Genomic DNA, 121,896 nt, shown 5'->3' with positions numbered 1-121,896 from the left:
CCCAGACATTCATGCCTCGTATCTGGTTCTTACTTGCGATATTTGCACAGCAAAGTACTCGCATGCATGGATGGAATTTAACAAGGGGGAAAAAAAAAATAACGGTGCACTTACAGATCTGCCTGAGTGTGACCTGCGACGCCCGACCTGTGTAGACGAGGTCAAACAAACTCAAGACAACGGAGACACACACTTGGCTGTATTCGCTATATCAGTAAAAGTGAAACGTAGCTTACTGGAATAAATGTGAAGGACTCAAAACCACAAGTAAAAACTCCATAGCAAAAAAAGAAAAAAAACTGCCGCACAGCCATGACCTGACTCAACCGTCTCTCTTTTCACTCAGTGTAACATCCACAAGTCTCTCAGCTAACATAAAGAGACCTTCTTAATAACAAAAGCCCTTGAATCTGTGTACACTCAGGCGCAATAATAATAAAGAGATACCCTGGAGGGACAAAACCACTTCGGCAGCTGACAGCCGCATTATGCATTTCAGATGTAAGACACTTAAGTGTTTTTGGCCCATGCAGGGATCAGCACTTACACTCTGTCTCTCACACATCTGATGAAGATAGGCCCTTCCTCCCACAATCACTATCTGGGCATTGCGTGGGTTGCTCAGGTATGCTGCCAGCTGCCTCTGTCTTGACCGGTACCAGCACACATAGAAGAATATCTTTATGATGATGAAGATGATCACAACTCTGTAAAAAAAAGGACAACGGACATTAGGAGGTGAAATGAGCAGATTAAACAACTCATCGAGAAAGACAGCGTAATTTTGAAACTTCAGTTATACTCACATGTACCAGTACAGCTCCATTTCTCAGATGTCAGTCAGTGAGAAGAGAGTCTCATAGCTGAGGAAGAACTTCTTGATTCCTGGCCAAAAACACAACTTCACTTAAAAATATGTCCTTAATGGGAACTTGCTTCTGTTTTTAAGGACAGAAAAATGTCTCAAACATTTTGAAACACTCACATATTCGAAAACTAATACTTTAAAACTACCACACTTTTAATGAAAGTGCCATTTTATAACTGTCACTTCCTAAAACTATCAAACAATCTGAGGCGCTCTCACATTTTATAACTGTCACACATTGTAAAACTCCCACACACTGTAATCTCTCACGTATTTAGTGTCATTTACAGCTTTGTTTCCGTTCAGAGGTGAATACTGCGTCAATCCGAATCAATACATAGATTAAAAAAAATACCAATGAAATATAGTGCCCCTTTCAATTTGATGTAAACCTGAGATGCAGGCTCCACAAAAGGCTGGGTATGTCACATTGGAAAAGGGCTTCATCTTCACGTATGAAGGTTTTTCAAGTACTTTTTTTCCCCAAAGGATTGTAATAAAACATGACACAAATTGGTAATACAACGCCTTATCCTATCCTCGATCGACCTACTATTTTTACGACACTTTTTTAGTAGACAGACCCAGAAATATGAAAAACAGAATAAAAATGGAGGCAGATCAAAAATGAATACAGTACAGGAAACATGTGTATAATAGTTTTGCACTGGGCAAACTAATAATCTAATCAGACAGAGTCGCAAAAGCTCAGAACTTATGAACATCAGAGCTGGTGAAGACACGTTCTCTAACTTAAAACAGATGGTGAGTAAAGCACGACTGCCCTTCGTTAAATTAGCCACTAACTTCACACAAACAAAGAACAAAAATGTGAACTTACTCAACAGCGACCGATGTGTCTTAAATCTCGGTGTATTCTTATACAAAGACACTAAAGCTGCTTCTTCTTCTGGATTAACTGTCCAGGTGATCCATTTCTCTGCTGTTTTTAGGCTCCAGGTGTCTGCTGAGGCTAGCTCAGCTAAGCTAACGTGGAGAAGGCCACAACAAGAACTATTTACCCACGCCCCCACCCAAACAACGGCGATAGCGGGTAAGCTTTACCAACATACCTTATTGGTATCGCATATAAGATCAAAACAGTCACTGAACAGGCTACTCTCAGATTATACGTTGAGGAAATAAGTAAAGTAGCCCTGGAGAGTTTTGGCTAACTGAGCTAGCTCATCTCTGTTGAATGCATGCACAGTGGGCGGTGTTCGGCTGTGCTGCTTTCAGGGAAACTCGTAAAAATGGTACACCAGGTGAAACTTGGTGGATCATGTTTGCTGTCTCACACGGATTCTCTTGATTCAAAACTAGATCCGTGGCATGTCAAAGCTGAAATCTATTTTTAAAATAATAATAATAAAAAAATAACTTCACTCCTGCGATCTCTCGCAACGCCAACCAATACAATAAAATAAAATAAGTTCGTTTTTCGGGCTTATTTATTCAAATTACAATGTCCGAGGGGGACATGAAGCAAACACACGATAATTATAACATACTATTTCAAAAATGTACACATGAAGGACTACACAGGGAAACTGATATTTTAAGAAAATATTCATCCCAAATATTTCAGTTTAATGTTGTGAATTGCTTCAAATCTGGCCTCTTAGTTATAGACATCAATCATATTCTATTAAAAAAAATAAAATAAAATAACACACTGAAAACGGTTTCCCATAGAAGCGAGACTTACATTCATGCAAACCCAGAATAAAATGCATAACATATTATCCCTCTCGCAGTGACCTGCTTCCATCTAGTGGACTTTGCAACATAGTGCAAGACATTGATTCAAGAGTCGAAATAGACTTATGTGTGAAAATAGTTTTGAAATCCAAAAAAATGTTGCCAATTCATTCAACAAAACAGAACAAGCAATCAGCTACAGAAAAAGAAGAAAATAAAGAACCCCCCCCCCCCCAGTTTCTTATTCTAATAAAATCTCAGCCATAACAGTTGATGTTCAGCAATGACTGTTTTTACAATAAACTGGGAGAGAAATGACATATTCCTGTTTTGTTCAACACAACAAATGAAATTTCCATAAAGAGGAGTCACAGGACAGAAATGTCTGTCGATATTTTTGATCGGTTGTCTTCCACAACAATGGTCCGTCGAGGATAGGTGTCCATCTCCACAACTATGTAACGAAATTCATATTTGCCAGTTTCAGGGTTCTGTAAAATCAAACCATGAATGATTAGCTGTCATCTCAATTTAGCAGACAATAAAATATCTATTGTGTAATATCTGTGGCAAATTAAATTGCAGACAGATTTCAGAAACACTCCAGACTCTTATCAACACTAGAACACTTTTACATGGACAAAGCTGTTTCAAATTAATTTTTAAATGTTAACTTATTGAAAAATGTATATTTTGAATGGGACACATACTCACCTCCTTTGACTCTGAATGCACAATTCCTTTGAGGCCTGGTTCAGAGCCTTCGATGTAAAACTTAAGTCTCATGTGCTTCAGTCCATCCTTCAGGTATTCCAAATGACTGAGGAATAAATACACAAATGAGATTAATGAATAATAGTCAGGAGAAACAACATGATTTTAAAATAATTATTCAGTTTTTGGTCATTGCCATTGCAGTGGCCCCTAGTTTCAATAAGAATAGTGATCCATTCTCTGAATGTTTCCAAGCATAAAATATATACAGAAGGCCCTGGTAGCAGAATGGAATCGATGTGCACATTTCTACCTTTGTTTTGACTTGTTTATACATTTAAATGAGTTGACTGAGTTCAGTACACAGCATTATTATGAACATTATATGATATAAGTCACAATAATAGTCAGGCATCTGTTTTGTTAACATCTTTTGGCTTGTTGGAGAAAATGCCAATGTGAGTGTAAACTGACCCAAACTGGAGGTCCACTTACTGTCTATTGTATTTGTAATTTGTACCAAGGAATCACACATTGAGTCAAAGAAGATGATCTGAAGGAACCGATACAAGCCTCGGAATCCTGGTATTGCCTGGTGATCTCTGCAAAGAGCTGACCTGACTTGCTGCCTCCGTCCTCGACGTGTCGTCTCGCCATAACACTTCAGTGGCTCTCCAAATGCACCAATCACCTGCATTTCAAATCAAACAAAACGAAAAACTACTCAATACTGCAGGCAGATACAATTCATTACACAACATGTAGCAGGTCCAAGAAAGAAACATTTCATGTAATTCTCACCTCCGGATGTGACTTGACTTTATCAAATGCTTTCCCATAGACTTTATTTGGACTTGTGGAAGAAAACAGCTCCTGGAACACCACGTATAGAAGCGCCCCTAAGAAACACAGCATATGTGTTCATATTTACAACTGGACTTGAGGAAATGATAAATTGGCATGATAGTTATGGCAGCTCATTTCTTGAAATCTTCCAGCTGGGCTCACCTGTCACTCCAAACCCAACCAGCACAACGATTAAATAGGTGAAGTCTCTGCCAGCTTCCTTCACTGCAAGACAGAGATGGCTGTTATTGGACAATCTGTCAACTGTTACAGTCAAGCCTGACAACAAAATAAAAATACAGTTTTGGAGGGGAATGATTTTTTTTGTTTTGTTTTTTTTTTTTTGAGACAGTTCAAGTCTTAAATTGCTCCTCTTCTGGCATTTCATGGCTTATTAATTATTTGTGGAAGTGATTAAGGAATGTTTGAAGCGGATGTTTCAAACATTCAGGTCGAGGATACATGCTTATGGATGCATGTGCACAGTAGCCTCCTTCTCTCTTATGTTACTTTTATTAATCCTTAATCCTTATTAATTAATCCTTTACTATTATGCATTTATTAATGATAGGCTTTTGGGCGATTTGCGACATCTGATGGGCAAATAATGGATCCGCCATTTGCACAAAGATCTGTTAATCACACTCATTTTACCAGTACAAATTGGCATGAAGTTGTGCAATCTCCTCTAAGCCTTGCAAAGATCCATTACTTGAACAGCACACATACTTGTGCTCATTGTTTTATTTTTTTTTCATAGAGATACGCAGATAGACAGATAGATGGACATCTAGAGCCATTTTTATTAGATTTCTATTTCAACTCATTTTTGCCAATGAGGTCATCACGTACGGAGGTGTTTGTTTTGCTCACCTTTTTGCGCCGTTGAAAGCTTGGGGGTCCCAGCCTGATACCTGGACACGGACTTGTCTCCCTCTTCGGGGCTGATCTTCTGATTTCTGGCTGTGCAGTCCAGAGAAAAGCCCCGCAGCCTCAGAGCAGGTGAAGGAAGAGTCTCCCTGAAGACCAGCCGTGTTGTCACCGCCCTGTTCGGGCTCTGCGTGAGTTTACAAGTGTGCACGGAGAGGAGTGAGGCTGTGTGCAGTTTTCGGTGCAGGACTCTCAAAAGCTGCGTGTAAGCCATGACTGAAGCCGTCAAAAACTCAGTATCGGAACTGTGAAAAATCGAGCGGTATAAACATGTAAAAATAATTCAATGACCTACATAAATGCACAACACACGACACTACCCGAGTTTACTACTGGGCAGCGCTCCCGAGGCGCATGGTTATGACGTCACGCGCAGTTAAAGCGCACCCGTGATTTTATTATAAGAGTGTAGATTTTTATACATGTGTAACAAAACATGACAATAGGATTGTATAGTCGTCTTTCAGTTTTTTCTGTTTATGAGGGCTTAAAATTTTACATTTGTCTTTGCTTCAGAATCGTTGTTAAGGTTTGGAAATGAGAGTTGACATTAGGCTCTTGCTTGTAGATGTAGGAAAGTAACAATTCTACTTCGTAAGTGCTTAGCCCGCCTACGGGCTTCGCTAGTGGCACACCTCCAATCTCTGTCCAATCCACTGAGACTATACAAAGCTTGACGCACCAATCCCCCGCACGCGATGGCGCAGCGCCACGCCCCACACCGAGGGTACATAACCTCGGATGGCGCTAAGCAAACCCTTCTTCTTTCTCAGCATCTCCATGAGACTTAGAAGCCTCTATTCTCCGGATCAAGATTCAACTAGGATGGATTCTCCGGCCCGGGACCAGTCGCCATCGGGCGTCGGGCCGTTCTTCTGCCGCTCTTGCGGCATTCCGCTCATCGTGCAGGACTGTCACGAGCTCTGCTTCCTCTGCCTTGGCTGGCAGCATCACCGCCAGCGGACCTCCTGCCCGGCCTGCCTCGCGCTGCCGCTCGAAGAGAGCCAGCGGCGAGCAGCCTTTATGGGCGCAACCTCCCCTGCTCCTGCCGGTGAGGACGACGCCGAGGAGACCGCTGCCCCCGCCGCCGCCGCCTGCGACTGGGCCGAGATCCGCGGCAGCGTCAGCAGCAGCAGCAGCAGCGTGTCTGTGTCACGGAGTTCGACTCGGTTCGACTCCGCCTCCACCGCATCCCGTCTCCCCCGTGAGCCTGTGGAGCACCTCGCGGGGCTCTTCACTTCAGCCGCCGAGCGCACCGGCCTCGCGCTGCCGCCGCAGCCTCCGGAGCCGGTGCAGCGTGATTTTGCACTCGGGCTGGCAACCCGGTCACGGGCTCGGTCCCGGACTGCGGTCCTATGTCCCGCCGTGCCGTCGTTTCAAGCTCACGTACAGCGGGACTGGGGTACGCCACTTGCCGCCAAGGGTACGGTGAAGGGCTACCGAGAGTATTCTTGTGTGGAGGGCTGGCCGCCGGTCTCCGGAGTGCCTGCCATTGAGGACTCCGTTCGGCTGTGCCTCCGCCCCCGATCCTCCGCCTGGCCCGGCGGAAAGCCCGTGCTGCCGTCGGAAAGGGACAGGCGCATGGCGAGCTTCCTGGATCGTGGCTACGCTAGCGGCAACCTGACGTTCGCCCTAGCCAATAACATGACCTTCCTCCTGGGCTCTGTGGACAAGATCTGCCACGAGAAGTCCCAGCTTTCCCCCGAAGACATCGTGGAAGTCCAAAATACGGCCGAAGTCCTGATGCGCATGTGCAGAGCCATCGCCGTCAGTGGAGGCCGCGTCATGGCCAACGCACAGCTCGCCATGAGGCACCTGTGGCTTGGTCTGTCTTCTTTATCTGAGCGGGACCAGCGGGGCGTCCTGGGACTCCCCCTGTCCACCTCTTCTCTTTTTGGGCCCGATATACAGGTGATCATCGAGCGCCTGGAGGCAGCAGCACGAGGCTCGCAGCAGCTCGCCCCGCACCTCCAGCCCCGCCGTGAGCCGCCGCCGCAGCGCCGCCGCTCCGCGGACCAGCGGCGTCCCGCTCCTTGGAGCACCTCGGCACCTGGACAGACCGGACCGTCTTTCCGCCGATCCTCCCGGGGCGCCGATCAGCCCAGACGGTCCCGCGCTCCCGAGACACGGAGCGCCCCGTCCGCTCGACCCGCACCTGCCAGCAAACATGCAAATAAAGGCCGTCAGGCCCGTTACATCTTCCAAAGAGCAGCAGTCCCTCCTCTCCCCCGTGTTAGCACGATCGAAAAGTGCAAAACCCGGCTGGGCCCTTCTCCCTCCCTCCTCCCGCTCCGCGATAAGGCGGCTGAGGATGGTGAGCGGAATGCGCACGGAACCGCCTCTTCACCGGCGCTTTCTTCGCGCTCTGGCCGCAATGCGGCTGCGGACGTGGGGCATAGCAGCGCGCTGGAGCCGCTAGCTTTCCCACTGTGTGCGTCACGCAAGCGGTGCGCTGCTGATGTCTTTTCAGCGCCCCGCAAACGCTCTAGGCTGCACTCTCCACCGGCTTCGGCTCGAGTGAGCATTTCGAAGCGTCAGAGCGACGGCTCCGGCCCGGCCCGGATCCCCGCCGTGGGGTGTCCCGGCCCCGGCCGCACCCATAGCGCTCTCAGCAGCGTATGTCCGCGGACCTCCGCTCGTGTTAGCATGACGAGGCGTCAGAGCGGCGGTGCCGTGACGCCCCGGGCTGCCGACGTGCAGCGCCCCAGCCCCGGCGCCACTCATGCCGCTCCCAGCGGAGTTTCTCCGCCGAGCGGCGGACTCACGCCGGCCCGGGTGTCCGCCGTAAAGCGCCCCGATCCCGGCCTTATTGGTGTTGCTCCCGGCAGCGCTCCCTCGGCTTTCCCGTGTGTTGTCACAGCGGAGCCTCGGAGCAGCGGAGCTCTGCCGTCCCGGGCTCCCGCTATTGAGCGTCCCGGCTCCGGCTTCAGCATCACGGCCAGCGATCCGGAAGGCTCCGACATCAGCACCGAGGACAGCGACCCGGAAAACTCCGGGTCGCGCTGCCTCTGCTCGGGTTGTCCCCAACAAAGCGCCGGTCCGCGGCCGCCTGGAGGCCGCCCGCTCTCATTCAGGGGACGCCTGCTCCACAGCCCTTTCGCCGGGGGCCCCCGTCTCCCGAGGCCGGGAGGACGGGTGGGCCGTCCCCGCTGGCCGTGGTACAGCCACTCACGCTCCGGTTTCACACGTGGCGTGTTATGTTGGCACCGCTTTCTCCCTGGCTGTCCAGGACACTGAGAAACGGTTATGCCCTGCAGTTCGCCTGTCGTCCGCCTCTCTTCAACGGCATCCTTCGTACGCGGCTCGCATGCCCTGCGGGGACGGCCGCTCTCGAAGCAGAAGTAGCCTCACTCCTCCGCCGGGGTGCGGTCACGGAGCTGAGCGCGACAGAGGCGCACTCGGGTTTTTATTCCCCCTACTTCTTGGTCCCCAAGAAAAGCGGGGGTGTAAGACCCATTCTGGACCTGAGGGTCCTCAACACTCACATAGCCACCAGGAGGTTCCGCATGCTGACGGTCAAACACCTCCTGGAGAGCATTCGACCTGGGGACTGGATGACTTCGATTGACCTGACGGACGCCTACTTCCACATCCCCATTCTCAGAAGGCACAGAGCCTTCCTCCGCTTTGCCGTGGGGACCAGGTATTTTCAATACAACCGGCTCCCCTTCGGCTACTCTCTCGCCCCTCGCACCTTTACCAAGTGTGTCGAAGCAGCGTTGGAGCCCCTCCGTCGTCGTGGTCTGAGGATCCTCACTTACATCGACGACTGGCTCATACTGGCGTCCTCTCATCAGGAGGCTGTGCTGCACACGACCCAGGTCCTGCACCACATCGAGCTCCTGGGGTTCATGGTGAACCGACACAAGAGCGCGCTCACCCCAGCTCAGAGCATGGCTTATCTGGGGTTGGAGCTGGACTCGCTCTCTATGACTGCCCGCCTCTCCGAGGAGAGACGGACCTCCCTTCTCTCGACCCTGAGGTCTGCAGTGACCACACCCCTGGTCGGGGTTCGTCTGATCAGGACCGTCCTGGGTTTAATGGCCGCGGCCCACCCAGTGGTCCGGCTGGGCCTTCTACACATGCGCAGGCTGCAACGGTGGTTTGCACGCCTCCGCTGCGTGGGGAAGTGGGACGGATGCAAACGGTTCCCGATCCCGCCCCAAGCACGCCAGGATCTCCTTTATTGGATGGATCCTGCTCTCCTAATGCAAGGAGTTCCCCTGGGCTGCGTGTCGCATCACGTCGAAGTGTTCACCGATGCGTCTCTCGCGGGATGGGGAGGCACCCTAGACCACCACGCGGTGGGCGGTGCTTGGGATTTGACTCCCACTCACATCAATGTGCTGGAAATGACGGCGGTGCAGAGGGTCCTGCTCCATTTCCAAGCCAGGCTGAAGGACAGCCATGTGCTCATCAGGACGGACAACACTACGGTGGTCGCGTACCTGAACAGGCAGGGGGGGACCCGGTCTCCCCCTCTTCATCGCATAGCGGCGGAGATCCTCCGGTGGGCGGACCGGCACTTCGCGTCTCTCAGAGCGCGTCACGTGCCCGGAGTCCTCAACGTCGGTGCAGACAGAATGTCCCGGGGAGGCCCACTCCACGACGAGTGGGGCCTGTCCCCGTGGGTCGCAGCCCGACTCTGGCGCAGGTTCGGATGCCCAGTGGCAGACCTTTTCGCCAGTGCAGAGAACGCACAGTGCCCACTCTGGTTCTCGCTCAGGTCGTCAGACGTCCCCCCTCTAGGGGTAGACGCCTTCGCACACAGGAGCTGGCCGTCGGGCATCCTGTACACGTTCCCTCCAGTCCACCTCTTGACCCCGCTGCTGCGCAGGGTGAGGTTGCACAATCTTCACGTGATCGTGGTGGCTCCGGACACCCCGAGTGCGCGGTGGTTCCCGGACCTGGTTCAGTTGGCAGTCGGGGACCCGTGGCCGATTCCCGACGGGCCCGACGCACTGCAGCAGGCAGGAGGCGCCCTTCGGTCCCGCCCCTTCCTGGGCGGGAGGCTCCTGGCTTGGAGGCTGAGCGGGTGAGGCTGGTGGAACTAGACCTCCCCCCAGCGGTGGTGTCCACCATCCAGAGTGCCACATCCAGAGTGCCAGGGCCCCCTCTACTGTCAAGGCCTACAGGTCTCGGTGGAAGCTCTTCACGTCGTGGTGCTCGGAGAGGGGCTTGGACCCGGTCTCCTGCACCATTGGTGGAGTTTTTGGAGTTCCTCCAGGCCCTGCTGGACAGCGGTCGCGCTGCATCCACCCTGGCGGTGTTTGCATCGGCCATCACAGCGGGCCACGGCGGTTTCGGCCGCTTTTCTGCACGCAGCCACCCGCTTGTGAAGCGGTTTCTGCACGGGGCGTGTCGGTTGCGACCGCCCCCCAGGCATGTGGTCTCTCCATGGGACCTCCATGTGGTGTTGGAGGGCCTTAAGGGACCTCCTTTCGAGCCTTTGGAGCAGGCGGAGGACCGCTTTCTCTCCTTTAAGGCCGCCATCTTGTTGGCGCTAGCATCCCCCAAGAGAGTTGGGGATCTCTGCGCATTGTCAGTTCACCCATCCTGCATGGTGTTCAGCCAGGATGGGGGACTCGTGCACCTCTGGCCTAACCCGGCCTTTCATCCCAAGGTGATCACTTCGGACTTCCGGTCGCGAGTGATCCGGATCAGGACGCTTGACTCCATGCCTGGTTCGTCTGGGGACGACCCACGCCTGCGGTCACTGTGCCCGGTCAGGGCTCTGCGTCTTTATGTCCAGCGCACAGCTGGCTTTCGCACCACGGACCAGCTGTTTGTGAGGTTTGGAGTCCGGGGGCGTGGTTCCCCGCTGACCTCTCAGCGTCTCGCCCACTGGGTGGGGGGCGCTATTGCAGCTGCCTACGAGGCACAGAATCTCTCGCCACCAGCAGTGATTCGTGCTCATTCCACACGACGTGTGGCTGCCTCTGCGGCCCTGTGCAGAAGGGTCACGGTGAGTGACATCTGCCAGGCTGCCTCCTGGGCCTCTGCGTCCACCTTCGTGCGTTCGTATCTGTTGGATATGTGCACTGACTCTGTGGCCATGTCGGTTTTCGGCGAGAACAGGAGTTCGGTCGTCTAACCGTTTCGGTCCTTCTGGCCTGGCTGCCGCGTCCCGGGTGGGCTCGCGGACCAGGGGTTCCCCGCCTGCCGCTCGGCTCTGCCGCGGTCTGCGGATGTTGTTTACGGTGTTGCAGGGGCAGGAGTTCTGCCGCTTGCCGTTTTTGGGTTCACTGCCGCTCCCCGTGCGTGGAACGCGGGCCAGGGGTCCCCCCCTTCACCGCCTGCCGCTGTGGTGTCCCGGCCGGCGTGTGAGTGTGTCGCTGTGGCGATGCTTTGTACGTCGTGGGCCGCACTACGTCGCTAGGTGCCCGCCTCGTCCTTCGGGAGTTCTACGGCCGTTCTGGACGTACGGTTTGTTTACTTCCGTCTTACGCACCAATCCCGTCAGCAGGCCAGCTGGGAGTACATTCATCGACCTACGGCCTTCGCCTTGGTGAGTACCACTAGCGAAGCCCGTAGGCGGGCTAAGCACTTACGAAGTAGAATTAGTAGTTACTGGATGTAACTCCAGTTCTACGAGTAAGTGCGTGCCCGCCTACCTGCTGGCCCAGCTGTCTGCTTCCCTTGTTTTTGCTACGTCAGAAGAAGGGTTTGCTTAGCGCCATCCGAGGTTATGTACCCTCGGTGTGGGGCGTGGCGCTGCGCCATCGCGTGCGGGGGATTGGTGCGTCAAGCTTTGTATAGTCTCAGTGGATTGGACAGAGATTGGAGGTGTGCCACTAGCGAAGCCCGTAGGCGGGCACGCACTTACTCGTAGAACTGGAGTTACATCCAGTAACTACTAATTATTTGTGCAAAACAATATTAAAGTACTTACGTAGATTTGTCAGGTATTTATGCTTTACTGGAGTATCTAACAAAACTGTTTACAACTATTTCCTGCAATTGAACAAAAATATCTCAACATTCAGCTCCTTACATGATTAAAACTATTCTTCATTGATATTGATCAATCTATCCATAAGTGTATTAACAACATTTTTATGTTGTGTATGTACCTCAAAAAGGATAATATATCAGTGAAGATACCATTATTCCTTAGGCACATTCCAGAAGCTGGATGTATTTGCTTTAACTTTATTAAACATATGAAGTCACCTGAAATAATAGGAATGAAACCACTAAAATAAACCATTAAATAGGAATGAAACCACTTTTCCACCTTTGCATATTTGTGAAAGTACTTCCACACACCATATGTTTTGTGCATCCTGTTATTGACTGTTCTTTATTAGGAAAATGATTTAGTTTACTATAATCCATTAAGATGGAGTATAAGTACTAACAATTTTCCAAATCTTTTCATCTGCTTGGTGCATCAAAGTTAGAAATTAATCCTTACTGTTGTACTTTAGAACATTTTAGACGACTTTACTTTAATCAAGAATAATTTGTCCAAGATAGGTTTGAAGTTGTTTGGAAGGTTCTGTTTTCCTGAATCAACAGATATAATTTCTTTTCCAAATTGAGAATATACCTTTTGATCCCGTTCAGGGTAGTGTTAAAGGTGCTGTAGGCAGGATTTTGCTAGTCAATGCTAATTTTTCTGTTTTCTTAGGATTAAATGTTAGAGTATCAATTGATAATCATTTAGGAGTGTAGCATAATTGCACTACCACAAGGGCGCAGCGTTTCCATCTGTCTCTGTTCTGAGCTGAAAAGGAATCTGGACAGCTCCAGGTATCTTTGACCAATCAGAAGAGCCCATGAGGCTCTAACCGTGATTGGTCGAGGGGCATTCGTCACACGTTCTTGTGGGAGGGGCTTAACTTGCATAAGGGCGTGATATCAGAGAAAACAGGACAGGATTGGCTGTGCTGGGTTTCAAATCGCCATCTTAGATTGGTCAAATCGCCATCTTGCTTAGGTAACCCTAAGCAAGATGGCGGAGATGCCAAATCCTGCCTACAGCACCTTTAATAGTATGTTATGATTAAGAAAACAGAGTATGGTTTGTTTTTTTTTGCCGTGAATCCAAACAGCTGTAGAACCATACACAAGAAAGGCAAAACACAAAGAAAACATGAAAATTACAAATAACACTGTCAATGGAACTACACAATGCTCCCCTGTACTACTTCACAACTGTCTCTTTTATCCAGTCATTGAGTTAAGTTTTCAAAAAACTCCCAAACCTAATTCAAACATTCCCAGAAGCAGTACGGACGACAACAAAATAGAACAGGAAATTAGATCACAATAAAATCAGTAAACATTAGTTTATTGAAAACATTCGGTCCAGCATTATCTTAATGAGTTATCAAATGAAAATGCAAATAGTTGTTAAAGGAAAAAAAAAAACACCACAATGCAAAATGAAATGACAAGGAGAGAGACAGAAGAAAACAGGTACATAAAAGCATTATAAAAATGACATTAAACAAAGGTTAGTTGATGAGCCAGTAGAATCATATTTGCACCCAATAATGCAGTTTAACATCGCTTTATTTCATACATCCTGTTTGGTTGTTTTCTCACCTGGTCCTTTTAGTTAGTGCTTTGATACAAAAACAACCTGACACTCTACTGTAAACACATGACAATGAAATAGGAACTATGAGTAATCAACTGCTGAAATATGCAGTTCCGTCACTTGATCGTCACATGAAAATGATTTAAAAAACCTGATTTTCTTTTCTTTTCTCCACAAACATCTTTACATTAAAGGTACTGTATTTCTCAAAAAAGAAAAAAAGAAAAAACCTATAGTCTGTTGAAATTATTGGAACTCCATGGCTCGTCAATCCCAGCCAGGAAAATGCACCTCTGTAGTCCAAAGCAAGGGAGGAAAAAAACTAGACGCATACATCACAAACTGTTTTTTTGTTTTAATAGAAACTTCCCATCACAACACTCTACATCTGTAAAGTTGCTGTTGGCAACAGTTCAAGATCAAGATGCACACGGGAGAGGAACCTTTAGCTCCGAATGCTGTCAGACTCGGCAAGATGCAGCGGAGTGATGCATCTGTCTGATGTATCTGCAGAGAAATGAAAACACTATTACTTCAGGTCCGCTGTGGGGCCCTGCACTTTTATCCTCAGCTGCTTGAGATCGGATTGATTCGGACTTACTTAATTAGTAGGGTGTCCACCTCCATCTACAAATTGGCAGATGAGTTTGTGACTTTGTGTGAGGGTTTGGTTAAAGAGAGAGTGAGGAAGAGAGAGACAGAAAGGCAAAAGAGCAATGAGTATATGTGGCAGCTGTGCTCGGCATTCTTTTAAACATCTCCTCGTACAACAGAGACAACACACAACAAGTCAGAGCAGTGCATGTACAGAAAAGAAAAACATCTTTTTATTGAGAATTTTGCAGGGATATATGTCTGTGTATGACTGTGCATGTGGAAGAAAAAGAGAGTGAAGCAGTAAATAATACACACGATACTGAACACAGAAAAAAAGAACACACAGATGAAAAATATCAAACTGTAGGAGTAAGAAAAAAAACAAACAGTGATAGTGTAAGATAAAGAATATGCAGAAACGTGTGATTCTAATGTGTTGGTGTCATTGTGCTCAGAGGTGCTGATCCCTCACTGGCCACACAATCGATCAGCCATAACATTATGACCACTTTCCCTGTCATTTGATGGGATGCACTAAGCAGCAAGTGAACATTTTATCCAAAAAACCCCAACATATTAAAAGCAGACAAAATGTTAGAAGTTTAAAGTGAACTAAATGGTGATGGCTAGACGACTCAGCTCTTGGTGGGTGTTCCCATTCTGTATCGAGTATCTTATTAAGACATCCAAGGATGAAAAAGCAGTTATCTAGTAACAAGGTCACATGTGGGGAATGGATATCCATGCTGTTGGATAAAACAAGCTGCTGGAGCCTTACGTGTTGCAGACATAAATGCAGACAGGCTAATATCAGAACATATACTGGTCATTTTTGGGAGTGAAAAAAGGAGGCCAACGCTACATTAGGTTGCTGGTCCTAATGTTATGGCTGATCAGTGTATGAAAACAGCCTGCCAACAGTGGATGTTATTAGGATTTAAGCAGTTCCTTCAAATCTGCAATTTATATGCAATGAATGTCATTTGAACTCACTGAAAAAATGTTTAAGATAATTTGAATATTGGAACCATTACAAAAAGAAAAGAAATCAAAGGAATCAAATTGATTCAATTGTCTTGCTTCACGAAACATACTTTTGTTTTGGGCGTTCCTCTGAAATGCATCAGTTGCAACAAATTAAAGCATTAAACAAAAACTTTTATTGTGAGATGTTGATAGTGTGTGTACCGAGTTTGACCAGAAACTAAGTAAAAAGGAGGAAAAAAAAGTGAAGATTACATGTTATTTTATTTTATAAAGCATCAGTAAAATCAGCCCTGAAAGTTAATTTGAGTAATTGTAAAAACTGTCATTGCTTGAGTTTGCTGTATAGTATAAAAGTCTGTTTTAATACAAAGATATTAAGCTCAGACGGTAAAAGAGAGTTAGAAGTCAAACAGACCTGTTTGCTGAGAAAAAGCAAGCACTCTGTTAAAATAAAAACGCCTGTCAAAAAAGTTAGTCATCATATTCAAAAGGGAGTTTAAGTTTAAATTAATGAGTTGGAAATTTATTTGCATAATGCTCTTTAATGGTTAAGCTACGCAACAACATGCAATGCAATTAATTCACTTTGAAGAAGCTTTTAAAAACCACCTCTTATGCTCATGACTAATGCATTAGTAGATGGGAGATTTTTATTACTTTTTAATATTGGTATTAGTGTTTTAATGGAAATAGAAGAAGCATGCACAAGCCATATAACTCGGCCTTGAATTTTTTTTTTTTTTACCTAAATTAAACCACTTCTGTTTACTCTAACAGAAGTAAAGTCAAATTAGTTAGTAATTAGTGGCAATTAATTCCAATTTACTGTGAAATAAATCTCACTAGATTCAGCAAACTGCAGGCATCTATAGTTTGCTACTAAAATCATGAAATGTCCGCTACCAAACTGAGAAACACATGCTAAAAAAAAGAAGAAGAAAAAAATCAATCTGAAGATGTATGGTCACATTAATTTTGTTAGTGGATAATCTATGATAATGACAGATATGTTTCTAGCGTCCACACTCGAAAGTTCGTCAACCATGGAGATCATAAAGTTCCACATCGCACGTAGAGCACAGAGCTGACTCATTTACAAAACCTTCTCACTTCACAGCACTGAAGCTGGAGTATTTTCATATAGTCCATTGTGTTCATGCGTGCGCATGAATACACAATCAGTCTCCTTTCGTCAAAGCGTCCCTTCATCATCATCATCATCATCATCATCAGCATCATGCTGGTGTAAATCTCCGCTCCGCTTTTTCATATGTCAGTGATGCCCGTTCGTACTGATCCAGGATTGCACTATTCTCAAGAAGTCTACATGATGGAGACAATGCAACATAATGTAGAATATAAGCAGACACACACACACAGTTCAGGACAGCACATTTTTTCACACTCAGAGACAAAACAATGGGTAGCACTTTATGTGACTGCTCCATTCCATGCAGGCATGAAGCTGCAGGCATCACCTCGTTTATCTCCGTTTTGCATTTAATTCATTTATTATTTCACTAAAGTCAGCCAATTATAAAGGCAATATATATATAAAAAAAACTACAAAAGTTCTCAAAAATGCTGTTACAAACGTGTGAATCTCATTTGTTAATATGCATTGTGCTTTTTTTGCACCTTCATGAACGCACAGAACTGGAGCATATGCACATGAAATGTTACACACAGGCAAAAAACACTTTAGAATTAACCAAACATGAAATCAAATACTACAACTGACACAGATCATGCAAATCTACAGTGGACTTCTCGATAAGTGTGTGATCAGTAAAGACTAATGTGCTTTCTTGACTGTATTCAAATATAAATGCATAAAAACACATCTGTGACTGTCTGCCGTCACTTCTGTCCTTTTATGCGGACGTCATTCACTTTATTTACATCAGTCGTTTAAATGATTCGCTGCAGTCCTACTAGGAGAAATGTGGAAGTGTTAGACATATCAACTGATAACAGCCTCAATTAAAGATGATTAAAGGAGTCCATGCCAATGAAAATCCACTGAGTGATATAATGTATGTCTTCACAGGAAGAGGACATACAGTCAATCTGAGCATCACAAAAAAGTCCAAACAAGGTCACAAAGAGGGCAAGATGGCCGCAAGCAAGTAAACCATCTTGGTGGAAATGAACAATTAAAGAAAAAAAAAACAAACAAAAAAACAAAATTATAATAAATGAAGTATAAACCTGTGCAAAAATCACAGAAAAGGAAAAAAAAAAGAACTCACATAAAGTATATACTGACTGGGCAAATGATGACTACACAACAACATATAAAGATGTTGATTGTTGGATAAGGGTGCTTACCTTGAGATTGTCTCTTAGACCCTAGTTGTGTTGTACTCTGATTCATGTTTGCTCAATGAGCCAATGAGGCAGAACCTGAAATGTCATGGCTCTTTCATTTAATATCAAACTCCTTTTGCATAGAGAGGTCAGAATGCATAATGTGCTATACGAAAAAGCAATAAACTTCATTAGTGCGTTGATAGCCTTTAACAGCCTTGCATGCAGAGTCTGTAGAAAAATAACACAGTTGGGAACAATCTGCAAAGTGGTACGTAGAAAGTGCATGCAAGTAAACGTTGCATTTTAAAAGTGCTTTCTGCAAAAGTGTACTCTGATATCGCCGCCATGTGTTCTTGTAAACCTGTACAGTTGCTTTTTTAAGTAGTCAAGGTGCAAATGCATAGTAAAATACTTTTTCTTTTCCTCTAGAAAATGTCCATGCCACAATGTTCAGCTGCTGTCTATAGAATGTATGTCAAATACTTTTTCGGTGTCACGGTTACAAATGCATATTCTCTTCCAATGACCTGCATCCATGTCAATAAAATAAGTCATCTGTAAGAGGCACCGATTCAAGCCCTTGTGTTAACAGTCGAAAACTAGACTATCACAGGATTAGCGTCTGCTAAAATGAGGTCTGGATTAGTGTAAAGATCTGTCACAAACCTCAGAGCACAGTAGAGTTTAACGCCGCTAAGCTACAATTCACCATCCGTGGAAAGCTCGCCGGGGGAATCGTATGTTCAAATACTTGCATGCAAGACGGGGTACGTGTTTTCCTGCTGGAATTTAGCCCTTTTGTGGTATTGATTAAATGGTACAAAAATCAGGGAATAATAGCAAGGATCAATGCAAAAATGAAGGTTATTGTAATCTTAAAAAAACAAAGCGAGGAAGAAGGAAGCTAAAATAAGAGGAACATAAAAAGAAATGCAAATATCCCACACACATTTCAAACATCCCCACTGTTAACTCTAGAGCTGCTGTTTCTCCCTCATCAGAAATCTATGGATACTGACCGCTGTACTGCCTTTTCGTGGCGTGAGAGCCGGTGGCTGGTGGTGGGAACCTCTTCCAGGTCGTCATCCAGGTCGCATCCATTGTCCGCGGCCTCTTGTGAGTAGCTGTGCTTCATGACCAGGATGCTCCGGCGGTTTCCCGCGGACGGCAGCAACGGCCGCACCGCCATGGGCGGCTGCGGGAGGTCCGTGAGCAGGGTGGCGGCCGCCGCGTCGCGGCTGCTCAGGTTCCCGCGGCTCTCTCGCCCGCTGAGCGACAGCTGGGATATGTGCGCCGAGCCGGGGTTGGAGGAGGAGCCACAGTGGTGGTCGTGGACGCAGCGCGAGGAGGCACGGCGGAGGGCGTGGTAGTTCTCAAAGTCCTCCGCCAGGTCGACTAAATCCGCCGAGGCCGCCGTGGGCGTGGTGGCGCTCCGTAAAGTACACAGCTCATAGTGCGGGGGCTCAAAGACCTCCTGGAACATGGTGGGGTCAAAGTCCTCACGCCGCAAGATGTACTTTTTGCGCGGCTGCTTGACCTGGACGATGACGGAGACGATGAGGAGGATGAGGACGATGCAGCACGTCACGCCAATGATGGTCCCGTTTGTGTTGTTCAGGTTGTCGAGGATGTTGGCTTTCCTCTTCTCTGTACAGGGGCAGACATGGAGCAGAAAGACTTCAACCGCATGCAGAGAGTTGACAGTGTGAAAGCAGATCCAGACCAAACACTGTCAGATTGCACCGTTACCTTAACTCTCACACCATAACCGATCATTTTGTATCTGCTGCTCAGCATGGTTCAGTTCATACAAACGTGTAATAACCCTAAATCTAAGTCAAAACAGCTTGTGTTCAGTGTCTAAAAGCAATTAGTCAAGAGTAAAAATAGTGTTTAAGGTAAGTATTTAGGATTCAGGGTTTGAAGTAGAAAAGATTTGTGCTTATGTTTTCATAAATGTGCAGAAGCTGATCTACAGGCGAGGACTGAATCTGACAGACTCAAAATATCACTACTGATTTAACGCATTTGCATTTATAAACTTGAAATGTCAGGCATGTGTTCCAGAGTTTATGTTAATAGATTATTGTACAACACACAGTGCGAGTTATAAAATCTGAAAATGTTTGTGTTGTTTAAACTTGTGTCTGTTTTTAAACACGCCTGAAAACGAGGCGTAAAAGTCAGAGCATTGAGCAGAGATGTTGCTGTTAATATGGTGAGATGCATTTCAACGGACTCCCCACAATTCTTATGCAGACTTTATTAGGAGATATTTCCCTAGCCGTACCCCTTCTTAGATCTATAATCATTTCTGAAACTCTGCTGTTGGTTTCTATTTTTTCTTATAGCATTCACTTTGTGACAGGTCAGCTCCCAGATGCCCTTTTCTTGTTTATAATTATAGATTATATTAAGTATAATTATAATCTATTTGCATGAGCATGCAATGCAAACTGTTAAGATATTCTTTATTATCAAAAATATTAATTCAAACCAAAAAACAAAACCATCTTCCATCCACTTGATGCCAAAACCCAGAACATTTAGTGTGAGAGTGTGAGCGTACTAACAGATGAGGAATTTCTCGGGAACAGTCTAAAGGGAGAGAGATCGTGCCTCATGTGTGAAGAAATGCCCTAACAAATGGACCTTATCATGTACAAGATTAAGGCCGTGACTTCCATTAGCCACCAAACAGATGGACAGCCAGGTCACACCGGGTCAAAGCCATATTCTATTTATCACAAAAAGAATCTGCACAGAACCGTACAGACAAACAGAGGTGCATCCAGCCACAATCAGAGAGGAGATCTGTGGCATTTAGACACCGGATGAAGTCGTAGTGCAGCCTCAGTGACAGTGAATGGTTACATTTAGATGTGGAGGGGAGAAAGGAATGAAACTTGACATTTCACCGCTAACGAGGACAAATGTGCGCACGACACATTACTAGAGCGGAGCAAAAGAGGACGACGGAGCAGCACACTGAGAAACATGGCCTGTTCTTGCTGAGTTCTGCACAATTTCAAAATCAAATTGTTCAGTGGAAAGGTATCTTCATCTACGTGAGGGATAGTTGATGCAGGAATTTCTCTAATTGGAGCCATTTGTCAGCACGGCAGTCCTGCTTAAAGCTGGGAAGAGTAATGGTGCACAAACACAATGCACAAAGTGAATTTTCAGTACAATTTGTCTGTCTGAGGGGAAACATTCAATTTTAAAACTAGCAAAACAGAGTCGAACTCATAAAATGACTAATAAAAATCAACTGATGTGATTCTGAGTGTGAGAGGATTGCTAAACTTTGTGTTTTTAAACCAGGATTGGCTTTTTCTTCTCCCCATTTACACCCCTTTAAAATTACCTTTTGACAAAAAAAAAAGTAAAAAGAAAACCAATTCAGTGAAAAGAATGCCCCTGACACCGAGATTCTTCCTGCTACTGTGGCTTTGAAGCTCCCTGACCTCACCATACTTTGAAAACCACTGGTATAAATTACATCCTACCTTCTTCGGAATACAGTTACAGGTGAGAAAGAACACATGTTCACACGGTTCTGAAGTGAAAGTTATGGAGTTGACTGGAGCAAGACACGAGGGATCAATGAATGGATCTCGCTGCTTCAAAAATTCATAGAGGAGTTAAGGGACTGAGCCACAGAGGAAATGCACACATTGTCAGTATACAAAGATCAGGGAGAAGGAGCGACTGTTTCTGCCTTAAGCCATGTAAACAGGGTTAAAAAGACACTTTGAGCAAAGTTTGCTCATCTGGGGCATAAATTTGAACCAATGTCTAGACAATTTGACAGTAAAATTTGAAAGTGTATTTCCATTATCTGTTAGGATCATAATGTGTTCAATTAAAGTCAGTTTTATATCCTAGCGTTAACAGTGTGGAGGCATCCAACTCTAATGTGTATTTGAGTTCAAACTCCAAAAAAATGTACATACCGCACATTGAAAAAAATCAAGAGTAAGTGGAATATACATTTATTTTCTGCTGACAAAGCTTTGAAATAATTATATTTATGTATTCTGAAATGTTCAAAGTGAAAGGAGGAGTAGACTGAGGAGCAGGAATTATTCAATATAGTCAAATTTTCTTTTTTTTTTTTTTGAGAAGAGCAAACTGTATTTTATTACATAAAATGCCTGGAGAGGGTTTTCAGCTTGTACACAGTTACAACATCGCTTATATTAGAAAATTCAATAATTCAACGATTCCTCAGCGTCATAAATAACAACTACGCTCCCAGTTTTTCCTCACTGCCACTGTCCATGGTGCTGAAACTTCCAAAGGCTTTACCCGTCTACGTATGACGATACACATGCTTTCTGAATGAACACAAATGCAGCAAAAGAACCACAGTGGCGATAAAGCAATGCAATTACTGATGTTACATGCCGAAACTCACCTTTGCATTGGTTCTCATCCCAGGGGTAGACACAGTTCTGCATACCGTTGCACACCAGTGTGTTGTTTATGCACATGTTACTGTGACAGAAGAAGGCATCTGCTTCACAAGGAGCTGAAAAATAGAGAGCACAGAGTCACACCGCTGAGCCTATTATCATTGAAAGTGCAGAGACTGAAGACATGTACTGTTAATCAGAGCACTCAGCTTTATTTGCCCACAGAAAGACGTCATTATACATTTTGCAGGATTGCCCATCTCCAACAAGTGAGAGACACACATTCAAACAACTGCAGAGGCAACATGTGGATGTGAATGAACTTCTTGGGGAGTGTGTGTACTGTATAAGTGCACGCATCTGGAGAGACAGGCATAACATTTCACAGTCGTCTGCACACAAACCTGGGAACAAATGTTTTTTATTTATGGCAGATGTTTGTTTACAGCACGCAACTCTTGTCAGTCAAATTTCAGCAAAGACATGATAGGGCGAGATACCTGCCCTCCCGGCGCTGACTGCCTGAGACGCAGCATCGTCAGTGTTTTCACCTTCTTATGGTGATAGCGAGAGGCAGAGCCATCCGTCATCGGGACATGCTCGTAAAATCAGCGTGGGAACGTTACCGCTTCCGCCGTCATATATCTGTATCAGCGGAGCTATAGAATTTAAAACCAAGGTGCCCTTGCTCCCAACAACCAATCATACTAATGCATGAGCTAGCTGAATGGTCAATTCATTGCTCTCCACTGTCAGTCACAGCGAGGAATAGTGGCAGAGCAAGCTAAAACTACTATTTAGCTGAGCCCAGTAATTAGGCTGAATCGTGAGTCAGCGGTTTTGACATTGAGGCAACTGAGTTATCCGAACGCAGTGAAAATGCATTTTCAATTAAGAAAACATCTAATGAAACATTTTCAATATGTGTGATAAAGTAGTTTCTGTCATTACTTCCTCCCTGAAGGCGAACAAAATGTTGTTTAGTACCCTTGATAAATTGCCAGCCAAAGCAGAACTGGTGGTCTCGAATGTTAAGGTGTGTTGGCAAAAGAAGGTGTAGCAGGTGCTCTCTAAGAACACAGGTGATGCATGGGTGACAGACAATGACAATGTTGCTTATTGTGGCTTATATAATCTCACTTTGGGCCACCAAAGTCGAGAGCATATTGCTGCTGACTACAAGTGAAGGCAGGGTACTAATCCACCACATGGCAAAAACACAGAGACATTCACAAACACTCACAATCACACTTATCGACAATTTTAAGCTAAACGGCTCGTATGACTTTCCAGGTGAACCGGGGCTTAAAAACTTCCTGACAGACAGGATCCTGATGGTAAACTCATTAGTGTAGTGTGGCAATTGGCATACACAATATGTTTTACTATTAGTTTTACAGCATGCTGAAGATTTTTTTTACTTTTTCAATGACTCATACAGTGAGAACTATGCCCTGTTCTTGTGAAAGAAATCCATCCATCTTCAATATTATTTTTCATCATGAACTTCATACTGAAAAAAGAACAAGCACAAGAACAGCTACAACAGAGTCTATACTGAATTCTGAGCGCAATTTCAGCTTAAATCTGCTACTACACAAATTAAAGTCATCAATTATACATGCAATTTGCACTGTGCAGACAATTCACAATGAACATGGTTTACCAGGTGGAAGGTAAAAGTTACTCATTTGCTGCTGACATGGCACCATAATGGATGACTCTGTTCAGTTTCTGGCTGTTTGGCTGCAGAGAAGACATCCGTCCACAGTCTCCTGCAGATCCCCTCATTGTTTCTCTTTATCTCTCACTTTCTTCCCACTCTCCCACAACACTGGCGCTAGCACTAAAGCGGCTTGCCAGTGGTATGGCAGAGCTGGGGACGACTTGACAGTGTTACCACTCTGATGTATGGCTGTTTTCATCCCAGCTCTCATCCCAAGTGAATAATAACACACCAAATTAGAGTGACTTATCTCTATCGCTTGTTTACTCTCTCTCTCTCTCTCTCTCTCTCTCTCTCTCTCTCTCTCTCTCTCTCTCTCTCTCTCACTAACCCATCCTGTCTGGACCTTTGCCAGCATTTCCTGAGTCATACTGGCTCTCTTTGTGTTTTCTAACACTCTACTTCCAATTTTCTTTTCCACCTGTTATTTTTTTTTTTGTTATACCTGCCAGAACTGTTATTTTTTTGTAAGTAGCCACCAGAGGGAGCCCACACATTCTTGATTTTGCAGGCGAATCCTCCTGCCTTCCACCGCTCACCACAGGGTGAGAGAAGACCTTTAACAGGGGGCAGTTCGCTCTAATCTCCGGCGAAATTAATTTCAAGACGTTCTGAAATAAAAGTGCCCTTTCGCCCGCTCGGAAATGTTCACAGGCACTACTGGAGGCATAAATGAACTCCTAAATGAGAGGTGGATGGAAACACTCGGGGTGTTCCTGCAGAGCACTACTCCGAGAGCAAGAGCAAAGAGAGCTTCTGCAGTGTGTGTGTGTGTGTGTGTGTGTGTGTTATTGGTTTACACAGGGGTACTTAAGTAATTTTATGAGATGAGGCTAAAAGTTCCAGTTATTCTGCATGTTGTCTTTTCACTAATGATAGTTTTAGAGCTCAGATCCAATCACATTTAAACAGTTATTATTAAGATATACCTAATTCAAAAATGTTTCTATTTTCATTTGAATAGCCACAAAGTTTTCATCTCCTGCCTTTACATTGAGGGTATCAGAGTACAGACAGCTCACCTCAAGTTGTCCAATCTTCCTCATCTTTCACCATTTGCAAATTCCAGCAAAAGATCAATCCTTTATCCTTAGCCAAAATCCAGTTGACCTTAAACCCTGTTCATGATAAATGTGTTATGTTAATGCGGGTATAGATCCTACTGAATGCACACAGTAGGCTCACAATAGTGCTGTTAGCAAATGAACTAAATTACATTTGCTTTTAGGTACAAACTGAATCATATCCTGATTACTGCAAGAGCACACAGTTGATCCATCCATCAGTTCATCCACCCATCCATTGATTTCTTCTCATGTAAGTGGCTGTATGATGCTACAATGTGCTGAAAGTACTCGTCCTAATTGCACACCAACCAATTCATCGAGTGCATACAAATGACACAATCAGATCTACAACCAGGCAAAAGTTTCACGCAACACACATTAGCTGACTGCGTTTTGTCTCAAATGTTTCATGAAGACAATAAAGAAGCTTTGCAAGAAACCAGAAGTGATGTGTGTAGTGAAGCCAGAGCAAATTTCCATTTACAACCCCAGAGACGTGTTTCAGATGAGGCGTAACAATGCTGACAGCTGAGATGTCGCACAAGCACATTTATCACCGAAGACATAATTGCTTCTTTGGTAGAGATAGGTTTCATTTTCTTATATCTTCTATTTGTAATTTTACACTGTAGTTCTGCACAGCAGGGCCCAGTGTGTGTCTGTGTGCGAAGAAGCAAGACCTGCAGAACCAGCAGGTGTGAATGTGACACAAATGAAAAAGGCAGATGTTTGCATTTGGGGGGAAAAAAAAAATGCTACTCCCAATGAAGCGACTCTCTGAGCGGCTGTAAATGGTTCTCTGAGAGATGTTAACTCCACTGGGTCCCAGCAGCTGTGAACAGACATGAGAAGGTTTTGACTGATGGACGGGAAACGCTTATCATTAAAAAACTGCTTTATTAGCTGCAAAGTCTGGCTGTAACAGACTCACATGCACTCTCCTGTCGTAGACAACGTCTTTTTGCTGTGTATAAAGAACCTCTACTTCTAAATCAACTTTACCTCTTTTTTTTGGATTCCCAGTAAACCTGGGGCGAGTCGCTGCTTGCACAGGAAGAACATGTAGACTCCCCAGAGAAAGGCCCAAAACTCCAAAGAGCTTTATTGCCATGAATGAGACTTCTAGCTACTAAACCATAATGCTCTTCAAAGATCAATCACACATTTGCTTCAATTCATTGATCGAGTCTTATTTAAAAAAAGGACATGAAACAAAACACCACAGAAATTAAAAATGGCATGTTGGTGGACTTGATTTGAATTTTTCACTTTATCATCAGCTGAAAGAAAACGACAGACTACAGATCACACTCAGACTGAAGCTGTATTTTCGGATAAGCCGTGTGTTTCAGATTGCGAGGCTGGAAGCCGATCCCCGCACTGCATTACTCGCTCTCAGGGGCTGCGCTGCATCTGTAACCTGCGCCGCTGACAGGCGTGCTGCAGTGCCGCTGAGCTGTGGTGGATGCTGCTGGAAAGGCTGAGGTCTGGCTGGGGATCGCCTGAGTGACTTGGGCAGAGGCGTTGCCCCGGCAACAGCACATCCTGGCTCTGCTTGGCGAAAAGGCCCCGACAATGAGGGACACCGACTCCACAACATAAACAACTCCGCTGCTGCTGCCGCCGCTGCTGCGGTCGCCTATACCGGTGAAGCTTGGTACGAAACGATCTTATCACTCCAATAAACACACTGCAACGAGTGCAGGCAGGAACAGCAAGCACTGCAAAGATCGTCAAACGATTGTGCTTCAGGCTTCTGCAATGCATTCAATTCATATTTAGGTAGTTTTATTTTTTTAGTGATGCATAACCTTAGATAAAATGCTCTGAAGCTTTTTTCTCTGTAAGCATAATTTTTTTTCTTTGGGTTTATATTTCAATAATCTACTGGAGGGTTTAGTTGCTTAAAGGTTTTGTCAAGTCTTCAATTTCTAAAGATCAGTTATTCAAAGGTAAACATTTGTGCATGTTGTGTGGATTCTACATGTCTGTATGTAAGTGATTCAGAGGAGCTGAAGGCATCTGCATAATGTGTACACACACAAGGTTGAGACCCCCTTTATTCAGGTATTCGGGCAACTAACACAAAGAATGCCCTCTGCAGCCTCCGTCAAACTACAAGCTCCATAAATTACAAGCTTGTGAATGGAGAAGAGGAAGGCTGCGTGTGTGTGTGTGAATTTTAATCTCTCCCAGGTGTTTGGCTCAAAGAAAGCCGTTAGATGCAAACATACTGTAGCTCATCCTGATATTCTATTGACACAGGCTCAGTCTCACTGTTTATCTTTATCTTTTTAGCTCTGTACAAAAAAAAAAAACAAAAAAAAAACAACTTACCGGTGCAGATGCCCGACAGTGGCAGCGCTACAGACTGGAGCTCCAATCTGCTCGTACTGTCACATTCAAAATCACCCCACAGGCTACATTTCCTATAATGGAAATCATGTTCCTTGGTTTCCTGCTCGCTGCAGTTTAAATGGTCATAAAACTAAATGGAAACCTCTGACTGCACCTTTGCTACACGATCTGCTTCTGATATAACTTGCCATAAACGTGGACGCTCTGCCTCCATCGTCCATTAACGGCTGACTCTAAAGATGGACCCTGGTTTATTTTGGCATCAGTGTCCCTTTCATGGAGTGGCGGGCTGATGAATAAAGCAAATCGGTTTCCCTCAGTGGGTGGGTCATATCGCAATAAACACGGGCACGAGCGGGGAGTCGCGCCTTACGTTCTTGGTAGGTTGTGAAAAGGATGCGGAAGCGGCTTTTGCGGCTGGCCTCGTCCGCCCACATGCGGATGACTCCCAGCGTGGAAACCAGCATGATGTCGTTGGCCACCGTGGAGCAGAACTTGCTCTTCAGGTCTTCCACTGAACTGAGACGAGACAGGATGAGATAAGAATGCATATTTTATTATCAATTACCATGAGCATTCACTGTGCATCTCAATAACCCACGCTGGTGAGCCCCGGTTTGTTATCCTGTGATCTCAACTAATTATTCTGCATATCTCCAGCCTATAAACGAGGCTGTTGATCTTATATTTGTTTTCATGTATATTGCAGATAATGATTCAATTACAACCTTATCTCCAAGCATCAAATATAGTCTACTTTAATTAGAGTTTGAATATCTCATTATCTTGAGATGAAAGATAACGTATTTATATTAGTAGATTTACTTGAGATAAGCATGTAGAAGTGGGGAAACATGCTGGCCGAGAGTCAGACAAGAAGATCAATATCGCTTTCATATCTGACCTTAAAATGTGGGGCTCCAACCAGCAGGTAGTTGGTTCAGATATTTATGAGAACTGAAAGCTGCGCCTAACAACTAACATGCTTTTATCCACCTACCAGCACATAAACAAAAGTTCAGCTAACATGGCGTCGCTAATGGTGGGTAAAAGAAATCGCAGCAGGTTCAGTGTTTAGATCAGTGGAGTCAGTTTCAGTTGAGAGGCCACAAACAGAGAAATTACACGATCAAACCAGGAATGACTTAAAAGGTTCTCTTTGGTGAAGCGCGTAATGTATGAGGACATGACGAGAAAAAAGGCTACATTCACAAGATATTTGTACCAAAATATGAACTTCCTGAAAGTTATGAAGTAAAATAAATACAAATTCAACATGATGACACTGTGTGTGGTGCCTCCTGGTGAAAAAGTATGCTGAAATATATCTCGCCTTTGATATTTTCTTGCAGAGGGAAATGCAACAAATAATTAAGCTGATGCTTTGAATCTGGCTGAAATCCTGTCTGCCACTGTGTTTCTCTTTAATGTTGGCGAAAGCCTTTCACTTCTTATGGAACATGACCTCTGCAGCATTCGGCCTGTATGTTTTTCGCTTCTCTACCCTTCATAGCATGGCTTAACGCTAATGCTATTTTGCAGGCATAAGGCAGCTACTGTTCAGTGCTAGCACTTTGCCTTTTACCCTTACTGAAACACAGCATCCTCCAATGAGTTCTTATTTTTGTATTAAATTGTTTACTGTTGTTTTTTTACTCTTTGCAAAATAAGTCATCTTAATGGTGTGATCTGTGAGTCTCACAGGTTGGTTTTGAATCTTTGACACTTCAATTGGAGGATTGTGGAAAATTACCCTTTATACAATTTACTGGGATGTGAAAGACAAGGCTGAGATGGGAAAGGATGCTGAGCATGGAGCTGCAATGACAGGAGACGTGAGAAAGGAAGGTAGAGGAGAGAGAGCACAGGAAGGAGGTGATCCTCTGTGGGAAAATGCAGTTTCAAAATCAAATAGCAATCACAGAAAATATCGATTTTATTTGCAGCGTTTTTCACAGCAGTCTAAAACTTTTACCGGTACCACGTCTTTTCTGACATGGACCAGCTACGACTGCTTGTCAGTTGATATTCTAGAATGTATGGGTGGTGATACCTGCAGAAAAGAAAAGCCAGAATAATAGTAAAACGTCACACCTGCCACCATCGTACACCGCCACAAAGTTCCGCTTGCACTCGTTGGAATTTGCCATCTCGTAGTCGAGAAAGCGCAAGTAGATCTGTCCAAAGCACACAGGCAGAGAGGAAGAAAGAGAGAAAAAGAGAGAGAAAAAAAATCCAGTGAAAATCAAAGGACACAACTGCACCAGGAGGTGCGCAAAACACGGGAGAAACGAGTGAGTGGAGAGATTTCAGCTCCTTCCTATTATTGCCAGTGCATCTTACTCATTATCCCAGCAGTTCAGTAATAAAATAAGACTGACAGACTGCAGCTAGTACAAAGTCATTACACACGCATATCAAATGAGGACCCAAAGACAGACAGAGTCTATTAGCTTTAAACTCATTATCCATATCTGCTGAGATAAAGCATTACACTAAAACCTACAACCTTGTTAAACTTTAAGGAGACCTTGGATATTTTGCCACCAGCTTTCAATTTTCAAGGGAGAAGAAATGTCACAGGCTTGCTTTGATATTAAATGTACTCTGAGACCAATGGACCGCAAATGTATTCAGGGTGTAAGAGACTTACCTTATGTCCAAGTTATCATCAGGAAAACTTGGACAGATAAAACTCATGAACCACATTATTATCCTAACAGTCCCTTGTTGAGTGAAATATCCACCTTGCTAGCCACCTTGACTTCTCACGGTAGCTATTTTACACCTCCCGATCGCGCGCGCGGCTGTCTGTCATTCATTCATCAAGCGGGGATCATCCAATCACAGCTACGGTTCTGGTCGGCTGCGCACAGCGCTCGCGATCATTACGGTTAATGAGCGGGCCGCTCCCGAACTGTGACAGCGAAATGTGACGCTTTAAATGCCCGAAGACGAAGGCTGCAGATGGAGCAGGATAATGGACCTTGCAATGTCAACTCGGCTTCACCAACATGACAACTGAGATGGATGTAGGGGGGGAAACAAACTGGGGGGAGTTCTGGGAAGTCTCACATGGGTGTCAATAATCTTATGATTAAAAAAAAAACAAAAAAACAAAAAAAAATCATCATATCAAACCACTCTGTTGGATATGATGATTTAACTTCATTATAACAAATGGGATCTTTTCCTCGTCGAATATGCGATATTAAACTGCACAAGTCGTCCTGATGAAGTGCGGCGTGTCAAGCTCAAGCTTCATACTGTCTTTATGTAGAACACAAAGATACGTGTGCATGCATGGAGTGCACAGACTTATATGGACATCAGTGGTTTAATCTCTGGAGGTATATTTAAATAGACACATTTCCAGAACGCTGCATTTAAATATGAAGTCAGTGTTCTGAGACGAAGATCATTTGACACTGTAGTAAAACAACAATAAATTCCCAGTCATTTCAGTTTTTTACGAAGCACAAATAGGTCTAACGGGAGGATGATGGCTCCTTTCCATGTGACAAATTGCCAAAAATGTCAAACCAAATGTTGATTTGTTAAGGTTGTGATCAAGGTTAAGGTTACGGTTATGTTCTCCAAGCCAAATGTGTCTCCATTTATTTCAGAATTCAAGAGGCAAATAATTAGAAAAAGCACCAAATCAGCATGTTAATTAGGAGACTTTGCCCAGTCATTCATCGTCAGCAAGCATTAGGAAAATTAGACATTAATTTTTTCTACCCACAGCTCTAAGGATGCACCGAATGTAGCCGTTTGTAACCAATAAAAGTTATATCAGTCAGGGGAAAACAAATTGTAAAGGCAAGTTAATGTCTGTTGTTATTTAACTGCATAATGTTCACATCTGGACCAACACAACACTGTCAAGATGGAGATATGAGAACTAAGTAACACAGTAATGTTATTAAAACAGTGACTCGAACATCTGATTATTGGCCTGGTTGGCTTTATTCCATTCAAAATGGCCAAAATCATTACATTATTTTCAGATATTATGTTATTTGCCACCATTATTACCTTATTGTTTCATTACATGGTGCAAATACAGTTTTGACAACAGAAGACGAGGATTCCGTCCCTGATCTCTGATGCCCCACTTAACTTTTTCTTTTCATCGGATGGCACCAAAGAACACTAAAGACAATGTTTCCACATTTTATCTGAACCTTTTTCCTGTAACTTTCCCTCTTTTTATAACAAGACTGCCAAACAGAAATCTTGAAACAGAGTTGGGCTGTGTTTCTATTTCTGTGTGATGTCCACGCCACGTACGGTCTTCTTAAAGCTGACGGTGATGAAAAAGAAAAGCAAAACCAGCACATTTGCTACATACATGTTTACGTGCTGTAAAAAAAAAAAAAATAACAACCTCACAGGCTTGGATCTTTTGTTTTTTCGCTATCAGAGGGCTGGCTGCAGTCGTTACCTTTTCATTGCTGTGCATCCAGCTGAGATTGCACATCGAGAAATGAAAATTGACATTCTTCCTGGTCGTAATATCTTTGATCAAGCTGTTACATGCACTAAATCATTGTCTGACAGATGTGGTTATTGTCTGTGCTGACAGGAAGGTGAACAAAAAGGCCTCGTTATGTGACAAACACACACCAGAAACTGACAAATAAACAAATAAAAGCCTCTGATGTTGTTTTTTTCTCCCCCCACCCGCAGCTCTTTTAGGTGGATTCTAACTGACCAATGACAAAAAAAAAAGAATCAGAGCAGAGATAGCATCACAAAGCGAAATGACGGCAATGGATCAGATAGATACAATCACCAATTTGTAAGGTGAGAGATTGGCTCCAGCAGGAAAATAGGCTGCCTCTTCATTGATTGCAGCAGCCCAATAATGGCACAGAATCCATCACTGACCGAGGAAGAATATGTTCTCTCCATAGCTAAAAGGTGCCCGTAAGAGTGCTTGCTGTTCATTACAGTTAGAATGAATGTCTATATTTTGACCATTATCCTCATGAAAAGATGCGGAGGGTGTTAGACAGTGCGAGGCAGGTGTGGTGGGAGAAGAAGAAGAAAAAAAAAAAAAATCCAGGCTGTGTAAAACAGACAGGACACAAATAGTCTGTAGAAGACACAGTAACTGATGAGGCAACTAGAAATAATCCTCCCGTCACCTGAATCTGGACAGCTGTCCCCCCCAAAAAAAAGCACCACCAAGAAAAAGACTTTCGAAAATAAAGACGACCGCTGACAGCGTTGTAAACTTAGAGCCACACGTCTCTTTATTGCCCATTATTACTGCTAGTTAATTTTATTTTGCACAACCATGAGCATCTGAAAGGTGAAGCTTCTTCCTGGATGGACACTGATTGCGCAGTGATTTATTTAAAATTATTTTTGATGCCAGTATAATCCAATTAATTATGTTTTTTTTTCTCCAAAGGTAATTTCTCTAAAATCGAGCCGTGGTTGAAGCTGAAATTTCAAAAAAAATAAATAAATAAAAAAATGACTGTTGTGAAGTGATAGCATCACGGCATTAAAATTGGTGCAGTGCTGTCACTTCTGGCAACAACACATGGCCATTATTGCTCGCCTTGCAGGTATGCTTTTCACTCAGTCTCCCCTTCCCTTACCTTTAACACCATCCCTCTCTCTGCCATCTGCCTCTTCACCCCTAAACTCAGTCTCTATACATTTAGATGCTTGATAAAATGCATTATTAAGTATATCTTCCCCCCCATCCCCTCGTTTTCTTTCTCTTCCTCCTCCTATGTACCCCCCCCCCCCCCCCCCCCCCCCCTTTTCTCTGGAGTGCTCCGGTGCAGTCTAATTAGAGCCTCCGGTATAGGATGTCATTATCTCTCTGCTGTTTCTGGCACATTGGGTACAGTGCAGCACTGTATCAGCACAGGGAAATGAACGCCCTGCCCTGCCCTGCATACAGTGCAACCTCAAGCATGCACATACACAATAATAGTTGAGCGGCAGAGGCATTCTCTCCATCTTACGTGTGTTTGCTGCAGAAACATTAGCATGCACGCATGTGTTTCAGAAAACTGTCTGAGAGTGACAAACGAAAGCAGATAAATAGAGATACTGTAAGTTTTATATATTTCATGTGTAACTGAGTGTGAGCTTCAGGACTGGATGTCTGTGAAGATAGATTTGTGCTGAAATTTTTATTTGCTGCCCTGTCCATCAGTGCCAATGATTGTCAGCCTTTGGCCCAAAACTTGCGCCGTGAGGCACTTCTGCGGGGCGGAATCTGACACTCATTCAATCCAAGTAAAATACATCATACTGCCAGGCTGGCTTGCTTTGCGCTGCAGCTCATTCATGCACACACACCCTTCCTTCACCACACACGTGGAGAGACACAAAACTGACTTTTCCTAATGCATTTTATTTAAAAGCACCTTTCAGGACGTTCAAGGTCACTGCACAAAAACTAGATAAGAAGAAAGAAAACAAATGAGATAAACTGCAGGTTATGGTTCAGGCTGTCTTTGGTCTGCAGTCATACCAACATCAACATCATAACATTCATCTGGGGCCAGTTTCAGTGGAAAAAAAAGCTCCTCATATGTGCTGTTAAGACAAAGATGAGCTCTTTTAGTTTGGGATTGTAAAGCTGCATTTTGTGAAGGTCATTTTCAGATGTAAGCAATGGCATTAGCAGGGAATACGCAACTCGAAGAATATTCCAGATAAGAGCGACTGCTGTGTTCATGAATCACACTCGCAACCAATGCTATCAGCCAGTCATATCGCGAGCCAGGGTGTGTGTGTGTGTGTGTGTGTGTACAGTGCAACAGCCTGCAGCTCAGTATGAAAAACCAGTGTGAAAAATACTATGAGCCTAATCACAGTTTTCATCAGGGATGGCCGCCGCTTAATAGCTTCCCTAATGTGCACTGTGTAACTCTAAAAGGATCTCTGCAGTGGCCACAAAAGGCGAAGAATAACATCGCCCAACTGCAACAAGCATCGAATTAGAGAAACAAATAGTGACATAGTAAGGCTGGTTTATTTCACTCTGTGGAAAAGCAAAATGTTACATGCATTTATAAAAATGCAAACCCCGCTGGAAAAAGCTACATGGTATTATCCGATCAGGTATCGCGAAAGGCCCGAACGAAAGATGAGAGCAGCAATAAGAACATTCAAAAGGTGTCGTAACACGAAACACTTGTCCCTTTAACCTCACCGCTCACAGGTACAATATGCTAAATGTGAATAAACCTTTCAACTGCCTTAAAATGCAGACCTCATAATACTCCCTGTCCTTGCAAGAATTGTCGTAGCCATAAAAGTCAAAGTAGAAATGTAGTGTCGTTCCATTAAATCAACCCCCTGCAAATGTACCCGGACAAAAAAAAAAAAAAAGGGCGCGCACTGTTTGAGCAGCAGATTTACTGCCGTCATGGACTGGACTTTATATGTGCCAATAGAATCACGCCATATGGACTCACACCAGAGGATGTGGCATCTGTAAAATGTGGCTCTTCCCTGCACCGCTGCGCTTTTCCCCAGGAAACCTTTAATTCCATAGCATTAATGCAGCGCAGGTAGCTCCGGTAGATAAGGCAGCGTGTCTGCGGTGCACAAATGTTTAGAGAGAAAAGTGTCTTCATATGTAAATGCGTAAAAGCGGGCTGTGTGCAGAACTTTGGCAGATGAAAACAAATACGGGCTGTTACACACCTCAGGGTTAAAATGCATGGCAACACCATTTCATCAGCGCCGCTCCTCTCTGTCCAGTCTACCCTTCCTGACACCGCTGTGCTTCTCCTTCCATCCCCCAGCCCTCCTGGCAACCGGCGCGCTGATTAAAAAAAAATGGCCCTGACCCCAAGTGAACCCTCCTGCCTATCTGTCTGACCCTGGCGGGGGAACAAGTCACCCCACAGCCACGCCGCTCACATCAGGATACTGCTGACAGCCGCAGACAAACCTATATGTAATATCAAAGCCTCCTGATGCAACCTCTGATCTGGCTTTATGAGAGGAGAATTACTGAATGGGAGCAGCTCATTAAGAGAGGGGAAAAAAAAATCCTTGATATCTGAATAGATGCTGAACATTTCACAAGGAATAGTAATGAAGACGTAACAGTATTTGTCAGTTTAACAACAGTGCTTTGATGTGTTGTGCTGCCATCCAATAAAATGATAGGAACATGATTTCATTTCCTTTTTTTTTTTTTTTTTTCTCCACATCATGTGACATTTCAGAATTTGACTTTAAATCAGATCCGCAGTTGAAAGCGAGCGCGGCTTTATGTCACTAACCTTGGAGTGCGGCGGAGCGCGGATGTACCATTTACAGTCCACGGCCTCGGCGGCGCCAGCCTTCCCGTCTCTGGTGATCTGATGAGACTCAACGATACCTTCTGGACCAACCATCTCATACTGACAGGCTGAAACACACGCACAGGCATGAACACACACAGACATTTGCATGCACGCCGATGTAAGCACACGTGCACTTCAAGGAAACAAATGTGAACTTCTAAAGATCACAGGTACACACTTCCAGACATTACAGAGCTAATGCATGAAGTAACTGGACAGAAAAAGGATAAATAGGCTTAAGTGAGACAAACAACAGCGGAGGGAAAATTAGTGAATGTAAAAATAAGCGAGACAGAGAGATAGAAAGGAGGATACACACAGAAACAGTGAGGGAGTGTACCTACAGGGCAGAGGTGGGGGTACTCCCAAGTCTGCAAAGTCTGGATCTGAGGAGAGAGCAGAAGAGGGGCGGGGTGGGGCATTCATTTTTAATGCATGATTACAAAATCAGATTCCTCACAGAGGCAGAAACAAGCAGGTGCAACAATGTGCTGAAGAACCTCCTACAGAGACCACACATCTCTCCTGAATCAGCTTTGCATTTATGAAAGTACATCTGCTCTGTTTTCTTTGGCGCCAGTAGACTAAAACTGGTGGCCAAAGGTCAAAAGCTCCTGAATGGGAGATTTTTCACAGAAAACCTCTAATTATGCATAAATACTGAACTTTTTGAAGACCTCTGTGCTACAGAATCCTCAAACCCCCTTATTAATCTCACAATTTAAATCCCAATAGATGTTTAGTATCTGTAGGAGAAATTACTCTCCACATCCAGGAAACTCAAATGTCCACTCAATAAAAAGAAATAACAGTGATGAAGAAGTTCGAGACAGTCGTGCTTCACACAAATGAAATCCATCAATACAACGTTAAGCAGTGAGTAGGCTTTTGTGTCAACACTAAAGAAAAAAAGAAGAAAATGGGAATTTATAGCTGTGGGAGGATATGAGAAGTCAAAATGATGAAGATTAATGTAGTGAATAAAGTAGATAAACTGTTGTCAAGGCTACATGTCTAAGCCCAGTGCTTCTCACATACTAGAAGACAGCCATTTTGTGGCGTTTTGATGCAATTTTGGTTTTTCCAGAGCAAGGGTTAACCATAGACAAGTCTGTGTTTTTGGACTGTAAAAGGAAACTAGATTACCTTAAAAAAAAAAAAAAAAAGATGCACAGGAAGAACATGCAAGGTACACACAGAAAGGCTCAGTCCTGAATCAAACCCAAAACCTCAATGCTAAAAGGCGTGAGCACCAGCCACGACACTACATGCACATAAACAACGGTACCAATTCAACTTATAAAAAGTAAAACATTAAGTTTTGTATGCTGAAAAGGAAAAAAAACAATAAAACCAAAATGTCCTGAATCCTGCTATTGTAACTGTTTCTCAGCATGGACACAACAATTTAATCATCAGCAGTGGTGAAGATGATACATTTTATGTCATTCTTTTCAATCAGAAGTGATATCATCATTGAAATATTCACAGAAATGCTGGACTTGACATGAAACCCTGAATTCCAGTGTAGAGAGAAAGAGAGGAAGCATTGGAAATCCACTGTTAATAATGTAACGGGATCACTGTTAAATCAGTCACGATTTGCAGCTAAAATATGAAAAGCTGAGAGGTCTCTGGCAGGTGAGGCCCCGATTCTTTCAGAGTCAAATTTACACATATATGAACCCAATAGAGGAGCATAAACTTACCCCCACTTTTGTCAGCTTTTTCTATTTGCACTGATTATTCTTTGTGTGTCAAGTCTCATATCAGAATCATATTCACAGATGTAAGTAAGGGGCATGTTTGGCGAAAGAAGAATCATGAAAATTGTATGAGCTCAGAGAAACGCTCATATGTGCTGCACCTTCGTGCATGAATACATTACTGCTGGAGCCTTTCACAATGCCCCAAGATCACTGACTCAAACCGTAGAAGTTTGTCATCATCGCTCTTCTGTTTTAGGTTTTTGAAATATGTTTAAATGATATTCAGAAGGGTAGCTGAAGTACTTAAGTACACAAACATAGCACAAAGACAAAATGCAGTTGGCTTGCCACCATTTGGGATGTGTTTTAGCATGCCATGCAGGCTTCGGTATCGCAGAACTGAGTGCTAATCGCTCTCTGGAGGGTGACAACTGGGACTGCATCCTTCCAGAAATGCAACATCCTCTCCCGGGGTTGCCATCTGTCCCTCAAGCTACAAATGAGCAGACGGCGGTGCCAGATCGAGCTCACAAAAGGGTCAAGAGGTGTGCTGTATGCTAAGTTAAAGGCTAACCATGGCAAAGTGACACTTCCAAGTTTTTCTAATCTATATATCTTATCTATATCGAGTAGCAGTTGAATGAACTCAGCACAAATCCCCGTCTTCATCAGCTGCATCAAAACATTTAATCGACCTGAATTACAGGCACAAAACCCATTTGCAAGCAAATTTGCAGAATCAGGGTCAACTCCCATGCAGTTTAGGCTCTCATGGGGTACATTCAATATTTTAATCAGTCACATTTGCAGCTGTGCTTTACAGTAATTTGGTGTAATTACATTTTGCATAATAACGCCAGACACATTTCCCCAGTTCAAAGGAGTCGTGACAGCTACTGATATGGCTTAAAAGCAAGACAGCTGCTGTTTTTGGGAGTCATGACAGCCAGTCCAATTATTCAGGCATGATAAGGTCACTGTTGTGCCAGTGTTTCCCGACAGTGCAGATGACACTGTAAGTCTCAAAAAACAATACAGCAGGGATAATGTTTCTTGGACTGACCTATTAAATGTGAGTAAAAACTCCTCCGAGCGCAAGTTCAAGTCTTATACGTGTGGCAGTGTCGGAACAAAACAGAACTGCAGGAGGATTAGCAGAGATAAATGGAAACCCAAAAACACTAAAAACGTCCAATCCAGAGGTTTTACAGAATCTTACCAGACGACTGGAGGACTATAACTGTAATCCTTAACCAAACTTATAAACTCAGACCATGGAAATAATGACTATAAATCCAAACAAAGGCCATGCGTTCTGTCAGTTAAATACAATAAAGAAGGAATGAGATAAAGTTTTCAAAGTCAGCTCAAGGCAAAAGTGGTTTTAGCTGCATAACATTGCATTAAATTACATCAACAAGCGTGGCCCGCTGAGGTGAGCTTCCCCCTCCCATTAGTGCAACATCACAGTCTCGTTTCTTATCCCCAAAGATTGTATATCAATCTTCAGATGACTTCATACAAGACAGATATTGACGCTTGAACATTTCTGCTATGCTTGTGTGTGTGTGTGTGTGTGTGTGTGTGTGTGTGTGTGTGTGTGTGTGTGTGTGTATGTGTGTGTACAACCATATGACTTTGAACCAATCACATCTTAATATTTCACATATATAGCTAAATGACAACAATGTCCATTACGATGAGCTCATTCAAACCTGTTCTGTCTCACAGATCGATCACATAAAAGGACATTTGAATGAAAGGCTTCGAGGTAGCCACAGGAAAACTATTTTTTCATGCGAGCCGTCACCTTTAATGGCCCCTCGTGTCACCTTGTCACCTCACTGTGACACAGAGCATTGCCTTTGAAGTGGAAAAACCCTCCACTGTATTAAATACGTTCCTGCTGATTCCATTCACACATTTTATATTCCCCTCCACCAAAAAAGCAGTCGCGCTTTCAAAAGATACGCCGTTAGCTGTGATCTCCGGGCGGCATTCATTTGAGGACAGAGCCAGTGGAAATAGGAAACACAAAAAAAAAGGATTCACATTAAATCTGATTGTTCCCTGCCAGATCCAGACATGGCGACCGCTGACTGAGCTCCATGAGGAAAATGAGGTCTGATTGCGCAGCATGAACACCTTGCTTAAATGTCACTGTTTTTTTTTTTTTTTCCCTTGTGTGTATGCGTTAATTTTTCAGTCTAGACATGAGTCAGCGAGTGTTTACACCGGACACAGGAAATAAGGGCCCAGTTACCTTGTTCCCGGGTGACTTTACAATGAATGAAAAAAGCCTCAACAGAAATAGAAAAAAAAAAAAAAAAAAAAGTGAATGAAATAGTGAATGATGGAGCCGGGGTGGGGGCATTCAGTGCGTTTGATGATGACACCTGCAGGATGCAACCTATAATCAAAGGGGAGAGATCCTTGGCCTAATTTCAGCTCGTTTCCGCGGGGATTCAGAGGAGTAAAAAAAAAAAAAAGAGAAAACAAGAGACCTGTTTGAGTACTTGTGACAAATCTACTAAGGCTGCAGAAAAACCTGGTCTCATTGGCGCTTTAAACCCCGTCCGGAACGGTAAAGCATTCATGTGAACACAAGAGCAGCCAGGAGACGTGCTTAGAGTGCACTCAAGACTTCCTCCTGAGGCTTTTACTACACTTCCCTTCTGATTAATTGTTGCTTTCAACTATGACTCGAATGATTCAATCTATAAAAGGCTGAATGGGGAATACCATGCGATTTTAAAAGTGGCTCCGCTGGCCTTGGACAGCTAAGTGGTAGTCAACAACTTTTCTTCTTCTTCTTTATTTATTTATTTATTTATTTTTTGTCTTTTGGGGAAAAAAGGCATTGCTTTGCTTGTACAGTTCAAACAATCCACCCACTCGAACCACTTTCCATGTGGAGAGGTTTGGGAGAGGGACCCCGCCACTTCAGCAAAATAAATGAGCTTTCTTTGCTTTCTTTCAGAAGAACGCGGGTGTTTACTGCGGCTCCTCCATTTATTTCCTGCTATAGTGAATCAAAGCTTCAAATGCTTCAACATGACTCCTGTTGTTCCTCGAAGGCTTGTTGCTGCACATTTGAGTGAGAAAAGATCCACTACTGGCGTAATCATTATAGATCTTTCATAACATTTAACACAGATTTTTTTTTTCATTGGTTAATTAGATTTTGGTTTAGATATGCCAGAATTAATTAAGTTTAAAATCACAAATCCCCAAATAATTTTTTTGGTTTTTTTTGCTGCCAACAGTCAAACTCCCTTTTAGATATTTACTAAGTCCTAATAACTAGTAAGACCAAGTAAAACACAGTTCAACAAGCTTCATCTGATGGCATTATTTGACATCCCGGCTTCAGCAATCATTAATTCCCACATATTAAGGGGTTTTCTTTCTGTATTGAAGGGACAAAAGGTAGAAGTGGGAGATGGTGTAGTGAAAAATATTTACACTAAATATGGAAAAATAGAGACATTACATGATTCTTACCAAATCAAAATAGCCTTGTATTATATCTCATCTGCATTACAGTGTCGCATTAACTAAAACTTTCATTCTACCTCTTGCTTCATTTGTCTGATTACCTCTCATTATTACCACAGGGTCCATAGATTAAAAACAAGCCATCCATTTGTTTCTTTGATTACAAACCGCACTCAAAAATGATTCCTCAAGTTTTTCCTAATTACAGTGTTTACAAAAGCCATTCTTCTCATTATTCATATCGACGTTCTCTTTGGAAACCTCTTCAGGTGAGCGCAGCGGGCAGTTCGGCGGGCGCGCCCGGGCCAGGCATAAGGGATTAGAAAATCAAAGTGGAAGACAGTTAATGAAACGGTGACCTTCAGGTCATACATGCTAGTTGCTCCAAAGATTTATTATTTGAACTCTGCTCCCACCCCCCACCCACACACACTCACACACACCTCAAGGCCAAAGAAAAAAATGCATGCATGGAGGTGCATGAACACACACATACGCATACGCACATGCACAAGCACCCTCAAGCACATCTGATACAGGCCAACATGGCAACAAAGGTCCCCCTAAGAGGCTGCAACGCCTGTAAATGCCTCGTGTGCAACCCTTGACCTTTTCAGACTCCAGCTGCAGAATTTCAATCAGGTGGGTCCCGCTCCTCTCATCATCCATCACATCCTCTCCTTTACTGTCCGGCCTGATTCATCGATCCAATCTTTTACATGGATTGATAAAATGATTGATGAACTGTATAAAGACTCAAGTGTACTCTTTCCACGCCAATAACTTAACCCTGTTATTTATACAACGGTAGCCTGGGATCAACCATACCAATCACGCTTTATTGCACCGAGGGCATAAAACTTCAGAAGCATCACTGCGTGTTGTTTCAATACAGATAAACACACACGTATGAGTTCACACCACTGTGCACCAAGATCTAAAGTTTTAAATTAAATGAGCCATTGCGTTCAACGTGGCTTTTAGATGCGTTTGCCGAAGCAAGCTTAATGTCGAGCAGCTCCTCATAGAGGCACACACTCTCTTATCGTTCAGTAAATTTCCACAAAGTGGGATGATTTTCTTACATATTTGTTCTTCTCAATAACACTGGTCTTTCTTTTGACCCTAATTCACAGGAGCTGTGACCTGTAGGTGGTCATCTAGTGAAGCAGGACATCTAATTGGCCTTATATGCTGAAATGCAGAGTATAAATCAACTGTGCATGGACGCATGCCTTTATCACAGTTCAAAAATGGAAACAAAAGGTTATTTGAATCCTAGTAATGCTGTAACGTTAAAATGGGAAGAGTCTCACCATATGATATGCAATCAAGCAAGCAAGCACGCACAGTTTCGAAGATTAAAGCAATATAATTCAGGCAATAATGTGAAATTGTGTGTGTGATAGGTATGATACTGATGGTTTTACAGCATGAAATGATCATCATAATTTTCAACGGTAGTTAAAACACCCAACATGAAATTCAACATAGAGCAGCAACTAGTGATAAAAAAAGCCACACAAAAACAGACATTTGACTACGTTAATCAAATGTGTGTCATGGTCAGTGCTTGAGAACTGGCAACCCTATTAGAAGTAGTGGATTAATTTTAACACTTACCAAAAATCAAAGTAACTTGTGCTTCTTTCACTGGTCTCGCTCAAAATGTTCTAATAGTTTGCAGATAGCTTGAATTACTTTATTATTGCTATGGCACATTAACTGAGCTGTTTGGGTCAGTGTAATGACTGATTCATTCATTACGATCAGCTTAAGATACATAATTTAGTTGGAAGTTAAACGGTGGCGCGTATTGTTTCAGTTTGAGTCATTAAGCCGTTGTGAGAGTCAGTGAATGTTCCACTGCACACACTCTCATGAGAGGTGCACACTTTTCAGCAGTCTTATCGAGTTTGACAAAATGCTGCTTTCCGAGGACCACAAAATAAAAAAAACTCTACCAGCATGCAGAAACCAACTGGCAGACCTTAGACAGGTAAGCTGAGCTTTATTTAGGACCAGAAATAAGTGTACCTGCATTGCAAATACTTGAAACTGATGATAAATATACTGCTCTTTGGGTTCTCAGCCTCAGCCGAATCCATCTGAACTAAACCATTCAGAAAGACGACAATTCCAAATATGGAAAGCAAAACGAGGCAAACAAGGAAGCTCTTTGGGGTTGAAGAGGGGAAATATCCTCTGCTGGCTTTGTCAGCCCCCACATCTCAAGCCATTTGAGTTGCATTTCTCTTGCAGAGCACCAGACTGAAAGAACAGGGACCCCCACAGCAAGTAAGAGCTCAGAGCATCTGCAGCAAAAGACTGGAAAAGCATCAGCAGGAGAGGATACAAAGTGTGTGATGATGTCTGTGGGTTTAAGAGCTCCGGCTGTGACTGAAGTGCCTTTCACAAGATGTCACATACGATGATTGTGCCCGACTTCATGTTACTTTTGAACTATTCAACTTCGGACCCTTGCAAAAGGCAAGACTTACACCTCCCACGCAGTAGTTTCTATACAGACACAGTCTTTCCCGGATTTAAGCAGCGGCTTGGCAGTGAAATGTAGCGTTCAGTATTGTATTTCAAACCGAATGTGCTCAAGCACCAAGCCTGTAGAACAAAAAAGGACGTGCGCAAATACATACAGTTTGGAGTGTATGCCCTCTGAAGCAAACACCCACAGTTCGTAAATGCCAGCCCAACTGTGCTAGCATTCTTCTAAAACATGGGAAACACTCTGACAGCGACACAGGAATGTATTTATGATTTCATTTCTGTCTAAGTCATGATGAAAAACAGGGTTGCTTGATATGTATCACACAGTTATAGTTCTACATGTTTTACATTATTTATACCTGTAGTTACACACAATTAGAATAAATGAGTAAACTGCAGTAAATTATGTTTCCTTACACTCTGCATTCATTATCTGCAAATTACAAATCACAAAATTTTGATTGATTGTGATTTGTTGCAATTGAAATTGTGCCATCAGCCAAATGAAATAATTGAATCTTTTGACAGTCGTAATTATTTCATACCTGGTGGCCACAGGGCAGAAGTCAGGAGTATGAAAACCAATGTGATGGATGGAACAAAACACACACACCAGCTCAGTCAAAGCTGGTGGAAAGAAAAGAGGTACGGTAATTATGAAAAACAGCACAAATACAATATCTTTTTTTTTAATCTATAATGCAATGCTAAAACATTATCACGTATCAAATGTTTAATGATAATGTGTAGTTCTAATGAATAAACACTAACCGACCCTAATATTAAGCTGTGCAATCTCGTAGTGCTGTTCTTCATAATACAGACGCAGCAAAATGTTCTTTTAATGAGACTCAATACGTCTCAATTGTACCTAAACACGCAGCTTCATTGCTTCATATCCCTTCAGTACTTTTGAAGCTTCATCATACATTTATACCACGACGTAGGAACGAGCTTTTCATTACCCGTGCAGGGCAATAATCCAGAACCTGGGCATGCAGCATGCAGACGCACGCACATACGCAGACATGCAGCCCACACAGAAGAACTCAATTTCCCAGTGGCCTCATTTCCTCTCAGCTGCTCAGTGGTGACATTTAAATAAGCATCTGATTAATAATCTCTGCTAAAGTGGTTGATCAAGTTAATGAATGGCTGCCATTAATCACACCAAGCACGGCTAAGGGTGCTGTTTGAGAGACAGAAAGAGGAAGAGGGAGGAAAAAGAAGAAAAAAAAAAAACGAGGGACGGAAAAGCAAAGATTGCCTACAGTTTGACCACTTCAGGCTCGCTCAATCAAAAGTGGAGGAAAGCTCTGGCAGAGGTGACTCTGTCTGTCAAGCTTTCACAGGTTTATATTTGAAGTGCACTTGTCATTTGTGCAGTTAAGCCAGCAGTCGTTTCCTAAAACAAATATACAGGAAACATACTGGACTGTTTGCCTGAACAAACGGCCGCTGTTTAAAAAAAAAAAAAAAAAACCTTTTGATGAAACAGTGCCGTGAAGCTTAGCCATATAGCTAATACGCGCTCGTTGGGGCTTTGTTGACCCTGCGGATGAAAACCCGGCTATACAGAACAGTGGCAGTAAAAAGAGGAAGGCCACGGGATCTGCTGGGGACTGATAGGATTCACCTCACCCTGGGTGTCATAGCCAGCGAGCTGGGTCTGTGCCCTGAACAGCGATTAGCGCTCATGTGCACCCGGACGCCACGCCGCCGGCGCCACTAGCCACGCGCCGGCCGCGCCGCGAGAAGCTACACTGAGCTAGTCTGCCGAGGTTAATAGAGAATGAAAAGGAGTGTGTCTTGTGGTTATGGTGCACAAGATGATATGACAGTTTTTCCTGCCATTCATCCCGAGAAGCTTAACTCACTGCTTTACATTCACACAGAAAGCCTGCCCTTGACCTCGAAATGTAAAATATGGTCTGTGGGATGAGCTTGCCAACGTGGATATTCTCCCGAGGGGGAAAAAGCTCCTGACTAATCTCCAACCTCACCTCCACCATCAATGGTTCAAGTGCCCTTGAGCAAAGTACTCAGTACCCTGTATGTTCTCGCAGTGCAGTTCAGTATCCTGAAATATCAGCAAAAAAAAAAAAAAAAAAAAAATGAGAGAGAAAAAATGAGATCGTCTGTCAGCGTGTGGAGGACGGACCGTTCCAGCACTTTCAGAGGCGTATACATTACAAGAACTGAGTGATCTCTGCCCTTGTGTGTGAACTAATGATTCACATGATACATTATTGATCTCCATAAGGGAAGAAGCTATAGAAAAACCTTTTGAAGTGGATAAGGATACCGTACCTTTTCAAGGACACCTCAGCGAAGCAAATATGATTCTCGGTGTCATAGAAACTGATCTTTGAAAGTAGATATTTTTTACATCACCCCACACAGTCATGTCAGACGAGCTAAATGACCTCTCATGACCGCCACCCATCATGCTGAACTGCTTCAACATTCTATCCATTCAGAGTTTTATCAGGGTCACGGGGTCCTGGAGTTGATCATCAGCCGGCATTCAAGGTGTTGGTGCATGGCCGGAATGAAAGTTGAGTTTCACAGTTTGCATTTAACGTGCTTAACGCTCGTATTTTTACAACAGGAGTTCTCCATCACCACTTCGCTGCTCACTTTCACTCATTATTAGCTATTTTCTTCCGTCCACAGCAGCTCTTTATTCCTCCTTAGCTCACTTCTGCACAAATTAACCTCATGGCATGCATCAGCCGTACCACTGACCACCGACGTCATTCTTGCAGCGTATTGAGTATTGAACTTCTCCATTATTTGCTCCATTATAATTGATGCGTTCTTCTTCTCTGTTTACATGCGGCACTTCCTGTAGTGAACTGTAGTGACACATGAGCAGGAAGCAGCTGCTGCGATTTTATCATGCAGCAATTTACAACAACAATAACATGATTAGCATGACGTCAACTAATCGTTAACAGCCCCCGACTGAATCAAACAAAATAGAATATGGATGGACATAATCTCCAACAAAGCTTTAACAAAAATGCCATTCTTTTTCTTCGGACTATTAAATGTATTAACATTACAAACAAAACAAAACCTCGTTTACACATCTTTCTTGTATTTCAGCAGCTCTGATACACACTACAGCAGAACACACTCCCAACAGTCTATAAGCCACAGTAAATAAAAGCCTCCATCAAAATTTCACTGTCACTTTTTTGTGGAGACAGGAGGGAATTTGGTCACTGGGTTGGAATTTTCACTTCATTTTCCACCTTTATTCACAGTGATGGATTCCAGAAATCTGTGTACGTGCGTGCGTCCGTGCGCGCGCGTGCATGTTCCCCCTCTCTCTTCCATTGATCAAACTGTTAACAGCTCCCCTCCTTCTCTCCGGAGTGCCCCTGGGAGCCAGTGACAAGGACACAAAGCTGCCACTGAAACAAGCAACCTGCAAATAACGCCCCTCGTCCAGCGTGCACGTGTGCGTGCGCGTGCATCTGTTAAGTGCTGGCATATTGCGGTGTTGTATCAGCGTGTTTTCAGCTGGTTGTGTGAGAGAACCTGGACAGTGGATTGAGTTTTACAAGATGTGTTTCCAAAGTAACATAAAATACTGGACAACCTTCCTACATACTGCAAGACAACCATTTTATGCCCAGACTGACAGGATTAATTCTGATTTTATGGATGTAAAATTGATAAGATGACTTCAATTTCCCATATCTAGCAGGCTGCAATATCTGTGCATCACCATAGGGAGTAGTGTATGAATATTACGCTTACTTTTTTTTTTTTTTTTGCTTTCTAGTATTTTTATCGACATCATGAACGCGGCGGTCATTGCACTGACAAGTGTGGCAGAACATGTAGATTTTGATAAAATAATCATGCTGTATCTCAAGCTGCTGAAGTTTGGTGATGAAAAGCAACTTTCTTCTTTGATTCAAATTAGTTTGGTGAGAATTGTCTTTACAAACACATGATTAAAAACATTAATTATTCAGAAAGTTTATAGTTAAGCAGCTCTTCATATTACTGTGTAACTTTGAAATAATGTGTCTTTAAAAGGTTGATTATTCCTGACCTATCTGGTTAAAACTCAGAAGTACAATGCAGTCAAATATCGAGCGTGCGGCAAAGTCTGTTATATTTTTAGATCTCGCTGCAATCCAATTAAGAGTAATTGTTGGGCCGCTGTTCTATGGCCTTATTATTACGGGTGGCTTAAATTAAATATAAAACAGCTGCACAACGCTGCAGTCGCTACAAACAACTTGCTGTGTGAAGTCAGACCATGATTATCAGAAGGTGGTTTCTTCATTTAGACATAAAGCAGTGCGTATCTCTCTACATCTTCATATTTAGCTGAATCCCACATGAACTGGTTCACATGATGAAATCTTATTGAAAGATCTATGACTTAAAAATGGTCATGACTTCATGTTTAAAAGGGTGCAATCATGTTGTGACCAAGCATTCGCAAAAGGATCAAGAAATGTTTCTTCTAAAACAGGGGTGGGGAATCCTGGTCCTGGAGGGCCGCAGACCTGCATGTTTTCCATGTCTCCCTGCTTCAACACACCTGAATCGAATCAAGATTCATGGCCAAGTCCAGCAGAAAGCCAGATAACGAGCCTTATTGCAATCAGCTGTGTTGAAGCAGGGAGACATGGAAAACATGCAGGTCTACGGCCCTCCAGGACCAGGATTCCCCACCCCTGTTCTAAAAGGTTTAAGGTGTATTACTTGATGGATTCTTCTCCAATGCTGTCAGAGCAAACTAGAAAACACTTGAATGGTCTTAAAGGAGCACTTACTGTCATTCAGTGGTTTCTGACAAAATTTGAAAAGCAAAAAAGTGCATGTTGGATGACATTTTTTTTTTCTTTTCACCAGATAATATCAGGTTTACCAAACTCACCTGTGATTCTTTGACCTGCGCTCAGAAATACTCCCTCTACAATTTACAATTAGATTGCACCAAACGTAGCAATCACAACACAGTTAGTCTCAACTGGATGAAACATGACAAGTGCACTGAGAAATAACGTAATGAAATAATGTGTTTTTTGGGAAACTGAAAGTATGAACATGAAACACCTATAAAAAATGAACCCAAAAGCTCTGAGAGTTAATAACTGCAAAAAATGCTTCTTGACAGGCGTCTTGAATTTATAGGAAGGGACATGTTGACTTCACTTTTCAAAAGCAAAGTAAACATATGTATACCTATAATATCATGAAACCAGTGGGAACTGTGTTGCTTTGTGGCTGATGTGTCTATAATGATACCTTCTGTTTCTCTACTGCATCAACGTCTACAATTATAATCTGTTTAACTCTCAAGACACAGCACAATTCCAAACGGGTGCAAAACCATTTTAAAGGCTTAACTCCACATAGGATGCCTAAGAAACTGGAACATGATTGACTGCATTGTTCCGTAAGACTGGCAGCGATGTGTAATTTGGGTTATTTCATGCAGAGGATAGTATTCAGCATCCACGCATCAACACACCACAGGTTTGCTGTGCGAGTGGAGCGATCTGATGATGAGAAAATCTGCACAAATGACAGTGCAGGTTTGTCCCTACAAAGTGTATTTTGTATTTTAGCTTTAGCGTTGGTGCAGTCGATTGCGCAGCTGTATTGTGTGTGTGTGTGTGTGTGTGTGTGTGTGTGTGTGTGTGTGTGTTGCAGTGGAGCGAGCTGGTTGTGTGCCTGATGGCTCAGGCGGGAACCCGCTCCTGATGGAGCAGTTAGCTGTCCCAGGGCATCACAGGTGTTTCTATCTAAGTGACGCCCCAATGACAGACACATTCCATCCAGGTTCCATTTGGGCAACCATGCAACAAATCAACACAACATCGCCACTCTGCCACTCATTACGGCGGCGAGCGAGAGGCAGAAATGCGGTGACACAAAAGGGACAGAGCCAGGATCGTTCTGCTGATCTGCAAACAATGCCGCCCCCTCCTCCCAGTCCTCCTTCCTCCAAGAAAGGTAATTTGAGAGTCTGATTACTTTCTTGAGATAGCGTTTCATTTCGCTGTCATGGAATTATGAGAGGTAGCCGACTCCTGTTTCAATTTTCACTGCCGCACTGCATCCGTTCCACAGGGGACCCGGGGGGGAATCAATGGCTCACAGACTTCCCTATGCCAACAACAGGCCACAATTTGACCCGGTGGGCCGATAAACTGCAGGCACACTCACTTTAGCTACTAACCAACACAAACATAAGTGGACCTCGCGGAGGTGCTGAAAAAAATCGTTTGCTGCGATGGCGCCGCATCGGTTACAGTAGGAAAAGAGCAGAAATGATTCAGATGTAAAAGTAAAAGCAGGAGATCACAGAGAAAGGAGGATTAATCGGCACACAGAGATTTCGTCTTCCAAATTTTCTTTTACTTTTCCGTCACTGGAGCGATGGGCAAACTGTTCAAAAGGATCATAACAGGATTTACTGCTGCATTAAGTTTATTACACCAGCAGTGCAGCTGTGGAGCACAACAAGAGCTCTGAAGGGATCCATTCATTAGATCAAATCCAAAAGAGGCTATAACACACGGCTTTGGTAACAGTCACAAATGTCAGCCATGCTGGACACATTTCCAACATTCGTGTTCCCTTTGAGAACAAAAATCCCTACAACATGTGAACGGCAGCTGAGTGCAGAAAGTGTTTTCAAAAATAAGTAACGTCAAGGAAAGTGCAACTCACGCCAATATAAGAAAAAAAGAAAAATGAAACTAAAAACATGACAGCAAATGCATCACATTTTGAGATCAGTGTCTTTACATATCTAAAATGGAGTAGGTAATTTAATCAGACATTGGCTTTGGAGTATGGCAGCTAACATCCACATTAATAACTTTATTACAAAAAACAAGAACTTTTGCACCAGCAACGCAGCCTTTAAATTAATCATAGAGACCTGTGAATGAATCCTTTTGATAACACATGCTAAAGATTTTTACAATCAGTTCTAAAGTTTAAAGAGGTTCTCTGCTGACTGCACACATCAAAGGGATTCATGGAGAGGCAACTGTTATGTAATATGTTCTGCAGCTCTTGGGGAGCTTTGTCAAGTCTGAGAAATCCTGGTGATATCATCCGCATCTCAAATATTCTCGGAAACGTATTTTTGGGGAGAGCGATATGTCGTCAAATTACACATTTAAAATGTGTTATTCAGTTCCTGGGTGCATGACACTTACTACATACAAACTGGGATCTAAATTCAGAACAGTTTGGACTCTTCCACACCGATTTTTTTCTGATTCTCTCATATTTGTTCTTAAAAATTATAATTGCACTTGAATCCACAAAGGAAAATGTATCATTTTTACCTTTTTGTTTCAGAAATGTTTTGCGTTCACAGGACATTTTGAAAATGATGTCCGTTTACACAGAAGTGGCAGAAACACTGAAAATGATTGAGTTTTCATGTTGAGCCACTAGTTGGTGCTGTGGGTTGTTTTTATAGTGCAGCTACACACACATATGCAGATAATAAGACAACATAAATATTAACAATGGTAAGTGAACAGACATCTGTATGGAGAGATGAAAAAGTTGGATTTCCATTACAGGCGACTGTCAGCTTTAAAACTACCGAGTCCCAGGACAAAATGGACTGAAAGTCATGCCACTCTGGAAGCAAACATTGTTTCTGTCCATCCACGTGTGCAGAAGAACTATTTACTACTGTGTGGTGCACAGTCACAGTAGCAGCATTTCAGAAAAGCTGCGTTTTGCCCCATTCCCACAGCGATTTCCAGTGACTCCAAGCTCCGATGTCATGAGCATATTCATTATGACTGTGAGAAACAGTAGAAAAACCAAAGTCATGCTCAGTCCAAAAAGTCTCAAAGTACATTTTGTGACATCGTGTTTCAGGAAATTGGCAAATATGGCAAATCCTTGAAATTACTGGAATCAGTCATTTGCTCAAAAGCAGAAAAAAATATGTGTTTGATTTAATGATAATGACCTTTTTTTTGGATGATAGCAGCTGATACCAAACTGCAGCGTGAACGGTCGTTCTAGTCACAAAAGCAACATTCATTACTCTGTCTGTGAGAGCTTGATTTCACTGTCCCTGACTTTCTGTGCAGATGTTAAATGATGTGCAATGGTCAACAGCAAGTTGCTAAGTTTCTGATTGTCTTTGTGTGCTGCGAAAAGTGGAGTCTTTGTGGCCTCAAAAACGTGCTTGTTTATGCAGAAAACAAAGCCATTGAGAGCAGTGACAGTGAGTCCCAATGATGCCACTGCCTCCAAGGAGCAAAAAGAGAAATATATAGTTGCGAAAATGCTTTAGAACTAAGTGAAAACACACATTTGTGATTTCACCATGAGGATGTGCTTTATTACATTCTAATTTGTAACAATGTTAGAAAAAAAAAAACTATATTGTGAATGGAAACAACTGAAAGAAGCATTATTTTCCATGCCATGTGAAACTCAAAATATATCATGTTTTTAATTATTCTTTACTGAATATATAATGGAAATGTTTCAATATACACTGACCTACAGCACATAGATATTGTGACTAATTTCCCAAAGAATAGCGTAAACAAAAAAATTCCCAGAAAAGCTGATGGTATGGTGGATACATACCAGCTCATTGCAATATCTTGTCAAAATGTCATACTTTCCATCATTAAATACGTGAATTGATAAGTTCTAAAATTATGGCCAATAACAAGCGAACTAAATAATGACATTTACTAGTGATCATTTTGTCCTCAAAGTTAATGTGTTGATATGTCACCCTTACAATCCACTGCACAATCACAGACAAAAGGCCGATAACTGTGGCCAAATGACGAACATCATCTTACAAAACAGCACAGTGTGACTGCGGCTACCAGCAACAGCTACTAACAACAGACTGCAGAATGCAGCAGAAGATAAAGGAACAGTAAAAGCAGCAGTTAGCAGATACCCAAAGTGTTGAGGCAGTTTTTTTTTTTCAATGTGCATAATTGCTCCAAGTGCAATGGCCGTAATACTTGGTTCACTTTGTTTTTATATTTCCTAAACAGACACTGTTTTTAAAAGGTGTGTAAAGAAGATGTGCAAGATACACTGCAAGAAAAGAAGAAAGAAAAGGACTTCCTTAGTGGCATGCAAAAACAGCATTTTTACATACACATGTTGAAGTATGTTTTAGCAGTCTTCACCTCAGATTAATGGGAGAGGAAATTTAGTCAAACTTATTGCCGTGCCCAAGTTTAAAAGCTCCACGTTGCACAATGTAGTAGCTAACAAAAACCACATAAGACTCATAAAATGGCATGGGCCTTTAAAATCAGATAATATTATATAATGTTCTATAAAAATACCAAATAAAATAGGAATTCAAAGAGTTTTGATAGGCCACTAGCTGGATGGCTGGCCAAAGAATGTCCAATAATGTACGTAGCTTCTTTGGGCTGAATCGCCATGAGTGGCCAAGACTTACAGATGCATGTGTGGGACTAAAGGCTTAGTCTGATCCAGCAGACAAGCTTGTGCAGTTTCTATTGTTGAAACAGTCAATGCTCTGTTAGATAGGTGTCACAATACCAAGTGCATTGCATTCTGTAATGTTATGGATCATCATTGTGCATCACACTACAAAAAAAAAAAAAAAAAAAAAAAAATGTCGATTCCAGTTTGTCTTCTGTGGCTTGCAACCTGGCTGATTCAATTCAAAGCTCACAGTTCAAAGCTGTAACCACATACAGAAGCCTCAAAGTGACCTGAGCTTGCAGAAAGTTCAAAAGCTCTGCACGCTATACCATCGAATCCACCTTCCCTGAGAACTTCCCCCTACCTGAATAGATGTTAAGCTCGGCCTGGACCGCATGGGGATTTTTCCCTCAGCAAGAACTCAAAGCCACCTCTGTCTTTATGCATTGTTACAACAAGCCGCTGGATGCGCCACTTCCTATTATCCCCCAGCACCAGTCTGTGCGACAACAAAATCACAATAGGTAGCCGGGGCCACGTGAGCAACATGGGGAAAGATAAAGAGCAGCTGCGAGAGCACGGCACACACAAGCCCATGACTTCGATCTCCCTCTCTTTGACCTTTGTCTGCTGGGAACTGTCAGGTGTTAAATTGGCTGAATAAAAGAAACTACTCAGTATGGTGGGCTACCTGTGTTAAGTCTGACTGAATCTGTCCCCGCTGAGCTGGGGGGATAATCCATGCAGGGCTCGCGTCCTATTACCCGGTATTGGAAACAGCAGCTGTGTGGGGACACATGAGGCCATTTCTGACCGCCGTGTTAGTTCATTCCACATTTGATCAAAGTAAACTGGATTTATTTCCTCCCTTTGTGCGGTACTTTTACATAATCATTATTTCATGGACAATAAAGTTATGTTTGATCACTCTGAATTGGATTTAGTTGGATTCATTTTCTCTCTACAATGTTATGAGCTCGTAATAAAAGTAATATAGGAAGCTCATTGTTCCAGGTCTGAACTGTGCGCTTGATCTTCCTCTTGTTCTCTCAACATTTTGAAAATGTTTAAATTGGATAAATTTAACAGCAAACCAACTCTGATTACATACCAAGGACATAATGTGCAGATCGTATTTACACCAGTCAGCAATTTATTGTTGGGAAAATTACTCACAAAGTGAGTGACAGCACACTGCCTAATCCCATTGACTGGAACACTCATTTTATTGGATGTTATTTGGGGAACTTTGTGTACGCTCTAGATTGTGTCACTCCTCCCAAAAAGTCACATTAAGTATGAAATCGCATGAAATTGCCAGGTAACTAATCACCCAGAGTGGTTAGACATAATGACGCGGAATATCCAGGAAGAGTGCTTTCCTTGCAGCGTGGCGTATTTTCAACCCGTGGCTGTTCCATCCAAATAAGTAAATGCAATCAATAGAGAGTGAGGAGGAGGAGCACTAGCAGGGTGCGATTTGGCAAGTTGGAGAAAAGTGCAGGCTTGGTGGTGAAAAGCCCCTCTGGTCTACACATCATCCCCTCTGCTGAATTATTTTTACCACCGGCCGGTATTAAATTGATCCCTTCCACATGCGCGTGGCCACTTCGTCAAACCAGTCCAAAAAAAGAGAAAGTAAATGTCTTTTGAAATCTAAGTCAAGCAAAGCTGTCACCTCTAACACCCTGAAATAAGTGCAAATGATTCTTCGCTCACATTCACGCGTTTGCCTCACAGCAAATAGACCATTTTGGTTGAATGCCAGATATTCTGCGCTCTCTAGATGAAATATATCATTTTCAAAAACTGACATGTAAGCAATCAGCTACATTTGTTGACAGGTGATAGCTACAGGCTCTTACATTTGAAGTAGAAGCAGCAACAAATCTCTAACATTTACTATGGGCTTACATTTATTTCGTTTGCATTAACTTCTAAAGCTTTGTGGTTTAATGGAATTTCACAGTCTTTCTGTCAAAACACCCTCCCTTCTACTTTTATCACCAATCATCTTGGTGCAAGAGCTACACACTGATTGAAATTAAGTATCCATTTCCTCAGTGAAAGCAGAGGTTTTTACTCCACAGCTCCACTAGAAGGTAATGGACAGTGACGACGGTCTCAGACTCCATTTTACTGGCAATTTGGGGCCAATGAGAAAACTGCAATACCTGAAATGGGACGAGCTACTTGAGCAAAATTCTTCTTCCTCTTGGATAGTTCAGTAATTTGACCTAACCTATTATTTACTTTTTTTTATTTCTTTTTAAGGACAATTACCATGAAAGCAGTTAGGAAAGAGGACGGGCCATGGAAGTTAGCGCGGAGAGGAAGAAAAGACACACGACTCGCTGTTGTTCCACCCATGGAGGCGAGTTCCGAGCAACAGCAAGCAGTCCAGGATTCATCCATCCTATTACAAATTGACTTGGGGTGTTTGATGGTGTATGTGCAGAATGTCCACCGAGAGCTCATTCGAGTAACACAGAAACCTCTCCTCACCAAAGTCTCATTTGTTTTTTTTTTTCTTCTTTTTTTTCCCCCCTCCTGGCGTTTGAGGAGAAAATCAATACCACTGACACGCCTGCCTTTTAAACGTAAAGCTAGCAGCTGCAGCAGCCTGTTAGCTTAGCACAGCATAAAACCTGAAAACCCCCCCAAAAAAAACCCCAAAAAAAACAATAGGGATAGACAGTCAGCTCGGCTTCATCTGAAGTTAACAAAACCTGCCGACAACATGACTGACTGCTGGCTGGAGTTTGATTTATTTACCGAGGAGGCAAGAAGCTGAATGGGCCTATTTTCTAAGAATGTCAAAGTGTTTCTCCGAATTAACACTAGCACAGGAGAAAAGACTTTTGAGATTTATACACCACAACGACACAGGCTTTTAAATTCCTCCACTTCATCAAACAGACACAAATAGGCCCGCACGCATAAATACGCCTCCGCTCCACTCACTGCAGTGACAGTTGATTAAGTCTCTGTTGGCACAGCAACAAATATCTGCATGCACAAAGAGCTACTGATGAACTATCAGCCCCGTGGCCATCGTTTCTCCTCACGCCCTTCTGTCGCCATCAACGTGCTATAGGGTGGACTTGGTTGAGTGTCACCAACCACATTTCATTATCCTGTCACCCCGGCACATGACTGATCACTGTCCAGGCCGACATATTCATTGAGATGGTGAGATATGAGGTTGTTATGCGCGTCTTGGTCCGTCAAACTGCCGTTTTAAAAGATCCTGCAAGGGGGGGGGGGGGGGGGGGGGGGACTAAAGGAATAAACTCAAATTCACATGTGTGCATGTGATTTTAGTCTGCATCCAATTATGAGGCTGCAAAAAAAAAAAAAATGAAAAAAAAAATTACAGGGTGCATGTGCACATTCAAGATTTGCATGCATTGCCTGCTTTAGCTGTCCAGATGTTTCATTTGCAGCACTGCGAGCCGTCATTGCTTTTATGACTGCTCTGACATGCCTCCATATGGACACATCCTTAATGACAAGCTCATCATTTCAGCGAGAGGAAGTCTCGGAAATGCCTTTTTAAAAGACTGGAGCGCTGCCAACTGTAACCTCTGATGCACATTTACATCAATTTATGTTTAGTGTTGTCGGCTTATCGGTCTGACAAGCTCTTATATGATGAAATACAAATCTTTCAGTGAGTCAGTCAACAGTTTGTTTCCTCAGAAATGACATAACGGTGTTTGTGCTACAGTGCAGGTCAAGATGTTGATTTAAGCTTCTTAGGATGCGCCGTGCTGCTGCTGACTCTGCAATCTGACCTCCACCTTAGTACAGACTGACATATCTCAATAACAGATAATACCAATGACCATGGGGACTTTAATTTGATCAAAAATTAATTTTAACTTACGGAACTCTGAATCAACTGGCTGAAAACAATCCAAACGAGCAACTCCAAATTAAATTACACAAAAATGCCAAAGTCAAAAAGGAAAAGACAGGAAGAGACGGGTCTCAAATCGGCCTTTCAAGGCAGAGGCCAGTTGACTCTTGTATCCTGATGATTGTTCTCCACCTGACCAGGGATCTGTAACACCAGCAAACCAGACATGCAAGGCAGCCACAACCAATAGGGGGGCCTGAACTACACCCTGGGGCCATAACAGGACTGTGACAGAAATACAATCTGTCTTCCCTTTTCTCCCCCTGCAAAATATGACCTGCAGCACAGAAACAAAACCCAAATGGACACAGAGAGCACGTAAACCTGACAGAAAATTCCCCTGAAATGGAATCAAACATGGATCTCCTAATCACTACATTCTGAGGTCACCTTAACGACACTGATGTCCAACTTAAAACAGAAACAATTAACTTGGTTGGTACTTACAGCCTTTACATTCCTTCAAATGTGAACGAAGAGTGCAAATACTTGGCAACTGTTTTACCTTGAGCTTGAGCTGCGGAAGGCAAACGGGAAGAGACAGCCGGTAGTAAGCTGCTATCAGGCAGGAGGCTAAAGTTTTTAACAGCGCATGAATGACAAATAGGGTGTAGCTCTCGTCAAATTGGGAAAACACTGATACTGAATTAATGCTTCTGCAGGACAGTGCTGATAGCATTTGGTCAAACATTTACAATAATCTGGGCTGTGACTTTAGAAAGCCAAGTATCCGGTAGAATTGTCCCCTGGTGCTGATATCTTTAGTCGGGAAGAAAGCAAAACAGTCAGGCTGAATCTATAATCAGGCAGCACCAGTGGGCTCGGTGTGCGACTGCCCTTGAGGGCTAATCTATATGTGTCCTCAGTGCTTAGGATGTCTATGAAATGCAGCAACACCACACACACACACACACACTGAAAGGACACGGCGTTGGGAAGGAAGAGGGGAGAGGTCTAATGACTGAATGTATCATTGTGTCTTTTTGGATCTTATTCATATCCTGTTTCATTCTTTCACGTCTACATTCAGTTGTTCGGATCTCTGCCGTGAGCCACTGCACTCGCCCCACCGGTGAAATATCCGTGTCTTGGATGGATAAAAAGAGATAAGTGTTCCAATAGATATTGATATGATCACCTTTTGTTCCTCGCAGATTTACTGCGATTGCAGAATTGTGACAGCAGTCTTCTCAGACATGACACTCTTTTTTCTTTCTTTTTTTGTTCTTCATTTATTTCTTGCCTTGGAACGGCATTCTGGTTTTTCCCTCTCCAACCTCACCAGGATTGAAGACATTTGTGTGTGGAGATTGCATGTTACCCTTGTGCATGTGTGGATTATGTAATTCAGTTTCTTCCCAAATAGATCAAACTAGATGCCTGTCAGGAGAACTGGAGTCTTTAGAATGACGTTTTGCCCGTCGTATGCTATGATCTGCTCATGTCTCATGATGGAACAGTTGGATGGATGTTTTGGTTTTCTTTATAAACCCGAAGTAGACGAGGACGATATAAATTAACTCCACTCATCCTTTTACCATTAATTTTCCACAATTTTGCAGATAAATAAGTAAATATTGGTTAATTTAGGATTAGGAAAACTATGAAAAAGTTGAGTAAAAAAATTGGCAAAGGACTCCCTTTACGTTTACACTGTGATGTAAATTCACATGTGCATACAGAATAGAATAGAATAGAATTACTTTATTATTCTAAGAGGAAAATTCTGCAAAGAATTTTCCACACAGAATCGAACAAATCGAATAAATGAATTAAATAAAAATAAAAACAAAACAAAACAAAGAAAAACAGTATAATCCAGGTTTATAGCTACCATTCTCAATTTTCAGCAGCGGTCTGGATTAATTTGGATCCCAAAACCAAACTGCAAAGTTTGCTTACAGAGGTGATAGTGTTCACAGGGAACCTATTTTGTTTTTTCAACACAAACAAGGGGAAAGAGCCAAATGCAACACATCTCACTAAAGTTCAGGCACCGGCAACATAGAGAGGCTGCATCTATACATACCTATTTTGTATTAAAATATGTTCTTTTTCTGTGTACAAATGCATACTTATGAGAAAGTGTGAGTGAAGGAGAGAGGAAGAGAGATTACAGCTGTCAACATGCCAACCTTTGTCTTTCCTGTCCTGTCAACCTCCCCCCTGCTCACGCTTTCTATCCCATGGTGCAGAACAGAGGCGGCTTCGCAAAGCCGCTCTTCACCTTCCGCTCCTTCTTCATCTCCCTGCCTTTGCCCATCATGTTTGAGTTGCAAATGTCAGACAGTCATTTCACGATTGGGTGACACGCTGTCAGCATCTTCACACGTCAAGCTGACTGTCCGACACGGGGCGTCATATCAGGCGCCGTTAAACACTGGCGCGCCATGTCGTGGAGTTCGTGCGCTTGACATAAACAGCTTGGGTGTTGTGTCCTGGTGGTTTAGAGGCCTTGTTGTCTCAGTGCTCTGTTGTCACTGTGAAGGTCAAAGGTTAGCCACACTAGACTCATGAGGACGATGGCAGCCCGGAATCAAAGGCAGCGCTCGAAGGCCAAGAGGATTGTATCATTTTGAGATGTCACACATACTGTCTGCATCGGGGATGTTGAGTGTTGCCCTGTGTCATGCTTGATGGGTAACAACATACATTCACTTTTCCGCTCACACATCATTTGTTTCACCACACGTTCCTCGGTACACGTCGCACAGACTCCAAGTCTGGTTTTCCAAAGTTTGTTTTTTTTTTTTTTTTTGCAAAACTATGTCAAATGTTGAAACTTTCTGTCCCATGTGTGCAGTGTCCTGTCATCATCAGCAGCGCTGGGGCGCAGGACTGACCAGGCCCGCGACCCTTAACCTCACTCGCATCTCGAATGTGCAGACAGACACAACGGACGGACAAAAACAATGAAGAAGTTGAAGGGGAGGTGTCCGGTAGCCACCGATTGTTTTGCAACATATCATATAACAGTGCAAGTCAGCCAAAAGCCCTTTACAGAACTGCTGATTTCACTCATCTGACGTTGAGCAGAAAAAGGCAATCTGAAGAGAACGCAAACAATATGCTTCAGCCAGAAGTTCCACCCCCTCCAGAGCTGTGTGCCTGATTCATGTTTTATGTCACTGTGGTCAGCTCTGCCAAACATACGGTCCGTGGACCAAACCCAGGATGCCAGAGGGCTCATTCCACCCAATGAGATGACTGAGTATATAGCGTCACTGTTGCATTTTTAGTTGCGGCAAGATTTAAAGAGATATTTCACTGTATTTTGCAGCAGGGTACTTTTAAAATTCGCATGATTTTGAAATTGTACTCCAACAAGGTCGAAAAAACCCTTTGTGTGCTGTTAAAACCTTGCAACACTACTTATCCTAACATGTCGCACTGCAAGCTGTCACGTACAGTCAGGATACTGATTTTAAGGGAGCAGATCTTTTATCATTTCTACACTGCAGCACAGAAAACAGCACCGTTTTCTAAAAACTGAGACAAGTGGAAACCAGTTCTGTAATTTCTGGACTGAAAGTTTCCCTGTTTATATCATTTGGTTGATCATGTGACTTAAATGAAGAAGCAACTGGTGAAAAACAGCCACACAGCAGAATTTAAAACAAAATCGGCTGCAGCAAACAGAGCAGCAGGAAAAAAATTCAGAACGTCTGGTAAAGCGGTGAGGGACTGGAGAAAAGCAGAAAAACTGTTACTATACGAAACAAACAAAATCTAAAAACATGATAAATAGAGGCGGAGGAATAAATTCACATAATGTTCTGAATACCAGCTGCTGGTTCAGGATTATCGATGGTGCAGTTACATCTGGACTTGGAAAAATAAATATGCCTGATACAACTAGCGCGGCTTTGTTTTTCTTAATTTTTTGACAAATGCTTATACTCAGGTGTGAAAAATAGTCCAGAAAATACAGTCCAATACAAATTTATTTTTTTAATGAAGAAAATATATTTGCGTTAAGCTTTCTCAAGCATTCTAGACATAGAGATGTACAATGAATGATCTGACGGCACGGTGGATAAACCACTTGTGTTTTCTATTTGTTATGATGTGGTCTGAAAAACACAATGAGTCAGTTTCACTTATGGTGAAGATTTTCATGTTCACTAATGCTATTTCACATGGCCTGATCAGCATTCCTCTTTTTCATTGCTTTTGTGATTAGATTGTCAAAAGTGTTTGTTTTTACAAGCTCTTAATCAGCACAATTTTGAATAAAAAAAAATAATAATCTAGCTGTGGATCCACTGCATGAATACAACCCATAAACCAAAACAGAAACTCACTAACAGAAAACACTGCTCAATATTACAATTACAGTAATTCTGAAAAACTGTACAACGTAGGACTACAGTACTGCCAGCAAAGGTTGTTTCAATACGTTAAACTACTGGATTCCTCACCAAGACAAAAAATTAAACGTAACAGACAATTAATATTCAGCATAAATGTTGAATTTGTCTGAAAATGAGAAGTAAATTATTGTGTGATTTTGGTTTTCTGATTATTCGTTCAGTGAGTCTGTGTCTTTCTGAATATCTCAGAGTTCAACAGTCTGAAATCTTTTAGTCTGCAACTCCCAGCAAGAGGCGGCTGTTTCATTTGTAAGACATTTGGCTTTTGACTCAGTTCAGATGTATGACTCTGCTGGTGTCCAGTAAATTTGAATCAAATCTGCAGAGCAGATTATGTTGACATGGCTTCCAAATGACCTCTAAAAGTATGCTTTGGCATAAAACATCATTTCTCCGCAAGAAATTCCCAAGTTTGATTCTGGTTTTCCAGTCTGTGTGGAGTCTGTCTGTTGTCCCTGCATGCATGTTGTTTTCCACCATGTAATCTAGTTTTCCAGTTCAAAACCAAATCAGACTTTCTAAATTGTTAATATACGTGAAATATGTAGGATAAAGTATGTACAACCTGAAGGTAGTGCAGAAACATGTCTTCACTGATTCCCATATGTTCTCTGGAATCTCCCACATCTAAAAATACAACAACTTAATCTTTGCCAAATTCAGCAAACTGTGATTTTCTATTCAGACTCATGTTGGCAAAGGCCTGTTGCTTTTCCTGTCACTCAGGTTTTGCAGCCTTCAGCATGCATGAATTTCCAAATTCACCTTCAGAAGACGCCTTTGATGCCAATGCTGCTGCACTAGAAATAAGGGAGCTAACTTTCACCACCGCATCGCTGATGTCTCACCCACAGGCGCTGCTGCCATGCAGTGTTCAGTTCTAGTTCCCAGTGCTGGTTGTTTCTGCTATTCTCACTAAAACAACGCAATCTACAAGGGACCTATTAACACCTGCAGTTATTTTTAATCATTGCTAGTTAATATTAATTGCAGGTACTTTTAATAAGCAGGTTGTACATAAATGTTCTACATTACACTGTATACCTGAAAATCACAATGAAATAAAAAAAAGTGCATACTTGTGTGACATATTTTTAGTTTTTCTGCTAAACCAGTAACTCATCAGCATCTGACGTCTCCGAGTTTACGGCACCGACATGAACATAACTGCTCACATGGGGCCACAGACTAATAAAGAACACAGAAATATGATAAGGATATGAGTGCCCCTTCACTTCATAAAATTTTCATCACGGAGTGGCACATATTTTAAATCAACAACTTTATATTAGTTTGTTTATGAGTTTGCATTATGAGCTTTATGAGGGCAGGTCTGAAAGCAGGGTTGCACGAGATTAGTATGCATGAGTCAGCCTGAGTAATTGTAACACTGCATATGGTATGTATGTCCTGTGGCTGTGTACATGAAGGTGCAGTAAATACTCGCAGTTTAGTACATAAATTTACAGCATGAGTGTCCATTAAATGCATCCCCGGCTCCTCTTGCAGCCACGGGGGAGACTAATAGTAGCCTGAGTTTTAAGGCTTCCTCCCTGAGTTTGCTGAAAACACACGGCAGTACAACTTGTACACAAATCCCAGACATCAACTGGAGAGATAACGGGGAAAACCATTTAAGGTTATTTACAACCTTCACTGCTGTGAGAAACAGAACGTTTTAACACGAGCACAAGGTCTGCAGCTCTGTCAGGCTTAATGCAGTTTAAACAAGTGTGTGTGTGTGTGTGTGTGTGTGTGTGTGTGTGTGTGTGCCTTTTGAACTTTCATGCTCAGAAATTGTAATTTGAATAAATAAACCTGAAAAACGAACTTCATTTTTTTTTCAGGAGTGAAGTTTGTGCGTGTGCGTAACACTGCATGTGCATATCTGTGCTTAATTAATGTGTAACAATTAACATGGACTACTGAAAACAACGGGACCGCTTTATGTCAACTGAATAAACATATAGGTTAAGTGCAATAGAGTTAGTTTCCTCTCTAGGCTTTTTTTCTTTTAGATATAATTTTTGATTTCATGAATTCAAATTAGCCATATTCTCCTCTCACCATCATTTGAATTTCAAATACCTTAGCAAACATCGGAAGCGGTTATTTCATGTTTTTTTGTTTTTTTTTTTGCAATGAGAATTCAGTTGAGCTCAACTTCTTGACCATTTAAATTCAAGTCTTTTTTTTTTTCAATTTGCGAGAAAAAGACAGTGTGACCAAACTTGGAGGCATCTCTGCTTCCGTTGGTTGTAAAGTTTATGTACGCGCCACAAAGCAGCACAGCTCCAATGTCCATTATGTGTGGGATGGATTAAATAAATGACGCTCCATCAATGTTTCTATTCAGTAATTCATTGAGTTGATCCTGTTTAAAATTGATGTGTAACGTCACTATATTCTGACATGGTTGGCGCTTTGTATCATGCAGTTTGCGGCAGAGCTTTTCGTTCATTACAGCTGGTTTCCCCAAGTGTGACGATGGGAGTAAAATACCAGCAAAAAAACCTATTAAAATGTAATTTTTCATCTTCCAAAATTTAATTCTGAAGGGGTTAAAGTTGCCTCCAACCTCTTTTATCAGCAGCGATGGCAGTTCTTATTCTCAAATATTAAATGCTGCTTTAAGGAAGGATAAGGCCTACTTGGCAGGCATGCTCTCGCCTGCCACCAGCACAATAAGAAGGCAACAGGAAGCTAGCCAAACACTAGCTCTCAGCACTAGCTGTAAGGGTCTAAGCGGCAGGGAGGCTGTACCACAACATAGCTTTTGCGACGTGTCTGCCAGATTCGAACATGAATAAATAAACGCAGCAAGATCTGCCCAATTTTCCCTCAGCCCCAAGGCTCCAAACCAGAATACTTCTGACACCTGCTATGATCATTCATTATCCTTTCCTCACATGCATTATTTCACACACGCCAAGTTAAAAATAGTTCTATCTATTTTTGATGGATGCCAATGAAAGAGTGAAATGAAGCCCACTTGTGCCTGACACAGCTCGCCGGCAGTGCCAGATGAGGAGATTACTGCTGGTTAAGCTTTTCCGACTGTGGTTCCCACAACCAAATTACTCAACAGGTCACAGTTCACTTGTTAGAATACAAGGGGGCCTTCTTGGGACAAAAATGATGGCAAGGACATCATTTTACTTCCTGTCGTCACTCAAATTCTGCAAATATCTAAATGAAAGAGATCGGCATGAAGTGACGACGCATCAAGAAAATGTGCTGAATAAATACACACCTACAGTAGATATGAAAACGGTGGATAATTTTTGTTAAAGGCAGTGGTTGAATTACTAAATTCAATATTCATATGAGTTCATTATATTTCCTGTGCTGCTTATTTCACCGAAAGAGCAAAGCATAAGAGAGAGAGAAAAAAAAAGATCACCCTTCACTGCCCAACAAGTTCGCCGGCTCTGTGCTACATATTTTAAACTAAAAGTGACATATATAAAATTTGTCGGGACGGTTGAGCTGCACAGAACACAAAAACGTCAGACGGCACACGGCTGGGAAGCAACTTCCTGAAGAGAGCGAGAGCCACACCGGAGCCAGGGTGTGCTTGTCAAGAGCACATGGTGGGATTTCACTCTGCAGGACCACTGAGACAAAGAGTACACTGTGTTCACAAGTACTCAACTTCAGATAATACCACCTAAATATTCTATTGACAACAAAACCCCGGCTTCGTCCCAGTGGTCTGCGAGGAACCTGCGTGGAAGTTGTAGCTACTGGATTGTGAATGATTGAGTGCCTGAGTGGGGGAACTCAATCTGAAGTGCTTCAAGGCTGCCAAAGTGGTAAAAACACACGACATGTGAGGCGCAATCCAAAACTACCTCTTTGAAATTAATTCGCTGCAACAAACTGCTTTGTGCACGGTTGAAAAAAGACAATCGTGGTTATCAACAATGACATCTGGAATGAGTGTCATTTCATTCCAAGGAGGTGAAATTTGGCAATCAAACACCAGGACCACGGCGGACAAGGAAGGCAGGCTTTGCCCCAGCTCAGTAAATCATTCAGTATGAGACAGTCTGTGATTTGCCCAGCATGGTGCTAAGAGACAGAGGCCAGGCTGAACCTGTCCGCTGCAAAATGACACGAATAACAGGCTGACACACTAAGGCTGACACGGGCGAGGAAATTTTGTTCCTGCCTGTCGAGAAAAGGAGACCGAGTGAGCCACAGAGGGGTTCTGGAGTGGAAAAGTTGTTGAAGAAAAAAAAAATGCACATTGTGGGGGAAAAAAACTGCAGGGGTTGGAGAGGAGGAAAGTGAAAGAATACAGCCTATTAAGTGGTATCAGGAAATGGGGGAAGCAAAAAGACGGGGAGCGGACAAAACAGCAGCTGACAGAAGCGGTGAGGGATGGGGGGAAACGGACAAACATGAAGAACTGCGCGCGGTCGACGTCCAGAAGAGAGGAGCGGGTGATTAGTAGTGACGTGATGGCTTGAAGTGTGGCCGTGCGTATTTCTGTGGCTGTGCCTGCATGTGGCTGCAGGATGAAGGATCGCGCCCAGGCGAGAAACCAGCCACCAGCCAAGTGGTTTAGTGCCATCCTGGGAGAAAGAGCATCTGTCTCAGCAAAAATCGAGAGGCACAATCAATAACTATACAGTTAAGGTGTGGGCGCGCACTGGTGCGCCGTGCATGTGTGTCACCGCTGCAACGGCCATTTCGGCTGTGCATCCTGTGCGGCTGCGCTTTGACAGCAAATGTGACACAAGATTGACGTGAATTCGTGGATAAGAATGTTATTTTTTTAGCTGCGCTAGCAGCCTGGCTCTGGGGATGGCGGTGTTGGTCTGTTTGCCAGCAGATATTACGGTTCAAAAACTTTTGGCACCTTTGCGGCTGATACTGTATCACTGTTTACAAGAGATGTGTTGGATTCTGCTCCCAGGGGGCCGCAGCCCTGTCTGTTTTTATATCGGAGGAATGTGTCATCAGAGAGCCCTGCAGGACAATCAGTCATTTATTATAATTAGCAGTAGTACAGCAGTGCAGCCTCGGAGGGTGTCGATATGAAGAATAAACATTTACAATCAAGCCATTAGCGGTTTCCATTGGGGATGTGCAACAGATAGATAGATATCCAACAATTCCTTGCATTTGTTTTTCTGTAGCTATGAAAAACTCAAATATGGCTTTGTATGAACACCAAAATCTAAAGATTTCCTGCAAATTCAACCGGGGCTGGAAATCAACAAACAGTTAATCAAATAGGGTTTGCTGGGCTGAGACTAAATTGAATGTTTGAAAAAGTGTCTCTGTCAGGTCCAGCTATAAAACTGAAGGCATCATGGAAAAATGTGGATGCTCAGCTGTTCAGACATTTACTCTTTAGTTCTGGATTGAAGCTTGGGACACGCCTCCGTTACTTATCTTTGTGTGCCGATAACAAAAAAGACTGACAGATAACGGCGGAACTGGCAGCGGAGAGAGGGGCGCGATCGTCCAGTGACGTAGAGATACGTTTGGATAAGCTGTGATAAGAACTATAAAAAACACTGTCAGGTTTCAGAAAGGCATAAATATAAGAATTTTCAAGGAATTAGAAGTTGTTTTGAAGTGGAGTCACTTTAACGTTGCGTGATGCTGCCGTCAACGTCAAGAGTACATTTAGTGCTAATTAGTTGACATTAGAATACTAACAAGCCCGGCTGAGATGACAGGCAGGTAAATCTTGTTGAGCACATAATAACACTGTCGACACCGAGGCAATATCGCAAAAATATGCTCCAGGATTTCTTTTTCTGAGGTGTAAATATGCTTTTCATAATTCCCTTATGCGCGAGCCGCACAAACAAGACAAACTATCTTTACTGGATGAATAGCAGTATATTTGTTCTGTGGTATTACAGAGACACAAAAGCTCAGCTACAAGCCGTCAGTGTGAATACACGCCGTAGATATATTAACAGCAAGATGGAAATCATTTCACTGATTGGAGCAGATTGTATTGCTTCTCTTCGACTTGAGCCAAAGCTGAAACACATGTTCAACACAGCCTCTTTATCTCATTTCTAAACTCTGCTTCACCAGCATGAAGGCGTCCAAGAAAGAAGGTGCTGAAATCTGGCCGTGCGGCAGAATGAAGCTATGATCCATTTCTATTTGGAGTCAAAAAAGTGTAATTCAGTCGGAACAGAACGTGGCCGCCGAGAGGACGTCACTGTAAAGTTCAAAGCCAAGCATGGCCAACTTAATGCAAATATTTGTTTCTGTGATCTGTGAGGAATGCAATGCAGCAATTAACATAATGGATTCCCATCCCTGACATGGGCTTACTGAGCAGGGAATCATTGTTTTTTTTTTTTTTTCATACAGTTTTATTCATTAATGCAAGGAAACATTAGCGTGCATGACTTTTCATGTGGATAGTTCAACACACACATTCATGATGGAGTGAAGTGTGTCCACAGCTATCAAGAGGATGAATACATATATACTGTATATAAGCCGCATTTAAATCCATATGTAACCTTTGAAGTCTAATAAAAATGGGAAGAAACACTCTGATCTCCCGGAGAGAATAACCCTGTTGGTCAGATTCGCCGTAATCAAAAGGACCGTCTGTTTCTCAATGCGTGTCAGGGGGAATTAAGACCCCTGAATGAGAAATCAAATCACACAGCATTTCCTTTCATCTCCTCTTGAATCGATAGCATGTCATAAAGTATGTTGGAGCAGACCTCGCAGCATTCCGGACGGCCGCTCCTCGATTCTTTCACACAGTTTCAGACTGAAAAGAGCTTCTTGCGACACCTGCGAGCCCACTCCTCCGACGTGTCGGGTTTATTCACGGTCACACCGACAAGCCGGGATTAGACCTTCACAGACTATCTGTCCTAACAATGCAAACATTTCCGTCATCCAATTTAGTCAATTTAGGCTCTCCACTGCCTGGGTGTTTGATGGATGCCCAGAGTAGTTGGCAGTGGAGTGGAGAGCAGGCTTTGATGTTGAGGCCCAGACTGTTAGAGTATTCAGGTTGACTTTGATAAACCCCATTAGAGCGCTGTTATCTCCCCCTCTCTCTCACTCCCTCTTTCTCACAAACACTTACAGGCTATGAGCCTCAGAGGAATGGTTTTTGAGGGCGAAAATACAAGGGTGCTTTGACATCGCATAAAAAAAAAAAAAAAAAAAAAAAAAAAAAACCTGGGGTGGTGATTGAAGAAGTGGGTAACGGAGAAGATTACAGACAGGGAAGGTAAACCGAACGAGATGATTGAGATGGAGTGAGGGGAAGAAAATCAGATAATGACAAAAGGATGTGCTGCAAAAGAATTACATACATATGAAACTTCAGGCTTTAGTCACTGTGAAAAATGGAGATATATATATATATCTGAACATCAGCAGAAACTGCAAGTTCAGTGAAAATTCATGAAACTACAATCGGTTTGATCAAAGAAAAATATTTTTTTTTTTGCATAACATAAATGATTACTCAAGGAGTCCAACGGCGGTTGTACTCTTCATGTACGCAACACCCCATTCACCACTCGCCACTATCTAAATTGAAACGAGTATTTATACCAACTCAGGGATCAGAAGTTAATGGAAGCAGTCATGCATCAATTGGGTTACATAAAAACGTCCGTCAGAAAAGGGTGAGATAACTACATCCTTTTAAAAGATTTTTAATTTTCTCAAATTGGCTTTTTGCACGTGTGTGTGTGTGTGTGTGTGTGTGTGTGTGTGTGTGTGTGTGTGTGTGTGTGTGTGTGTGTGTGTGGGTGGGTGGGGGGAATTGTGGGACTTCTAATCAGACATCAAAACGGGTATTAACAGGGAAATGTGCTAAAAGGGTAGGATCAAATAAAGATCTCTCTCCAATGTAATGAAACGCTGCTCTTTGCTACGCTGGCTAATTATGCGAGTCAAGTTACAGCACAGATTGCTCACAGCGCAGGAGAAAAAAAAAAGGTGAAATGACAGAGGTGGGAACATGATGAAGTGGTTAAGAACTCACTGCCCCTCTGCTGTAATACATGCAGCGAGTACTTGGAAGCAGAAGTCAGATCACTGGTTTACCAGTCCTGCCCTCACGTCAACTCTTTAGTCACTCGGTGTTTAATGCCACTCTTATAATCCCATCTGTTAGTTCTGGGGGGGGAAAATAATATCTGTTCCTTCACACACCTAAACCTCAGGCAAACTGCTGCCTCCAGCTGATGAAATCCTGATTGCATTTAATGAAATGGAAAATCCAGTGCCTATCTGGATTGTACGGAATACACCTGAAAGACCTGCGCCAAAAAATATACCTTTGAACTATCAAAAAACAGTTTGTAACAGTTTAGCGGACCTGAGTCAAAGTCAGATACGGTAAAAGTGATCAGTTGCTCAGCTCAAATAGAACTTCAGATCCCAGAGAGACAGAAAGAGTCTGATAAAAGTCAAACAGAATAAAACCACAGGAAGCAGGCCTGGTGATCACCTGACTGAGCCAGTCAAAGGTCAGGGGACCTGGTGTTATAATCACCCTCTTCTCTAACTAATCAATTGAATATTTATGTGATCATTCCCACAGTTGTGACAGATTATTGCAACTTGCACTGTTATCATAACAAGTCTGTCTGACAACTGAGTGTTTGCCAAAAAGGCCGAATATAGTAGAAATAAAGACGATGAGCTACTAAAAAGAATGTGCAAAAAAACAAATACACTTGGCTTATCTTACCCAGCTGATGTTAATCTGTCATTGTGAAACAAAAGAAGTTTGTCATAAACAATCATCTTCTCAAAAGTGTGTAAAGTTACTGAACAACAAATCAAATGAACTCTAATTATTATCAAGAGCCAATAGTTCCTGTTTGCCTTGTTCATTCTCTGGGCGTCTTTCATGTCTGGTGTTTTTTCCCCTGAATCAGAAAATTTACATTCATCTACCATCTCGCTCTGCGGTGCCATAACATATTTTACATCGAGTCATCCTTGGTGATTAAAACAAGTAATAAGCAAGTTCTAAAAAGATACGTATACAAAAATAGTGATATTTATGAAATGCAAGAAGAAAAAGTAAAAAGATATACGAAAACCTACTGAAGTAACACTGGGAAGTGCAGTGTTATTCTAAATCATGAACACACTCACAGCCACTTGCAGAGTTGACGCTAAACTGACTAATAAAGCTCTTCACATCTGTTTAAAACATGCCTCATTGGAAAGCATAAGCAGAGAGAGTATTATCATTATTTGTTCGGCAGAATGCTTCGAGCGGAGGCCGGTTCCAATATACATCCGCAACGACTATCTTCATTACTGTAAATCACATTATTGCAATGCTGCTGCAATTACCCCTCCTGCTGGGAGAGGGCATCTATGAGCGGAAAGTTATGGTTCTAACCTTCAAATAAAGCTTTATGAGGTGGTGCAGGGGAAGCATGGGAGAAAATGTTGCGACTCCAGATGCAGAGTACGGCTCTGAAGTAGCAGTAGCCTCAAGCTTGGCTTTGCCTGTTTCAACCATTACACATAAAGGAGTGTGCTCATTATTATTATACTGCAGAAACAGATCCAACTCTTCTAATAGTAGAACACAACAGAAAAGTTCATCTTTTCTCGATGTTGATTTAAACGGCAAAACTTCCACTGAAACTTAGAGTCTTTTTTTGCAATATAATTTGAAATTCAAGCTCATAAGTAAAGCAAATCACAACAAATACAGATTTTCAACTACTTTGAGATGCACCTCCACGTATATATTAAAAGCACATTGATTTGCCAAATTTGCTGGAGTTAAGATGTCGTTCTGCGTGCAGCAAAAGGTGACTCTTTGGAGAATTCCTACCAGTTATCGTGAATCAAGATAAGTAGTTAATTCTGTCAATCCTTTTGGCTCTTAATCTTGAAATTTACATAAATTCAACACAAGATTACATCTTTTCTCTGATGTCTTTAAAAAAAATCTACTTTTAATTTTTTAATGATTTAGTAATTTCATCAAAAATGCATTTCTTTAGCAGAGTGGGGAAAAGCTGGGAAGTTCTGGTTTATGTATCCCTGAATATGTTTGAGGAAAGGATATATTATATCTCCCCTGAACACTGATTAGAGCTACTTCACCAGCAAATAAAGGTATTTTACAATCTCCTTGAAGCAGAAGCATCACCTCTCATGCATTTAGAGTGAAACTTGAGGGATTACTCAAATTAAGTAGTATTTTTTTTGGTTAACTTCATCTCATTTCCAAAATACAAGATATTACTTTCTACAGCTGACGCATAATCAATAAATCACATTACTTAAAGGCTTTCCCTTTGAAAAAAAAAAATCTAAACGCTGAAGCAATTATTATGATTTATATGCAATCTTCTCTGAATAACATTATATTTATTGTATTAATCTGTAAAAAAACATCAGGTCATAATGAACTTGTGAAGCTTTGTGTTTTCATAGAAATTATATATTTTTAACTCAATAATTTCACACTACTCGACATTTGTGCTTTTATCCCTGTTCTTCATTCATTTTGAATTCTACCCTCAAAATGCATCCTTGATCAAACAGTTGCTAAGAAAGAAAGCCTTAAAGAAATCCATTTCTATCAAGTAGCACGCTAAAACATGATGGTGATGCACAGACATTCAGTCACTGTATTGAAAATACTGAAAACGCTGCATTAAAAAAGTTGGCTGTCAAAGTCCATATGCTTTAACTGAGCTCCAATGCAGGGGAATACATTGATTTGAAAACAAACTACTGTACTGTGCACCAAAGGAGTAGCAGTGGGAAAGAAACATAACAACATAGTCAACTAAATACTCCCTCAGGCATGAAAAGCAAGACGGGAAGCTGCTAGTTTCAGTCTGTGTGTGTGTGTGTGTATACAAGGGGAAGACGGCAGCTTGCAGCTCAGGTAACAAATACCGGTTTGTATCCGCACTGGATAAACAGCGGCAGCGAGTATGGAGGAGCACAATACCCGTATCTCCAAATGTGTTGACAAAATAAGCATTTTAGAGGCAATTAACAGAAACAATTAGAAGCAGAGGTGTGTTGTGTAGGTGCCGTGCAGCAAACATAAACTAAACACAATGATGTGCCATTCAAAATGATTTTACTTTGCATGCCCTGCTTTATGTACACACTTTGCACAATGATGTTGCAGAAGACTCCATTAGCAAGCTGAGATCTGAAAAGTCCTCTTCACAGAAAGACAAAAAAAGTCCTCTTTATGTCTTCCCCCCATAAATCAGCTTTGTGCATCAGACAAAAGTGCAAAATCACAGATGTTTAACAAACACTGTGTCATGAGATCCGCTGCTAGGAGCTAAACCCTTCCTCCAGAGCAGGCGCCACAAGCAAATGAATATTTAAGCCACACCAAAGCCGTCCTCTCCACATACTCAATTTAAGCATTTTCACTGAGCTCTTTCTGCCACAATCTACGTTTCCACAAAGCCTAACTCTTCAGAGGCCGAGCGTGATAAAATCAATGACTCAGACTTCCCTCCTGATCACAGTCAATCTGTCCTATAAGCTTGAAAACACACAATGAGATTTTTATTTTTTTTTTCAGGAGGGTTTAGATCTAATCCCATCTCTCACCCCTCCTGGGATTTATTTATTTTTTTTGCCTGATGTACGACCCCGCGGCGCTGTTTTAGACCCTCTTACCTCGCTCCATGGTGTGGCGGCTTGAACGCCAGAGCCTGCGGTGTGCAGCTCACAGATGTATGATTACAAACGGAGGAAATTATGCCCCACGCAGGATGGAATTGACATTTTCATGCGGTGCGAGTCGGAGGCGCAATACATCTCAAACAGCAGACTCATGGAAGTCACACACTAACTGTAACTCGAAGCGACGGAAAACTCTCGTTCTGGTGTGACTCACTAATACAGCAAACCTAAACGAGTATCTCCCTCCTCCTTAAGAACGAAAAAGAGTTACACTGAGATCTATCAAGTAAATCAGAAGGCAAAGTTGGCAGACTTTTCAAATACAAGGAAATATAGTGTTGCCCAGAGGGTTACAAAATTTTTTTCAGGCGAGCTCCAAAGATTCAACCTCATCTTTTCTAATTTAAGCAAAGGAAAATTATATTCTACTGGCACTCGGTTATCTGGGGAAAAGACAGTGATTTCAATCTTAGTTGAATTCCACATCTCACCAGAAAAAAAAAAAAAAAGGGCCCAAAAGGATTATGCTGAATATTTAAGATTGTACAATGTTGAGGTCAGTTCTGAGTAAGTATTTTTATAAGATTTGGGCAAAATTTAAGCAGCTGTGCGTGTACTCCACATGAATATAAAAGCTGTGCACCTCAGTTATTTACTTTCTTTCTGCCTCGCAAATGTGTCTATTTTTACTGCTGGCAGCATACAAACCCAGAATCAGCGTCATCCTTTACAAACAAACGGGAGTGCGAAATGAAAAGGATTTTTTGATGTGAGGGTTCAGATGTAGCCGCTCAGTGGAGGTCCAGAGTGTACGTCTGTGTTTGTGTGCAGGGATTAGGAGCAGCATACAGATTTGAGCGCTTTCCCTGCAGCTAAAACCCAGATTGACTCGACTCTCGGATGAGACACGGCCTGTCCGCACATGAGGACACGGGAATAAGAACATGCATCGCTTGTATACGTGCAACCTTATACATGCGTAAGGAGCAAGCTTTGATTGTTTTACACTGTATCATTGGGCTGGAAAAAGGGAATTTAACAAAGTATCTTTTATTTACAAATTTTAAAACAGTGTTAAATCAGTGTACAACACAGGATTGTCTTGAAGCCCCAATCTGAGTGCAGAAACATTTCTGCTGCTTCGAAGGTCCCAGTCAACCAATCGAGCCTGTATGGTCGACTGGTCAGACGCGACACGGCAGCCATCCTGCAGTTTGCCAAAATGCATCTGAAGGACTCTCAGACCATGAGAATGTAAAATCCTTGGTCTGATGAGACAAAACTGAACTCTTTGGCTTGAATTTCAGATGTCACATTTAGAGAAAATGAGGCGCCGTTCATCATCAGGCCAGTACCATCGTAACAGTAAAGCATGGTGGCGGCAGCATCATGTTGTGAGGATGTTTCAGAAAGGCAGGAACTTTGGGACTGGTCAGGACAGAAGGGAAGATGAATGCAGCAAAGTACAGAAAGATCCCAGATGAAAATCTCCTCCAGAGCACTCCTGACCTCAGACTGAGGCAACGGTTCATCATTTCAGCAGGACAACAACCCTGAGCACACAACCAAGATATCAAAGCGGCGGCTCCGGTACAACTCAGAGAATGTCCTTAAGTGGCCCAGCCGTAACCCAGATTTGAATCCAATTGAACATCTCTGGAGAGATTTGAAAATGGCTGAGCTCTGATGTTTCCCATCCAACCTGATGCAGCTTGAGAGAAGAATTCTCCAAACTGCCTAAAGATCATTGTGCCAGGCCTGTGGCAACACATTCAGAAGGACTTGAGACTGTAAATGCTACCAAAGGTGCATAAACAAAAGCTGAGAATACTTGTGAACATGTGTGTACTTAGATTGCAAAGACTACTTTTTGCTGTGTAAAGCACTCTATTATGTTTTATTTGAACAGTGCAGTACATATAGTCAATCAATAACTGATAATTTGAAGGTTTTTGGTCGATTTGTGTAATGTTTGATGAACAGTAGCGTGCAGTGGTGCTTCAGTCAGGGCCAGCAGTGACAGAATACTAATAAGAAATAAATAACAATTTGACATTCAGCTTTACTATAACCAGTGTGCAAATGTTAGACAGTCAATTCAATAATTCAACATCCCGACCCAACGGAATTCAATAACAAGCGGATGTATAATCAACATTTTGACGAACTAAAGCATTTTCTAAAATTATTATCCTTCCTGGAGCACTTTGGATATTTCATTATACAGAATAGATAAACAATCATAATGCATGCATGAAAGAAGATAACATCAGCAAGTTTCAATTTCAAATCTGAAGAAGTGAAGCCAAACAACTGCCTCTGCGAAATGAGCATTATCCACTTACGGTGCTTTGCATGCGAGATCAGGCTGAAGGCGTGGACGGGAGCCGCTGTGGCACTTCAAGCCGATTCAAGGCTATTCATGATGAAGCATGTGTGTTTCTGTATGATGAAGAGTCATTTGTATGCGTGTTCGGTGCAGGGGCTTATTAGAAGCCACAAGGTAAAAGCCAATTGGCATCCTTTTATAGATGGTGGCGAGAAAAGCCAGTGTCAGCTCAATGAATATTCAGATAGAAGCAGAGCCTTGAGGCGACATGGAGCAGTCCCAATCTTTTATCAGTCTCCCTCATGGCATGGTCATAACCTATTCACAGCCATCCAGATCTTTCTCTGTATCACTGACGTCCTCTTTTATTTCTTACATTTCTTTTCTTGTCTCCTGTTCTGCTTTGTCTGTTACTTCTGTCACATGCGGCACCTGCAGCAGTGCAGCGCTGCTCTTGCTCTTTCTCTGCCTCAGCTTGCACTCGCTGTACATTTTACTGCGTAGGGGAATAATGAGAGCCAGCAGCAGTGGGTGGCCATGTGCGTCGCATTGTATAGGAGTGCTGTGATTAATCGAGCTTGCCAAATGGAAAATGAAATGCCAGCAAGGCCATGCTGTTCGGCAGCCTGTTAGTGTTTGTTTGAGAGCAAAACAGAGATGAACGCACATGATCGACTTCCTGACTTTTCCAGGTCCCTGCTCCCGGCAATCTGCCAGGAAGACTTCAGTTGCTCACAAGAAGAAGATGGTCTTAATTGACTTGCTGGACTCCACTGGTGTACAGTCAGGGACGTGAGGAGGAAATAAAACGCTCTTGTAACCCCCGCGCACCTCAATAACCATAGATGGGTGAGCAATCTGTGCTTCAATAAGGATGAGAGAACACACACTTCACAGAGGATGTGTTTTTGTTTGCGGTCCTTTCAGCCGTTGTGACTCGAGGATTCAGAGTTGCAGAGATGCTTCGCACCTCAAGTGAAAAGGCTAAAAGTGAAGCGAGAGCATTTCATCCAATGTCAACAAACTCTAAACCGAATGTCACGCACACCTTACGGACAAGAGACAGTAAGCATTCAGGTTTAACTCGGACCTTCCTGTAAGACCTCTTTAGTCACTCACTGCCTCACAGAACGGTTCCTCTGGGTGCAATAAATATTCTTCATACAGACAGGGGGAAACAGGGAGAGGAGGGCGAACCAAGCTGGTCCTTTTTTTTCATTTTGCATGAGGTTTATTTAGCGATGGTCTGCTTAGAAATTCCTCAGCCATGGTTATGAATGAGCTGCAAATCAAATACCAATTGAGTCAGGACCCTAAACCAGTGCAGATTCTTACACAAGCTTCATTGGATACAATTTTTCCCCCAATCCTGATAGAAGAACGCAGGAAAGAGTAGGACTGAGTGGAGCCACAGAATTACAGCCAGTTGTGAACCATAAACCACTTGTCACGAGGTTTCTATAAGCCAATCACATAGTAATGATATGCATTAAGTCTGCAATGCAGTCCCAACAGTGCACAGAACGCGATATCTGGTGTATGACCCCAGCTCAACCGTTATTCCATGAAATGTACCATCAACTCATTTTATTGTTATTCCCTATAAGGAGGCATTATATATTGGTTTGGTGGGTTGCTGGAATCCGCAAATGTTATATCATTGTGAAATGCTGTGAGGATTACGGGCATTGCACATCTCATAATCCCATCATGCTCTTGCCCTCCTCCATTGTTATATGTTGACATCATTTTCCCAGCAGCGAAACAAAAGCCTCCCATTACCCATTAGTTTCCCCTGATGCCAAATGTGATTTCAGTCCTTCTGGAATCAGACATTTGCTCTTAGATGATAAGCTGGGAATGCAGAGAGTCCAGACCGCTGCCAAAAACAGGATGTAAGAAAATGGGGGAGCACAGCGTGCATAATGAACGAAACATTTATCATTCATACGTCTTTTGAGACTGTTATTAGACATTTCATCCCAGTATGTTAATACATCAGCTCCCCGAGGAAGTATCTTTCTGATGAGGAGATGAAAACAAAAGTAAAACCCGTCAAGCATGGAAAGCAATCTGCTCTGCGATGCCCTCTAAAATCAGAGGGCCAAATCAGGAGCGACGAGCAAACACAACTCATTCACCTTCCAAAAATGAAAAGACCTTTTCAATCAGTTCTTAAGAGTATAATTCTCTAAGACATCTTCGATGGGTCGAGGCCTTAATGTGTGCAGAGATAAAACACACAGTTCAATCTCACTGCTGCCTAATACAGCATAATGGAGAGAGTCAGGCTCTCAGCGTGACAGCTGAGGATCCACCACAGCGATAGGCTAATGAAACAAAGGGCCTTAGGCAAGCTGTTATGCCCACAGAGGAAAGGAGCGAGAAAAAAGTACTTACAACAATCCAGTTAATTTCCATTGCGAGCAAAGACCATATGCATCAAAAGTGCAATGTTGCAAACATGGTGTGAACACACAATAGATTCCTTGTTTGTGGAGCACAGCACTCCAAGGTTTAAAGAGGAGAGCTGCCAAGACTATGTTACATATTGAAAAGATGCATAATGCTCACACACGGGTATTGGTCCATATGGTTTCCGTGTACAGTAATAGACACATATGCACGCACACAACCATTCACCTCCAATCCCCAAGCAAGGCCACAAATAACACCCCCCCACACACACACACACACCCAGCATGGATTACATTCCTGCCGACTTCAAGCTACAACGGAGCACTGCCCTGACCCCCACAGCATCTGCAGCTGAACAGCAGGTCTGGCTAACAGACTGCCACAGAGGATGGAGGCAGGAGGCAGGCTGAGCCACTGATTGATCTGCAGGGTAATTGGCTAGGAGCTGCAAAAAAAAAAAAACAGCCAGAGGACATAAATATCAGCTACCCTGCTGGATAGTGAGCTAAGTTCCACAAGAGCGATAAACTCTGACTGGTTGTCCCCTGAGTGAAGGCTCATTGTCTGATAAAGCTGGCGAACACTCTGTGCCGGGACTCCTGTCCTGAGCAGGAAGGAGAACGGTGTTATATCAGAGTGAGAGACACGAGAGGAGTCGGACGGGGCCGGGGAACAGAGTGAGGTTCCAGTCGCATCTGAAAGTGGCACAAGTGCAACTGAATGTTGCTTTTGTAAAACCCCGTTTGTTTTTCGGCCTTTGTGATCAAGTGACAAGTGAGTACTGCGGCTGGTCAGGCCACTGCTGAGCCACACTAGTTCGAAACACTTCAAGCTGTCCAGCTGGACGAAAAGCGAGAGTGGATGAAGCGCCACACTACCACGCTGTCCTCTATCTCTGGCTCTCCGATTTTCTAAAAACCTCTGAAGTCAGCTTATGTTATTAATTTGTCTTTGGTTATGCTGACAGCAATTTTTTTCTTTTTTTTTTAAAGATTTAAAGAATGAGCGCTCTTTGAAGATTTACAACCTTATCATGTTGAGGAACCCTAAATTCAATAGATTGCAGCAGTAATTACACAGTTTTTAAACCACAAATTGTCCTATGAACTGCATTTTTCACTCTTCATTGAATAGCACGGTTTTTCCAAAGTGTGGAATGGACATCTTCTCTTATCGTGAGGTGCAAAGTAAAACTATCAATAATTGTTTTGAACATGTATTTTTAGAATTGAATTAGAGATGACAACATAGTAGGAAGTCTGTCACTCAACCCAAAAATTGCCATTTTTTATAATGATGTGTATTGTGAGACTTGTGCTGAGAGCAGTTTGGTTTCAACTCTAGGAGGCTGGGTTCGTCCTCCCACTCTGAACTGCATCATTTAGCCTGAAAACAAACTGTGCCCAGAGTATGTGAGTATATTAGACTGTGATGCTTCAGCAAGTGTTCACTGAAACTGAGAGAAACTGGACATGAGAAATTAACCGTGAAGGTAAACAGTTGTTGATACTAATTTTTTAATTATATGCATTCAAAAAAATCGGAGGAAAAGGGCCCACATGAGGCAATAAAGATCACAGAAACTGGGAATGACAATGTCAAAATGACGACGGATTTGTTGTGAATGTTAATGATTCTAATAATTATGCATAATAATTGCAATCAGGCAAATCATGTAACAACTGCGATCAGACCTTGTTAGAAGAGAAATGCACTCACCAAGTCACCGCTGAGATAATGGAAACATGGAAACATCACAGCGAGAAAGTAGGACAAAGACAAACTGCACAAAAATCAAGATGATTAGCAATGTTGTGCACAAGAAGATAATTAAGGAAACTGCAGGGTACACACAAAAAAGTGTCTTAAACAACTACATAGTTTGAAGTGGAAGCGATGAACAACAGTCCAAAAAGTTTACTTTGTCAGGGGAATTGTTTAAAACTCAACAATTTTACATTTTTAAAAAATTATTCTAGTGATAGGAGTCATATTTCTGCATGTCAGTGAGAGAGTCTCACAGTTCTCATAACCATGGCTCTTTGACTAAAACGTACTGAAATCAACATCCCCCCAAAAATATATCAATAAATTCATTAAATCTGGTTGTAAGATTATGTTAACAAGTAATAAGAGATGTCTGTAAGCGTCCGTGTTTGCATGTAGCCGTTGTAAATTTGAATAGAAGTGATCAACGGTGTGCGGCTATGAGAGACGGCAGGAAAGAAGAAAGGAGGCAGTGTTAACTGGAGAGACAGAGGGATGAGTGAGAGGAGCGAGGGTACGACTGACCTCTTTCACAGCTGCAAGAGGTGTGCCTGAAATGCTAACTGGCGCCATCCATCTCGTTTTACTAAAACAGTGAGGAGAGAGGGGGCGTCTTCAGCGGAGCTCGAAAGCACCGCCTATCATTTCTCTTTACTATACACCAGCACGGGAGATTTCTTCTCGAAATGAGATTGCTGAGGTGTTGCCAGCCACAGCTCAGAAACCTACAAGAGGGAATTCCATGGGAAAACTGCACAGGAGACCTGATTCTCCGAAGACATTCTCTATGCCAAAAGTCCTTTGGCTGGTAATAGCACATAAGGGAGCATGTGAGTAATGTACACCTACACATCTTCCCAATGGAGAAAGGAGTGAGCCACAACAATCAGAGGAACAGTAGGCAGCTCTGAATGAACATGCAGAAATCTCCCTATGAATGCGACTTGCACTGCTGGGAGCCCTAATGGCAATAAGTGCTGGAGCACAACATTGGACTGAAGATCTTTTTTCTGTTTGTTTTGTGATTTATTAGGGGTAACTCTACGGAAGCAGTTCATTCAGGGAGGCCCAGCATAACCTCAAGGGAGGGGACACCAGAGAATGCACCACAGGAGGCTTTTCTCCATTTCTGCTCATGGATTTCATCTGCCATTCCTCTGCGCTCTTCTGTGAATCTGAAACCCGACCAGTGCCAGGCCATGGAAAATGAAAATTTACTCCAACCGCCTCAGGTGCTGCACCAGTGTGGGACAAAGTTTTGACAATGTTTTTTATTGGATTTATGGGGAACAGTATCAAAATGTAACAGCGAGACTGAATTCTACAAGGTCAGTATTCACTATAGGAATCTGTTCGAAATAAAGGTGCTGTCACAGCTGACATTTTTAGGTCGACTCAGTTGAGTTTCAGGGTAAATGTGCACATGACACTCACACTTTGGTGCACAGTAAAAAATGCTGCAATGGAAACGGCTCATCAGGCCAACACACAATCAGTGCATCAAATATCTTCACGAGATAAAAAGGTCTCGGAAATCTGATGATCGATGCATTGTGTGTTGTTCCGGGAGCATGTCGTATACAATGGAACCTGGCGACGGAAAATACCAACAAACAAGGAAAGCTGTATTAAGCTATACATCTGTCTTGAGTGCTTTATGTACTTTTGGTAAGTGCTGCTCAGGCTTGTCTGGCTGTGTAACTGTCGCTTGCTGAATGTAAATGTAATAAATCAGCAACAAGGTTATTTTCTGTCCCTCACTCTCTCGCTCTGGCCTTATTGTCTGAGCATTCCCACCCCGGTCATGTCCAGCAGCCATGCCAGTTGTCAATAAAGGCGGCAACAGAGGGAGAACCCCCATCTTTTCCTGTTGCAAGAGCAGAAACAGTTTTGACACTAAAAGGCTTTCGATCATATAATACTGTACGCCTTGACTGTCGGACAGGACAAGGGGGGGAAAAAAAGCCTCACATGGTACATGAACACTATAAATCTGCAACTATGAACAACAAAGCAGAACAGTCATGCATTTGCAGTATTTAGTCAATGCTTCACATAGGTCAAGGGTGTCAAACATTAGGCCCATGTCCAAAAATGGGGCCGCAAGAAGCTGAAATCCAGCCCATCAAACCACCAAGCAAATTATCCAAATTGCAAAGAAATTGAGTTTCTAACACAGCATTCTTAAGAGCAGCACACATAATGCAACACTGAGGCCTGATATGATGCGGGCGATGCTGCCTCGAAAGCTTGCATGAGTCTCAAAGTCACACTATCAGGATGAGTTTACACAAACATGCATGCAAAGGCTGCAAAATGCAACAGAGTTATTCCTTTTCTTCTTTTTGACATTTCGATGTATTTTGCATCATTAAAACTGGCTTTATGTTGAGTTGATAGTAAATGTTCAGATTTGGAAAAAAATATCAACATTTTCATCATGATGAAATGTGGCTGTATGTGGCTTATGAACAAAAATGAGTTTGACACAACTGATAGAGACAGAATAATAAAACAAGAAGTGATGGTGCATGATATCAGGTCCAGATGCGGTATGTGATAATGTTGTCAAGAGTTAGGATAATATGCTTTGGGATAAAGATAAACACTTGATAGTAGATGATGTTAATGTCTTTGTGCTCTGGGATTAGTTAATCTAAATAGTATGCCTTTTACCAGATACCAGATGTGACCGGAACAGTTTTTTTTTGAGTTTTTTGGATGTTTTTTTTTTTTTTTTTTTTTTTTTTTTTAATCAAATCTGCATCTGACTTTATTATCTGAGGTAATTTTCCTTGACTTCTGGGCTTTTGATATTTGTCCTTTGCACATTGGGTTTGAAAATAATCAGGACAGCAAATAGTTTAATTAATCAGACACATTTTGTGAATTGATCACAATAATCATTCTTTCCTTTCATATTTACAATTGTTTTGTCTTGAATTTGCAGAGCATGAATGCACAGTGCATGGAAACGATTCTCACAGGTCAGTGTTTTGTGATGTATGTATTATTTATCATTCTGCACTGAATGTCGTGCTCCTCACTGACAAATAACAATGGACTGAAGCCATCCCCCTTTTATTTATAGAAGGAACATCCCAACACCTCCAGTAGTTTTCTATATCCGGCCACAAGGTTATTAAAATGCTACAGTAGGTATTTCTTACCGTCTGTCACTTTATTTTTTTTTTTTTGTATATCAAAAAGTAAATGTCACAGTGTGAAGTGAAGTGAAATACAGCACGGAATATAAAGTACAGCCCAAAAATATTTCTTCCCCAGAAAACCTAAGACTCAACTCTTTTCTTCGCTCTATTCACCTCTCTAAAATCTCCGTCACTGATTTCAACTTAAAAGAACACTAATAGCTCTAATGAATAATTTGCCTCCCTGTTAGCCGTTCGGTGAATGTCAGCCTTCAGAAACTTCACTCTGGGAGTGTAGAGAGTACGATTGAACAAAATGCAATTCAAACATTTAAATGTCGGCCATTGCCACCAGCTAATGTCTTTGGAGCCCACATGTGAGGCCAGAAAGTTGCTGAACTTTCCGTCCAATCCAGAGCAATGGCGCCGCCTGCCACAGTGATTTCCCTCCAAGAGCAACGAGCCAATCTCTACGGTTCAATTTCCAATTTTCCAGTTTGAACCCATCTAGGTTCAATCTCGTGACCCTGCCTTCTTCATGATAGGCCCATACATCCTGGTCCAGCAATGATCCTAAATGTCATTTGATTCATTTCATTCCAAAATGATTCTTGGGCCAGTTCAGGCCTGGTTGGACTTTTAAAAAACTTCGATCAATCAGTGCCATTTCGATTAGCCATGGCCTAAATTAACTGACAGTAGCATCAAAGGTTTCCATTATTGTGGTCTGAGAATCTATAGTTTGCACAATTTGGACTTTCGGGCCTTTATTAGTGGGACGTTAGGGAAAAGGTACAGGGACAATCCATCAGCTATTTTAAAAGAAAGTCTAAAGAAGAAACACAAAACTCAAACGACAAATCCAATATAGGTTGTCATTTTTCTTAAAGCAGAAAAAAAGAAAGAACAAGGTATTTCTTTTCCCCAAAAAACCCTCCTGAGTCCCCCGTACAGCGTACCTCAGCGCCAGGTCCTGGCTCGGCAAACAGGCAATGATCAGAGCACTTAGAGCAAAAGGGGGGAGACTCACAGCTTTTATTTGTTCTGGCTTTGACTTAAGGTGCTGAAACAGCACTTAATCTACCAGTCCAGTGGGGTGGAAGGTCACGGCACCCTAGGGCGACCCAAAATGACAGAATACTGCTCAAATCTCTCAATGGCCTTGAAAACACACATTTAGAGAGACATGTGGACCGCAGATTCTTCACTTTATGATTTTCACTGCCACACTCTCTTAAAATCTGGATATTATGTGACATTACTACAAGGCTGCCTGTCACAGTGGTAATGCGTCTGCCGTGTCCCTGACCTCCTGAGTTGACGCGAATGTCAGGGAGACAACTTCATATGTGCCACGAAAAATAACAACCTCATGATTCGAGACATGATGGACAGCTAAGGCTTAAGCACGACACCTCAAATACATTCACACCACCACAACACAGACAATGGCTCAACATGACACCTACATATTTTGAAATATTTCAAAGCCGAATACTTTTTTCTGCTATGAATATATCTGAACCAGATAATGACAAAGACAGAACAAAATTAAGAAAACAATTAACAAAATGAAAGCCATGCCAGCAATTACACAAATTCAGAGACAGGTCTGAGTCACAGGCCTGAGGCTTTCTGTCTTTTCCTAAATGACAGGCTGATTACTTACTCTTCTCTTTCTGGCTTCCTTCTCAGCTGAACGGGGTTTTTACATGGACTTGATTGTGGAGTGAAATGTCATGACCTCTCAAATATCCAACAAATAATAGCTCTGCATGCGGTTTGAAACTGGGTAAGATTATTACATAATCAGACTGAGCATAACTCATCTTGAGCCTATGAGATTGATTCAAAGGCAGACAGGAAGCTGATCTTCTTTGGCTGTGGTGCATCAGAGGGAGGCAGTGGTTCGTACTCTCGCCTTACAGTGAGAAGGTCATGGATTGACAACACTCACTGGGGCTCTTCTGTGTTTGAGTTTGCATCTTCTCCCAGTGTGTGTGAGTGTGTGTGTTGGGTCAATATGGTTGTCTGTCTCTGTGTGTGTGTATCACGCCCTCAGCCACAGTAAACTAGGATTGGCGGTCCATGGCCCTTCGCTGGATTAAGTGGTATAGAAGATGGATGGATGTGTCAGCAAACAAATACAGCAGCCGTGCCACACAGCGCGTTGTTTCAAACCCCATATACTGTGCATGATTTAAGCAGAGGAATTATATGATGATAAATTAAACACTTTAGAGGCTCTGTAGGATGTAATCTTTTAATATTAATCTAAGCTGTAAAGACAAAGGGAGTACCAGCAATCTTGCCTCCCCCCTGAGTGCAATAAAGCAAAAAACAATTATCAAAATGTCCAACTGCTCCATTGAGTTCACATTAACACAGATACGCAAACTTTCCCTCCATGTGTTTCCCTTCCATCCACTTACAATTTTCCTTTAATATTAGCCGAATGTAATGGTTTTTCTGGGGGTTTTGATGTTGCTTTTAAACACAGCAGAGTAAAGACACGACCATCAGCATTTTTTAACCATCACAACTCAATTTCTGCATGTTGATAGTTGCTTTTAAAAGGGGATGATCTAAATGAACACCCGAAAACAACAATAAACGCAGAGTGCTCATTGAATTCACTTCCTTAGGATGAGAAATTATAATTTTAATCAAGTTTACAACAGCTTAATTTGGTTTTTGTTGTTTTCAATCCTATATTCTTTACTGATACCCTTTGGGAAAATGTTTCTCTGCACTTAACCCATCTCTTTTCACATCTAACCTTCCCTTCACATGCTAAGAGCAGTGGGAGCTGCTTATGGTCGAAGGACTTGCTCAGGGACCTCCCGGCTGTGGGATTTAAACCTCCAAGCACAAGAAAGCTCATCCGACCTCGAGGCCACCAATGCCATGATTATAGTCAGCACACACGCGTGCATTACAGCGTCCATAATTCAGAGTGCACTTTTTAGAGGTTGTCAGTTCCTATACATACTCCTAGACATTGGCCAAAACATTAGGAAAACCTTTCTAGTAGCACTTTGGACCCTCATTTACAATCAGAGCTCCCACAGCTCTTGAAGTCATAAATTCAACAAGGTGCTGAAAATGCTCCTCAGAGACTTTATTCCATAATGACGTGAAAGTATCGCACCTTCGCTGCAGAGTTGTCAGTTGAACATCAATGATGTGAAGCTCCTTTTCCACTACGTCCCAGAGGTGCGCTTTCAGAATGAACTGTGGTTGCGAAAGAGGTCTTTTGAGTCTAGCAGGCTCATTATCATGTTAACAAAAAGGTGATTTGGCGCATTAGCCTGCTGGAAGTAGCGATCAGAAGATGTTGCACTGTGGGGAGAGATATGGCAACGGCACTCAGGGTAGACTCTCGTACAGACTGAGCATTACTTAAACGCCAAATTGTGCCAAGAATATCTCCCCTACCGGTAGCAAACCATCAACAGCAGCCTGGCCTGTTGATGCAAGGCAGGATGGAGTCATGCATTCATGTTGTTTAACCCAAATTCTGACCCTACCATCTGAATGTAACCGCAGAAATGAGACTCTTCAGACGAGGAAACGCTTTTCCAAGACTGTGCCAACTTCAGCCTCAGCTTTCTGTCCTCAGCAGAGTGACATCCGCTGAGGTCTGGCTGTTGTAACCCATCAGCTTACCAGAAAACTGGCCTGGCAAACTGCTGCTCACCGGAGAGTCTCTCTTTTTCGGATGATTCTCTCTAGACTCTAAAACATTTCTTGAAGAATAAAAAGAGAAAATGATCTCTCTCAGGAGATCAGTGGTTTTAATACTCATCTGGTAGAAACAATCACGCCACCTTTGTAATCATTTAAATGAAATTTCTTCCCAGTTCTTTAGCTCAGTTTGAACATCAGAAAGCCATTCAGACTGTGTCATACTGACATTTAACTGTTGCCACAAGATGATCTGATTAGTTGCATGCATAACAAGAAAAGCAGGTGCATCCAATGAAGTGGCTGTTCAGTGTACACTCACAACAACGAGCAATTTACAGAGCAAGTAGTTGGACTGCTGGATGACCCAGGGAAAACAAAGGCAGGAACAAGGCAAACCGTACAGAGGCCTTGTGGGCCACCGCTGAATTGACAAGTCTCACCACAGCTCAACTGTGCCTCTTTGTATTACGTGCGATTCAGATATCTTGTCAAACTCCCAACGTGCAATTCATTGTCTTCCAATAAATGAGCTACAATGTCATTTGCTGCTCCGCTGCTGCCAGACTTCTGCGATGCAGAAAGAGACCAGCCACGAGGCGTCGGGGTATAATTTCTCTGACGAACGTCACATCACCGGGGAAGCCAAGTTCCTTTCGTCACTGCTTTGTATGAATCTCTCGTGTCCATTTTCTTACTTCCTCTGATGTCACAGACGTAATCGCACAGCATCTGTGGGCCTCAAGCGCACCTCGGCATATAATACGACACCAGATATTGTGAGACAGCAGTCACTCGCTGACATTCACTGTGCTAACTGAATTAGTCATCAAGAGCATAAAGGATACAGCCAGAATGAGGAGGGGGGGGGGGGTTTATTTTTATTTTACTGCTCATAAAATGACTGAGGAAAAGGCTACGAGGAGCTGATTCACGTCACCTTGGTTGCCACTTTTTTCACTCACATTCATCAAAGGAGGGCTGTGTGAATTAGCATGGCTAGCAGAGCAGCTGCAGATGTAAGACACATTCACATTGCCAGATTTCAGAGTATCAAGTCAAATGAATTCAAGACTTTTATCTTCTTTAATTATGTAAATCATATGCCACAGATATTTCTTATCAAGTCAAGAGGCAAGGCTTTTTTCTTTCCTCTCAGCAAATTTTCACAGAGACTCCCAAGAGAAGTGGGAAGACGAAACAATAATTGAATTGCACATTATGGGGAAAGTGGGCTGGATTCTTCAGCTGTGACTATCAGGAAGGTTAAAAACAACAAACAATCCTTCAAGTGTACTTTGATTTCCCTGCATTTTTGGAAGTTGTAGCAACAACAGTGAGTGCATATAAACACTGTACTTCAATATTTCACGCACACAAATGAGGGAAAACAGTTTTGCAGACTGACTTTGCTATATTACAAATTAGGTTGTTAAATCTGGTTCATCAAGGCAGACTAACACTCCTGTATGTAAATTTAAGGTGTGCTTTTGGCAGTTTGGTGACAATATTTAAGCATAAATGATGTAACGTGTCAGGCACTCAGCTCATTTCCCTAATGAAACCAATTTAAGCGACTCAACATTATATTCCACAGGATCATCCGCTCAAATTTGGGTGACTGTGTCTGCAATATACAAACTTGACTTTGTCCATAAAATGTGTTTTTTGATGCACATCAATCCAACTTAAGGTTACAGGCTGCTAGAGCCAATCCCATCAAACTATGTCCAAAGGCAGGACACAACCTGGACGTGCCACCAGTTCATCAAAGAGCAAAGACAAAGACAGACAACCATATAAACTCCCTTAAAAACTGCTTGTTCTTTGGACTGTGGGAGGAAAGCAGTGTCCAGAAAAAAAAACCCATGCACACACAGGGAGAATATGCAAACTCACACACGCCCGATCTTCAACCATTTTTATTCCATATTATGAGTCATATTTGGGATTCAGTCGAGCCCATACTCTAGTGAATACGCAGAAGGAATAATCGTGTTTGTTTGTAATAAGTGAATAGTCAAATTCTGTAAATTTTCTGTTCTCTGAAGAGAGGTACTGCAGGAACTGTTTACTCCTCTGTCTTTTCTTTGAGGGAAGCAAAGCTAGCCAGAGTCAGCAGCTTCATTTCTTCTTATTTGGTGCAATTCTCAGAGAGAAGAACTGTCAGGGTGTGTACTTCGCAAAATTGTTGAACAATTCATTTCATGGTGGTTTAGGTAATATAAGCTAGAACGCCATTCATCATCCTATTACTTGGCAAATGTTTAGCTACTCGGCCGGCTCTGCTGCCGGAGAAATAACACATTCGGTATAGCACAAGTGCGCTTCTAAAGAGCAGAACTTTAAGTGAAGCTGATAGAGCAATTGATGTATGAAGCACAGCTGCAGGATGTGAGATTCATGCCTCAGCAGACGGCATCTCTGTAGCGCAGAACATAACTACGGCTGACACCCTCTAGAAATTTGTGTCAATTCATGTTTCCCAGCGCTTTGTTTGTTCTTCCCTTGCAGCTTCTCTCTGAAATGTATGTAATTTGACAGTATAAGTTTCTGGAACTCTTTCTGCGACTGTGTAAGCTCCAATACTACATTACAGTAAATGTGTGTGTGCAATTTATCTAATATCTACTGAGCCAACGCATAAAATCTACTTTATTGCTCCGCTTATCTCAGTATTTTATTACAACTAGCTGCACCTCTTCACTGTAATTACCTATCAAGTGTTTTACCATGCTGATGTCTCATACACACAAGCGTTACAGATAAATCCACAGGCTATTTTCACCTCAAAGGTTTTCTCTTCATCGGCCAACAGCTTGAGGTTGCATGATTGTGAATGAAAGGTTAATGCACTGCACACATGTTCATCCAATAAACAATCGCACGTTCAAAAATCCAATGGGGAAAATGCCCCTTAAAGTGCAAGTGGATATGGGAAAACCACTGGCGTACCCTTCATATCCCTGGCACTGTGCCTTTTGAGCCTCTAACACACTGAAAACATTGGCAGTGTTATTAAACCCAGTCAAGTGTGGATGCAGGAATATTAAATCATTGTAATGCACTGATTTTTTTTGTCATCAATCCCGGCTTTGAGTCAGAAATAGGATCTCAACCAAAAATGACGCACGTTAAGAAGGTCAACATTTTACACAGGGACGGTGTAGAGATAAGACAGTTTCTGGTGTTCTTGACTCGAAATACAAAGAGAAAATGAATACCAGGCTAACCAGCCACCAGAGTCCTGGGCAGTGACAGCATATTGCCAATGGAAATAGTGAGGGTGTGCAGACAGACAATCAATAAAACTGCAAGAGGCTCCCACAAGGCCGAGCTCCCTGAATGATGTTTGTTATTCATTTGAAGCCTTGCTGTTAGAGCTAAAAATGAGGAATATGCTTACAAAGGCAAAAATGAACTGACATAGGCAGTAAGGAAAAACTGCAACAAAAAGAAAGAAGGGAACAAAAAAAAAAAAAAAAACTCATACCTGCAGTGAAGTTGTAACTTGCTGAAAATCCCACCGCTTCCAGTTCGCCGTCTGTAACAAATTTTATCCACAGGTATCGGCCGCTGCTCCTGATATCAGGCGGGCTGTGCTGGCCGCAGTAGCGTCCGATCATTGGGGAGAAGCCAAAGGGTCCATCCCGTACCTCGATATTGTCAAATTTACATTCCCAAGAGGACTCGATGGAATAATTCTCCTCAAAGTGTAGATCGATGCACTGCCTGGGGGGCGCTGGAAGACACAATGAAAATAATTACAAGACACACAGCACAAAGCATGGAGTAAAATATTAGTCATGCTCTCATTGATGACCGCTCAGCCTGTTTTATTAGCAGCACGCCCTCGCATTCAATACACACCTCCCATCCTGGCTGTTAGTCAATTCATCTCCAAAACACCAGAGCTGTTAGTTCCGCATTGACTTTGATAATATTTTAATCAGATTATGTGCGCTGAGTAATCATATATCATTTTGTCAGCATGACCAAATCAGGCTGAGCCACCTGACGGTAAATAACCAATACATCTAATCACCAACTGAAGGCACACATTGAGTTCCCTCTCAGGAGAGAGCCAGTGATGCTTCAGCTGTAAATAAATAGCTAAAGCATCTTGTTCTTTCTTTATTTAACCGTTTATTTCACTGGAGCTTGTGCTTAACCCTTTATCTTATGCAAAGTGACCTCATGGGTAACTTGTGCATCCCTATGTTTCCTTCTGATTTCCGTTTGCTATAGTGCAGTGTAGTGTTAGCCCCATTTGCTCCAGAAAAGCTTCCCCTTTTGTAACTTAGTACATCTGAGTGATGCACTTATCTTAAAAATAGAACAAATTGCGAAAAACAGTACTTGAACATCAGCACCATACACAGAAAAACAACTGCTCATGAGAGTGTCTATTTTTAACATACAACCAAGCACAGTCGAAACATTCTGCTTTGAAAACAGCATATTGAACAATATTAGTGTTTACTTGTACTTCACTTGCCAAACAAGGCAATTTTCATGGGGACTAATCCCAGGGAAAAACTCAAAATTGGGAAATAAGTATGACTTTTGTCAGTTTTAGACCACTTTGCAGGAGATGTGATTGTATGACTGGCATGTGATGGTGCATCTTTTGTGACATTTTTAAAGTCTCAAGCATTAAAAGTTGCAGTTAACACATATTTTAGGGAGTGCCCTTTAAAAAGGATGAAGAGGATATTTACCTTCAAGGATGTAAACGCACTCTGTGTCTGGGGGGTATTTGTTGGGGAAATTGGGAGAGGTGAAGAGCCCTCCTTCTGATTCTTTCACCCACGTCCCACATTGACCTGCAGGCTTCACTCCAGAATTGTTTTTCACTAAAAACATAATATGATAAAACAACATGAACAGTGATGAAACCTTTGAAGACAGGAGACGTTCAGGCCTTGGCGATTGACATTACCTGCTGGGTCCTTCTTTGTTGCTCCAGACAACCCAAGTATGAGCAGACTTGCAACAACTGCAAGAACAAAAAGATAGATATATTTTAAAGTGTGACAGTGACTTCAGTACATTGCTCCTCTGCCTCATGGAGTGTGTTTGAGGTTTGACTCAGCATTAAAACACATTCCAAGTATTGAGTTTCATCAGTAATATGATCATGTTAAAACTGTCCACACTGCAACCTGAAAGACCTCTGAACAAAAATAAGCACAACGCCAAAGAAAGTGATGACAAATGTCCCAACAACACAACATCCAAGGGTATGGAGTCCAACTCAGGCTGCATTAATATCAGTCACTCCTATTTATAGCTCTTGTCAGCCACAGGGTTCAGAAAAGCCCCTAAAAAGATAATTAAAATCATTTAATTTGACTGTTAAAGCATCTAGATAAGAGTTTTTGTTAATTAAACAACTCTTAATGAGAATATCCACTGTCAAATTATTGACATTAGGAGATATATATATATATATAATTACACTGAAAAAAAAATATGAAGAAGTTAACACAGTGACCTTCAACGTTGAGTTTACAGGTTGCGGAGAGCAGTGCGTTACTTCATCACATCTGTTATTTTTTTAAATACAAATTATTACTTGTGTCCCTGTTTTCAGTTTGATCTGTTGCTCTGATTTTTTTTTTTTCTTTTACAGTCGCTCTAAACTGATTAAAGGATTATTATACCGCTTTTGCGTTCGGGGGTGAGGCAGAGCAAGCAGGGCTTTGGAGCAAGTGTGCCTCAGCTGGATGAATACGGATGTCTTACCGTGAGGGAAGCTGTGCCCATGTACCATGTCTGTTCCTTTCACAAACGGCTTCAGACTCAACTAATTCCATTTAGATTGGAGAATACTTGAGGAGAGAAAAAAACACAGAGATGAGAGTTTCTGACCATTCACACCGAGAAACCGCTCATGCCGCGCAACCTTTTCGGTTAGGAAACAAGATGGAAAAGAAATATATATATTCCCTATTATAAAATCTCAAGTGGAGGAAAACCAAATCCCTTTCAGATGCGTCACAACAACTAGTCACCAGTTTCGTATAAAACAAGAAACAGTTCCAAACACTCGCCCGATTTCCATCCAAACGTTTCTAATGCCCTTTGGTGCTTTTGATGCACTGAAAGGATTAATAGTCCCTTCATCAGCCCTTCTCTAATCGCTCCACCTTTGCGATCTTCTTTTGGAAAATATCGTGGACAGCCTTGTTTTGTCCTCTTTGGTCCCTTTATCAGGAGAGGGGGTCCTTCGGGGGCACGTAAAACCACGCAACACTCATCTCTGCGGCGTTTTCTTTACTCTTTTGCGGTGCGTAAAAACCTCCAACGATGAAATCTTGAAGTGAATTGACGCGCTTGTGTTTCTGATGAGAAAAAAAAAACAAAAACAAAAAGAAAAAGCAGCCGGTGTTGTGTCCCTCTGTCTTGGCTCCTGTCAACTGTAGAGTCCCCGCAGCCAGCAGGAGTTAATGTATGATCTCCCTCCTCCTCGCGCTCGCTGCGCGCTGACTCCTGCCGTCCAATGCGCCACGAGCCTCACGCAGACACTTCGTTCTGACGCACGCGCCGAAAACTTCTCCGAGACACGACTTCTGCCGCACACGCGTAGAGAAGCGCTAAAAATGATGTGTGTGTATTGACAATAGTAATAATAATAATAATAATGAAAAAACGCGGTGCAAAATTCAGTTCAGCTCGTGGATCTGCCGCGCGACGGCGAAATGGAAAGGTAAGCAGAAAAGAAATCAGAATTGGAATAAACAAGCAAATCGCGTGGATGCGCTATCGGCGTGATCAAACATGGGGAAAAAAAAAAACCAAGCAGAATGAAATAGGATGGGGAGCTCCAGCAGTTATGCGTAAACAGTCACTCCTCCACCGGTTCAAACAATCAACTCTTATCCATTACAGGAAAGCACCGTCAGTGTCTGCTCTATTTGGGATGCATCCTCCAAGTATGGAATAAACTAGACATACTACTCAGTCAAAGTCATCAGATTTTGTTCTTACCTCACTATCTTTTCACTTTTCACAAGGTAAAAAAAAAAAAAAAAATGCCAGCAGAGGAGCTGCACTTTTCTTTCGTTTTTCCTCAAAAAAAAAAGATAGACAGTCCTATTACTTTCCTGAGGTGTGAGTGTCAGGATGTACCCACACTCTGCTTCAGTGTGTAGCCGCTCTCACACCTGATGACAAAGCTGATCAGAGGGTGCCCAGGGACAATTCAGGGGCTCAGGCTCCCAAAATAGTGTTGGCACCCGGCGGACAATATCCATCTTCAGACACTCCTGCTGCAGAGGCAGTCTTGGACTCCGGCCCTCTTTGCGTATGTTAATGCTGCGAGTAAGGTCCCTCCGTAAATCTAAACCATGCTGAAGTGATCCTGTGTTGTGGTGGTTAGCACTCTCACCTCACAGTGAAAAAATGCTCAGTTCCAGTCTGGACTTGGGGGCATGTGTGTGTGTGTGTGTGTGTGTGTGTGTGTGTGTGTGTTTTTTCCATGGTCTCAGATTTCATCCCACATCTAAAAACGATGCATTTGAGGTTACTCAAAGGTGTAAATGTGGTTGAGTTTGACTGCCTTGTGTATATCCAGGTCTACCCTGCTCCTTGTGAGCTGGGATCGGCTCCAGGTCGGTACGGAAGATGAGGGGACGGATTGTAGTTGATCTTGTCTTTTGCAACAAGACAGTCTTGAGGACATCTTTGCGTTTTCTGTTCCCTCCTACTTAAGTGTCTTTCGAGTGCACAACCCTTCTTCAGATTTCCAAGATAAAGACTTATCATCTTCTCCCTCCTAATTACATCCTATCCCAGAGATCGGCCTGCTGCTCGCCGCTACGCACTGTGTTGGTTTTACAGCAGGTAGTGCAGACTTTGAAGGTGCCGCACTGACGTTGAGAATGCATGTGGGAGCGGGAAAACCTCAGTACTCTCTTCAACTAACAGGCTCCTGCTAATCTGTTGTACAGAGTGATTTAAATGGGCTTGGGATTTAGAACCTCCCCCTCCTCAATCCCACCCATACACAAGCACCGAGGCTTAGCCGCTCACTTTCTTGCCACTGTACAATGAACTCCCGCCGCGCCTGAAACCCTCGGCAATTCCTGAAACTTGCTCTTCTTTCTCCCCCCAAAAATATTTCATGAGCACAACAAAGATGTGGGGCTGAAGAGATTTTTAAATGTCATTTTCTTGACAAAAGCAAAGCCTATTATAGATCTAACGGCCTGAAGGGATGTCAATAATATCTGCGCCAAAATACAAGGCGGCGCCCAAAGCCTGTTATTGATTAACAGCGGTGTTGTGTCGTCTGACAACTATATAAACACCAACACCACACGTTTGTGATGGGTAAACTCAGAGATAAAGCAGCCCTGCTACATGGGAATTATTCAAATGAAGCTTATCTATCCCACTGTATGCAACAGTAGCCCGGGTGAATTTAAAAGCAGCCTTCAGTTTAGCTATAAACTCTCTCCGACTGAACCGCAGAGAGGCAGCAGGAGCATCTCCGAGAAATAATTCGCTCAACAGCAGTCTCAAATCTGCCATTTTTAATTAAGGAAGTCTATCATTTGGCCGGAGATAACTATTGTGCTGTGTCGGCCTCACCTAAATTTGTAATTGTAATCAGTTTCTGGGGAAAGGGGACATCCAAGCCTGGAACCATACATTGCATTTGCCGCACACACAGAACTAAACAGGCAGAACAACAGAGCGATTCGTCACGCAGGTTCTGCTCGGTTTGCTCTCTCATTCCCAGTCAAATTTCACGATTGCTCGTCGTCCAGATGCAATACAATTCCTGCACTTTAATTTCCCTCCCCTCAAAAAAAAAAAACAAAAAAAAAAAAACATGGCGGCGTCACACTTTTCCCACTTTTGCATGCAAAAATAGTCACAAGGAGTGAAACAATGTGATGCACATGTATAACAATCATTCTGATGAGCAAATTGGGCATTCACCTTCTACTTAGTGTCATTCTAATGACACCGCCTGTGCTCTTTCTTTTTGTCAGTCTAACTGGGGACAGCGCTAAAGCGGATAAACACTTAGGCTAATGCCTCCTGCCCATTGGGACTCAAATTAACCTTATTAGTGATGCATTGAGCAGTGTGTTGGCCAAAAAAAAAAAAAACACAATTTATTTGTCATTCGAGGCGCCTTGTAGTTCATTAAGCAGGGCCCGGTTACAAGACAGGGTAGCTCCAAGCACGGGACAATTCTGAGCTGCTCTTTATGCTACATTAGCTGTCTGGGTCTCTGGTGATAGACTGCCTTTATCCTCGCCCTGCACCTGGAGCCAGTGGGGAAAATAAGTCCATCAAATGATAACCCATAAACTACCTGTGGCTTTGGTTTTGCCGAGGCGCTTTTGTTTGCTTTGTAATTCGGCACGGCATTTCTCTCTCCATATCAGAACATCCTAAATTACTCAAAATGAGTTGATATTAAATAATAAATATTTAAAGGAAATGATTTTTGACACACGTGTGATAAACGTCATGTTTTTTTTGCATTTCTGTTGAGTCTTTGTGAAAGAACAAAACAAATATGTGCAATGTGTTCGTCTATTGCTCGAAAGCTGGAATAATCATTTTATCATTCAATTTAGGCAGCACAGGAAGAAAAACAGCAAAACCTTTTAAAATTCCCCATTTTTATACATTTAAGGCTCTGCAAATGTATTACAGACAATTTCACAACAGTCACAGACTATTTAGTTTATAATTAAAAGAGAAATGGAGCTTTGAGCCTTCGGTTAGACCATTTAACAACAATCTAAAAACTGCATGACATCTAAAAATAATGAATGAAACAACTGAAGTGGGAAAGGTGAGTAATTATGCAAAATCTGTGAGATCTTTATAAAATCTGTGTCAAACATGACCCTTAAATTCCTGCTTCATGAATTATTGCTACTTCTTGACCATTAATAAAACCTTGAAAATTAAAAAAGAAAAAGCAATGAAGCTTTGCACTTTTGTGTCAATCAACGCAACAATCCACAGAACAAATATCTGATCACACACTTTCACTGGTGTATCACAAATTTAAAACATGAGCATTTCTGTATGATCCAAAACACAGTAGTATCAAACAACAGCAAGGTTGAAGCTGTCCTAGAAAAAAGGGGCCAGGCTCACTCACTCAAAGCACTTTTTAGGAATGAAAATAAACAAGACCAGTGTTTGTGGTCCATTATTTATTTATTGACTGTCATTTTCAGCATATGAACACAGAAAGAGTCACATTTAAACACCTGCAGTGAAGTGTTGTTTACGTTGGTTGATGCCTCTCCGTGATCTAAAAAAAAAAAAAAAAAAAAAAATCACATTTCACATGACGTTTGATTTCAGGCAAACTTTTTTTTTTCTGAGTGATTCCGAACACTCAACGCTAATTTTCCTTTGAACTGCTCCACATTCATCTCTCTCATGTCTGTTCAGTGCTGCAACTCATCTGTCAATCACTGTGGCTTCATCCATCCAGCAATTAATCTCAGCCCAAGAGGGGCAGCTGCACTGTCTATGAACCTAAACGTCTGATGAACTGCTGTGCCTGGTCTGCGGATTTCTACTCCAGTACAGAGCAGAATTCTGGATTTTCTCTTTCCTTTTTTTTTTTTCTTGACTCTTCTGCATAGTTTTTACTTCACCCCTCCATCCATGCAATTATGTTTGAAAGAGGCGATGATGAGCGGTTTCACAGCGTCTGAGCTAACATACCCTCTGCAATCTGTTCAGTGTGTGAGGTCCCAAGCCCTTTGGTTTAACTGAGTGTGTAATTCGTCATTTGACCTCATTAGCCACTTGGTGGGGGGGGTGCCATGAACACTTTGGAGTGACACTCTGCGGGCAATAGCACCAGTGGGGGAGTTAGAGTCACAAATGTCTCACAGCTACCAAAACACAGTTTTTTCCTCTCTCTTTTTTTTTTTTTTTTTTGATCTTTGAGGATTGAAGCCAGAACTACTGCTGACATGGATGCGGCCCAACATTTCCTCCCATCACTCAAATAAGGGGTCAGACCATATGCCTATATGTAATGTTGAGTTATTAGAAATGCTGTTGTAGTGGGATGGATTACAGTAATTTATAATGCTATTATGAAATTCTTCTCCGTCTTTTGGCTGCTCCCCTCTGGGGTCGCCACAGCAGATCATCTGTCTCCATCTCACCCTATCTATTGCCCCATCTACTATTAAATCAAGCATCTCCATGTCCACCTTAACCTCACCCATGAATCTTCTGCAGGTCTTCCTCTTCTCCTCCTGCCTGGCATCTCCAATATCCAATTCATCCACTATATCTCAACACACGTCAAAACCATCAGTGGATTTATCTCTGAGCTCTTCAGGGATGTTGTTTTATGATGTTAGAGGTTAAATTAAGTCACCAAACGTAGATCAGACGATGAAGAAATCACAAATATCAGTGAGTCAGATGTCAACTCATCCTGCACTAACAGCATGGAGCTAATGCAAACTATGGATGTGGAGGTCTTCATTTTATGAGTTTGTTATATATTTCAGTTAGCCACAACATTATTTACACCCATTTGATTCAGTGCAGGTCCAATTTTTTGCTGCCAAAACAGCCATAAAGGATGAGCTACACTTAACCTCCAAGGCTATACTGTGGTATCTGCCACCATACCAGCATCAAATCCTTTAAGTCCTGGAAATTGCGAGCAGGGGCCTCTACTGCGCCACTTCTGACCCTGTCTCTGATTCACCGCCACATTTAACTCCAGCAACTTGACGAGGAGACTTTCACAGGCCTCACTTTAGTCATAGCACACAAACATTAACCAGATCCATAAAACAACCACCATAAAAACGCAATTAACTAAGTGCTGTTAAACTCGATTCTCCACACATGACGTCATGTGACATTGATGCTGCTCCGGCTTTGTCTCTGTTACTGCGAGTGATACCATGACACAACCAAAGCCATATTTAAGGCATATTTACATAAAAATAATTATCTGGAGAGGCAAAGCAGGAGAGCTGAAGCAAGATTTGTGGTTCAACTTTTCAAAAGCTTGCATATGCATTGATTAATTTTGGCTAGTATGGCTGATAAGATCTGCTTGGAAATAAAGTTCCGTCAAGAACTTAGTTGGTTTGGAGGTTAAAGTGTGAGATCAGCTTATTATAAAATCGTAATGACACAAGAACAGTAGACTGAATCTTCCTGTTTCTGAATAACAGTTTTTTTCTTGAAAAAAAGGTATTAAAGTTCAAGACAATGGCCAAAATGTTAAATGATCTCAGTGTCAGCTGAGATATTTAGCTAAGGTCATTCAGTTTATAACCAGTGCAACATTTAAACTGTGTTTTTTTTTTTCCTATTCCCTCATCACCGGCTGCAGAGGTGTAAAAACGTCCTCCTCTCATGTTCGCGGGGCCCTGCTGTAAGCTGGCATGGATGGAGATCATTTCCGCTGAAATGCCAGGTAAGCTCTGTGTACTGGGGAGAGATGACCTTTTATATTTGCCCCACTGTTTGAACACAGACTGCGAGTGCCGAGACCGCCTCGCGCTGCAACGTCTCAGCTCCATTTCCACATTCACAGACGCCACATTTGTTTGTACGAGCTGTATTTCAATCAGTGTCACCGCCATCACTCATGCTGCAGTTGGAGAATTTCACAGTTGAGATTTTAGATGGAAAATCGAGATTTAAAGGAAGAGATTTTTTTTTTTGAGATTGAGATAATGAAGTATAAATATCTGATACCGTTTTATTCCTGATTCCCCATGAATTGCCTTTTCATCCACTTCCTGAGCACGGCGCCCATAGAGGCTGTGTGATGTGCCCAAAAGTCCAACCCTACTTATTTATACATGCAGTCAAGTTGATGAAGTATGACAAATTCAGCTTTCTCTGGAACACGACTACAGCTATGTCTATATTCAAAGAAATTATTTCATCATAAGTGCCAAAAAGAAGAGAGAAATCATCTGACGCGATTTCAAGTTGAATCTTATCAGTTCGATTTTGTGGAGAAAAAAAAAATCATGGAACTCGCAGAGGGCAAATGTAATTTTCTCCTGATGTTATTTGTTATATCTGGTATACAATTTTGTAGGTAGGAATTATATTTGTATTCATGCAAGCTCGAGTAATCATTCCAAACACAAAAGTACTGTTCGGAGGCTGAATTCTTGGATGGATGTCTTTGAAGGCTGATAACACCGGTTTCAGTGTTAGAGCGCTTTCCCTAATTCAAAGCGATCAATTTAAATGCAGCCCACAAATGCGTCCTCTGTTTATAAGACGACAAAAGAGCCATCAGTCGCATCTATGTCCAAAGATTTATAGCATTGAGGAAACAGAATTTGAGTAGGAAAATGGCAAAAAGTCATTCCACTGGACAAAACTGAAGACAGACACCAGCTCAATAACCACGGGCCCGTGTCTTTACTCCCATATTTTTCCAAAATCTTAGAAAAATCCTTCATTTACAGACTGAATTTATTGACGAGCACAAACTGGAAGCCAATATGGATTCAGTTCACAAAGCTCCACTGACATTAATTGGGCTAAAAGAAAAAAATCAGCCGCTCCATAGACAAAGGAATTGTGCAGTCGTTCATTGATCTTAAAATATGTCACAAAGTATTAATCAAGAAACTAGAGCATTATGGTGTCGGGGACGTGGCTTTAGGCACGATGAAAAGTAATTCAAGCAACAGACAGCAGTTTGTGAAAATGAGCGATTTTCAGTCTTCATGCTTGGACATCGTGGTGTCCCCCCGGGGTCAGTACTGGGACCAAAAGTTTTTATTCTATCCATTAATGATGAATGAAAAATGTAAAAAAATACAATTTATCTTGCTTTCCTTCTTTTGTTCTTTCTTTGTAGATGTGTGTTTTATGCACAGTATGTTTGGGAAATTTTCTGAAATTAATGAATAAAAAAAAAAAAAAGAGTGGGTAATTTTCCTATCTACTCAAACAGCATTCATTTTATTTTCCAAAGTCATGTAAACCAGTCCAGGCAACTACACACAGCTTTTCTTTTTCACCATTTCTTTTGCTTCTCCTCAAAACTTGATTGTTGCTCCACCCCCCCCCCACCTGTCTGCCAAGCCCCAAGCTAGAAATCCTCCAGCCTCTTTCTTCTCTCTGTCTCCCAGCAGGAGACTCTGGTCATTGCCAGAAAGACAGAGACAAATCCTCCACCGCTTTTCCTCCGCTCTGGTCAACATCTCTGCAGCGATTCCTTTGATTATCACCGCAATCAATTGGTCCCTCCAGTCCAGTTCTGTTCGATCGCCACTACTGTAAATACCCACCCTCAATACAGACGTTTTCACAGTTTACTGTCTCAAAGCAAACCTCCTATTCCTTTCCATGGCTCTGGAGAAAGTTATTGATTTGCAACTTCAGGACCGCATCAAAACCGAGCCAGCTGACTGAAAAGTTTCAGTGTGGGTTCCGGCCAGCACGCAGGACTGAAACGGCTTTGAGTATACTCACCAAGCTCCTGATGGCAGCAGACATCAGCTCACCCTTGCTTCTCATCATCCTCGATCAATGTGCAGCTTTTGACAATGCTGATCACTACATGCCCCTCAGCTGCCTCCACCACACGATGGGGCCTCGTAGTGCTGCTCCGGACTGGTTCCAGTTTTGCTTCAGACATGGCTGAATGTGTCTACCTCTGTGAGGCCAAAGCTAATGCCCACACTGTCAGCTGTGGGGTCCCTCAAGGGTCAGTACTTGACCCCTGATATTTCACCCTGTACCTCCTCATTGACCAGGTCCTCGGCTGCTATGGAATTCCCTCCACCGCTATGTTGATGACAGTCAATTTCCCATAAAATTTGCTCCAAATTCACCTGCTCCTTCACTCTTCACCTCACCATCAGTCTCAATAGTGCCTGAGGTAGGTAAGGGCTTTGATGAATCAGAACCTTCTGCAACTGAACATCTCCAAAACTGAGATCATTTTAGTTTGTACCCCGCATCAGATCAGATCCCATCATGCCATCACCTTCTCTGCTCAGAACATCTCACTGTCCTCATCTCTCATGAACCTTGGAGCCCCACTGCTCCATAACACATAAAACATAATTTCCTCTTTCAAAAACACTGCTAGCCTCCATGCTAATGCTGGAAAACTGCACTACCACAATAGTTTTTGAACATTAAAATAAATAAATAAATACATAAATAAAGTAATGCTGCTTGTTTTCTTCCATATACAAAAAACACAGCCAATCCTGTGTTCCCTCCTCTGGATCCCTGTCCCTGTATAACATCTGCCTCTTCATCCACCGGCGCATCCACGACAACACCCATCGCTATCTGAAGAAGCTGCTTATCCCAAACGCACCACAACACGCTCCACATCATCTTCTCCACGTCCCCAGGAACAAACTCACCACCATGGGAGGCCGAGCCTTTTGTTCAGTGGCTTCCTGTTCGAAACCACTTGAGAGCTCCACAAACTCTAGTCTTTCCAAACATGAAAAAAAACCCCTCAAAGCATGTGTTTCATAGTGTGTGTGATGTGGATTGACTTTGACTATCAAGTCTCACTGAAGTAGTTCATTATAAACTCATAACCCAAGAGAGAGTAAAGCTGGCGTTGTGTTTAGAGTCCCAGAAATCTATTGAACAGTTTGGAACAGCCTCAGCTTACTGCCCCTCTGTTACACATTGATCCATAAAAAGTTTCCTCATTGAAACTAAACTGAGTAACATGAAGCACAGCTTGTGTGTACATTGATCTTAGAGAAAAGAAACTTAATTCGATGTTACTGACTTTCACTGTTTTGTTAAAAATGCTCTTTTGTAAATTTAGCTTTAACACTCTTCCACATTTAAATTTCTGTTATTTTTGTGCCGCATCAATCGCCTAAATCAGGGTGCCAGGATTTCAGCACATATTTTATGCAGAGGGTAAAGCTGTGAATCCAAACGAGGTGGATATGCAGAATATTTACAATGAGATCTACTCCACACATACCAAATGAAACTAATCAATATTTCAGAATAATGGAAGGTCAGATATCCCGCCCTGATCATTCCTCATTCTTAAAATTAATTAGTAAGAGACTGGCTGCTTAAAAATCTTTAAATGATTAAATGAGTCAGTGAGCTGGTCTTTTGTTCGGCTCGTGGAGAGGAGAGGATCTTCAACAGTTCGCTCCTCTCAAAGAGTCAATGATCCCAACACTGTTTGGGACAAATACAGGAGGCCACAGCAGGGACTCTGTGGGAGTTGTCCACTTAAGCCAAAGAATTCAGAATAAACACCTTTTGTTATTTTGTGTCTTAACATGTTCACAAATTGTATTATTTATTGTGACTTCAAAATAGTTTTTTTTTTAGATCAGTTCACTCTCCTGTTATTAAATGTATATGATATAAGTGGAGATGCATTAAATATGTTCGAGTGCTCGAGCAAAAATATCCATGAAAAGGAAAACGCAATTTGTATTTTTAATTATTTCATGTACTTTGTAATTGGTGCACCACCTCGGAAAGTGACTGCAAGCCCACAGAAGCAGTCTCATTTCATTAACTTTACAGTCCACCCAGCGTCCAGACGATCCTTCTTATTGAGGCTGAATAGATTTGAACGATGCAGCCCCTGAACTGAAGCATTTTAAGGCATTTTGGGCAGTCTCAGTCAAAACAATCAACATCAGTAAAACTCACCAAAACAATTTGCAGACAAAAAAAAAAACTGTGCAAATCAGGCAGACCAGAAAAAATATCTGTAATAAAGTCATTACTAATGTATTTGTCTAATGCAAAAAGCAACATCTGTTTCTCTCAACTTTATCATCAAAAACGTTTCCCGGCCCCTGGTGGTCACACTCACAGACATTTTTTTTCTTATGAATAAAATGCCTTTTTGTTTGCCAAAACAAATTACAGCTAAACACAATTTCTTTGTGGACGTTCTTCAGGGAAAACCTTTCAGTGGTGAATCAGGATGAATACTAATGTTTGACTGTGAGGCACACATATAGTTTATGCTTTTTTTGTTGTAAATCTAATTTAAAACACATCCCGTCTCAGAGTTTAAGGTATATCTGAAGGTTGTAGCATAAAAGAGGACAACATCTCTCTGCAACCCAAGCCAAACAGTTTGAGAGCCAAACCTCCAACACATTTGCTGTCAGCCTATTTGTGTGTATTTTGCCATTTTCTGTAATATTTAGTGACATGTTATTTCATATTCCAGAACAAGGTCAACAACAAGCTACGGGCACTTTATTCTTTTTTTACTACAAGAAATTTATGGAGAGTGAAAAAATAGAATCGGACACTTTTTTTATATGGAATGTAAAAAGGAGTAAACACTATTTGATGGAGTTCAAATGGAAAAGCAGGGTGGAACATACAAAACACAGTTAATACTCCATTAAAAGCAGATATTTGGTCTTGTTTTCGCTCTAGTTTGCTATGGTGATTTTCTTGAAGCCAACGAAAAATAGCAGAGACATAGTTGAGTGCTTTTACCCAAGACTAAAGTGGAAAAAGAAATTAGATGACCTCCTTTTAACAGCAGCCAATTGAGCCTACCGATGGAAAGAGTGGATTTGAGATTGAAATATTACTACTCACTCCATGAAGAGAAAACTTGTGTTGTACAGTTCTTTCGAAATGATCCAGCTCAGAGCTAAAAGCTGCTTTTTCTTCTCAGAGAGAAGAAACGAAACCTTCAGCCCGAGGCTGTTATTATTGATGACAGCAGTTGTTACAACTCAGACAACATAAACCCTTCAAACTGGTTCAAAAATATTGAAAATTGACTCAACTTCATCACAATGAGGGAGGAAAAACTTGAAACAATCAGTCGCAAATGAGAAAGCAGCTAGATGCGGAGCACTTTATATGTAACCTGCTGACCCTTGATGAGCTGCAGAAGCTGACAACCCTTCAGTGATTTTCTCTCCCATAGGCTCGGACTGCCTCCCGTAAAGTGGGAAGACTTAACCGCACGTATGAGTATTTGTTCTGAAATCATCCTTCTAGCAACAGCAGCAGCAACGGCAACATATGTTCACATTTAATGAGGTTACTAGAGTGTCTCTCACCATCAACAGACCAACAATGTGCGCAACACATTTAGATTTCCAAATACATACAAATACATATCTTCATCTGAACATAGACTGAGGCACAGTTGTTGCGATTCGGGGGTCCGTTGACATGACAACGGCGTTTGGAACCACTGACAATGCAACTTTTAGAAAAGGGCTCCTGCTGAAATTCCATGTTAATGGTTTTAGTGATGATTTTATTACAAAACAACCAACAGCAGTGGCCCAACAAGAAAACACGGCTTTCAAACCATTTTAAAACTTAACTGAAATAAAAACTCAAAAAGGATGTGTTCTCATTTGAAATATTGTCGATATTGAAATTTGGTCGATGATCTGACAGGAAATTCGTCGATTACTAATCAATCGCATCCCTTTTTATCTCCAGCTATGAGATGCGGTTACAAACACAATAGAAGAGGGATCCCACTTCCCTCCAAACACATTTTCTGTTGCGCATTTGTCAGAGCCAATTTCACACAAACACACACACACACACACTCCTACATTCTGCCACTGTGTTGGCTTGAAACATTGTGACACAGTACTGAATGGAGAGTAAACAGCAAATGTTTTCGCAGGATTTCTTTTAGTAAATAAAGAAACAAAAGGACACTGCGCCATATGGATTCATGAGTGAATCATAGGCCTGTGCAAATGGTGCAATATGGCGGTTAAATAATTCATCTCAGAGGGGGGGCTCTTGCCATATTGCCCAATTTCCAATGTGAACACCAGAAGAGATCCCGGCAAGTTATTTTTCTGGGATCTCTCCTATGTAAATAGACTGATTGTTTTTCAATTTTCTGCACGGTTGCCCAGCTGTTTGTTCTGTATTAACAAAAGTGTTTGTCTGTAATGGCTGGTAATTTGCCGTTAATCCCTGGTAAGATGGTCCGTCCCACTCACTGCTATGTACTGCCATGTGTACTAGTCAACATTTCATCCTGAAGCCTTTTTTTAAAACGTGCATCATAAAAATCGTGCCTCTTCCTCGTTCACGTAATTTACTACTCTTCCCTGGCGAGAGTGTGACACGGCGATGCAGTGCGACGTTATCTGTGTAATTTGTAGGTAATAGATTCTTTGTCAACCTCATTGCATTCCTGCCATTAGGCTGATCAGCGTTATCTCATCGCTGCAGCTCTCAAATGCTGAGGCACCGAGCAGCGGCAGAGCGGCGGAGGTGGTGTGGTACAGCAAAAAAATAAAGGAGAGGAAGTGGGGGGAGGGTTGCGAGCCGAGCGGAGGAGAGAAGACGAAAGGGAAGGAGAAGAGAGTGATGATTAATGATGACTGTAGAGAAGATGGCCAAGGTGGTTAGAGAAATTAACAGAGGCTTAGCCAGCAGCAGACCGCAGGGAGTGGAAAAGCTCTTCACAGGCCCTACCACCCAGGACCCAACCATGTGTGTGTGTGTGAGTGTGAATATATACAACCACAAACATTGCTGCATTTGCTGGATGCAAATGACTTCAAATTATGCATCTGCAGACATAAAAGTGGGAAATGGTTTGTAGCCATTAAAAATGTTGCCACGTGACGAAGCGCGATGCCTTTTGAATGAATATGAACCAAAATGATCACTGAAACCATAAACTAGCTGCTGTCGGTATCCCATTTGAAGAAAAAAAAAAAAGCCTGCAATTTTCTAAAGGTATTCACAAATTCTGTGGAAACCACCAGAAGCAACAAACTGCAAGTCCATCATTTCATTCTACGTCAACGAAAACTGACATTATTTGAGTTATAATCTAAAAATTTTGACCAGATAAGATCAGTTTCACACAGTCTGTGTATCAATACCAATACATGTTGGAGGAGGCTGTTATATTGCTTTCCAATTAAGAAAGAAATCAATACAATAACAAACCTTGACTTTTACATGTTAACATTCAGCATTGAGTTGGGTGTAAAACCCAGATACTGATCAGGTGTCATCACACACAGCTTGCAATCAATCGAAATAAGCACAAATTTGACTGGTCAAACGATCAATGCGGACAGAAATCCCTTTTAACCGCGTCTGAGAAAATCAATGATTTTTACTGCGCCGCGAGACATAATTCTGGTGTTTTAATCAATCGTCTCGAGTATTCGAGGAAAAGCTCGTCGTGAAACCAGCTGAATCCCCTCAGACTGGAGAAGGATGGCGCTGCGTCAGAAGCCGATAAGATTTCCTGCTCGCTAATCTGAAGACATTAATTGCACAGAGGACGCTCTGATGTGAGAACAAAACGTTTATGTTGTAAAACCCACACAAATCCAGCAACTAATAAAGATCTGTGCAGTTAATTGGGAACCATTTTTTAATTATGCTTGTAGGAGAGAATTACCGCAGGGCGAAAAATACGGAGCTGATCGTTGTCCGGCACGTGTTGCCGGCCGGTGCCGTGTGTTTGAGTTGGGAGTTTGTTCTGTTAAAGAAAATGAAACGGACAGATCTTTTAACAGCAGGCTATCGTCTCAGTCACTTCATCCAGGCCGTGAAGGGTGTCAGCGCGTCATTAAAATCCGGTAAAAGCACCTCAGGGGCTTCGAGCTAGGCTTAGCCCCTACAATGCTCTTATTGTAATAAGAAAATTGGATTAAACCCTGAAAATAGGGACGGTCTTCTGCGTTTAACCCTTCTTTTCCCTCAATCTTATAAAGTACTTTAGATAACAGTATTTGAACCTTTTAAAGGATGATTGGATGCGAGCATGTTTTGCTTTTTTCGCACCACAGTTTTTCAGCGAGTTAGAAATGTGGCTCAGCACAAACGCCCATACTCTCTGAATATCAAATTACTGTACAAATCCTTCATGTTTCAAAGTCAAACCCATTTAATCAATGCCTCAGTGCTCCGAGTAACAGGGAAATTTACACTCCGGAGAGCAGCAGTGTGAGGTATTTATTATTCCAGTGTGATTTAAGAGTTGGCCCCAAATTAATGTAAAAGGTTACTTGTTAATTGCTTGTTTGGGCCGTTTCTGTTTCCTCGATATTGACAACTCTGAACCCACGGGACAACAGCGGTAGCCTCTGTGGTCCCCGCCGCTCGCTCTCTGTAATGAATTGGTGTCATTTATGTCCAAATGTTTCCAGCAGTTGAATACTGACGGATAGGTCAGGCCACGGGCCCGCTCACGCCACCGGGGGAACGTGTGCTTACACTACTTGAGACACGCAGTCAAAAGGTTCCAATTAAATTCTCAGTTATACACAAACAGCCTGTTTACTGCTTAATTCATTCCCCACAGCGGCGCCGGCGCGGAGAGGGAGCAGGCAGCGAGCATTGTCGGCTGGCGTGCTTTTGGCCGGATTGTTCACAGTCACTGACTTCAACACTGGCTGCAGGTACGGCGGCACGCGGCACAACATGCGGCGGGACGGACAGGAAACAGAGCCAGGAATACAAATAATATCCCTCCCCAGACCTCACCACACTCCCAGATCAATGTGGCACAGCCAACGCCGAATTGACAACAAATTGACTTTGGGTTTGGCAGAAAATGAGGCTGAGTTTAGAACTCTCATCCCAGGGAGGAAAGTCTGACATGGCTCAGACGTCTTCTTCCTTCAACGCACCAACTCACTGAGTCAATATTTCTCCTCCACATGGCTGGATGATGAGGAAATTATTCAGATTTGGCACGTTGGAGCAGAGCGATATGGTGGGAGCTCGCTCGGACCGGAGTTGGAAGTCGCAGGTTTAAAGGCTGGCAGAAAAAAGTCATCAAAATCAGTTTCTTGTTAATATTCAATTTTTTGTTGAAAAAATATATTTATAATTTTCTTATTTTACATAAGCCGAAGCATACTGCTGCAAAAATACACTCTGATGAACTGTTTACTTGAGCGAAAGCTAGAAATTCTGAAAAATTTCTTTTAAATGCAAAAATAAAAAGTAAAAAATACATTTGAAACATCAGTGATACACAATGAGGAACGTTACAATTATTTTTTGTGGAACTGTTGTGCACTAATACACACTGTATTATTACCGTTCCTACTCTAGTTTAATGGCACGGATCAGCATTGAGCATCTTAGACCCAGTTGATGTTTTCAAAAGAAAACTTTTGTTGCGCCTGGTGGAACTTGTTGAAAATGGTCTGACGGAGTCTCTCTGTCAATAAGGAAAACATTTGCAAGTGTATCAAGTCCTGCTTTTCTAGCCAATCGGATCTGCTTGTTTGATGCACACCGGTGTGCAGACGGTTGTGTTTACATTTGAATCAGGCCGGGGTATGTTTCCACCGGACCAAATACAACAAACTAAAAGAAAAAAGGTAGCTTCTGAGCTTCATTTTGCACTCAATAAACATCATGAATAAAATAGGGACATTCAGATGCTGAAGAATGGAGGGACACGTGTAGGTGTGCAGTCGGTGGATGGCTGGGAGCAATATACAGCGAGTAAACACTGCCGGAGAAGGCTGCTTTAGGAGAGAATCAAGCTTGACAAGTCACCAAAATGAAAGGAAGTTGTTTTATTGATGTGGCGGTTGACTTTGTTTGCATGGCATTTCTAGCATGGCAGGTCATTCTAAGCGGTCATTCTAAGCGGAAAAGAAACAATTTCTTTGCAGGCACAAACAATGACGGGGGAGAAATTAAAGCTCGTGTTGATTTCGAACAGGCTTTGATACCAAATATAACCTGACAAGACATTTTTGAAGATTCTTCAATATCAAAACAGCCAATAAACATTGCAATTAAAGGGAAACCAAGTCTGAGTGTGCATCCACTTATTTTATACTCGTAAACTTTGTGCTTAATTTTGAGGAAAAAAATAAGCGTTACTTGTACAGCAGACTTAACTTTCCAGGAAGATTTCTCACATTTTTCTTTTCGTCCGCTTCGTGTCAGACCTCGTTTCTCTCCATATATAGGTTAAACTACAGACCAAAGGAGACCAGACCTTATTTAGCTACAGAAGGAGCCTGGGTCCATTTCCGGCCTGAATATGTTTATTCAGTTCTGGGGACTCTTTGGCTGTAATCAGCTTGCATAAATCTCTTTGATGATAGCCACAAGAACATCTGCTGGAGCAATAAAAAAAAAAAAAAAAAAATCGAGGGAGGCAATAAAATGTCTGGCTGAACATATGCTAATGGAAATGTGAGTTGTTCTGAAAAGTTTGTCCATAAGTAATTGCCACAGTGTGACTCTGTCATTGCAAAAAGTCGTGTCAGAATCTTGGAGTTTGGCTGATACTGAGTCTTTCAAATCGTAAATCTCAGATTGATCCTGCTGGGTTAATACTTACAAATGAGTAGCTAGTGTGGATACATAAAACACTTCTCTGTGTATATTATATATCTGCACTAGCTACTCATTTATACGTTGCTTTGATGAGCTGGGAGGATAGCAATGCTTTCCCAGTCATTATGTATGGATGTGTGGGTTTCCTTTTTAAGGTCTACACTGAATGCAATACATGATTTAAAAAAAGCATTTAGCTGCTCTTGTTTGTTGATTTTTTTTTTTTTCATGGGTATTTGAGAAGAAGAAAAAAAAACAACCTTGGGAATACAAATTAATGTAGGCCAAGCAGGAAGTTAAGTGAACATTATGAAACATTTGAAGCAACATCATTATTTATGTCAGCCACATGAGAAGAACCACAGGGGGCATTCATATTCAGAGCATGCCGCTTTGTTACAAATGTGACTTTGCCAACTGGGTCAGCGCTGCAGACTGTACAAACAACTGTGCATCTCAGTCTTGGAGCTTTACTCACGTCTAATTAAGTTCAAACTGTTTGGACTTCCTACATTTGCCAGAGTTAAGGAAGCATCGCCTCCACGGAGGGAGCCGCAGATGGGCTCCGCGGCGACTGAAGAGGAGCTGGGGCGAAGCAGGAGAAAAAGACGGATTTGTTATTTTTGGAACAGGTTGAAAGGGTATGCATTTAGATTGATTTTATGACTGAGGGAGCTGTTCCCAAATCATCCAGTCCTCTTGTCATGAGTCTGGCTGAGTTAATTGTGTGAGAGTGGTGTGGTCGGGTGTCTGTGACTGGATAATTGATCCATTTTGCGGGTGTGAAAACCACCCGCCGAGCACGGTGGAGATACAACTTCAGAAAGCATACACAATGCCGTAATCTCTCCCTGTGCTGGCCACGGAGCAGCTGTGGAATTTCAGGAGCAGAAGCCCCCGCTGAGGACTGGGGAACAATTTGGATGCCTTGCTTTCAATTTCAGACCTGCGGTCTCTACGGGGAATGACGGCACATCTCTGCACAAGAAAGTAAAATAAAGAAGCTCCTTCCATGAGCTAAACCAAATCATGCTTATGCATGAGAACTGTGCAAAATGTTTGCGTTTCATGAAACATTAATTTGCATTTCACAAACACAATGCAATCACCTCCTCCTCCGACACGGGGAGCGTTTCTGAGTGCGCAAGCATTTTCTGCCGGAATTTTATTTGCTAAATTTGAGCTGAACATTCATCAAACAGTGTCGCGGCGGCGGCGCCGCGTCTGTGTGCCCTGGCTCAAAGAGGACATTTTGCCTCCATGTGTTTAAAGTCTCTGCCACAACAAGCTCCCACCGTGCCTTTGGAGAGCGCTGGAGAGCATGTGTTTGCTTTTGTGTGCCCGCGCGAGAGAAGCTACGGGGGGAACGTGTGCAGCTTTTGTGCACGGGCCCGGATGAGACCGCGGGCTGATAAAGGATGTTATGTGTAGAGAAAGGGTGAAATGCACATGAGAGGCCGCGCTCTCTTGCAGGGCTGCAGACATCTGTGTGATCGATGGTTGATTCGGAAGACTTCAGAAGACTCAGCGACACTGGGTGACAAAGCACTGCCCGACCTCCGCGGTCGATGTCCTGCTGCAGGCTTCAGAGGTGTAACAGCACGGGAACCCCATGTACCAAATACAGAATTGCCCGTCTGATCTGCCAATTGACATTTTCTCTCGGCATGTTCGTCTCAGGTGTATTTTAGTAAGCACCTCACTGTGCCACAGAATTGCCTTATCCATTTGGATCTCCCGTCTGTTCCCCCCCGTGCACCCTCAGGTAGATAGTTGTTTTATTTCATTTATTTTTTTTCCTGAGTTTCAGTTCTTTTTCGGTGCCGTTTTATCTGTTATGGCACATGCGCGCTACCAACCTACGCTCTACACCATCTCAAATTACAACCAGCATGCTGATTTGCTCAGGGGGTTTCTCTCACAGATGATTCAAACTTAGGCAGGCTGGTTGTTGTGTTGTGTGTCTTACGGATTTGTGTATTTCAAAGCCAGCAAACGTATGTGTGTGCCTGCTTGCCTGCGTTTGTGTGTGTGCGTCGCGAGCGCATGCATGCATATTTGAGCCCATTCCTCTGCATGCCGGTCTCAAGGCCACATCATTAGAGTAAGAGGGCTGTAATTAGTGAGTCCATGCATATTAAGCAGCATCCCGCGTCTCCGGCTCAGACAGCCTTGAATAACTGTGCTCTGCTGTCACTTGCAGCCGATGAGCCTCCGTTAATGTCCAGGAGGATATGTAGGGAGCGTCTAAAGAAAAATCCATACAATAATGGATTTTCCCTTTTCCCCTTCACCCTTACCTTGTATGCGTAATTCATAGTATGTGATTATAGAAAGATTAGAATTAAGGAAAGTCATAATTCAGTAGCTCAAACATGCAAATAGAAGACTATCTAATAAAGACAGACGTGACAGCTGAAAAAGCAAATAAAAAGTTAAGACAGTTTTTCTATTACTGTCTGCACGAAGCAGAATGTAGAGAAAATTGGGAGCCTCGCTGTCAGTGAAGTTGTCCGGCGAAGGCAGACCGCGCCTGGATATGGGGAAGAAATGCCCTTGTGCTCTTGTGACGGCCATACCGGAAACAAATTAAAGCTGAAATTGAGCAGTTTTTCAAACTTATCGGCTTGAGAGTCTCCATCTGCATATCCTACTCACATTTATCACCTCTGCAGATCTTCTCCAATGAAACAGCCACACAATCGAATTTGAATTATGAGAGTCAAACGACCTGGTTTGGAGGTGCATCCAATTTATATTTACATGAGTCTGCACATTTAGAGAGCTCTTTTTTTTTCAAACAAACTCACACAAAATAAGATGAATATGAAGTTAGAGTATATTTTTTGTATTTAAATTTAGAATTGGGGATCCCAGCTCTTCTCAGAGCGGACGCTTCATGAACAGTAAATACTGCACAGTTACAAAAAAGCACAGGAAGACGCGCACAAATACAGAACAGCAGCAGGTCTTACACTGACTTTTGGGAATAAAGAAATGCACAGTTAGTTCAGTATTTATGTAGAAAGAATCAAAACCTCACTCACAAACTAGTTCATCAAGAAACCTGCGTAACTGCTGTGTTTTATGTCATAAAGACTTCCTGAAGCCAAAAAGTTCAGATTGACGTTGATGAAGGTGACTGCTCACAGTGGGACGTCATGACTCCTCTGGGCATAAATTCCATGATCAGCGCCATCTGTTGTTGCTAAAAAACCCCTTAAGAAGTCATGCGGTGCTAATAATAATGAGTTTGTCCTAAATCTGACCACAAGCAGGTGGAGACTCGTACTCTTTCAGTGGAAGCCTTCCAGCTTTAACCTGAGACCTTGAATAGCTTGATGTCAATCCTTAAAGAAGACGTTGCTGCATGAGCTGCCAGGTGTCCTCATCTGTTTGACAGCAGCAACACAAAAGATTCAGTTATATAGATTTCATACATTCCTTTTAATATTAAAACATTTGAATAGTTAATATTAACAAACGATAAAACATTTTTTCAATTTTATAACATTTTACAAATTACTAGAAACATTACAAAGCTACATTATAAAATCAGCAAACAATACAAGAGAGGAGCATAATAAAATAAGTATAAATATAGATACATTCACATTTATTTAATACAACGGCTGCTGTCTGTACATTACTTGGTACTGATAAACAAATCCTGTGTTTAACATCGGTTTGTGCCTCAACAGAGCTCGGATCCAATGAAAACACAGCTTTTTTTTAAAAAAAAAAATGCTCTGACTTTGTGTAGATGGAGGAAAACAACTTTTGGGGATTTTTTGTTTCTGTGCATCACAGCTGTCGTGAATATTTCTTCTGGCCATGGCTGAGTTAAGACTATGACAACAATGGTGGCCTCCTGTCCATATTTTCAAAACTTTCACAAAAAACCTGATAAAAATAATATATTTTCACTTAAAACATTGTCATGTGAAACAGGACCTAAAAAAGTCTGTTTGCCGCAGTATCAAACTTACCAGCTCAGCTCAAGGTTTGCCATCATTTTAGAAATCTTGGCCACTTCTCTCAATATAAAAACTGTCAAAAAAAAGAATGATTAGGTCAAAAAATCACCTCCATTATTATCCACCTTTTACTGTAATGTTTTGCCTAAGACGTGATAAGAGGAAGGGTCTGCAGGCAGTCTCAGGAAGCGTCACAGCAAGGGGAAAATCCTGAAGATGTATGTGAAACATGAAAGTTCAAGTCTCGGTCATCCAGACCTTTACTGCACGTTGTTCCCTCTTCACTTATCCTCATGTTCCTTCTGTTTCCCCACTAACAACAATAATAAAGCCAAAGATCAATAATTGTGGGCTTGTACGCAGATCATGCAGAAATACATTATTTGAAATGTTCTTTTTGTTGCAGATCTCCAGTTGTAATAATAATAATAAGACTTGTGCCCTACTACATGTGTGTATATGGTTATTTTCAATAATCAAGAGCGTTTGTGTCAGTTTGGTTGTGTTGATACTGAATATTGATGCAATCGTGTGTTTTAATGTGTGTGTCCGCCAGTGAAACCACACACTTGTGGCGATTTGATAACTCGGTCACAAACACTGAGGTTTGCTGCTGAGGTTTGAAGGCCTCCGTTCATTACGGCTGCTGACTCATAGCTCCTCACTAACCATGAGAAACGAAGTCTCTGTGGCTTAAGGTATATATTTTAGGTCACCTCTCCATCTCCTTCCTGTCTTCTCACTCTCACCACTTATTTTCTCCAGTGTGTGTGTACACACACACACACACACACACACACACAGAATCCCAAAGGGTCGAACTGGGAGGCTGGTGTGAGTCATCATCCTACCTAGGAGAGAGACAGAGAAAGAAAAAATCAAATCTAAAATCAAACTATGGATAAAACACAAGAAAAGTCCCGAGATTTAGTGTGTAATCAGAAATCAATATGACAAATAGGCTTCAGTAGAACAGAAGAGAGGGAAGCTGTAGTCAAGAATCACAGTTCACTCTAATAATAGTGTTTTCCAATGCAGTTATTTAACCCAAATCACTCTTGAATTAAAGGTCACCGCCCAATAACACGCCATGTTACCGTTCTTTAGGAAGTTTCAGGAGTGTTTGCGCTGACGTGTTAAGAGTTGTTGTTGCGCTAAATGATGAATGGCTTTCTTTATCACAGCGCTGTTCATTCAGATGTTCCTGTAATTGGTTAACTAATAGAACTCATCACTCAACACCACATTCCCCACTTACCTCCCCACTAATCCCGCTTCCCAAGGCGCACGCGTTGTTTCTGAGTTGCTGAAAAAGTAATGAATACATAAAACCGACTGACAGAGAAGACACATGGACTCAGATTGTTCACGAGAATAATGATGATTGTTTTCTTAAACTGCAGAGTCTGAATTACCTCCGAATCAAGAAGCAAACAAGCGTCTCATGCCTGATTGTTTCAAAGTATAATTTGTGGGCCTGTGATCCACTTGCTGCCGTTTTCACATGGAAACAGTTTTTAATTAAATGTGGCTTTGCAGAAATCACAAAAGCAATGAAAATGTCAGACGTGTTTTTGCAATCTCGAGAAAAATGCCCCGAGGTTATTGAAATAAACTTAGTTTGGGGGGAAGGCGTTGCTATTTATTTTACGACAACAAGAATAAAATAAACTTTTTGGGGGTAAATCTATCAGGAGTTTATGGTCACTTTTGTGGCCATGCTATTTCATTTTTAAATCCTCCGCTAATTAACTTGCAGCAGTTAGGCGCAGTGTCCATCAGTCCTGGTCATGTTCGCTCTCCATCACCTGATTTAATCCTGCTGGTTTGTGGAGTCCTTATGACTCAGACTCTTTCCTTTTCCTTGTGTGAAAGAATTGGCGGACGACACCTCGACTCCTCAAAAGGCTTTAACACGGCCACTGTGAGGACGACTTGTAACAGTGAAGACAGGAAGTGGATATAAACGGCTCCTCGCCTCAGAGACACGACTGGACTGTTCAGGGTGAACAAGAGACCCAGAGAACAATTAACCTGCTAATTTTTTGGTTTGAGGTCTGGATTTCTCTCATTTTTTCGTCTTTGCTGCTGCAGCTGTCTCTTCAGCCGGACCGTTCCTTTCTGCAAGGCATGAGTGATTCTTCCTGAACCTTGAACTTGAACGAGGTCAATTGCTGCGGTTTTGCTCTGAGACCCTGCGGCTTCTGATGGACTCTGTGCAACATTTTTATTACTTCTGCTGTGACTGTCTTGTAGTTGATTTTTTTTTTTCTGTTAGGGGCCTCATACAAAGATTTACAGAGAATCTGCAGCAGAATTAATGGACTCACAAAATCCAACAGTGGGAAATGTAACGAGCGATCTAAATGTCTGTCAGTCACACTGTTACTGAAGTGAAGTTCATATTGAGATTTAAGTATTAGTCCAAGAGTTGGTAATACATCTGGATTAATATCAATTACTTTTCATGAATAAAAAAGTATATATTATCATTTTAATTGTATAAGTATAACACGGTAATGACTAATGTGAAATGTACCAATTCTAGAACTTAAAATAGTATAAAACTATTTTAAAAAATACAATCCTTCATTAAAAGAACTACTTGTAGATAACAGCAAACTAATTGCATGAGACTTCCACATCAGGTCTGGGTCTATAATTTAGTGTATAACAGAAAGAAGATCTTAAATTTCTTCTTTTGGTTTTTCAGAAATATCCTCTAAATCACTTATATGAATGAATCTGCTTCGTGCATGAGGTCCATTGTTCATCAAGTCCTTTTTCTTCTTGGGTGTCCTGAAATGTTTGGCGGCTTTCATGAGAACTGTTCCAAAATCTGATTTGTAGATTTTCTTTTTCAGCAGGTGGTTTGTGTCTTCATGCAGGTAACGAGCTCACTGAGCTCATTTCCTTTAAAATTCAAGATATTGTACCTGCTTTATCTGCTGAGGTTTTGTCAGATTCTTGAAATACAATGCTACACATCTTATTCACTGTTCAACACAAAATAGTTTCATCTTAATCAGAGAGCTGAATTAGGTTAATAATTATGAATACTTAAAGGATCTGGTTTTAATTTGCCATTTAAAGCATATTAGTGTTAGGTCTCAGTCTGCAGATGAGGAATCAGAGTGCCAGGCAAAAGGTGAAATCAAAAATCAAGACCTTTGCATTAACAGGAGTAATGGAGCGTGATGAGTTGATGGAACATAAAGACAGAAATGCTGAGGCGCAGACAAACCAGACAAGTTCACTATATGCCAAAGCCAGCAGATGATGACAATCACACACTCAGGCACACGTGAAAGACATCAGGGCGAGGAACAGAAATCAGACATGGGAAGCCAATGAGCCAGAAACAAGAGACAGAGTCAGACTCACACTAAAAAAAAAAACACACAACATGAAGATTGATTCAAATGACTACTGCTAAAATTCATTGAAAGTTTCTCAATACATAAAAAAATGACTGAAATTCAAACATTTGTCAACATTTTTCACTTCTTTAATACCAGCGAGATTTTCATCAGCGTCTAAATAGACGAAAGTTTCTGAACATTTCCTCATTTGCTATGCTGATCAGTGTGTTCTTTTCACTGGGGAGCTCTTCAGGTTGGCTGCCTTTACCCTGCACCCCCTGCCCCCCCCCCCCCCCCCCCACTCTCTGCATTCAACAGGGACTCTCAGCCTCTCTTCAGCGGAGCACGGAGGCTCCGTTGAAGAGAGGTGATTTACTCAACCCTGCTCTCCAGAGCAGAGAGACGGTGATGAAGAGAGCTGATCTCGTTTGCCTTGTAGAGATCCCACTTCACTTTTCTGTTCTTGACTTCAGTGGCAGACAGCTTTCTTCTGCACGGCATATTTTTGTCGATTTTCTGCGCCACTTCTTTCCTTCACAGCCATCATCTATGCTGAGGGAGTCATGATTTTGTACCTGTCACCTTCTCTCTTTTAAAATCTTTTCTTGTCACAGATTTGGGATCGCATTGCCAAATTGAAAGTAACATTTGAAAGTTGAATTAAGTATTTATTCAATCGGCCATTATAAATCAATGTGAATATTTGACAGTATGTTAAAAAAATAGCTGTGCTTTTGGCAATATTGGAAAAACTGGGAACTCTTTTTCATGTCAGTGCTGAATTAGAAAAAAAAAGGTTTGTTTCTAAAATGCTCTAAACATCTGCTGCCTCTGTTCTTCAAACTTGACATGATAATAGCTAATGAAATTAGAAAAGATCCGACACATCAAGTGAGTGGTGTCTGGTATTGTTACATAACTGACTTATGAATCGCTCTGAAAAAAGACTAAATATTTTTTGTGGAAACCTCTCAAGAACTTGTCTGAAGAATATTTCTGTCTACATCAACATTAAAATGACATCAACATTAAAATGTCATTTTCATCTTTGCCTATCATATACATTTGTGTCATAAAAGGTTAAGACACAAAATCTTTAGACATGGTTGAATTGATGAAAGTCAGTGGTGATGATGAAAAAAAAGATCTTTATCATGACTAAGCATTGCACAAACCAGGTAGAGAGAAGTATTTATATTAGGCGAGATATAGCAGAAATAAAAAAGTTTTTGACTGTTAATTTCTCACTGGTGTGAGCAGCACAGTGTTTTCACAGACTCTCTGAACACTCATTACTTGGATTGTCGTAAATCTTACATATGAATAACTGGCCGAGGAGTGTGCTTGTCGCGACACTCTGGGCTCCATCTTAAGTATTGCTTTCAAGAACTCGATGCACTCCGGTCCTTTTGACAACTCCTTCATCTATATTGACCTTAATTTGAGACAATAACCATCAATGGGAAAATCGATGCCAGTCTGTTTTCAAAGGCAACTACAATCTAACCGTTTGGAGGTCATCCAGGAAGTGGAGTGTGCAGGATCGTTTCCGTTCTTTAAATTGAATTTGCTTGTTTGACTGATGGTTTCAAATGTATAAAGAGTAGGAAAACTTCACATTGGAAATAACCTTGGTGAGGCGATAAATGATGAGAAAGATGGGAAAATAACTTTCCACGACAGCCAGAGAGAGACTGTCGTATTCTGAGCTGCCGCTGATTATTATTAGTGTGTCCAAAGTAGAGATTTTTTTTTCATCACGGTTCTCACAGAAAGTCAACTGAATGTCAAATAAGATTCATCATTATAGTTTTCTTAATATCTGACTTATTTTGAAGGGCCCTGCGACAATAAAATAATATGAACAGGGTCAATTACACGTAGTGTAAAATATTCACCACTTTCCTATAACCAGAAGTAGATGAGACGTGGGGAAATTAAGTACTTTCCATCTGTATTATGTGCTCGGATCATGTCACCTTGATTTAATTGACTGTTGGTGTTCACCTTGCTTTTATGTTCACTGTCTGAGGATTGTAACCCACACACCAACTAGCAATATAGAAACAAAACTATTTGCTGTATTTAGCTATAAAATGCACTTCTGGCCAAAGCAGAGGAATATTCATGCTGCTGAGGATGACAATATTTAAAGGTCTTTATTGTTTATATTTTGTGGTGAACAATAGTAAAATGCTTGTTTGTTTTAAACGCCGCTCGATTATAAGGAACAAGGAACAGGTCCTTCAACATGAGTAAGGTGTAAATGTTAACGTTACTAATTTAATGTTATGCTATAGAGGACCATTGTCCTTTTCCAAGCGCAAAAAAGCCATCTTTTCTAACATGTCTTGCCAGAAGTCTCAGTTTATGGGCTGATCTTGACACTTGCATCTGCCATCTGAAGACAGACGGCATTTAAGGGCAGGTGACTGTGTCAAGTGTCCTTGTCTGTGCACCTAAATCAGACTCAGGAGTGTATGATGGTCGTTCAGCATGCTATATTTAGCTGTGTGAAAAGGGCTTGTTTTAAACATTTAATGTGAATGAAATACAGGAAAGTGAAACAAGCACATATGAAAATCTGATTTGTTTTTCAGCCGCTCCCTTCCAGAACGTAGATCAGGGGTGTCACTCTAAGGTTCTGGTGGGCCATAATCCTGGACATTTCAGATGTGTCCCGGCTTCAGCACACTTGAATCTAATGTTAATATTATCATCAAGCGTGTAGAATGGCCCAATAATGAGCTCCAATGTGGTGCTTTGCTACTGGGAGAGACCTGATACATGTCGGACGCTGGCCGTCGAGTGTGAGACATGTTAACAGGGGAGTCACACTCACTTGAAGAACCGCAATTTCAACAATACTATGTTTACTTATTATACTCATTAACCAAAGTTAAAATGCTACACAGGTTGTTTTCAAGTCATGATGGAAAAATAATTTTCTTTGGATTTTCCAGTAAGGAAAAGTGGTTACTTATGCACTGCTATATTTTACATATTTACCAAAAGAACAAAAGAAAAAATACCATACTGGACTCTATTAACTGCTGTGCTAAATACTGTACAATGCATGTTGTTGAAGAATTTTATTTTATTTCATTTTTTTTTTTTTTTTGTTAGCTAAGAACTCAGTTACAATCTTTTCAAATGTTTCTTCTTCCTCCTCTTCTTCCTCCAGGATTTTCCCATGCGGCATTACCACACAGGCTGGTCTTCCTCCAGTACCCCCCCCCCCCCCCCCCCCCCCCCCCCCCGTCTCCTGCATCCTTCTTTCTCACATCAAAAGTCAGAACTTTGGAAGGTATTCCTTTGCTATGCAAATCAAGTAGGATAAACTGTGGTTGTACCATGTTTTTTTGAAGTCTCTTCGATCCTGTGTTTTGACCGCTCACTCCTCTTTGGTCGGCGCTGCTTGCAGACTTCATTTGAACACAAATCAAACCAGACTTCTCTTGCAAATATACCCAAACATGCCTCTCAAGTGGCTTCAGTCTGCTTGTTTGGTGCACGTCAGGGTGTAAATAGAGCGTTCTTCATATCCACTAAAGGACTGCAGTAATGCAACAATTGTACAAAAGGTTCATTTCAGTCCAATCAAACATGTTTTGTTTCAGAGATGCAAACAGACAGAGATTGAGTTTGCCCAACCCTGTGCAGGCTGAACACAGAACTGATCATGAAATATGAAACCTAGCAGGTGTTTTCAGTAACGTATAGAGCAGAGGAGAGAATATCTGTCAGCAGGAGAAAAATTGTGCTTTAAGCTGTGCAACCTCCTGGTCTGTCCTTTCCCATCCATCGTGATAAAGGGTTTTTGAGTTCCTCCTGGTCAACTGTGACCCTCATAGTTCTGTAAGTGTGTCCCAAGGGTCAGTGTCTTTACTTTGCTGTAGCTCACACTCTACCACTGCTGTACAGACGCATACAACACACTGGCATCAAAGGTCAGTCGGAAGCAGAACAAACTGAAGCTGGACATGTCCTCGCAGTCCCTCAGCATTTGTCCCCAGTCCACATTAGCCTTTGATAAACCCCCCTGCTGTCACACTGATCTCCACTGGTAGGAGAGAATGACATTGCCTTAGTTCAGAATAAAAGAGCATTTTTCTAAAGTCAGTTTTATGGCGCCAATTAAAGCGTGAGCCTCATTCAGTCCTTTACAGTCAGGCAAGACATAAATAAGAACCCAGCTGTTCCACATGAGCGAGATTTAAGACGGAATCTCATCCAAACTAGCAGCTGCCAGCTTTCTGCTTGCAGAGGTTGGGGTCAGGAGATAAATAAAGGAGAGAAAATCATTCAAATGATTGAGCAGGGCTAATAAATATCTAATAAATGATGGAGTTAGGTTGATTAGTGTTGGGGAAAAAAAGATTAAAGGCGGTAAATGTAGACTTGAAGAGCCAAAATTAATGCTTAAATGTTTTTACTTTTAACCTGAGTGTGCAGCAAGAGATGAAAAGGTGAGATTTTCAATATGAGATTTCTGATTTCTGATTGTGATAAATGATTTACGGAGAAACTACAGAACAAAAAACATTACACGTGGGAAAGCCATACTCGTTTGCTTGATCCTGCTTAATTGCAGAGGGCACGTTGTGCATTTGTAACAGCGCTTCATGGCGAGTTTCAAACAGTGACAATTGTCCCTTGGATACAGCATTAATAATATAAGACATCATTTATTGCCCACAGTGGGCAGGATAAATAGGTCAACTCCAACAGCAAGACAACATGCTGTCATGGGAACTTATGCATAAATCATTAAAGATGATATTTGCAGGCTGTGGCATGTGTGCTCTGAGAGGATTGTTTTGTGAGCAAACTGCTGGACATCCTCTCCACAGTTCCCCTGTTTCAGGATGACGAACCATATTTAAAAATCGACCTTGTTCTGAACCCGGTGCAATGACAAAACAGGTTGCCTGGCTCACTTTACTTTTGGGTTTCATGCCTCTAATTGCTCGCCCCGCTTTTCTCACTGTGAGATGAAATGTTTGCACTTGTGGGCCCTGATGTTGTGCCGGCAAACTCAGTTCAGCTGGATGAGGCCAGAAGTAAAGAAAAACCGAGGAGGGAGCAATAACTTGCGAGATAATCGTTACTCTTGGGCTTTTCTTTCTCAGAAGCCCCATTTCAGAATGGCACACTCAGCTGTTTGTCGATGCTCTCTGTTTAATGTCATCAGGCCAATGAACCAATTACCTCCAATCAAATGAGCAGATAAATATAACAGTAAGGCGTGGCAGGCGGCTTGCTCAGTAATTGATTCTGAATTGATATGGAATAATTGGAATTTACTCTTTAATCATTTGGTATTAGTGGTTTCATCAGAGATTGAAAGAAAATGCTGTGAAAATTATT

The 121,896-nt window shown here is 42.3% G+C and overlaps 2 protein-coding genes across 5 annotated transcripts; both read right to left on the bottom strand.

Moving 5' to 3' along the window:
- Positions 1-2,584: 2,584 nt before the first annotated feature.
- Positions 2,585-5,402, bottom strand: timm21 (translocase of inner mitochondrial membrane 21). The gene is made up of 6 exons (XM_030099010.1): positions 5,003-5,402; positions 4,292-4,354; positions 4,085-4,182; positions 3,901-3,974; positions 3,284-3,389; positions 2,585-3,060 (listed from the first exon to the last, which is right to left on the bottom strand). The coding sequence occupies exons 1-6, from the start codon at positions 5,271-5,273 to the stop codon at positions 2,938-2,940; spliced, it is 735 nt and encodes a 244-aa protein (XP_029954870.1). The 5' UTR covers positions 5,274-5,402; the 3' UTR covers positions 2,585-2,937.
- A 7,937-nt stretch (positions 5,403-13,339) lies between these two features.
- neto1l (neuropilin (NRP) and tolloid (TLL)-like 1, like) lies at positions 13,340-92,237 on the bottom strand. Of its 4 annotated transcripts, XR_003931981.1 has the most exons (13): positions 91,626-92,237; positions 90,820-90,876; positions 90,599-90,733; positions 89,371-89,619; positions 35,754-35,795; positions 35,347-35,474; positions 29,168-29,250; positions 27,447-27,592; positions 21,925-22,038; positions 18,524-19,151; positions 17,523-17,597; positions 14,209-14,260; positions 13,340-14,114 (listed from the first exon to the last, which is right to left on the bottom strand). XR_003931981.1 is itself a non-coding variant. In XM_030099007.1 (12 exons), exons 1-11 carry the CDS (start codon positions 91,651-91,653, stop codon positions 17,537-17,539), a joined length of 1,671 nt encoding a protein of 556 aa, XP_029954867.1. In that variant the 5' UTR covers positions 91,654-92,237; the 3' UTR covers positions 13,340-14,260; positions 17,523-17,536. The 4 variants fall into 4 exon arrangements, 3 of the variants coding, with proteins under 3 accessions (XP_029954867.1, XP_029954868.1, XP_029954869.1); XM_030099007.1 differs by having other exon boundaries at positions 13,340-14,260; XM_030099008.1 differs by lacking the exons at positions 13,340-14,114; positions 14,209-14,260 and adding an exon at positions 15,204-16,514.
- Between the last annotated feature and the right edge of the window lie 29,659 nt (positions 92,238-121,896).

The sequence above is a fragment of the Salarias fasciatus genome, chromosome 9 (assembly GCF_902148845.1).
Source record: "Salarias fasciatus chromosome 9, fSalaFa1.1, whole genome shotgun sequence".
Lineage (NCBI taxonomy): Eukaryota > Metazoa > Chordata > Actinopteri > Blenniiformes > Blenniidae > Salarias > Salarias fasciatus.
The sequence above is the reverse complement of the archived record's forward strand: the minus strand, read 5'-3'. Positions and strand labels throughout refer to the sequence as shown.

Excerpts from the sequence above, each read along its gene's own strand:
- neto1l (XM_030099007.1), bottom strand. The coding sequence starts at position 91,653 with ATGGTACATGGGCACAGCTTCCCTCACG. Across the intron at positions 89,620-90,598 it reads GTGCGTTTACATCCTTGAAG|CGCCCCCCAGGCAGTGCATC; the intron begins GTAAATATCCTC and ends TGTGTCTTCCAG. Across the intron at positions 35,796-89,370 it reads AAGTTACAACTTCACTGCAG|ATCCAGACTTTGCAGACTTG; the intron begins GTATGAGTTTTT and ends CTCTCTCCTCAG.
- timm21 (XM_030099010.1), bottom strand. The coding sequence starts at position 5,273 with ATGGCTTACACGCAGCTTTTGAGAGTCCTGCACCGAAAACTGCACACA. Across the intron at positions 4,183-4,291 it reads GGTTGGGTTTGGAGTGACAG|GGGCGCTTCTATACGTGGTG; the intron begins GTGAGCCCAGCT and ends TGTGTTTCTTAG. Across the intron at positions 3,390-3,900 it reads GGACGGAGGCAGCAAGTCAG|TCATTTGGAATACCTGAAGG; the intron begins GTCAGCTCTTTG and ends TTTATTCCTCAG.